Source organism: Pinus tabuliformis, chromosome 7, assembly GCF_031772625.1.
Source record: "Pinus tabuliformis cultivar Carrire ecotype Pingquan chromosome 7, CPIR1, whole genome shotgun sequence".
Classification (NCBI taxonomy): domain Eukaryota; kingdom Viridiplantae; phylum Streptophyta; class Pinopsida; order Pinales; family Pinaceae; genus Pinus; species Pinus tabuliformis.
In genome coordinates, this window is record NC_142293.1 from 891,561,691 (window position 1) to 891,705,869 (window position 144,179).

The 144,179-nt window shown below is 38.1% G+C and overlaps 1 protein-coding gene across 1 annotated transcript; it reads left to right on the plus strand.

Moving 5' to 3' along the window:
- The first annotated feature begins 46,878 nt into the window (after window positions 1-46,878).
- LOC149250468 (mitogen-activated protein kinase 3-like) lies at window positions 46,879-88,662 on the plus strand. Its single transcript, XM_089459103.1, has 2 exons — window positions 46,879-47,604; window positions 87,769-88,662. The coding sequence occupies exons 1-2, from the start codon at window positions 47,182-47,184 to the stop codon at window positions 88,450-88,452; spliced, it is 1,107 nt and encodes a 368-aa protein (XP_089315229.1). The 5' UTR covers window positions 46,879-47,181; the 3' UTR covers window positions 88,453-88,662.
- The last annotated feature ends 55,517 nt before the right edge of the window (window positions 88,663-144,179 follow it).

Sequence of the window (144,179 nt, forward strand, 5' to 3'; positions counted from 1 at the left end):
ATCAATCCTATGCTCCTCTAGAATATATTTTACCCTTATGTTCAATTTTTTGAAGTCCTCAATGTGCTCCATCATTGAACCCTTTTGTTTGATAATTATCAATTGGCTAAAAAAGGTGTTGCTTTTGTATCCTCATAATGTGCTATCATTTCTTCTGTAAAAATTGCCCAAGTGACAATTTGTTTATGAGAGAAAAGTCATCGATACCATACAAACTGATTTGGTTCCAAATATAAAGTTGCAATACATACCTTTTGTGTGTTTTTCATATTATGGAGGTCGAAAAATTGTTCCATCTATAGTATCCATGTTCCGGGATCCTTGCCATCAAACTTCCTCATATCAATCTTTGGAACATGGTGGGTCTTCAATCCAACGTTAGAGTCTATGAAATCATGATTAAATTTTATTTTGTTCTCATCATGAGTTTCCTTTACTACCTTTTCTCCGTTCATAAATATTTCTTGTAGCAACTTTGTCAAATCCGTCTTCAAATCATCCATTTTACCTTCCATGTTAGCTTCCAAACCATCCATCTTAGCTTCCAAAAAATCCATCTTAGCTTCCATGGCATTCATCTTAGCTCCCATGTCTTTCTTTAAATCCTCCATTTTATCTTCCATGCCTTTCTCTAAACCATCCATCTTAACTTCTATTACTTTTTGTGAGAGTGAATTTTGTTGCACTTGGTCTCGTAATTTTGATATATTATGTTCCATTTCTTCCTCTTTTTTCATTTTTTAAGAGCTCGATATTGAATTTGTTGTATCTCTGTAATTGTGGTTGTCCAAGATCTAAAATTGCTTCCTGCGGTAGTCTTCGGAGTCCTCTTTCCAATGCCACCGGTCTGATCAAAATTGGATTCTCCAAGAAAGCATTATTCCCAATCTCATAAGATGACTTGATTATATAATGTTTTAGTACAGCGAACTTGTACGACGTCCCACGTGTCACTGTGTTGACCTTCGGATCTAAAAATATATATACATAAAACTAAAGTTCGTCCTCTTTCTGTAACTTCTTACGAAATTTCAATATGATGCTCAGAGAGAAAGTTATGACGATTTTCCCAAGGTCACATGTTTAGAATGTAATTCGGGGGTTTTCCAAAACCCTAACTTCTTCAGATTATATCTCCACAAATATAGCGAAAAAAGATCTGAAATTCGGACTTGAGCTTCACCAATATTTTGCCTCAAATGGGTCTTAATTTTAGAGTCTGACCCTTCATATAAAAAATAATTATAGCGCAAATTCCACGATGACCTGTTTGAGATGAAATTCTGGAGCTTGCAAAAACCCTAACTTCCTCAGATCATATCTCCAAAAATATAGTGAGACAAGATTTGAAATTCGGGCACGAGGTTCAAACCGATTTCTTCTCAAATGGATTTTTTTTAGCTTCTGAAACTTTGTAGCGAAACATTTATAGCGAAAATTCCACGATGACCTATTTGGAGCAATGAAACCCTAGAATCCAAAGCTCTGGTACCAAATGTTATGAAACCAACTCACAAAAGATAGAAAAGAAAGATAAACGCCTTAGAATTCATCCTCTTCAATGGGGCAACTAAATGCCTTAGAATTCATCCTCTTCGAGGGGGAAACCTCCTTTACATTACACAAATGAACAATTCTTGGATGATACAAATGACAAAACCTCCTTTCTATAGACAGGAGTCTAAGGGGTCATAATATAATCAGAGCAACATAAGAATAATAATGTAAGGGCACAACAATAACAATAGTGGGCTTCTATGGGGCACCATAATAACAATATGGAGACTACATGGGCACAACAATATAATAAGGGGGTTGCACTAATAACAATAAGGGGTTACACTAGTACTCTAGGGACCTAACAGATCACTCAGGAAGTCTTTTCCGCATATCTACTCTTCAAGTCTTAGGTTTTCTTTATAAGCACAGGGATCTCATCCCAAGGTGGCAAATTTTCACGAGTGTTTTCATGTCTGCAGTGGTTCCAAGTCTATATTTCTCACCAATGTTAGCACTCTATGAATTCAGTGAAAGTATGCCTATATATTTACACCCTTTTGCTTGAACGTTTGTTGTCAATTCATTGGTTCTTGTGTATCGTTTTGGTTTAGTAGTATGGTCGGTTATTACAAGTGCCCATATTTTTTGTTCTCTTTTTACACAACACAATGAAGGGTCCTTCATTCTAGTTGGTCATTGTGTTTTCTTTTGTGTCCTCCCAAATCACTAACTCATTGGGTATATCTTTTAGCTGTCTAATCCTTGTATGTGGTATCTGGAACTCGCACACATTTGCAATTTGGTTCTAATAGAATTACAGACGTAGCCTTTCCAAGGTTATTTAGTATAGTCCTCACACGTTATTCCCAACTGCAAATCCAGTGTCAAAGATAATTTTCCTGTCACAGGTGTGTAGGGTTGTTCATCCTACTTTTCGTCGACGGTGTCCTTCTAACATTTTGTCTTAGCTCTCATTCTAATTCCTACATCCCTAAAATACCAACTCTCCATTATTGTATTGTATGGGTTCAACTTCTGGTCATACCAATTGCGTCTGGTTACACCATCTGTTTCACCCTAGTTTGGTCACCCCAACCAAGTCTATTTACAATAATTGTTTTCATGGCTCCTTGGATGCACCAATCTAGTCATCGGGGTCGTGTCATATGATCATCCACTTCTTGTTTTTGACGTCTATTCAGTTGGCACTCAATGGCTTTCCACTTCGACTATGTTCCCCCGAAAGTAATGAATGAGATCCTTCACTTGGAAACCAAGGATTTTGGTGATCAAAGATATTTTTCTGATACTAAAATCAGTGGTAACACCTTTAGGTGGACTCCATATCCTGGGAAATTTTGTAAAAGGAGACTTTATTTTCTCCACTCAGTGGCTCTGCATCGTCAACTAGAGGCATTGCTTCATATGGTCATTCATGATAATCAAGTCGACCAGTACCAGTTATTTGCAGGACAAGAGGAGATCAAACGGATCCTACGTGACATCAGGTATAATTTGGACGACATTGTCACCAAGTTAACATGGGTGGAACGTTATGTGGTTTCCAATTCAAACTCTAGATCAGAGTCACAGCCTCACCCACCAGCTATTATCAATGCACCAACAGAGGATTCATCCAAAGCCAATTCCAATTCTCTTTCTCCAGTCATTATATTAGACTAATGGTATTTTATGGAACTTGGCTCTTTTTTGTATATGTTATTTCTACTTCTCCTATGGTTTTTTGGCTCTTAGTATGTCTTAGTATGCTCTATGTGAACACTATTTTGTTTGATTGCTCAGCACACACTAATGCATGTAATTACCAATGGGTTAGATAGTTGGAATGTTAGTAAGTTTCTCTGATTGTCTTTTTTTTCTAAGCCTAGGATCATGGGAACATGGTTTCTTCAGTCTACATGTATATGGGATCCCATAGAGTCTTTGGGGAACAAAATATATCAATGTAACATCAATGGTTTCGTAATATAAATATATTTATAAAGTTTACCAAAAAAATAAACTATAACATCTTTTATATATATATTGTAACATAACATAGCATAATTCATAACATAATAGTGTAACATGTATTGTGCATAACTATAACATAATATGACTATAACTATAAGTTGTAAATAGTTATGCTATGTTAAATGTTATAGTTATAGTCATATTATGTTATAGTTATGCACAATACATGTTACATTATGTTATGTTATGAAATATATATATATATATATATATATATATATGTTCATGTTTCAACAATGCATCATTGATAGATACATTAAATCCATCATGAAAGGTGAATTTTGTGCAGTGAATAAAAGCATTTAGGCTCTTTTCTAATTTGTACCATATTGTTTCATTATGTAGTGTGTTGTACAAGAAACATTACCTTCATGTACTTACACCTAGTACATGTCATGTGCCAAAGTCAAACATTAATAATTTAAGACCTATTGGAGTATTTTGTTGGCATGAATTTTTATTAGTTTTGTAGATAGATTTATTTCATATATATATATATATATATATATATATATATATATATATATATATATATATATATGCGCTATGAATAAAATGCATTATTTAGAAACGGGAAAAAGTGTGAAGGTAGATTAGTTTATATGTATTATATGTAATAGTTTTGTATTATATGTAATACTTTAGTCAACATTTTTTTCTTGGATTAATTTAAATGTATTATATGCATTATATGTAATATGTTGAAGCATCCCATATATGCGCCCCAATTGCAAGCCATCGCATGTTCCCACATAGCCCACCCAGAGTGCGCATTCCACTCATAGATCTTGCCTTTGACATCAATCAAAGTGTCAAATGCAGTGTTTATGTCTATGTTGATGATCATGCTACCTCTAGTGGACCTTCACCTATTTCAGGTACACCTCTTGCATTTTTAAATCCTCTTTAAACTTTATGTGTTTATGTCTTGAAATTGTCTTTAATTTTTAAATTGTCTTCAATTGATGTGTTTGAATTTAATGTATATGTTATTATGATTCTAGTTTGTTAATTATATATGTTAAATTATGTTTATGATTTGTAGGCCCTCAGCAAGTTGAAGTTGAGGATCAGAGTGCAACATCAATCCCTTGTGGGATGATGTTATAGCTCATATCACATTGGAGGATGTTACGACCCATCATACGTGGATCACATAAGAGATACGTAACATCCCTGCCAATTCACCGACTTGTTGTAGTTTGTCTTTGATGTTGGATAACATCAATAGGTTGATCGAGACATACCAGAGGTCGAGCCCACAAAGCCACCTCCTACAGTCCATACAAAGGATTATGAGGCATGAGGTTAGAGGCCCAAATACTTGGGAGGTGGTGAAAGAGGCCACTAAGAACATTGATGTTTATGGGGAGTTGTTTGACATCCCTCCGATCACCCTACTAGACATAGAGGTCTGATTCCACTGAAATATTTTAAGAATGTTGATGCAACCGCTTTTGTGTATGATAGATTCATTGGAGCTTGGGGCCAGTTCCCCCACCATGACCAGGTCGCCATTTATTTTTCCAAGCATTTATATGCAGATTTTATGTTACATATGAGACCGGATTACACTGTGTTATGAAACCAGCTCACAAAAAGATAGAAAAGATAGATCAACGCCTTAGAAATAAGCCTCTTTGAGGGGGAAACCTCTTTTACATTACACAAATGAACAATTCTTAGATGATACAAATGACAAGGCCTCCTTTCTATATATAGGAGTCTAAGGGGTCATAATATAATCACAGCTGACATAACAATAATAATGTAAGGGTACAATAATAACAATAATGGCCTTCTATGGGGCACAATAAGAACAATATGGGGACTACATGGGCACAACAATATAGTAAGGGGGTTGTACTAATAACAATAAGGGGTTACACTAGTAGTATAGGGACCTAACATGCCCCTCTCCTTCAAAAAGTTTTGTCCTCAATGCTTGAGTAGTTCTTGATGCTTTTGTACAAATTCTTGTCCTCACATGTGGAATCTTCAGCGGGTAAGCTCTTCCACTTGATGAGATAATCTGAAATTGATCGATTTCGTAGCTATCGGGTTCTTGTTTTTGTGAATGTTCCAGGTTCCAATATGATTTTTCCTTCCTCGTAAAGTTCTGGCAATATTGTTTGAACTGGGATCTCGTAAAGCTCTAAAAATATTGTTTGAACTGGGATCTTCTGCAACTTTTGAATGAGTGGCCACACTTCTTCGTCCTTCTTCCATTCATCCCTTGCTTCATGTATCCAATCTGGTTGGATAATAGAAATAACACAAAACAATGCTTCCACATCCTCATCCTTTCTTGAGAGTGCATTTGAAACAACATTTTGCTCCCCTTTTTTGTAGATGATTTCAAAGTCATAACCCAACATATTTGTGACCCATTTTTTCTGTTCTTCAAAAGATAATCTTTGTTCTAAAAAGTATTTAAACTGTCATGATACATTTTTACCTTGAAGTGTCTTCCCATTAGGTAATGTCGCCATTTCTTAAGTGCATGTAGTATTGCCAACATTTCCTTCTCATAAATTGCTTGCTTGAGATGTAGCCATAAAAATACCCAATCACCTACATCAAAACTTATTTCACTACGATGTTGATCTGCCTGATGTTTCATTTGGTTTTTCACCAAAGTGGCGTTATCCTTTAAAAGTTGGAGAACTTGTTTTTGATGCTCGATGTGATCTTTCACTGCTTGAATCTTTTTCTTCTTGATATGTCTTTCTATCTTGAGAGTTTGAAGAGTGGTAATTTCTTCCAATGCCTTACAAGATATGGTTGGACTCATTTCTTGATGCTCGATGTGATCTTTCACTTCTTGAACATTTTTCTTCTTGATATGTCCTTCTATCTTAGTAGTTTGAGGAGTGGTAATTCTGGCCAATGCATTACAAGATATGGTCAGATTCATTTCTTCTTTCTCGATGTGACCTTTCACTTGAACCTTTTTCTTCTTGATATGTCCTTCTATCTTAAGATTTTTAGGAGTGGTAATTCCAGCCAATGCATTACAAGATATGGTCGGATTCATTTCTTCTTTCTTGATGTGATCTCTCACTTCTTGAACCTTTTTCTTCTTGATACGTCCTTCTATATTGAGAGTTTGAGGAGTGGTAATTCTTACCAATGGTTTACAAGATATGGTCGAATTCATTTCTTCTTTCTCTGGGGTTGCGTCGTGGCGTATATTCTCTTCTTTTGATGTTTCTTGATCCTTTTCTTCCTCCTCTTCATACTCTATGTAAAATAATTTCTTCTCAGCACACTTATGACCTTTAGTGCATTTTCTATCACAATTGTAACAAAGCCCTTTTTCTCTTTTTTCTTCCAATTGTTGTGGTGTAAACCTTGTAGGTTGTGGAAGGCTAGGAGAAGAAAAACTTCCATAAGCCCTTTTTCTCTTTTTTCTTCCAATTGTTGTGGTGTAAACCTTGTAGGTTGTGGAAGGCTAGGAGAATAAAAACTTCCATAATTATAGTCAGAGTGGTTGGATTCCTTGTTTCCATAATTTTGCTTTCAATTTTTCTTGCCCACCTGAATGCCTTCTCCAATGAATCAGGTTCCCAAATATGAACCTCATGTTGAATGTTATCCTTTAAAGTACCTATGAAGACATCAATCCTTTGTTTCTCTGGAATATCATTTACCCCTATATTCAATTTTTGAAAGTCCTCAATGTGCTCCGCCATTAAGCACTTTTTTTTTAGATTTATCAATTGGCTAAACAAGGTGTTTCTCTTTATATCCTCATAATGTGCTATCATTTCCTCCGTGAAAATTGACCATGTAACAAGTGGTTTACGAGAACAAAGCCCTTTATACCATAAAAATTGATCCGGTTCTAAATATGAATATGCAATACATACCTTTTGTAACAGTTGCACCTCATGTAGATCAAAATATTGCTCCATCTGTAGTATCCAATTTACCAGATCCTTGCCATCAAACTTCCTCATATCACCTTTTCTTGATTTTAGGAGCTCAATTTTGAAACGATTGTAACTCTGTAATTTCATCCCTTCCAATTTTGAAATCACGACTTGTAGTAGCCCTTTGTGTCCTCTTTCCAATGCCACCAGTATGATCAAAATTGGATTCTCCAAGAAAGAGTTATGCACAATCTCCCAAGATGACTTGATTATATACCTTTTCAGAAGAGTGAACTTGTATCAAGTTCCACGTGTCACTGTTTTGACCTTTGGATCTGAAAAAAATACACAAGAAACTACAGTTCGTCCTATTTCTGTAACTTCTTACGAAATTTCAATCTGATGCTCAGAGAGACAGTTACGACGATTTTCCCAAGGTGACTTGTTTGGAATGTAATTCGGGGGTCTGCAAAAATCCTAACTTCCTCAGACTATATCTCCTAAACTATAGCGAGACAGGATCTAAAATTTGGAGCCGAGGTTCAAACTGATTTCTTCTCAAAGGGGTTTTTGGCTTAACTTCTAGAACTTCGTAGTGAAACAGTTATAGCAAAAATCCCACGATGACCTATTTTAGTTGAAATTATGGAGCTTACAAAAACCCTAACGTCCTCAAATCATATCTCCGAAAATATAGCGAGACAAGCTTTGAATTCGGACCCGAGGTTTAGCTCAAGCTCATCTCAAATGGGGTTTTTTTCTCTTTTGAAACGTCGCAGAAAACAAGTTATAGCGAAAATTCCACGATGACCTATTTGGAGCAGGGAAACCCTAGAATCCAAAGCTCTGATACCAAATGTTATGAAACCAGCTCACAAAAAGATAGAAAAGATAGATCAACGCCTTAGAAATAAGCCTCTTCGAGGGGGCAACCTCCTTTACATTACACAAATGAACAATTCTTAGATGATACAAATGATAAGACCTTCTTTCTATATATAGGAGCCTAAGGGGTCATAATATAATCAGAGCCGACATAACAATAAGAATGTAAGAGCACAATAATAATAATAATAGTGGACTTCTATGGGGCACAATAATAACAATATGGGGACTACATGGGTACAACAATATAATAAGGGGGTTTTACTAATAACAATAAGGGGTTACACTAGTAGTATAGGGACCTAACATGCTCCTCTCCTTCAATTTAACATTTAACATGGAAATAATTACAATCATGCTTCATATTGGCTTGTAGAAAGCGTATTTTAGTGCAATCAACATGTATGCTATTACAATTCAATTTTAAAAATAAATTATTTGAATTATAAAGTCATCCATATATATATATATATGATCCAGGTGGATATTTTTGGCCACCCGCCAAGTCCACTTGTAACCCCACCATGGTTTCTTTCAGCTTTTCAATTTCCTTAATTGTAGCATAGTTTACTATTTTTAGCATTTTTTCGAGTCGTGAACTTTCGGATCCGTTTTGAGGCCCTAAACGGCGTTTTTTGGGAAAATTGGGAGCAACATGGGTCCATGGAGTAATGTTTCTCTTCCCAAAGTTGTAGTTCTCGGATAGATATTTCTAACAAGATATTGAACGCATCAAACGGAGATCGTATGCCAAAGTTACGACCCGGGGAAGTTGATGTACCAATTTACCCAAACGGGACCCACAGTTTGGCGTTTCATCTTCTAGGGTTAGGTTTTTCGATTTTTAGGGTTTTCCATTGTTTCTCAACAATAAATAGGCCTTCAAGCCTCATTGTAACACAGTTCAGAGGCATGTAGCCACCACATCTCTTCTCAGAGATAAGCTACCATCGCCTTAGTTGTTTATTTCCATTTTTTGTTTGTAAGCATATCTTGGTATTTTACATTAATGAAATGAAGTATTATTTCCACTGCATCTTTGTGTTTATGGTTATATATGTAATTTGTTGCATTCTTGTTTAAATCCAGATCAGTGATATCAGAGCGGTCTGCATTTTCTCTGTTTTTCTTTGCATGTCCCCAACGAGGTTAGGATATAAGGAGTTAGGGCTTGAACTAGTCAAACCTTTGCAAGAACAGCCTCGCAAAACCCAACGGCCTCCCATGGCGGATGAAAAGAAAGATGAGGGGGCAGGAGATCCTATCAAAATCTTGCTCGAAGAAGCCCTCGAGCAACAAAGGAACGCGATGATGGACAACTTTTCCCAGATCCTTCAGCGGCTACCCAGGGGCGACGCATCGGCTTCCCACAGCTACTCTAGAAACGCCACACCGTTTAAGGTACAAGTTAATTTTGAAATCCCCATATTCGGCAGTTAGATAGATGCAGATGCCGTCGATAAATGGTTAAATTTGCTAGAGAGTTTTTTTTTGTTCATGATTTTTCCAGTGGGGAAAAGATTATTTTCGCTCTTCTCAAAGCATCCCCCCACGTCAAGGACTGGTGGGAAAACTACTGCGGCCAGAAGGATGAAAGTACCGGCTCACTATTTTCAGTCGCACCAACCTGGAATTTGTTCCAGGATGCCATCAAGGAGCAGTACTACCCTGTTGGAAGCTATGAGGATCAATACATAAAGTGGACCATGCTGCGGCAAGGAAGGGACCAAGACGTGCCAGAGTTTACTAATATTTTCCATACCCTTCGCACAAAGTTGGGTATCAAGGATTCAAACCAGCATTTGATACTCAAATACCGCGGCTGCCTGCACAAGTACATCTAGGAAGAAATAGAATTCCTGAACATCTCCTCGCTCAGCACGTCATACCGATATGATGTCAAGGTCAAGAAAAAGTTTAAACAAAAAAAGCAAGACTTTGGATCTGCGAATCCAAAGCAAGGGAAAAGGTGCCCCCAAACCACAAAACAAAGTACAAAGCCAAGGCGGGGTGGCCCAAGACAACCTGCCAAAGCTGCAAGCAAAGAACAACGTCGCGAAGCCGAAAAAGGACATGGGAAAATGGTGTGAGTTCCATAAGAGCTACACTCACAACACAAGTGAGTGTCAGGCCAAGCAGTCACTGATGGCTGAGTTAAAGGTTTCAGAATCAGATGCATGTTCTGACTCTAAGTCAGAACCCGACAAGGGGAATGGCAAAGGGAGGCATATTATTGATGTGGAGCCCAACGCCACCGTTGCCACCACAAAGATCTAGAAGGAGGAACCCGAAGATCCAAAGGAGGAGGAGCATCTCTTCCACTCCCAGATGTGGGTAAAGGGATCCCCGCTACAGTTCATTGTTGATAGCGGGAGCCAAAAGAATCTCATTTTGGCAAAGGTTGTGAAGCGGCTGGGCTTACCGACCACAACACATCCACAACCATACACCATCGGGTGGCTTCACCAAGGACGGGATCTTCGGGTGAGCCAGCAGTGTCGCCTTCCATACAACATCAAGCCCTTCACAGATGAGGTATTGTGTGACATTGCTCCCCTTGAAGTTTTTGATGTATTATTAGGACAACCATACTTGTGGAAGCGACATGTTGTGTATGAATCAAGGCCCCGTGCTATTATTATTACTTTGGGAAATAAGTTGTACAGGATACCGGAGGTAGTACCGCCTACTGCTATCTCTTTGGTTACTGCAAAACAATGCAGTAAGCTCATTTCCAAAACCGAGAAATTTGTTTTCCTGATGATACACCCTTAAGAAAAGAAGAAGACGGTGGCCACGACCTCCAGACAGGGCCCCTCTACACGACAACTACAGATGGACAAGGTCATGGAGGAGTACGAGGACATCTTCACCTCCCCCGCAGGGGTTCCTCTGCATTGTCAGGTCAAGCACTCCATCAATCTGACCCCAGGTGCCCCACTGTCCAATGGACCAATCTATCAGTGCTTCATTTTGGAGAACGATGAAATCAAAAGGAAGATTCATGAGCTGCTACAGAAAGGTCACATCCATCCAAGTTCATCGCCTTGTGGGAGACCGATCGTGTTGGTACAGAGGAAGGATGGGACTTGGAGACTCTGTATTGACTATCAGGTGCTGAACAAGATCACTGTCCATAATAGGTACCTGATCCCACGGATTAATGACCTTATGGACCAACTGAAGAGGGAAAAATATTTCAGCAAGATCAATTTGAAGTCAGGATATCACCAGGTACCAATCGAACCCTCCGATGTGTGGAAGACTATCTTCAAAGCCAAGGAGGGCCTTTTCGAATGGTTGGTTATGCCTTTCGGATTGACAAATGCTCCTGCAACCTTCATGAGGCTAATGGATGACATCTTGCGGCCAATCACCAACTCATTTGTAGTGGCATACTTGGATGACATCCTGATCTTCAATAAGAGCTGGGAAGAGCACCTCCACCACATCCGATAAGTTCTCCAAACACTGCGACAACACAAGTTATGTGCCAATTTGGAGAAATTCACTTTTGGCATGACCCAGGTTCAGTATCTGGGATACATTATTGATGAACAGGGGGTGCATGTGGATCCAGCCAAGATCCAAGTCATTCGGGATTGGCCCTCTCCAACCACTCTAACGGAACTCCATAGCTTTCTAGGTCTTGCCAACTTGTATCGTAGGTTCGTGTTGGGATTTTCTCATATCACTTGGCCTTTGAGTCAAGTCACCAAGGGAGGAGCGAAAGCAAAATTCTTTTGGTCTAAATCTCAATAAAAGGCATTCACAGAGTTGAAATATTGCCTCTGCTCGGCACCAGTGCTCGCATTGCCAGACTTGCAACAACCATTTGAGGTCGAGACAGATGCCTCTAACTATGCTATTGGGGCAGTGCTTACTCAACACGAGCATCCAGTGGCATATCACAGTGAGACACTTTCAGACACAGTCTGGAAGTATCCCACTTATGACAAAGAGATGTATTCCATTGTGCAGGTCTGTAGACAATGGAAACATTACATTTTGGGGAAGGAAACGGTCATCCACATAGACCACCGACCCCTCCAGTTCATACAGACCCAAGGGAAATTGCAGAATGATCGCCATCAGAAGTGGTCCACATACCTGCAACAGTTCCATTTGAATATCAAGTATAAGAAGGGGAGCACCAATAATGTTGCAGATTTCCTCAGTCGACCACCCATCATGTCATTAACCACCGTGCTCAATGCTTGTGGGAACGAGACTTTTGATTGGCCACTTCTCTACAAAAGCGACCCAGAATTCGGCCACACATACCAGACACTCTTGGAGGGTCGACATGTTCCAGATTTTCACCTCCAAGATGCATTGTTATGCCACCCGGGTCACCTTTGTGTTCCTTCAAGCGAGCATGCCAAGATGATTTGGGAAGCACACTACAGTCGGGCTGCTGGGAATTTCGAGGTCGAGAAAACGGTGGCAGTACTGCAGAAGTATTTCTATTGGCCGATTCTTCGACAGGATGTTGGGAAGTACATCAGATCATGCATTGCCTGCACCATTGCCAAACCGAAAATCAAGAAGTAAGGCCTCTATACCCCGCTGCCTACCCCTAGTCGACCTTGGAAATCCATCTCCATGGATTACATGTCAGGCCTTCCTTCCACTAAGCATGGAAACGACTGTGTTTTTTTGGTCGTCAACAGGTTCTCGAAGATGGCCATTATGGTGGCCTACAAGAAGAATATCACAATAGAAGCCGCTGCTAAACTCTTCTTTGAACGAGTGTGGGTACACTTTGGGATCCCACAGTCTATCATCTCAGATCGGGACAGCAGGTTCGTTAGTACATTTTGGTCCAGTCTTTGGCCGATGCTGGACACCAAACTCACTAAGTCCACAGCCTTCCATCCTCAAACTGATGGCCAAACAGATGTTGTCAACAAGATGATTGTACACATTATGCGCATGTACAACTCAAAGCATCCACGCACATGGGACGAGAGCCTCCCCTATGTTCAGCACAGCTATAACCGGGCTCTCCACAACTCGACTGGCCACAGCCCTTTTCAGGTGGGCTTGGGATTCCAGCCACTATGTCCCATTAATGTGGCCATGCCCTTTGCAGCTACTCACGCAGATTCAACTCATGTCCAGTCCAAAACAGATAAGGCAAACAGCTTCATTGAGCACATCCAACATATTCGCCAGCAATTCCATGACATTCTGGAGAAATCAAATGCCAAGTACAAGCAGCGACATGATCAACATCAGGTGCCACACAAGTTTCAGGTGGGCGACAAAGCCTGGTTGCATTTGCAAAAGGAACGCCTTACCAGAGCCTATCGAAAACTCGGACCACTCCGATATGGTCCTTACACCATTACCAAGGTTGTGGGAGACAATGTATTTGAGCTCAGCATTCCCCTATTCCTTGGCCTGCACCCAGTATTCAATGTGGACCACCTTCAGCCATACTTTCCACCATTACTAGACACATCTGACATTGCAGAACATCTCACATCCACAGAGTAAAAATTCAGATTACATGGAACAAGCTGCAACTGATCGGATCATGGACACACAGATCAAGCACACTCGCCAGCAGAACATCCAACTGTATCGAGTTGTCAAAGTAGGCCAACTCCTTCACCGGGGCAAGTGGCTCACCAGAGACCAAGTTCAATAGAAGTTTCCTCATCTCATGGAGGAACTCAACGCAATGGGGACCATTGCTTCCTGGGGGGGGGAATGATCCAGGTGGATATTGGTGGCCAACCACCAAGTCCACTTGGACCCCCAGCATGGTTTCTTTCAGCTTTTCAGTTTCCTTAATTGTAGCACAGTTTACTATTTTTAGCAGTTTTTCAGGTCCTAAACTTCCGAAGCCGTTTTGAGGCCCTAAACGACGTTTTTTTGGGAAAACTAGGAGCAACATGGGTTCATGGACCGATGTTTCTCTTCCCAAAGTTGTATTTCTCGGATAGATCTTTCTAATGAGATATTGTATGCGTCAAACAGAGATCGTATGCCAAAGTTACGACCCGGGGAAGTTGATGTACCAATTTACCCAAATGGGGCCCATAGTTTGGTGTTTCATCTTCAAGGTTAGGTTTTTGGATGTTTAGGGTTTTCCATTGTTTCTCAACAATAAATAGGCCTTCAAGCCTCATTGTAACACAATTCAGAGGCATGTAGCCACCACATCTCTTCTCAGAGATAAGCTACCATCGCCCTAGCTATTTATTTCCATTTTTTGTTTGTAAGCATATCTCAGTGTTTTACATTAATGAAATGAAGTATTATTTCCACTACATCTTTATGTTTATGGTTATCTATGTAATTTGTTGCATTCCTGTTTAAATCTGGATCTATATATATATATATATATATATATATATATATATATATATATATATATATAGGCTTGTAGAAAGTGTATTTTAGTGCAATCAACATGTATGTTATTACAATTCAATTTTAAAAATAAATTATTTGTAGGATCTACACCTTCGCACGTATATGTGTGGAAGTAGATTTAAGTAAAGGGCTGCCGGAAAATATAAGGTTGATCTACAAACAACAGAACTGGTTGCAGGTACTAGATTATGAAAACACCGCTTTCAGATGTAGGATCTGTAGGCAGACAGGACACTTACAAAGCACATGTCCAGAAGTCAAGAATAAAAAGAAGCAGAAAGGGAAGCAGAGGAAAGGATGGCATTTTTCTCCCCCAGATTCAGAGGACGAAGAATCAGAAGCAGCAGAGGAAGAACCCCCAGCAGAGAAAACTGAGGTATCTCAAGAAATGGAGAAACAGAAAGGAATCTCATCAGACAACAAGGCAGTGGAGACAAGCATGGATCCTAGTACGGGAGGCATCAAACGGCACCACCACTCCGATACTTCAGATTCAGACAAAGAACCTGGCCCACAGAATACAGAGACACAGTTAGTCATTGCTTCGATCGAGCCCACTCAAGGAGAGTGGCGTAAGGTCGAAAAGAAAAAGGGGAGAAAAACTTGAAGCGTGAGTCCTACTCACTGCCGGATTCCAGTTTTTGCCCCTTTCATACTCTCTCCTCTCTTCTCTTTTCTTATTCTTTTTGCACGTTAGTCCTCTAACGTTGCGTGGGGTGCGAAAGCACTCAGGCCCTTGTGGTAGCATTCGGAATGCTTCAATGCATCTGCTAGTGTAACTTTTCATTATCTTTTTAATAAAAAGTCACCGTTTTTTTCCTTGGAAAAAAAAAAAAATTATTTGAATTATAAATTCATCTATATATATATATATATATATATATATATATATATATATATATATATATATATATATATATATATATATATATATATATATATATATGTATATATGTATATATATATATATATATATATATATATATATGTATATATATATATATATATATATGTATATATATATATATATATATATATATATATATATATATATATATATATATATATATGTGTGTGTGTGTGTGAAAAATTTTGTGACCCACCCATATACCATCACATGGACAACTTTTTAAGTATTTCAATCAATTCCTTATGTTTGAAAGAAGTTTTATTCAAATTTTAAAAACTCAAATATGATTGAAATAAGTTATATCCAATTTTAAAAGATGTGAAGATGTAAAAGTTACAAATACAAGTTCTATTCGATTTTATTTTGTTTGAGGTTATCTACAAAAGCTAAGTCATAATGCACGTCATCAGTAATTTTTTTGTGCTTACACTGAAATCAATGTAGAATGTTAAACTAATTACCTTGAAATTAATTTACACCATATATCTATTTACATCAAATCAGAAATTAACATCTTCACTGAAATCAATGCATCTATTGCAAGCAATCAAATAGGATGAGAAATCAACATCTACACTAAAATCAATGGATCTAATGCAAACAATCAAATAGGATTAGAAATCAACATCTACACTAAAATCAATGCATCTAATGCTGCAAGCAATCAAATAGGATTTGAAATCATCATTTACATTGAAATTAATGCATCTAATGCAAGCTCAATCAAACAAGATTAGAAATTAACACCTTTAATGAAATTAATGCATCTAATACAAGCAATGAAATATAATTAGAAATCAACATCTACATAGAAATCAATGCATCTAACACAAGAAATCAAATAGGATTAGAAATAAACATTTGTACACTGAAATCGATGCATCTAGTGCAAGCAATTTTCTTCCCTTTCTCACCCCCCTCCCTCTATATTCATATCTCCCACAATATCTCCTTATTTGTCTCTGTATCTCACCCCACGGACACACACTTTCTCTCTCTCTTCATAACTATCTATCTCTCGCTTCCTCCCTTTATCTCTCTCTTCTTCCCCCTCTCCCCCTTCCATCTATATCTATATCTCCCATTGTCTCTCATTCCTCATCTCTCTATATCACCTCATAAACATACGCATTGTTTCTCCATATCTAACTATATCTCCCTCCCTCTCCCTCTCCCTCTCCCTCTCCCTCTCTCTTCCCCTTCTCTCCCTTTCTCTCCCCTTTTATCTCTTTTCCCTCCTACTCTCCTCTCTCCCTATATCCATCTCCCTTATCACTCCCTCTCTCTTTCTCCACCTTTCTCTCTCTATATGTATTTCTTCTTACCTCCCTCTGTCTCCCCCTCCAACTCCATCTCTCTTTCTCCCTCCCTCTCAAGTCCTCTCTCTCTTCCTTTGTCTCCCACCTCCCTATGTCTCTCTCCCTCGTCACTCACTCTTTTTATATATATCTCTCTCTCAACCTTCATCTTGCAACTCTATTGACTATCTCCCTCCCTCTCTCATTCTCTCTCCCCCTTCTCTCCATCTCTCCTTATTTGTCTTTCTATATCACCCCCAAACATACACACTCTCTCTCCATCTCTCCCTTGTCACTCCATCTCTCTCTCTCCACCTTTCTCTCTCTATATGTCTTGAACTTCTTCCTTCCCTATCTTTTCCTCCAACTCCATCTCTCGAGCTCCCTCTCTTTCTCGAAGACTCTCTCCTCCTCTCCCTCTCTCCATCTTTGTGTCCCCCTCTCTCTCTCTTACCCTTCTCTCCCACTCTCTCTCCTCTATATTTCAAAAATTTTAAAATACTTTAACAATTAAAATATTATGTTTAAATTTTTATTTTATTTTTATTTTGATGTTGTACAACAATTTATATATATATATATATATATATATATATATAATGAAAGATTTCAAATGTGTGTTGTACATTCACCTAGAGGGAAAGTGACAATTTTCCATGGAAATATTATCTAAAATTTTCCAAAATATTAATGTTTCGACTACCTCCATCAAAGTTACATAGAGTGCTTCATGTCTTCCAATTGAAATTGTTTAGGTTTTATTTCTTTAGGTAGATTTATGTTATGATTACGTTAGGATTTTAAAAATATTATATAGTTTATTAGATTAAGTATATAAAAAAATAGGTTAAATAAAATTAACATATTGAGTTAGCTTGTATGACTCTTTTTGTGTTAATGATTTTTTTGTTGACACCTACAACGTATATCAACCACATTTATTAATGTGGTCGCAATAGTATCTATTATAATATAACAAATTTTATATTATATTAAAGTTAATAATATTATATTAATCCAAAATCAATAAATTTAATATTAACATTAATTATTTTATATTACTATTTGATTTCATAATTTAATAATAATAATATTTTAATATTAATATTAAATTTATCATTCCTCAAAATTTATGACAGAGCTGCATCTCTCATCACCGCCCATTCTTACTGGATACCAGGCAACGGGAAAAAAATCAATATCTGGTCGGACAGAATCATGAACAAGGAGCCAATAGAAGTCAGAGCCTCCATTAATTCGCTGCGCTGCTGGATGGACAGAGAAGGACTGCGAACATTGTGGGATATCTCATGCTGGAACGATTCGATATGGGCAGGCTGGAAACGTTTAAAGGTGTCGGATAACCTGAACTCCGAGTGGATCACGCTGCTCGACTCCCTTCATGGATTGGCGCCCACGCACTCGAGGAAAAGAGATGCGATGGGCTGGGGGCCGAAAGCCAGAGGATACGCAGTCTCCTTGGGGTATGCTAAATTGAACGAGAGACCATACGTTCCCCCTGATCCAGCTCCTTGGCAAGGTGTCTGGCGACTGTCTTCATGGCCCAAGGTTGATTTCTTTGCCTGGGTTTACTGTCACGGCAAAATCTTAACTTATGACAACTTGCAGAAGAAAGGATTCCACGGCCCATCCATCTGTTCACTGTGCAATGAAAACGCTGAGACAGCAGTTCACCTAATTCTAGAATGCAGCTTCTCCAGGCAGATCTGGTCCTTCTTTACTCATGATCTGGATCCTAACTTCACTATCCCTTGCTCCACTTCTGAACTTTTCTCTGAATGGACAAACAAATTTCCAGGTTCTCCTCCTAAAAACCTGATTATTAAAGCAACATGGTCCATTCTCCCAAAGATTATCTATTGGCAATTATGGATAGAGCGTAACAAAAGAATTTTTAGAAATACAAAACAAAGCCACAAATTCTTAGAAGCCAAGATTAAATGTCACATAAAGGAGTGCTTGAATGATATAAAAGACGACTCCAACCTCAGTCAATAGGACATTGCATGGGGATCAATGCTAGAACTTCAATTTCATCCAGCAGTCAAAAAAACCCCCACTATCAAAGAATGGAAAATAAGGAAACCTGAGAATGACTTTCAAGATTGGCTTAAATCGCAAGCAAGGCACTTCCTCTTTTTTGATGGAGCAACAAAGGGAAATCTGGGCAAAGCTGGAGCAGGAGGTGTTGTTCTAAATCAAACTAGGGAAAAATTTCTCTCCTACGCTTAGGGACTTGGATATACTACCAGCATTCAAGCTGAGGCCTTGGCCCTCTTCCAAGGACTCAAGACCCTTAAAGATCTGGACATAAATGAAGCAATTGTTATAGGCGATTCTCAGGTCATTATAAACGCAATGGTTTCCAATACTCCAGTATCGGACCTCAATCTAGCAAGGCTGATTACTAGGATCAAAGGTTTGGAAAACAATTTTCAGAACTTGAAGTACTATCATGTGTTGAGAACTCACAACAAAAAGGCGGACATCGAAGCCAATAAAGCAGCCCTACTCTCTGCCGGGGTCAAGCTGAAAGAGGAAGAAGAATCATGGGAACCCATTCCATAAATAGATTGCTGCCATGTTCTACTGTCTGTTATTAAAAAAAATTGTTTGTATCTTCAAGTGGGGGAAAATCTCTGAAATCAACTCATTGGGTGTCTATCCAAGGAAGAAATCTGCAAGCTTCAGCTGCATCCTTAGCAGAGAAATGCATCAAGACAAAGAAGCTCATAATGTAATCAGATTTTCGGCATTCAGCCCAAGATTAATATAAAAGCTCCATAACCGTTTCTGTAAAATATATATATATATATATTAATATTAAATTTAATAAGATTTATGCATGACATGATAACAAAAGATAATAAATTTTGAAATTTTAAAATGTCGTAAAAACTTAAATTTTAGATCTTTATTAATTCTAAAATCTAAATTATGGGATTCAAAAAAAGAAATTATAAAGGTTCGATTGAGCCCCTGTTAACCACGTAAATGGCTTGATCAAGGGTTTACAAAACCCTCGATCGAGCTATTTGAATTTGAAATTTAAATGCTCGATCGAGCGCTTTAAGCGCTCAATCAAGCCTCTGAAGTCCTAAAATCCACAATTTCAACACCCCTTCCGCAAAATTTCCTCCAACACCATTTTGTACCCTAGTGGACTTAGGGAAAATTGTGTCCTTAGGTGGCGGGGTTGATCATGTTGGATTCATGAAGGAATCCTCTATCCAATGGAATATGAGTTTGACATTTTCGAATTCATATGATATTTTTCTTCTAATCTCTTTTAAACATAATGCTCGAAATTTTTAAAGCAATTTTAAAGAGGTTGAATAAAAAATCAATATCATAAAATATACACAACAAAAATATTGAAAAAAATACCACTATCTTCATTTACGAGCCCTCTTCAAAGGGTACTCTTAGTTTTTCAATTTATTTAAATAGTTGAAAAAAACCTTACACGAACACACGTGTCTGCAAAATGCAATTGAAATATTACTCGGCCGACTTTGAAAAACAATAAAAAATATATATAATTGTGCATAAAAAAATATTTTTTTAATATGAAAAACTTAGCTCTCTCTGTGTGGATATATATATATATATATATATATATATATATATATATTACACATTTTAGACTAAGTTATGCTATGTGAACACACGCATACCTCTTAAGATGTGTGAAAAATTGCAAGGACAAACATTTCATTTAATGGAAAATTGACATATTATACGACACTAAATTTTTTTGCAAAAAATATCATTAGGACAACAACATAATTCTCCACAATTTGTCTTTTTACTCTAAATCAAAATTCACAATGCTTATATGAATTTTGAGGGCTTCAATTCGATAAAAGAGGAAAAACTTGAAATTTCATCGCCACATTTGGCCCAAAAGTGTAACCCATCTTCATGTATTCACCCACATGTTCTTCCTACAAATTTTCAGGAATTTTCCTCAATCGCACAATCTCCTTGGTTTCTTTTGCAACTGCCACATATTCTGCCTCCGTTGTGGAATCTAGTGGAATTAATTGTTTATGTGACCTCCAGGAGATAGCTCTTGATCCAAGTCTAATAAAATAACTTGAAGTATATACTCCAGTTTCTTTATCTCCATCAAAGTTTGAATCAGAGTATCCAAACAAGTTGAAGTCATCCACATATGTATATTTGAGTCCAAAGTCTTAAGTTCCTTTCAAGTACCTTAGAACTCTTTTTGCAGTAGACCATTGACCCTCACAAGGTTTTTGTATAAACCTGGAAAGTATTCCAACAGCAAATGAAATGTCTAGTATGGTAGTAGTGAGTTAGTTAAGACTTCTTACGAGTTGCTTGTATTTATTTGCATCCTCAAATTCATTTCCTTCTTTGGATGTGAGCTTTAAATTTTGTTCCTGGACAAAGGATTGCATTCATCCATGCCAAATTTGTTCAACAAACCTCCAATTTACTTCCTTTGAGAGAGGAATATAAATTTCTTATGTTGGGTTACTTCAGTGCCCAAATAGTAGTGAACATATCCCAAATCTATCATCTCAAATCCTTTCCTCAATTCTTACTTTATGGATGCAATATAATCTCCATTGTTCCTTATCATGAGTAGATCATCTACATACACCACAAGATAGAAAACAAATTTTCCACCTTTCTTGACAAATAAAGTTGCATCATCAAGATCAAAGTGTTTGAAATTTAGTTTTAGAAGATGCTCGGTCATTTTTCATACCAAGCTCACGATGCTTTTCTGAGGCCATACAAGGATTTGATAAGCTTACATACTTTATGCTCTTTTCCCTTCACAACGAAACCTTCTAGTTGAGACATAAAAACATTTTATTTCAAATCTTCATTCAAGAAAGAAATTTTTACATCCATTCTGAGTTGCCAAGGCAAAAGAGTATGGATTGTAGCCCATTTTTCTATGGGAAAAGTTCCTCCTCATAAACCCCTTCTTTCTGTGCAAATTGTTTTGCCACGAGCCTTGCTTTGTGCTTGTTAAGTGAGCCATATGATTTATACTTGTTCTTGAATATCCACTTGCAGCCAATTGGTTTGGTTCCAAATGGAGGGTCCACCAGCGTCTAGGCTCCATTCTTTATGACAACATCATACTCTTTCTCTATTGCTTCTTTCCATTAATAATGAGAAGCAACTTCTTTAAAGGAAGTTGGTTCAAAATTAGTAGACAAATTTAATTCATAATCATAAGAAACATCCATATCAATAGTTGAATCATAATCATCTACATCACCTCCATTTTGTCTAGTATAAATTCTCGTTCTTGTCTTTCCAACCTAATCAGGGTGAACACTTTCAAGTATCTTAGCAAACCATTTTGGAGGACCTTTCTGAGATGGTCCAAGTTGTTTTGTTCACTAAGATGGGGCTGAATCAAAATTTAGCCTTCCAATCCTCTCAATCACATCACTCAAAGTGTCTTATTGATCTGAAGAAGTGGTTGGAACTTCATGAGGGGGAGAGAGAGCTTGAGAAGGAGATTCCACAGATATATCTGAGATAGGGATCCCCCCTTCAATATGTGGAATCTCATTATCAAATTCCTAAAAATATTTTGCATGCCTGAATTTTTCCAAGCAATCAAGTTGTCGTTCAACAACATTGTCAGTCTTGGAAGATTCAATAAAAATCACATCTCTAGACAATATAAACTTCTTATTTACTTCGTCGTATAGACGATATGCTTTGGAGGTATTTGAGTACCCCAAGAAGATACACTTTCGACTCCTTGCACCAATTTTTTTTCTTTTTTCCTTAGGAATCAAGGCATTACAAGTGGAACCAAAAACCCTTGAGATGCCTTACCAAAGGAATTTGGCCATACCACATTTCATAAGGAGTCTTGTTTTTTAGAGCATGTTATGGACATTTGTTTTTAATATACACCATACGTAGAACTGCATCGACCCTGAACATCCACTTAACATTTTTGAAAAGAATCATTGAATGAACCATATTTAAGATTGTCATGTTCATTCTTTCAGTGGCACCATTATGTTGAGGATTATAAGGCACTATTGTTTGATGTTGAATCCCATGCTAGCAAACATAGTTTTCAAATTCATTTGAAGTATATTCTTTTCCATTATCAGTGTAAATAGAATCAATATCAGATTGTGTATTGTTTTCAATCCATGCATGAATTTTTTTGAAAGTTTCAAAAGCTTCAAATTTATTCTTTAAAAAATATACCCAACACATTATGTATAGTCATCATATATTTATTTCCATTTGCAGAAGGAACATGCATAGGGTCACAGAAGTCAGAATGAATCAATTAAGGCTTTCTACATGCTACAGGAACATAATCATGAAATGGTTATTTGTTATGTTTTCCTAATATACAAGCATCACATTGCTTAAATTTCCTCTAAATGATTGGCAAACCAGTAACACCATTTCTCTTCAATAAAAAAAGATTTCCATAATTCAAATGTCCAAGTCTAGCATGCCATAAGAGACTGGATGGAACTGTACCTTCATTATACTAAGAACATTATGCATAGTCTTGTGCACGAGCATACATTCCTTTTAGCTTCAAGAGACTTTCTTCTTCCATTCTCCTCATGACAAGTGAGTTGTCTAATTTTTTTCTCACTTCAACTTTACCATCAAACATGTGAATTGAGTGTCCTTGCTAGCGGATGTGAACCAAGGATAACAAGTTTCTACACAACTTTGGGGGATAGAGAACATCATGCAGAAGAAAGTTAGGGAGTCCAGGAAGTTTGAGCTTGATGTTGCCAAGTCCAGATGGCTTAATTCTTGACTTATCTACAAAGTAGACTGCTCCATCTATATTGTCATTGAAACCTTCAAAAAATCTTTTCGAAACGTCATGTGGCAGGTTGCACCTGTATCAAGCAACCATGGATCTTTCCACGAAGCAAATGAAGTATTAAAAAAGTCTTTAGTTACTCCAATATTGAAATTTTCCACAATATAATGAGAATATTCAGGTGCTTTGCCTTCCCTAAATCTAGGATTTTACCTTTCTCTTCATTTCCTTCTTGCTTGATTTTGTCCCAAGAGAACTTGCATGTGGATGCATCATATTCATTTTTGTTGTAGTGTATACAATGAAGATCAATACTTCCTCCTAGGTAATATTCCCCCCTGCCTCTTTTATTCTTCTTTCCATATCCTCTTCTACTACCTCTTCCTCTAAAAGAATCTTGTGTTTGATTCTTATCAATCTATGCAAGGCACACAACCTCTTTAGAATATTAAGTAGTTGTCTTACTCTTCCTAAAATCTTTCTCTATTTTTGCAACTTCTCCATAAGAGTGTCAAAAGTAACATCTTTAAGTTGGCCACTAGCTTGTAATGATTCAAGATAGTGAGAATATGTGAAATATAGTGCCTCGACGAAGGTTGTGAGAGGAACATCCATTTTAACTCTGGTAGCTTCTACATCATGCATAATAGATTTTATCTTAGAGGTTGTGGCAAGGGGATCATCATCTTTCAATTCAAGATTGAAGAGTCTGATCATTAGCTGGACTACCTCAAGCTCTGAGAGTGAGGTATATAAGTCTTTCAACTTCTTTAAACCATTAAAAGCATTGGTAATTAGTGCAATGTGATGACTCACCTCTTCATTTACTTATGCAACAATCAAGGCATAAGCCTTGTTGTTATTGTCCTCTCATATGGAAATTTATTTATTTGTTGTGGGCTTTACAAGTGGATTCCCATCTTCTCCTTCACAAACACCTTTCCATAATTAATTGAAAATGGGGGTATGCTTTATCTTTCTAGATCATTCAAGGTAGTTCTCTTTGATGGTGAGAACTACTCCAACTATTGAGATGAGAGAATTCACTATTAAATAAAATTCTAAGTTGGGCCCTAAATAGTCAAAATGCTTGTAGCAACGATAATCTCTAATAAAATTTTAATATATATCTCTACAAACAACAGAGACCTGTCATACAACTTTGTCTCCAGTTTTCATTAAAAATCAATCAAAATAACCCAAGAGAATGATGTTGGAGTTGTTAGTTTACATTTTGCTTCCAATATAAAAAATGTTTGTTATTATATAAGCCAACTCACATATAAACCAAGTCACATATATATAATCAATTCATATATAAATAAAGGACGCTTGAATGTATTATAGCTTACACCAAAGAGTTTCAGAGAAGCATAAAGAGACATGGTCGGTTGTCACCTTGGACACAATTGATAAATCAAATTTGAACTTAATCTCTCATAAAAAAATATCTCATTCATAAACATAATCATAAAGAAAAAGATCTCATTCATAAACATAATCATAAAAAAATTGCAAGCAATAAATTAATGTGACCAACAACTTAATTGGAACCAAGAAATTCAGACCCAGAACTTCACATACATGTTAGATCTACTATGAGGCTGACATTATTTTCAAAGTACATTATCTCATAGATGAGGGAATGCGATGGGTATTCTAAAATATAATTCAAAGTGAACAATGTTGCACTATTTTGGAAGACAAATCATCTTGGAAACAAACCAATTCTTAACTCTAATTCAACGCAGATGCAACATATACCAAACAGACATACCTTTGAACTTCCACTAACATGGTAATGGCAATTAGGGTATCGAGGGAGTCCTCAAATCTTCGTGACAAGTGAGCGTTGGAGACGCCTTATGTGATTTGCCACATCTCCAAATCCTTTTGCAGAGTCTTCAGAAGGGAGAAAGTGTCAACGTCAATAAGAAGAAAAGCTTGTGAATTTGGAACAAGATTTGTAATCCCCTCCCCACTACAAATATCTCAGTGATGAAAGGTTGGTTACAAGAAATTCAAAGTCGTGCACATAAAATTGGTTGTCAAATCCCTAGGATCGAATTTCTACGACAACTCCAAAATGTCAATTGATGTGATCCTATGACTGCATATATTAAATATCTGGTTGATGAATGGAAAAATTGACTCATGCAATGGAACATGCAGAGTCTGTAATGGGACATGCAAGGATACCAAGGGATGCAAAGATTGTGCAGCGGTTGCAAAGCACAGAGCGAAACCGTTGAGGAGTAGATAAGTGACAGAGGAGTTACAAGGTTGAGGAAGCCAAAATGGGACCCGTGGACCTGCACTCTAATATCATGTTAGACCAGATATATGGTAACTTCATAAATTGATTTTTTTGTTAAGATGAACATTAATATATACACATATGAGAGAGACCCTTAGGCTTCACATTCCAAAGTTTCTTCATTTTCTTATTTTGTATTTACATATTTACACCATATTTACCAAATCCTGAAAGATTAGGTGTCAATAATTGGTTTAATTTTTTTTTAGATATTATCACATACATATATATATATATATTTATTTTATTTAATTCAAAATATTTGTATTATTTAAAATGAAACCCACTTGTATTTTTTTTAATTTTTTCTATAACATTATGTTGCTTCCTTCATTCATTTATTGGTAAAACTTTTCCTCCCTAGTAAATTTTAGAGCCTGAATAGACCTAATGATTAAGCCACATATACTTTCTTATAATCACAATGAAATATATTATTATTATTATTAAATACATTTATTTTAAACTCTTTTTATGTAAAGATATATGCTTGTATATAAAAATTTAAATAACAAATTGAGATAAGGTTGTCATGACACGTGAATATTCATAATATTCTTCATATGCCATGTGGAATATTCCATATTTGCTATACGCCATTTAAACCTGTAATCACACGTCACTTTCCCTACAAGGGTTCAAAAGGGGTTCTTTTAAAGATCTATTTTGAGGATCATATCATTTAGGGTTTCAATTTATTTTGATATTTATTTCGAGGTTTGTTGGTTTGGAGGTATATCACGATATTTATTAAAAAAATGTATTTAAACGTGAGCTTTATTTTAAAGCACGTTTTATTTGAAGGTCAACCTCATTTAAAGGTTAAATGTAAATTTCATTTTTAACTAATTCATTTGATTTGTTTGACTTTTGTCGAATATTTTTTTGTACATCAATAATTTAAAATAATGGGGTAGGTCATATTTTTGCTCTAAATTAGATATGAATTATTTTAAATGTAATGGAATTTGTATTATATTAATAGTTACATTACACATGCAAGTTGTAATGGAGGGTATTTATATATTTTTATATTAAAAATAATGGTTTTTACAATTTAAAATTTACTTTTCCTGGTATGGGTTGGGAGAAGATATGATGTGCGTAGATCGTTATGTTGGTTGTCTCGTTCAACATTATGGGAGGGAACATGTCAAGTAGCTCCCCAAAACAGAAGTTTAATGCCATAAGGTGGCAAAGGGACATCCAAAGTAATCCATTATTGTTTTTTGATGTCTCTCTTAGATCTGCTAACGTTGTGCCATGACCATTATTTCAATATTGCTCCCACGCACCTCCATGATTTTTCATCAGTGTTTTTGAATTTTGAATGTCATGGTCTACGATGCTTTCGCTCCTCAATGGCCAGCCTTAACAATGTAACCTTTAGGCTTTGTTGTCTAAGTTGTCATTTGGTTTGATGTTTCCCTTTGCAATTCCCTAGTGAATGGGTAGGTGTCATCAAGAGTCTCAAGGCTACTCCTCTTCATTGGTGCCTCACTTCATGCACTCCTCCCCCACTATTGAGTGATCCCAAGGATCTAACCTTTGGTTTGTGGAGCCCCTCCTGCCTGGTTTGTATCCTCCACTTCCTTTGCTCAATTTTAGTTAGCCCCTCCCACTTTGACCTCACCACTCTTGTTGATAATCCAATTCTTCTGCAATTTTGTCTTTAGTTATGTGCATCCACCATGCCATGCTAGTTGGAAAAATGCCACAAAGAAGCAACTTATTTAGAAACATGTGGGTGATCTTGCGCTCGTCGGAGAGAGAGGAATCCTCGACCACCATATATCACTCTAAGACGTTGTTAGCCATACAAGTAGAGCTCATGGAGGTTGAAAGAGATAATTTGGGAGAGTGTTTCTATTTATTTGACATAAACATTGCAGTGGAAGTTGCGGCTTGGGTCCCTAGTGCTAGTGATACTTGTGTAGACATAATCAATATATGCAAACAATGGACTTTACTAGCAAATGAAGACTTTGTTGGCTAGAGTTTTACTAGATAGAAATGAAGCAAAGGAGGAAATCTCCTTATGCTTGATGAGTTGCAATTGTATATTAAGTCCTTGGATCAATGCCCACAAAGGATTGAAGACCATCTCAACCTCCCTCCTAATTTGAGAAACTTTCTTGGCAGGGGAAAATCATCAATCAAAGTGATTCCCTCTCACTCATCTCCATCAACATGAGCTAGTGTTGTCTTTTAGGTTCTATATGTGGGTTTTTTGCTTATCAACATATATTAGTCACTGGGCTAGATAGGAAAGGTTTATGGACTAGACACTATGCACTTTTTTATCTCGTTTTGAACTATCGTGTATGGTTATTGAATAACTTAGGGTTTTGCCATTGACCTAGTTTCCTTAGTGGCAAAACAAGGGAACGTAATACTATAATTTTTGTTTTTTTCCGACCAATCAATAGAAATTTTAATTTACAAAATAACAATCCAAAATTTAATTTAAGAAAAGATTGTATTGTTGGATTCTAATGATGGCAAATAAAAAGGTTAAAATCTTATAATGTTTATCATTCTTCTATATTAGGGCATCCTTTGTGGGGTCTTCAAAGAGAATGATATGTGCATAACCATGTGATTCTAATGTTCCTTTTGAATGAGAGATTGATCTTCATTCTGTTGGGGAACTTTTTGACATCAAGCTTTTGTTCTTGACTTTATTTCAAAGACTTGTTTTGGAATTTTTTAGGATCCTTTTTTACTCCTCACATATGATGAAGGTGAAATTCTCATTTAGTAGAGGTCATTTTTTCTTAGATGCATATTTAGGTAATGCCTTGTTTCCCAAATCTATGTTTCTCAGTTTTCCTTTAGCAAGGGAAGGGGGATTTATGTTTCTAATTTAGCAGAGACTTATTCCGGTGAAGGATCCAACATTGAAACATTGTTTTCACTTAAGTTAGCTTTTGCATTTTCATTGGTTGGAAAGTGAGTTGAAGATGCCTTCTCCTTTAGTTCAAAGTTTTTGAAATGAAACCCATGAAAACCCATTTGAATTAGAGTTTCTCACAATCAAGTGATTACACACGATTCTAACTATCAATTTGTAGTTCTAGTGCATTATGGAGGCCTTGTTCGAGTGCATGAGTACATGCTTGATCTTAGTTAAACTTTTTCTTAAAAATATCCACAACTTTAAATTATTGATCACTTCAAGAGCCTTATCGTCTCAGAGTTTTATAGGGATGTGGAGGAGTCTAATTTAGACCAAAATGACTAAAATACATCTTTTCCTTTGAATTAAAATTAAGAAACCATGTCTTCAAATACAATCCATTGACTCAAAAAACTAATAACCAGTATGAAAAACAAATTTACAGTGTTCATTAAATAAAGCAAAAAACTCAAAACAATTAAATAAAAACCCCACCTTTCATACAACAAGCAACTAATTTTTTATTAATACTTACGAGTATTTGTGATGATTTTCTCAATTAATATTTGTTTTGCATGCATCATGGCTTTTCTCTTAGGGCATGTGAAGGGAATGCCAAATTTTTGGCATTTCATTAAGGTTTTTAATGAAAGTTGAACACTTTGAGGTCTTGGATTTGGGTCCATTTCCAATTTCCACTAATAGGTCTATTTCCAGGTCCATTCCACTGAAAGTTCTACTCAATGTCTGTTACATTTAGAGGTACCATTACAGGTTTAAGTATATTTAGGTGTGTATTTTCAAGTTTATTCAAGGTCTATTCCTTTCGAAGGACCCATTCTATATGGATGAGTTTCATATGACATGGTTTGTGTATGTGTTTCGATCTTTTCACTTTTGATTAAGGTCACATAGAATTCATGTGAGAGTGAATACCTTTTGACATTTGTCAAGGTGAAAATATGCTTTCTATAGTTTGAAGTTTAAGGTCTGAAAAATAATATACGAGGAATTGACAACGTTGTTTCCAAAAGTTATATCATTATCTTGCCAGCGATAAGAAAGACTTTGTACCTATTGTCTCATATTTCAATATCACGGGAGAATTGACTTTTTGTTAGGATTTTGAGTGTTTAATTTTGACGTGAATAGTTTTAAATATAAAATAATTGTTAAAGTGTTGTAAATATAAATGTCATTGTTCTTTTTCTTATTTAATATTTTTTATTTTTTTATATTATAATCGGTGGGTAGCCTCACATTTATGATTCGTTTTTATTTATTAAATTCAAGATTCATAATTAACTAATATTTTAATTATTTTTTAATCTATGTTCACATGAATTTACGTGTCGAATTGAAATCTAAAGTTGTTTAGGATAATTTTTTAATTAAAAATGTTAAGTTGAAAATTATTTTTCGTGCTATTAAGGAGGATTATGGCCAATTGTTTGGTTTGTAATTTACTAATTATTATTTTAAATTTGAATTTATTAGATATCTAAAGGATCAAATATATTGACTAACATATAATAGAATATATATATTCATTAGGGTTATCTCGGGTGGTTGGGAGGAAGTGTAGAAATAACTCGAAATTTGTAGCTACTAATGAAATCAAACTGAGATCAATAAACATAAATTTCTTCTACTCAATCCGCGAAAAGGAAAACATACAATAGAAACACATGTAATCATTCAATCACAATGAACACAATGTTTTTATTGAGGAACCCAACTAGGAAAATCCCCTCCCCTGTTTGTATTATATCATATGAGACAATGATCAATTATAATGATTGCTTCAATCCTTGAAGCTCAATCTGCACTGCAATATTGATCTCCTATTATTGAGTATGTTTTGCCCAATACTTAGGCAAAATAGGCCTCTAACTTCCTCCTATTTCCTTGTACAATTCCTACTCCTAAAGAATAGGAAGAACTCATATTTGCTTATGCAATCCCAGGAGAGTTCATCACTTGCTACATGCAAACTTTGTACACTCAACATTATACAATAATAGACACAATTATGCCTTTTCCCTCCACTTGACTAGACAATTCAAATTGCATGCATGACTAGGGTTATTTTTAGTAAATTGACTAGTTAACTGAGAGATCAATGAGTTAACAATAGTTACAACTACTCAATTGAACTCATACTAACTCTATTTATGACTAGATCTTAGATAATTGAGTTTCACTAACTATAACTCCACTAGATTGCTAAATCTTAGCAATCAACCCATGCACAACTCTACTTCTTGCCCACAAACTCGAATTGACTGACTTAACTAAGTGACTTGGCCATGTCACTCCTACTAACTACAACTCAAGTCATCTTGCTGATGTGGAAATTTGAATTTCTCCATTTGACTAAGGCATAAGTCAAATGAAGCCTTTTTTTGCTACAATTTAACACTCCCTCTTAGCAAGAAAACGGTTATGCACAACCCCAATCCTACTCCTTTGTAGGAATGTATTATAATACAACTAACACTCCCTCTCATTATTTCTATTGCTACTGCAACTGAGAGCATCCAAAATACTGAATCAACTGTGTCTCTAAGCTGCATATGTCTCCTGAGTCTCTAACTGTTACTAGCCTCTGCAACTGTCACTCAAGATCTAACTGTATCAACGTACATTGATCCTTTCTACTGAATACTGTAGGCCCCTATAGCAAGCGTAATGATCCATGGGAATAATATACTACAACTGCTACTGCTCTCCTATGGACCTTGCCCAAATCTTTGCAACTCTAGGACTGAGACCTTTCATCGCCCCACCTCACTCTTAGAGGTATAATTGCATGCCAGTGAAATCTACCTCTAGCTTGTAGATATTTTTAACTCAAACACCAATTTGTTTTACTTGTCCAGTAGAAACATGCTTCAAATAAGCTTTCACCTTATTAAACACCACATCATATCCACGGTCTTCGAGTACAACTACATGAACTAGATTTTTCTTCAAACCAGGCACATACATTACATTCTTTAGGTGAAGATGAGAACCTGACTCCCTCTTAAAGGTGACAGTGCCAATCCCTTTGGTACTATATCTCCCATCATCTTCAAGCTCTATGGGTAATTGTACGTCCTTCTCCTATAGGTTGTTAAAGAACTCCTTATTTCCTGTCATATGATATGAAGCACCAGAGTTTCGCACCATTATGGTCAAAGGTCCATTCGGTTTCTTGATTTCATTCATGAACTAGTTTAACCACTGAAAGGTTCTCGGGTCAATCCATGGAGGAAGAACTTCCATGCAAGAAATGAGGGTGAAATCCAACTCAAATTTTGATGTGAGAGCATCTCTTCCTGTTGCTGCTACAGGTTCCCTACTAGATTTATTGTGTGGCACTTGGTTGCATAGTTTCCATACTCATGGCAGTGAAAGCATTTAATTTTGCTGAGATCTTTCTTCTTGGCATGGTTTTGGCTGGATTTTGCCTCGCCTTGGGCCTTCTTGCATTTGGAATTCTTTTCTTTACCAACTAGAGCACAATCGTATTCCTCATCATATATGGATGAGACTCCATCTCTAGTATTTCTTCTAATCTCCTCTTGCACCAAGTCAAACCAAAGTCTCTCCCAAATTGGAAGCTTGTCTCTTCCATTAACTGAATCTTGATAATTGTTCCAGGAATTTGGAAGACCAAGGAGTGTTAAGCTCATAAGCTCAGATGGTGGCACAGTCTCTCCTACTCCTCCAAGTTCATATTTGACTTGAGTGAATCTGGATAGGTACTGAAAAATGATTTCATTTTTCTGCATTCGAATGTTCCTGAGCTTATCTTTCAATGCCAATTTCCTGGCATCACTACTGCTTTGGAATAGCTCTGTGAGGGTTTTCCACATTGCATAAGCAGTTTGCTTGCCATGCAAACTAGAAGCAACATGGTCTTTGACTCCCTCCACGATAATCCTCCTAGATTTTGCAGTATCTTACTTCCATCAAGCGAGCTGTTGTGCATCTGATGTTGTTGGTTTTGGAATATCAATTTGTGTGTACTCCAATAATCCATTGGATTTGGCACAACTTCCATTATATCTTTCCAAGCAATGAAATTCGAAGTTCCCTCCAATGCATAGTCAAGCCTCAATCCATAGAAGGACATTGTTCTTACACTGAAGAAAATACCTACACCACAAATATATTATTCAAAATTTATTTGAGAGATGATCATGAACCTGGTTTCTATGTAGTTTTTAATAGCTCTGATAACATGTAGAAATAACTCAAAATTTGCAGTTGCCAATGAAATCAGACTGAGATCAATAAACACAAATTTCTTCTACTCAATCTACAGAAAGGAAAACATATAATAGAAACACATGCAATCATTCAATCACAATGAATAAAATATTTTTACAAGGGAACCCAACTGGAAAAAACCCCACCTATGTTTGTATTATATCAAATGAGACAATGATTAATTACAATGATTGATTCAATCCTTAAAGCTTAATCTGCATGGCAATACTGACCTCCTACTCTTGAGTCTGCTCTACCCAATGCTTAGGCAAAAATAGGCCTCCAACTTCCTCCTAGGCAAAAATAGGCCTCCAACTTCCTCCTATTTCCTTGCGCAATTCTTGCTCCTAAAGAATAGGAAGAGCTCCTATTTTCTTGTGCAATCCCAAGAGAATTCCTCACCTGCTACATGCAAACTCTGTACACTCAACAATATACAATAATAAATACAATTATGCCTTTTCCCTCCACTCAACTAGGCAATTCGAATTGCATGCATGACTAGGGCTATTTTTAGTAAATTGACTAGTTAACTAAGAGATCAGTGAGTTAACAACAATTACAACTACTCAATTGAACTCATACTGACTGTATTCATGACTAGAGCTTAGATAACTGAGTTTCACTAACTATAACTCCACTAGATTGCTAGATATTAGCAATCAACTCATGCACAACCCTTTTTCTTTCCCACAAACTCGAATTGACTAACTTAACTAAGTGACTTGGCCATGTCACTCCTACTAACTGCAGCTCAAGTCATCCGGCTGATGTAGAAATTCAAATTTTTATGTTTGACTAAGGCACGAGTCAAATGAAGCCTTTTCTTGATACAATTTAATAGGAAGATATAGAATCCTCCCCACCCATGTTCAATTTTCACAAGTGACATGACAAATGTTGACAATATTGATAGTATATGTATATTCCTCATATGGAATATACAGTGTTGTACCTATGAAAAAGGTATTTTTTTCAAAGAAACATGTATTGATTTTCATATTATAAAAAAAAATTGGAAACTAGGTAAGAACCTATACATATTTCTTCATGTTCTAAATAATTACTACTTTCAAAAGTCCAGAACATGGAAATTCTATTTTTATGGCAACTTTTACCTACTATTCTAAACATATCTTGGCTATATATTTGGCAAAAATCTCCTAAGAACATTCTAAATCTACATTGCATAATAATAATAATAATAATAAAAAGATAATATGATTGTCTATCAGCACAGTTTCCTAGTCTGCCAACCTCGCCATGCAATTATATCCCCATCCTTATTTCATGGTTCAATTCTCCTTGGTGAGCCCGAGCTTCTTCTTCTCAAGTTCTCCACTGTTACCAACCACTCCCACACTAAACAGGTCCCCACCATTGACATTATCCTCAATCTCAACTATACATATGCCTAGAGATATCAGTTCGGTGTGAATTTCCGAAATGAACTATTCTAGTCTCCCCTACATTCATTCGTGCCTCATGTTCATGAGAATTTGATCATTTTTTCACTCCTACTCTTCTGCAATGTTCTTGTATTGGAGGGTATGCAACAATCCTTCGACTGATCCAAACAATCACGCCAACAATTTGTTTATTTTAACGCGTTCATCCTCCTGAGAGTTATCTCCCAAATTCGTCATTTCTAAACTGTGATGCTCCATGAATCAAGGTTGTATGAGTGATTACCACCTCTATTCATTGATTGGAATGCTCATCAAGAATGCAATGCAGAGTTGGAATTCCAAACAACACAATATATATTGATGCCTTCTCCTAAGATGCCTCTCGAAGTTATTGCTGAGAAAAATTACCATATCCATGCTTGAATCTTGAGATGCACCGTGAAATGTCATTCACATGATACAAAGGAATAAGAGAATTAACACTAGTATGTAGAACAATGAAGGCATAAGAAATGCCGAGGCATCCCACTCTTGTATAAATAGTTTCGTTTTCCTAGTTCACTAAGGATGCCAAGTGGTTGAGTGATTTAGATAAAGGTTTATTCCTATCAAACTATGCGGCCAGAGCATTAGTATGAGCCTCCCATCCTTATTGATCCAGGTGGATATTTGTGGCCACTCGCCTATTCCACCTAGACCTCCAATTGATTTCATCATTTTCCTTGATTATAGCACAATTTAGTATTTTTAGTTCAGGTCCTCAATTTTTCGGAGTTGTTTTGACCCCCTAAACGACGTTTTTTTGACGTCCGCAGTAGGCCCGTAGCCATATGAAAGGCCCTGTCACAAATATTGTAGTACTCAAAGATATCTTTCTAACAAGGTATCATATGCGCCAAACGAAGATCATATGACCAAGTTACAACCCCGGGAAGTTGGCTATCCAACTAACCCCAATGGGGCTCACAAAACTCTTGGTGTTCCATCTCCTAGTGTTATTGTTTTGGTTGTTTTGGGTTTCCCTTTGTTATTCAATAATAAAAAGGCCCTTGAGCCTCATTGTAGCACAGTTAAGAGACATGTAGCCACCACATCTCTTCTCAAAGATAAGCTACCATTGCCTGAGCTAGTTTATTTCCATTCTGTATGTAAGCATCTTTTAGTTCTTTCATATTAATGAAATGAATATTTATTTTTGCTGCATCTCTATGTTTATGTTTATATATGTATTCTATTGCGTTTTTATGTAAGTTCACATCAGTGGTATCAGAGTGGTATGTTCTTTTTTTTCTTCTTCTTTATGTGCATGTCCCCAATGAGTTTGGGGTATAAGGAGTTAGGGCTCGAACTGGTTGAAACTTTGCAAGAACGACCTCACCGACCTTGACGACCTCCCATGGAGGAAGAAAATAAAGACGAGGGAGCAGGAGATCCTTCCAAAATATTGCTCGAAGAAGCCCTCGAGCGACAAAGGAATACGATGATGGGAAACTTTTCCTAGATCCTTCAGTGGATGCTCACAGGCGATGCATCTTTATCCGACAACCACTCTGGAGGCATCACTCCCTTAAAGGTTTAAGTCAAATTTGACATTACCATATTTGAAGGCCAAATAGATGCAAATGTTGTAGATAAATAGTTAAATTTGTTGGAAGGATATTTTTTGGTTCATGATTTTTCCAATAGGGAAAATATTACATTTGCACTCCTCAAAGCCACCCCCCACGTCAAGGACTCATGGGAAACCTACTATGAGTAGAGGGACAAGAGGGAACCCTCATTGTTTTTAGCCACACCCACTAGGAATTCTTTCCAAGATGCCATCAAGGAACAATATTACCCTGTCCTAAGCTATGATGACAAGTAAATACAATGGACTACGTTGTGGCAACAAAGGGATGAAGATGTGCATGAGATGACGAATCTCTTCCATACCCCGCACACAAAGTTGGGTATCAAAGATTTCGAGAAACATTTGGTGCTCAAGTACTGCGATTGTTTGAACAAATACATTTAGGAGGAAATGGTGTTCCTGGACATCTCCTCGCTTGGTGCAGCATAGTGATATTCTACCAAGATTCAGCAGAAGTTCAAGCAGAAGAAGCGAGAATTTGGATCCGTGAACTCAAAGTAGAGCAAAGGTGCCCCTAAGAAACATATCAAAGGGAAAATCTAGGTCACGACCCCCCAGGAAAACTCCTCGAAGCCGCAAGCCAAGAATAATGAGAAGGCAAAGAAGGACACCAGAATGTGGTGTGAGTTCCATAAAACTCCCACTCATAATACAAACGAATGCCATGCAAAGCAGGGGCTAGTAGTCAAGATAAAAGACTCAGAGACAGATGCATGCTCTGATTTTGAGCTGGAACTCGACAAGGGAACTAACAAGAGAAAGCACATCATTAACGCAGAACCCACTATGATGGTAGCCACCACCAAGATCCAAAAGGCCGAACCTGAGGATCTAGAAGAGAAGGAGCTCCTTTTTCACTCACAAATGTGGTAAAGGGTTCGTTGGTGTAGTTCATCGTTGACAGTCGAATCCAAAAGAACCTAATCTTAGGCGAGGTCATTAAGATATTGAAGCTACCAACAACGCCGCAACCATATTCGTGCACCATTGGGTGCTCCACCAAGGGCGAGATCTTTGTGTCAGCCAATAATGTCGCCTTCCTTATAGCATCAAGCCCTTTGCAGATGAGGTATTGTGCAATGTTTCCCCTCTAGAAGTCTATGATGTTTTATTAGGTCAACCATACCTATGGAAGCATCATATTATATATGAATCCAGACCTCGTTCTATTATTTTTACTTTGGGTCAAAAATTGTATAGGATACCAAAGGTAGCACTACCTACTGCGTTTTCTTTGATCTCTGCTAAGCAATGTAGTAATATCATTTCCTAGACCGGGAAATTTGTCTTCCTTATGATTCACCCTCAGAGAAAGAGGAAGATTGTGGCCACATCCACAGCCTCTAGACAGGGCTCCTCTGCATGACAACAACAAATGGACAAGATTGTGGAGGAGTACATGGACATCTTCACTTCACCCACAAGGGTAACCCTATACTGTTAGGTCAAGCACTCCATCGATCTGATCCCAGGCACACCACTACTTCATGGACTGATCTATCGATGCTTTGTTTTGGAGAACGTTGGAATCAAGAGGCAAATTCAGGAGCTATTGTAGAAAGGGTACATCAAGGCAAGTTCATCACCTTGTGGGAGCTTGATATTGTTGGTATAGAAGAAGGACAAAACCTGGATTCTATGTATTAACTATCGAGCGTTGAATAAGATCACTGTCTGGAATAAGTATCCAATCCTATGGATTGATGACCTTTTGGACCAACTCAAGGGGGACCAAATATTTTCAACAATATTGACTTGAAGTCTAGTTATAACCAGGTACCAATCAAACCCTCCAATGTGTGGAAGATTGCCTTCAAATCCAAGGAGGACCTTTTCAAACAACTGGTCATGCCTTTCAGGTTGACAAATTCCCCCGCAACCTTCATGAGGCTGATGGATGACATCTTGCATCCCTTCATAAACTCATTTGTGGTAGTGTATTTAGACGACATCCCGATCTTCAGTCAGAGTTGGGAAGAACACCTACACCATATTTGACAGATCCTCCAAACCCTGTGACAACACAAACTGTGTGCCAATTTGGAGAAATGAACTTTTGGTATGACCCAGGTTCAATATTTGGGGTACATTATTGATGAGCAGGGTGTGCATGTGGACCCAACCAGGATACAAGTTATTCGGGATTAGCCAACCCCAACCACTCTAACGGCGCTTCACAACTTTCTGGGCCTTGCCAATTTCTATTGCAGGTTCGTGTTGGGATTCTCTCATATCACTTGGCCTTTGAGTCAAGTCACCAAGGGTGTAGCGAAAGCAAATTTATTTTGGTCCAAATCCCAACAGAAGGTGTTTTTCGAGTTGAAGCACCGCCTTTGCTCTGCACTAGTGCTCACATAACTAGACCTACAACAACCATTTGAAATTGAGACAGATGCCTTTGACTATGCTATTGGTGTAGTTCTTACCCAACAGGGGCATCCAATGGCATATCACAGTGAGACACTTTCAAATGCAGTCTGAAAGTGTCCCACTTATGACAAATAGATATATTCCATTATGCATGCTTGCCGACAATGGAAGCATTATATTTTGGGGAAGGAAACGATAATTCATGCATACCACCAACCCCTATAGTTCATACAGACACAAGGAAAGTTAGAGAATGATTGCCATCATAAATGGTCCACATATCTATAATAGTTCCTTTTGAACATTAAGTACATGAAGGGTAGCACCAATAATGTTGCAGACTGCCTCAACCAACCTCCGGTTATGGCACTGACCGCTATGCTCGACTCTTGTGGACATGAGACTTTGGGATGGCCAAAATTCAGCACCACATATAAGAGTGATCCAAAATTCAACACCACATACCACATGCTCCTGGAAGGTAAGCAAGTTCCAAACTTTCACCTCCAGGGCACATTGTTATGCCACCGGGATGCCTCTGTGTTCCTTCAAGCGAGTGTTCCAAGATGATTGGGAGGTGCACTATAGTCGGGTCGCTAGACATTTTGGGGTAGAAAAAATAGTTGTAGTGCTGCAAAATTATTTTTATTGGCCAAACCTTCGACATGGTGTTGGGAAGTACATCGGATCTTGCACTTCCTGCTCCATTTCTAAACCTACAATCAAGAAGAAAGGCCTGCATACTCCTCTGCCTACTCCTATCTGACCTTGGGAATCCATCTCCATAGATTACATGTTGCGCCTTTCTTCTACCAAACATGGCAACAACTGTATTTTTGTAGTCGTCGACAGATTCTCTAAGATGGCCATTCTGGTGGCCTGCAAGAAGAGTATCATAACAGAAGCCACTGCCAAACTCTTCTTTGAACGAGTGTGGGTACACCTTGGGATCCCACAGTCCATTATCTCAAATCGGGACAACAGGTTCCTAAGTACATTATGTCCAAGCCTCTAGTTGTTGTTGGATACTAAGATCACTAAGTCCATGAACTTCCACCCCCAAACTGATGGCCAAACATAGGTCGTCAACTGGATGATCATGCACATCTAGCGCATGTACAACTCAAAGAATCCATACAATTGGGATGAAAGCCTCCCCTATGTCCAACACAACTACAACAGAGCTCTCCATAGCTTAATTGGCCACAACCCCTTTCATGCGGCGTTGGGATTCTAGCCAGTATGTCCCATTGATGTTTTCATATCACTTGCAACTACTCAGACAAATTCGGTTCATATCCAGTCCAAAGTTGACAGAGCTACCAGCTTCATTGAATTCATTCATCACATCTGCCAGCAGGTCCATGACATATTGGACAAAGCAAATGCTAAGTACAAACAATTTCATGATCAACATCGGGTGCCGCACAAGTTCTAAGTGGGCAACAAAGTTTGGTTACATTTGCAGAAGGAGCGCCTCGCTGGGGACCACCGCAAGCTTCGCCCGCTACAGTATGGGCCTTACACCATCACTAGGGCTATAGGAGACAATGCCTTCGAGCTTAACATTCCATCGTTCCTTGACCTGCACCTAGTATTCAATGTGGACTGACTATGGCCATACACTTTCCCCCATTGATGGACACATCAGACATTGCTGAGTAGTTGACACCAACAGAGCTCAACCTAAGCTGTATCGAACAGGTCACGACTGATAGGATCATGGACACACAAATCAATAACACTCACCAGCAGAGGATCCAACTATATCGAGTTGTCAAAGCAAACCAACTCCTTCACCAAGGCAAGTGGCTCACCAGGGACTAGTTTCAACATAAATTTCCTCACCTCATGGAGACTTTGTATATAATGGGGACCATTGCTTCCTAAGGGGGGAGGACTGATCCAAGTGGATATTGGTGGCCACTCGCCTATTCCACCTGGACCTATAGATGGTTTCATCAATTTCCTTGATTATAACACAATTTACTATTTTTAGCATTTTTTTGGGTCCTGAACTTCTGGAGCTGTTTTGACCCTGTAAACGACATTTTTTTTGAGGTCTAAAGTAAGCCCATTGCCTTAGATATGGCATGTCGCATGTATTGTAGTACTATGAGAGATATATCTAACAAGGTATTGTATGCGCCAAACAAAGATCATATGACCAAGTTACGACCCGAGGAAGTTGGTTGTCTAACTAACCCCAATGAGGCCCACAAACTCTTGTTGTTACATCTCCGAAGGTTAGGGTTTTGTTTGTTTAGGGTTTCCCTTTATTGTTCAATAATGAAAAGGCCCTTGAGCCTCATTGTAGCACAATTCAAAGGCATGTAGTAGCCACATCTCTTCTCAAAGATAAGCTACCACCACTCGAGCTAGTTTATTTCCATTATGTATGTAAGCATCTTTCAGTCCTTTGATATTAATGAATGAATATTTATTTATGCTGCATCTCTATGTTTATGTTTATATCTGTATTATGTTGCATTCTTGCATAAGTTCATATCACTTATTAATCCGCGCCGACTCTCGATCTATGACCCATATGCCAGAAGATGGATGTGTGCAGACAAGATCTGCCTTATCACTTTGTTCATTTATTTAGCTTTGAAGGCCATTTCCTTTTTTTTTTTATATATAAACCATAGTCAATAGTGTCAATGGTCATGGAATGGGTGAGATGTATAACGTCCCATGATCCGCTTCTAATTTCGCTTGTTCCAATGTTACTCCTTTATTAGCCAGAGAATCCGCCATTATGTTCATTTATCTAAACACACGATAAAACTTGATTTTCTCAAAATTTCCTATTTGCAAAAGGATCCTCAACAGGATAGGGGATAAACTGTACTTTGAAATTCTTTGGATTTCCACATCTAACATATGACAATCATTGAATCTCCATAAACTATTATTTTTGTGTTTTTATTTGCCAAAACTATTTCTAATCCTTGCCAAAGCGCTAGATATTCAACTTAATTGTTGGATGCTATTCCAAATCCCCAAGCAAATTTTGTCTTGATTTGTCCATCAGGGCATAGGATAACCCATCCTATGAAAAAAATTATATATATATATATATATATATATACTCTATTAGTAATAGTGAGTTATACAAGTCAATTGTTATTGTCTATCATTAGCATGCCACATGGGAAAATAGACCATTGATAAAACGTAAGTTTATCAATGCTCAAAAGTAAACTATCCATAAGTATAACAAGGCCATACAAAATAATTTGGAGAAGGCTACGGGCTTTGCAAGAACCATTAGATTGTAACTACCTATGAAAGCTATCTAAATTAATCCCACTAGCCTTATTAGTCTGTCTTTTGAAAACCAAAATTAATAGCAAGTAACTAACCATAAGAAGACTAGGTGGAAGTAGAGGCATCAACCTCAATTGGCTTTGAAGCATCAAGTCTGGGGCAACTTAGTTCAATGCTTGGTATGCAACCTTCTCGATCTGCATCAATCATACATTAATTTCCTTTAATTGTAGCACCACATCATCCAGGACTAGGAGAATTTCATCTTTGACATCGTTCCTATCCAACAGGACCCTACAAAGGAGAGCCTTCATACACCATTATAGATCAATGGTATGCATATAGTTTGCCTACCATATGTGTGGCTGACATCCAGTACCTACACGACCACAACATGCACTACTGCTTGAGCAGAGCCCAAGGTTTACCTTTCAGGACCTTACCTTCACAGAGCGAAAAATAAGTGGACGGGGATATTGGCTATCGATAGAAGCAGTAGACGGGGATATCGACTAGATTCCATGGATAACGATTTGCCTGCCTCTGCCGGTTTCGGGGTAGCTCACTGGACCACCTAACTTCTTTTCTTTTTGACTCGTTCCCTAATTCAAATAATGGATAGGAGGTCTTGCTAGGGTTTTAGAGCCAAACAAAAAGTTTCACTCCCCCATTAAATTATATTCTACCTTTCCCACTAGCTCTTTTATTTATTAAGGATTTTTCTCAGGATACATGAGGGTCGAGGTTTCCGCATGTGTATGCACCTAAAAACCCCCTTGCAAGCCCCGCCCCCCCATCCCCTCGACAATTATGAGTTATCTACTGGACCATTGATACCACTTCATCGAAATGCAACAAGAACAAAGAACCCAAGAAGATGACAAAGGGGAAAACATAGTGCACTAATAAAAGGAGAAAGAATGTAAACTAGAGCAAAAGCTAGCCATGAAAAATCCAAGGAAGAGAATGGAAACTTGACAACAAAGCTCGATGATTACTGAGAAGCATCACACATACAAAGGAAAGAAACTGCATATAAGGAAAGTCTACATCTGGGTAGCTGCCTTAGAAGCTTAACTATTAGCTAGAATAATGGGATTGATTGCCACTATACTATAGAGTTTGAATGCCATGACAACCTAGAGCTAGATTGCAGAGAGGAACATTGTGTTGCATGTGCCAATCATCACAACTATACAACCCATGGCTTCAACCATGAAAATCCACTTGAAACCATTAATCTGCATGCTTTGTAATAAAACCACATCAATGCTTGTGGAGTAAGAGGGTGACACATCAACCTCACTCCATGTGGGAGGTGACAACATCCTTGTCTTCCTCATTCCTACTTACATCTGTAATCACTCGATGTAGAGGGGGTTAATATTATTTGTTATAATATTTATATCTTTTTTGGAATTGGTATGTAAGTGTTACCTATGTATGTGACAATATCTCCATTATACTAGATTGTAAAGCACCTCCGAACTCCCGCCAAAAAAATAGTTGCTTTTTACAAATTGCTTTGAGTTTGACACAACATTAGCCATGTTAATGGTGAGGTGGACCCAAAAAATATGATATGATAATAATATATAATAATGGACAAAATATTGGATGGAAATCTAAAAAACATGGGAGAGACAATTACACCTTGAGGTCGCTGAAGGTTGATATTAAGATAGATGTATTGATCCAACTACTTCAATTTTTTTTCTTTGTTTCAAGTGCACATTTATGCTCTCCAATATTCTAACTTCTCATTCCCCGTATATAGTGTTTTGCAAAGAAATCAAAATTTGACAATGATTATAAAAATTGAAGCATTGAACTTTGAAGGGGAGGTTAAATATAAAGTATAATATTAACATGCATTATATCATTTTAGCCTATTGGGAATGCATTATACCCTTTTGATGACACACAACACAAAAAAATGACGAGGAGATTATTGCTCAACTCATAAAATCTACGGGTTAGACAATTTGCTTTGAAAGTGGGATAGACCAATGATTTTTACCTTTTCTAATGAGGCATAACTAAAATTAGATAAGTCAAATCTAGCCTAAAACATGTTTGACAAATAGAGTACTTCCACGCAAGTCAACAACCTTCAACAACTCCTCACACACATAGATCAAAGATTAATACACTCGTGTATTATGTGGTTAAACCCCCCAAAGATAGAAACAATCCATAACCTCAACAATATATTGCTACTTGAGATAATTTGTTAATCCATGGCCTCAACAATATATTGCCACTTGAGATAATATGTTAATGCGAAAGGAAAAAAAATTGTACATGAGTTTTTCACAATCAATCAACAACAAATAAGCCTCCATGTTCTTTAAATAGATAACATGGACTAATTGGGTGTGAAGGCATGAACCTTAACAAAAAAATGAAGAAATCTACTAAAATTTAAATATTGAATGGCATAAGTAAATTCACAAATCTAAAAAACTTAAAATACTTGCAATATACAATCTCAATAAAATTAATAACATAACATCAAAATTTGCTAAATTCTAATGAAATTAATGTTTTTTTTTCTATGTAAGACTAATTCTATTAAAAGATACAAAAATAAAATTACAATGAGGCCCCAGCCTCAGCCGTTATGAGCATTGTTCATCAAGAGTATCTAAACTGCCCCATATTTGGGGAAACCAGTTTGTCGTAACAAAAGAACCAAACATGAGACCTTGACACAACACAGAAGAACACAAAAGAAGTTTTGACACAACATAGAATAACACAGGTGAAGTTTTGACAGAACAACCTGTTGTTCAGACCAAAAACTAACACAACAAGTGAATTGACCAAACCAGTCAGCATCTGAGACCTTAGCTGGCGCGTGGGTGGCAGCGGATGCCACGTGGCTTCATTTGGGCTCATCCGGGTCAGGAGTCTCCTCAACTATGCGACATGCATACCGATACCAGTCTTCATCCTCTTCCGCCATGCCACCTTGAGGCCCCCGCGCAGGAAGAGTGCCACTCGTACTGCCAGCCATAGCCATCGAACTAGACGCTCCAACTGAGCTGCCACCTGGTGGCTGAATGTCTTCAGTATGTCCACCTTCGGCATGCAGACCGCCACTCCGCGTTCCCCTGCCCTCTTCCTCCTGGAGCATCCCTGAGTCTCGGCTAATTCCATGACTGCGCTCCTCCTGATGCTGCGCTTCAGAGCGTCTCAATGGAACGCCTTGCTGCTCACTTTCTTCAGAGAATACAATAGTTATGTTGGCAGTGATGATAGGTCTGTTTAGGTTGCTCCGAAACCTGAACTGAGTCGAGTGAGGAGCCGGTATGGGGGGCAAAGGAAATGTAGTAGTATGAAGCCTGAAATCGCTATGTTCAGCAAATGAAGCTTGCGCACGGCCCCATCCACTGCGAGTGTGGGGATAATGCCTGTGAGTCGAGCTATGAGGGGGAGGATTTTCATGGGGACGAGGAGGTGAGGCAGGTTCAGGGCTCTGCTCTGCCTGTGGGCGAGCGCAACCGCCGCGAGTGCCACCTCTGCGGCTCCTCATGCGGTGGCGGACCATGTCAATATGGTGGGAGGAGAATTCAGTGGGAGGGACGACCGGGAAAGAAAGCAGAGGATGAGCAGAGGGTGTCTGAGCCGGATTCAGAGGGCAAAACCTGGAATGGGAGTGGTGATGGCCATTTCCAAGGTCAACACAACACAGTAGCCAGCAGCGGCTCCTGGTTACAGTTCGACTACAGGGATTTTCAGCTTGGGGCGGGCAAATACTGAGAGAAGGAGGGAAAACTGAATGGTTGGGAGGCTCCATTTCAGGGTATAAGATGTCCAGGTCTCGGTTTAAGCGGCCATTAAGTGCTGTTTGCAGGCGAGCCTGAATTCGTATCAGATGGGCATAGTATGGTGCGCTGGCCACCATCTGGCTCGTCCAAACACCGCCTAACAGTCGTTTCCTCATTAATTGCCTCGGTGGTCACCCGCATCTGGGTTAATGAAATTAATGTTAAAAAAAAATATAAAAGAAATTAAATTTTTTCATTATTAATCACTATTAATTTTTTGTTTTATTTACTTAATGTCAAGATGCTATTCTTTCCAAATCATTTATAATAAACATTTAAAAACATCCTAATTAAGTTAAATTTTTTTATTAAATGAAAAAACTTCCATAATCTAAATACACCTTGAATTACCAATGAAAAAAAATCAATATGGTATGATTCCCTTACTCCCCAAGCTAATATTATATGTCTTAGTTTAAGCACTTTGCTTAACTTACCATTGTTATCTGTGTGATGTATAAAAATGATATACCATAATGACAATCTTATCCGTGTGATGTATAAAAGTTATATACCATAACGAGGAAAATCTTACACCATAAGTGGAAACTTGCACCATCATAATAATTCAATGCATGCTTCTGGACATTGAATGATTATTGTATTCGGAGGGTGAAAATGTAAGATCATCATGATAAAAAACATGGACCTGTAACAAAGTCAACAATTATATGTTGTCACGTTACTGGTGTGCCCACTGCCAACCCACTTCTTAACCTAGGGATGTGTAACATATTCCTCCGCGTGCTTTTGACCAGGAGCCAAAATAGTTTCGAAAGAAAAATATAGAAACTTCTCAAGACTAACACCCTTGTTGGCAAATAACTACTCATCCTAATCAATCACGAAAACATCTTGGTTAGGCTATGTTGGGACTTTACTGCAACAAGCTCAAATTCCATTTACTGCAACCAATTTTGATATTTGATTCAGTAAAGTTGGTCTCTGAGTCAAGTGGGTCTCTGATATTAAAATCAGTTTGGAAAAGGTCCTGAAAAATGTATGGCCATTATTTGTTGTTACCTGTTTAATAAAATATATCTCTGTGCACAATCCCGGATCAAATCCTATATGGCAAAAAATAAAAATAACAATTAAAGCCAGCAAAACAAATGGAAAGGAGATCGTAGGTCCGTAACTATCATAGGTACACAACGCAGCATATCCATCCACCTGTCTCCCCCATCTTTCCCATCCAAACAAAATCCCGCATATTCGCCTAAATCATGCCTGCCAAATTCATGGCTACCCCTATCCATATACATACAAAATATATCTCTGTGTCTTGTTGCTGACCACTTCTTTTCCCTGCTGCTGCATCAACGTCTTCTACTTAGCCCTGTGGCTTCTGCCTACAGGATCAAGTATCCATCTTTGTTCTCTTCTGCTTTGGGTATATTTGTTGAGTATCCATCTTGTCAGTTTGTAATTTGGTTTTTAATATTTTTTGACTGGAGGGATTAGGGATGGCCATCAAGGTGGATCCTCCGAATGGGGTTGCTGCAGAGGGGAAGCATTACTATTCCATGTGGCGCAGCACGTTTGAGATAGACACCAAGTATATTCCCATCAAGCCCATTGGGAAGGGTGCTTACGGGATTGTTTGCTCGGCTAAAAACACAGAGACCAACGAGAAAGTGGCTATTAAGAAGATCGGCAACGTATTCGAGAACCGGATCGATGCCATGAGGACACTTAGGGAAATCAAGCTTCTCAGGCAGCTCGCTCATGATAACATAATTACCTTGAAGGACATCATGACCCCTGTTGGCAGGTCTAATTTCAGGGATGTTTATCTGGTTTATGATCTCATGGATACTGACCTTCACCAGATCATCAAGTCTTCTCAGGCCCTCACTGATGATCACTACCAGTACTTCATCTACCAGGTAGGGAAAAAAGGGTAAATTGATGTTTTTGTGTGTTTGGATGGATGGGTTTTCTGTCATTGTTGCTTGTGTGGGTTTTTTTTTTCTTTTTTTTTTTCTTCCCTGATATTTTCCAATTGGATTTTTTGCATCTATCTTAGATATAGGGTGTATATACATAACAGACATAGGACAACAGAGACCCATAAAATCAAGCGTAGAGCTTGAGCTCTCTGACTTGACTATAGTCTGGGACGCATTGGGTATGGCTGCCTATGCACTTGATGACTACACGGAAATTGACTTCCTGATTGTTGGGAGGAAGCAGGAACCCCTGAGATTTCCATCGATGGCGTACTGACGGGGAATCTTATCTTATATGAGCAGGGTCCAGGGGATTTTGACTGCCCCAGGTGATTGGATCTGGTCAAGTGAAGAGCACTGCATGTAATTAACTTGTTGCTGCTTGGCTGTTCCCTAATAACCTGTCTCCTGTTGTGGTTGGGCGCTGTGATTACATTGGGTAACTTATATAGATTCAGGGAGTGATTACTTTCGTTGATTCTTTCGTCTTGTCTCTTTGCATGGGTCTCTCTCTTCGGTATGAGGGAGTGGATTATTGGGGTGTTTTCAGGTAGAAGAAAACATATATTTTATAAACACTGGGTTTTATGCCCTTAGCTTTCATCGAAAAGAGCATAAACATTCACAGTAATTACATGAATCTTCATTGTCTTTGGGCTGTCGAGATAGCATCCATTACCGGCATTGAGAAGATTGTGTTGCCTCGAATCTGCAGGTTGCAACAACTTTTGAGTTATTTAAAATATAGAATAACTTTTATATAGTTAATTATGTGTGTGACTAAAAAGATTTTGGAGTCACCAGAGCTTGAAGTAACCCATTTCTTTGAAGACACAGGTTATATCTGATTCACAACTACTGTCAGATGGATATGCATCCATCATCAACAAGGGTATAGCAGTTTGCAGGTGTGAGCGGACTGGGTATAGAGGTCTGGTACCTTAGTCCTTTAAGAAAATTCTATACTTCCATCACTCAAGACTACGTGGACTGAGTTTACATCTGGTTTGAAAAAAATGTACACCTCCATTCCCTAAAACTATACATGGTTGTTAAACTGGGCTTAAAAGTGATTTGGAAGTTTGGAACTGATATACTTCTGCCAACAAAAGACTTCACATGGCAACAAAACTATGGTTGTAGCCTGCTGGCTATTTTGGAACTTGAGAATAATACGACATCAACTTTCTTCGATGTTTTTAACCCACAACCGTAAAACTTAGACACATCCATATGTATTATTGATACAATGGATGCACACAAGTTAAAGAGAATGCGTTTTACATTTATTGATGGAGAAGAGGCAGTGAGTGCACAAATCTAGAATGTGTAAGAACACAGTGTTTCCCCATACAAGTTATATCAAAAGAGAACATCCTAAACAGATAACATGAGCAGAATGGAAGTTTAAAAAATGTACTTACAAGTTGTACATTCCATTCATTGCTGACAAAGGTCACTATTTATCTGGCCCATTGCTGCTGTGTTTCATTCTTATCATGGCATAGGCAGAGTCGGGGTTGGCTACTCTAGTCTTGCCAAAGTTTTCCATGCATGTAATTTATCATGGGATTGACCCTTTGCTTTGAGTAGTGTGGCTGTTGCTCAACCTTTGATGGTGGGTTCTTGGCTTCGCTAACATTTATGCTCCTAGTTCTGTGGATGAGAGATCGGCCTTTTGGGACTAGCTGGCTGAGTGACTCCCAAAAACAGATTGGCTTATTTGTGGATACTTTAATAATATTGATTCTCAGGAAGGCACAGCGGGAGTGAATCATCTTTGTATTCCTCCATGGAAAGAACGATCTGGAATGAACTCAAAGCCTAACTTGTCCTTTATGACTGTAATAAGTTTAGACAAAATGATTTTTCTGAGCACTGGTTTAGTTGGTCTAATCTAAGAGTTGGTTTGGAAAGAATTATGAAAAAGGATGGGCAGAACAATGTTGTCAGAACAAAATCTCTTATCTTCTTTGACGATGGTGGGGGTACAACTTGCAATGCTTAAGACCACCAATGGCCAAGTAAGTTGGTAACTAAACATGAGTATATTGAACAGGGACGTGTTATCCACTATTCAAATGTTTTTTGTCACAAGGGTTGATGGTGGAACGTAAGCTGGCCATGCAGATTGCATTGACATTGCACCTAGGTGTTTGATCTCCTAAACAAGAAAGATTGTGTGACTAGGAGTTGACCTTTGCCCGAGTTGAAAAAAACCTTGATGGTGATGGTTGATAACAAGTCCCTTGGGCTTGATGGATACCCATTTGAGTTTTACAAAACCACGTTGGAATTTGTTGGGCCGAAGCTCCTAAGAGTGTACAAGAAAGTTGTTTGGAAGAGATCCTTGGGTGCACTTGGCAACAAAGATTTGGTTAAGTTTATTCCCAAAGAAAGCGATCTTGCCGTATCACTAGCTAGTGGTCGTCACATTCAAGATTTTGGTTAAAGCTTTTTGCTTTGCAACTTAGATACATTCTTCCGAATATGATTAGAGGAAATTGGTTTTATCAAAGGTTGTTTTTTTAACCTGCACAATTTTATTGTCAATTGGGAAGGCATGGAATGGGCCAAATGCTTGGGCCTGATGGCCCTTTTCATCAAATTGATTTTGAGAAGGTATATGATCAACTTGAATGCCTGTTCATCTAGATGATTCTCAAAGCTTTGAGATTTGGTCATTTCTACCTCTATGCCATGAAAAATTTCTTTGTAGACATCACTGCCTGCCTCTCTATAAACTGGGTCAAGTCAGAGGTGTTGGACATCTTTAGGTCTATTAATTAGGGGGCCTATTTGCACCAACGTTGTATGTTATGGCTATAGAGGCTTTGGGCGATCTACTTCATCATAAAAATTGGTAGGGTTTCATCAAGGGTATTGCCCTCTCAGTGTAGGAGAATGCACAATAGGACGCTTCTCCTATGCTACTTAGGAGTTGAGGCAATGTGCTTTACAAACTTGTGTTGCTTTGCTGTTGAAATACTTAGTTAAACTCGTAGGAGAGATTGAAACAGAAATACATTAGATAAGAAGGATTTAAGATATCGGTCTACTCATTCTCATTATGTTTTATGAACGTCTACAAAAATACATCCTCACATCTTAGCAATTACCAAATTCAAAGACAAATACCGATATCGTTTGGTATGGAAGAAACATGTATTTGAAAAAAACCAATCCGGTTCTAATGCATAATTAGGCATCTCATTGACATTGTATTATTATTAATATTACTAATACTACTTTTAAATTACTAATTAATAATATTATCAATTATTAAAATTGTTAATATTTTTGTTAACAATAACAGGGTATATTATATTAGGAAATTTGTGCAGAAGCACAATGAAAGTACATCCATAGCTTTCTGTAGCAAAATGTAGCAAAGCTTTTCAAAACTAGATTGCTTTGGCTATGTTGATTATGTCTCTGTCCTGCTGCTATGCTCCAACAGTATCTAGATGGATACAATTTGAAAAAAAGGCCTAAAATATAACAACTTTAGCTGGCATTAAACAAAATTTGAAACTGAGTTATGCTCCTCGTCATCTAATATGATTAAATTTTCTGCTGAGGCTAACCAATTGAGATCAGGCATTCCATTTGTAGTGTGCTGAGTTGGCTGAAATAAAGATATAATTAGAAATAAAGATATATAAGCTCAATTAATGCTCTTTAAATATTTCCTCATTTCAGTCATAGATTTAGTGGTTGATATAAGTATGAATAATATGAGAATATGTGGAAAGGGTTAATGCCAACATCTTAGGAAAATTATATCGTAATGTGAGTAGAGAAAATAACAAGGACATTTTGTGATATAGGCTCATTAACTAGGTGGAATTGGGTAAGGGATTCTAAGGATCGCAGGTGTAGAGTAAGAGGATAATCGAAATTGGCGAGAGTTGGATTTTTTTTGAAGGGGGCCAAATTTGGTTACAATACCACTCTTTCTTTTAGATTCTTGAGATCCCAGTCCATCTCTTTAATATGTTATTTCTGATTTATTGTCCTCCAGAGCACCATCTCTATACTGCCCATGAGGTTGGCTGCAAAGTTACTGGCAACTGAACTTGAGGTTGTCTATTTGTGTGTGGAAATTTTATAGGTTTTCAGTGACCCTAGATCCACTTAAGGTTCTCCCAGGACATATTCTGCTGCCAAAATGGCTATGGTACTGTTTTTATCATTTTTTCAATCTTTTGGTGTAGTGCCCCTTCTGGGTCCTGGGAGAGCATCAGCGGTGCAATTTTATTTCATGCACTGATAACCTGTCCTTGAACAATAAAAATAAAACATTTGCTAGTGAAGTCTTTAATTTTTTTGGTATTAGGTGAGGAAAGCATCATAACTTTGAGAATGTCTCTGCATTCAATATTTTGTGACCAACTGATCTCACAGCTATTAATAATCTAGACAAAATGGATAATGACTTAATTGCAACTAATAAAACAATTAAGTCTTGAGTTTCTGCTATTAGAGTTTTCTGTATTTCTGTGCTTCCTTGCTGGGAGTATTTTCCTTTTGCTTCCAAATGACATGATTGTCTATCATTGTCTTTTATTTATCCTTATTTCGTATCTCCTTCCTGTTGTCTCGAGTTGTGCAAGTTGCCTCTGGCCTTGTGCAAGCTGTCCATTCTTAGTGCCTGTGTATGTGCTATGTTGCCAGTAGATTTCTCATATCTCTGCTCCTCTGGGTTCACGTACTACTTATTAGACAACCAACAAGACTTGTATTGCTGGACGCAAGAAGACTCTTCATTCATCTGCAGGGAAGGATGAATTCTACAAGAAATTATTATCCATCAGGACCTTAGAAAATACTGCATGAGAATTTTTAAGTCCACGTTTCAAACCATAAGCTAGGTTCATCTTCTTTATTTGCTGAAGATGAACTTAGCTTAAGGTTTGAAACACGACTCGTAAAAATTCTGATGCAGCATTTTCTGAAGCCTTAATGGATGACATTGGTGACCATGGTCCACTACCCACCCAAGTGGGTAACCCCTGTTGAATTTCCATGATCTTGGGTCTAGGATAGAATCTTAAAATCTCTGACGCTACGAAACCAAGAATCTCAACGATACTACTTTGCATAGCGGAATATAAACAACAATAAATCACACATGCACAAGATATAGACAACTTTTTACAGTTTTTCAACCCAACTTCGTTATATTAAACAACATATAATACAACAGTCTAGGGCTCCCGTACCAGGGATAATGGCCCTCATACATCCACTAGTACAAGATACAAAACTGGGGCTTGGTGTCAGTCCATCGACAACCAATCTACCCTCAACAAGATACTCTGACCATTTGGCTGATGTAGTTGACTCTCTTAGCTCCCCTCGGTTGTACCCTATACCTGCCCGGCCCTTCGGCTCCCAATCTGTAGCTCCTACCTCTATCAATGCTCCAAGTCCATCTGACCATTGAACCTCGATTGTCAATCTGCTCACTAGTTAATCGTTCATCCATCAACACATCGAGACTCTCTTCGAGTTGTTCATGGATCCACTTGTGAACAACTCTCAATCTTCCCACTGTTGCTCCCCAGCTACTCAGGGACTTCAACCTACTATGGTCTTTTTGCGTTGCTCAAATGAAGACCAACATAGGGCATGGAGGGCTGCCACCTATCACTGCAAGAAGTCCATCTTCCACAATGAACACGGACTAGGAACACTGCTCCTCTAGTTGATAAGACCCTTTAGTTCAACAACTGCCTCTCTTGCAACTACCTTTGTCCATCAAGGTGTTGCTCACCGAGCTCCAACTTGGACACTATCACGCTGTCCTCCAGAAGACCATAAGTGCCCAATCACATCCACGCTAGGTCCACTCTCACATTGCCCTCCAACAGTCCATGGGTGACCAAGTCCACACTATAGCATCTGCTCCTAGTTAGGGCATCCCCACACTTGGGAGACCCTTACACATGGCTACCCACAGACTTCTCCAATCCGCTCTTTGCTTCTGCAATAGAGGAGACATTGCACAAATCTAGGCACATCAATATGTCCTCGCCCAGGACACCATCAATCCATCATACATGGGTCCATCTGCAACACACCTTGCTGCTGTCCTCTTGCCTTCTGATCTGATGTGCTTGCTGTCACCTTGGTTGTTAGGTCCCTATAATACTAGTGATGCCCCCATTACTATTGTAGTTGTATCCCTTATTAATATTGTTGTGCCCCTATTGTCCCCATATCGTTATTACTGTGCCCCATAGAATCCATCTATTGTTATTTTTGTGCCTTTATATTATTATTGTTAGGTCGGCTTGGTTATATTGTGACCTCTTAGACTCCTATATATAGAAAGGAGGTTTTGTCATTTGTATCATCCAAGAATTGTTCATTTGTGTAATGTAAAGGAGGTTGCCCCCTCGAAGAGGCTGAATTCTAAGGCGTTCAACTATCTTTTCTATCTTTTTGTGAGCTGGTTTCATAACATTTGGTATCAGAGTTTTGGATTCTAGGGTTTCGCTGCTCCAAATAGGTCATTGCGGCATTTTCGCTATAACTTTTTTTCTGCGACGTTTCAGAAACAAAACAAAAATCCCATTTGAGACAAAATCGCGCTGAACCTTGGGTCCGAATTTCAGAGCTTTTCGCACTATATTTGCGGAGATATTATCTGAGGAAGTTGGCCTTTTTGCAGACTCCTGAATTACATTCCAAACAGGTGACCTTGGGAAAATCGTCATAACTTTTGTTTCGAGCATCAGATTGAAATTTCATAAGAAGTTATAGAAAGAGGATGGACTGTAGTTTCCTGTGTATATTTTTTAGATACTAAGGTCAAAACAGTGACACGTGGCACTTCATACAAGTTCGCTCTTCTGGAAAGGTCTATAATTAGGTCATCTTGGGAGATTGTGCATAACTCTGTCTTGGAGAATCTAAATTCGATCAGACTGGTGGCATTGGAAAGAGGACACAGAGGGCTACTGCAGGTCGCAATTTCAGAACTGGATGATTCAAAATTACAGAGATACATCAGATTCAATATCGAGCTCCATCAAAGTCAAAAAATGTGTGTAGTTTTTATTAAATTTTTGCATAAGCTTGGTTTGAAAAATTAGTTTCAAGGAATTCAAAGGGCATAGTAAAGCATTATTATCGGTAATTGATGCCCCGAGGAAAGAAAATGCAAACACCTAGTAAGCAACCTGAAAGTTCTAGCATGACTCATGAAGAAGAGGAAGAAATGCAACATGATATATCAAAATTACGAAACCAAGTGCAACAAATGTCACTTGCACAAAAAGTAATAAAATCTAAGATGGATGGTTTAAAGAAAGATGTAGAAGCTAAGATGGATGGTTTAAAGAAAGGCGTAGAAGCTAAGATGGATTGTTTAAAGAAAGGCATAGAAGCTAAGATGGATGGCATGGACGCTAAGATGAATGGCATGGACGCTAAAATGGATGGCATGGATGATAAGATGGAAGAATTGAAGATAAATTTGAATAAGTTGCTACAAGAAATGGTCACTAATGGTGAAAGGGTAGTAAAGGAAACTCATGATGAGAACAAAAGAAATGTTAAATCATGAGTTCATAGACTCTAATGTTGGATTGAAGACCCACCATATTCCAAAAATCGATATGAGGAAGTTTGATGGCAAGGATCCTGCAACATGGATATTACAGATGGAGCAATTTTTCGATCTCAATAATGTGCAAAACACACAAAAGGTACGTATTGCAACTTTATATTTGGAACCAAATCAGTTTGTATGGTATCAATGGCTTTGCTCTCGTAAACAAATTATCACTTGGGCAATTTTTACGGAAGAAATGACAGCACTTTTGAGGATACAAAAGCAACACTTTTTTTAGCCAATCGATAAGTCTCAAACAAAAGGGTTCAATGATGGAGCACATTGAGGAGTTCCAAAAATTGAACATAAGGGTAAAAAATATTCCAAAGGAGCATAGCATTGATGTGTTCATAGGGACTTTAAAGGATAATATCCAACATGATGTTCGCCTTTGGGAACCTGATTAATTAGAGAAGGCATTTAGGTTAGCAAGAAAAATGGAAAGCAAAATTATGGCAACCAGGAAGCCTACCACTCACAACTATAAAGATGGAAGTGTTGTTGCCCCTAGCCTTCCACAACCTATAAGGTTGACACCACAACAATTGGAAGAAAAAAGAGCAAAAGGGCTTTGTTACAATTGTGATAGCAAATACACTAAAGGTCATAAGTGTGCTGAGAAGAAATTATTCTACATAGACTGTGAAGAGGAAGAAGAAAATGAACAAGAAAGGTCAAAAGAAGAGGATATACTCCAGGAACAAAGCCTAGATAAAGAAGAAATGAATCCGACCATATCTTGTAATGCATTGGCTGGAATTACCACTCCTCAAACCATCAAGATAGAAGGACATATCAAGAAGAAAAAAGTAATAGTGTTGATTGATTCAAGAAGTACCCACAATTTTATTCATTGTAAGATAGCAAAAGAATTGAATTGCTTCCTATATCCAACACCAGAGTGTCAAGTGATGGTTGCAAATGGAGGAACGATAAATTGGTCTGGAAAGTGCCATAATATCAAGCTATCCATGGGAGAATATGTATTGAATAGCCCAATGCTTTCCATTCCAATGGGAAGTGCTGATGTTGTACTAGGAGTCCAATGGCTACAATCCTTGGGTACAATAGCTTTTAACTTTCAAGAACTTTTCATGAAATTTTATGCCGAAGGAAAGGAAGTTGAATTAAGGGGTATTGCAGGGAAACCAGGAAAGATAATAAGCTCTAACGGTATGACAAAGCTTCTAAAAAAGGAACAACAAGGTGTAATTGCACAATTATGTTCGCTAGATGTTTCCACATCGAAATCATCTATTTCTCTAGATCTCCAAAAAGTATTGGACCATCATTCCAAGGTATTTGAGACTCCCAAAGGTCTCCCACCTATTCGTGATCATGATCATGCTATTCATTTGATTCCAAGAAGTGTTCCTCCAAACATCAGGCCGTATAGATATCCCTATGCCCAAAAGAGTGAAATTGAACGTATGGTTGCAGAAATTCTTGAGGCTGGTATAATTCAACCTAGCCAAAGTTCTTTCTCTGCTCTAGTAGTATTGGTGCACAAGAAGGATGGATCATGGCGCATGTGTTCGGATTATAGGGAGCTCAACAAGCTCACTATTAAAGATAAGTTTCCCATTCCTATCATTGATGAATTACATGGATCAATTTACTTCACCAAGTTAGATCTTCGTTCAGGATATCATCAAATCAGAATGAAGACTCAAGACATTCCAAAAACAACATTTAGAACTCATGAGGGTCACTATGAGTTTTTGGTCATGCCTTTTGGCCTTACCAATGCACCTTCTACATTTCAAGGTTTGATGAATTCCATTTTCAAACCCTTCCTTAGAAAATTTGTGTTAGTATTTTTTGATGATATACTAATCTACAGCAAGTCTTGGAAGGATCATGTTGAACACATTGATAGGGTGCTACAACTATTGGAGGAGAAACAATTATATGCAAAAAGATCCAAATGTTTCTTTGGAGTACAAGAGGTGGAATATCTGGGTCATATTGTATCTCATGAAGGAGTTAAGGTAGACCCTAGCAAAATTAAAGCCATTAAGGAATGGGAAATCCCCACATCCATAAAGCATTTGCGAGGATTTCTCGGGTTGACAGGGTATTATCGCAAGTTTGTTAAGAATTATCGGAAAATAGCAGCACCTCTAACAACATTGTTGAAAAAAGATGCATTTTCATGGACTCCAGAAGCAACAAAGGCCTTCGAACATCTTAAAGAGGCAATGTGCCAAGCACCGGTCTTAGCTACACTAGACTTCACAAAAACCTTTATTGTGGAATGTGATGCTTCTGGAAATGGAATTGGTGCTGTTTTAATGCAAGATGAAAGACCCATTGCTTTTGAAAGTCGTCCAATCAAGGGAAAGTGTTTACACAAAGCTATTTATGAGAAGGAAATGTTGGCAATACTACATGCACTTAAGAAATGGTGACCCTACCTAAGGGGAAGACACTTCAAGGTAAAAACGGATCTTGATAGCCTTAAATACTTTTTAGAACAAAGATTATCCTCTGAAGAACAACAAAAATGGGTCACAAAGATGTTGGGTTATGACTTTGAAATCATATACAAAAAAGGGAAGCAAAATGTTGTGGCAGACATCTGATACATTTAGCTAGAAAAATGATTCGTTATGGTACAAAGATCGCTTATACCTCTGTAAGAATTCCCAACTCAAACAACAGATTCTTCTGGAATTGCATGCTTCTCCCTTAGGAGGGCACTCAAGATTTTTAAAAACTTATCACAGGGTTAAGAAGGAATTTTTTTGGGATGGCCTTAAATCGAATATTCAAAAGTTTGTGGCGGAATGTTTGGTATGCCAACAAAATAAAGCTGAAACAATTAAGGCACCAGGTCTATTACAACCTTTATCCATTCCAAGCCAACGTTGGGAGGAGGTTTCAATGGATTTTATCACAGGTTTACCCAAGTCTGAGGGAAATACTGTCATCATGGTGGTAGTTGATAGAATTACCAAGTATGCACACTTTTGTGCATTATGACATCCATTTAAAGCCAGTGCAGTTTCTACGGCATTTATGGAAACAATTCAAAAGCTACATGGAAACCCAAAGATTATTGTAAGTGACAGAGATCCCATTTTTACTGGAAATTTTTGGACAGAATTATTTTCTTGTCTTGGTACTTAGTTAGCTCATAGCTCATTTTATCATCCTCAATCTGATGGGCAAACTGAGATAGTAAACAAATGTTTGGAAGGATATCTTCGTTGCTTTGTATCTGATAAACAGACACAATGGGTCAAATGGTTGCCTCTGGTTGAATGGTGGTATAACACTTCCTTTCATATTGCAACAAAAATGACCTCATTTATGGCACTTTATGGATATCAACCACCATCCATCACATCATATTTAAGAGAAAATTCTAAGGTTCAAGCAATGGAACATCACATCGAGCATCAACAACAAGTTCTCCAACTCTTAAAGGATAACCTTGCGTTGGCGCAGAATAGAATGAAACAACAAGCATATCAACATCGCAGCGAAAGAAGCTTTGGTGTAGGTGATTGGGTATTCCTACGGCTACAACCATATAAACAAATGTCCCTCAAGCAAGCTAAGAAGCATAATAAATTGTCACCAAAGTATTATGGTCCGTACAAGGTGTTGCAAAATATTGGTACTATTGCATACAAATTGGAGCTTCCTGCAGCTTCTTGAGTGCACCCAGTTTTCCATGTTTCATGTTTAAAGAAGGTTATAGGCGACAAGCTCCCAGTTCAAACAATATTGCCAGAACTTGACGAGGAAGGAAAAATTATATTGGAACTGGAAGCAGTCATAGAAACAAGAACTCGACAGCTATGTAATCGATCCATTTCAGAGTATCTCATCAAGTGGAAGAACTTATCTGCTGAAGATTCCACATGGGAGGATGAGAGTTTTAAACAGAAGCATTCAGAACTACTCAAGCGTTGAGGACAACACTTTTTTGAAGGAGAGGGGCATGTTAGGTCCCTATAATACTAGTGATGCCCCCATTACTATTGTAGTTGTATCCTTTATTAATATTGTTGTGCCCCTATTGTCCCCATATTGTTATTACTGTGCCCCATAGAATCCCTCTATTGTTATTTTTGTGCTTTTATATTATTATTGTTAGGTCGGCTTGGTTATACTGTGACCCCTTAGACTCCTATATATAGAAAGGAGGTTGTGTCATTTGTATCATCCAAGAATTGTTCATTTGTGTAATGTAAAGGAGGTTGCCCCCTCGAAGAGGCTGAATTCTAAGGCGTTCAACTATCTTTTCTATCTTTTTGTGAGCTTGTTTCATAACATTGGTTGCTTGGTAGGCCTCCCAACTATCCACGTGGGCTCCTCCAAACAACTCCTAAGGCCTCCTACAAGCAGCCCACAAACTGACCCAAACAATGGTCAACACTTTGACCCAATGCACAACAATTTTCTACTGCAAGTTTGCTGCTCAATCACTGTGGAATCTGTCACTAGAGTAGGGCATCTAATGACCAGATCTACCCGTCCTCCTTGACTTCCACAGGCTGCCCTTAAGATATGCGTTGCACAAAAGGATGAGAGAAATGACTCTCCATCACCCTCTATTTATACTAAAGAGAGGGGCTCCTTCCAATGTCACTCTAGGGCTGTCCAACTTGTTAAGAGGCTTATTTAACCCAAGCCGACCTTGACACATATGGTGTAAACCCACTCATGACCTTCAAAAATTCATAACTCCTTAACGACAACTCGAAATCGGATGATTCTCATTGCATTAGAATTGTCTCGCCGAGAGCTATCATCCTCATCCATCACATGTTGAAAACTCGTCACAGTTTTGGCCCAAACATCTATGGGTGCAAAACCCCAGGCTTGGGTTCTAAGCCCACAAGCCTACTTGTGGCGCTTTGACCTCCAACCCTCGAACACTAGGGCTTGGAGTACCTCCCAATCTACACAAATCAACACTCCCTCTTAGTGAGGGAGGTACTTCCAAGACTAGGAAGTAACCATCATCCAACGACAACACTAGCCCATCTGGCATCCATCACTGCAACGTATCCTATAGAATGAACACGACAATCTCGGTAGTGCCTCTGCCTCGTCACATCTGAACCTGAAGATCCCAAACCTCCACAGGGATGCTTCCTCTGAGGCTAGACTCCCTTTGATCCTACACAATCTCCACTGGCTCAGTCCTGCAAGCATTCATCCTCCTGGATCAAATACCACTCGTGCAAATCCTACCAATCTTGGATATGCAACATCACGATCCAATGAAGACTCTAGCCTGCTAATCTGCAGTCCATCACATAAGTCATCTTGATCAACCCGATCTCATCAATGCCAAAGCAATCCTCGAGCTGTCCCAACTATCCATGACAAATCAACTGAAGTCCATGATCAACAATTTTCCCTACAACAAACTGTTGTTCACTAGGCTTACCACCAATCCACTAGAACTCCCAGCCCATTACTATTGGATCGGGACTGACGGGACTCTCGCCATGTAACCTGTTAAGACCACATCTCCATGTCCTCAGCTGAACCTTATGCTCCGTGATCTAAACACCGACAACTCCTTTTGAGTTGCTTCGCTATGCACACTCTGATTCACTCTCCCTCGAAGTAGCTCAAATACGCTTCGATACCGTGTTGAATTTCCACAATCTTGGGTCTACGATAGAATCTTAAAATATTTGATGCTACAAAACCAAGAATCTCAATGATACTACTTTGCACAACGGAATATAAACAACAGTAAATCACACATGCATAGAATATAGACAACTTTTTACAATTTTTCAACCCAACTTCGTTATATTAAACAACATATAATACAATAGTCTAGGGCTCCTGTACCAGGGATAATGGCCCTCATACATCCACTAGTACAAGATACAAAACTAGGGCTTGGTGTCAGTCCATTGGCAACCAATCTACCCTCAACAAGATACTTTGACCATTTGGCTAATGTAGTCGACTCTTTCAGCTCCCCTCGGTCGTACCCTATACCTGCCTGGTCCTTCAACTCTCGATCTGTAGCTCCTGCCTCTACAATGCTCCAAGTCCATCTGACCATTGAACCTCGATTGTCAATCTGTTCACTAGTTAATCGTTCGTCCATCAACGCATCAACACATCGAGACCCTTATCCAGTTGTTCACGGATCCACTTGTGAACAACTCTCAATCTGCCCACTGCTGTTCCCCAGCTACTGAGGGACTTCAACCCACTATGTTCTTTCTGCATTGCTCCAATGAAGAACAACACAAGGCACGGAGGGTTGCTACATATCACTGCAAGAAGTCCATCTCCCACAATGAACACGGGCTAGGAGGACTGCCCATCATCTGTCGTAGAAGTCCTCCACACACAAGTCTCGGGCTCCACAAACTGCTCCTCTGGTTGATAAGACCCTTGAGCTCAACAAATGCCTCTCTCGCAACTACCTTTGTCCATCAAGGTGTTGCTCACCGAGCTCCAACTTGGACACTATCATGCTGTCCTCCAGCAGACCATAAGTGCCCAATCACGTCCACACTAGGTCCACTTTCACGCTGCCCTCCAACAGTCCATGAGTGACCAAGTCCATGTTGTAGCATCTGCTCCTAGTTAAGACATCCCCACACTTGGGAGACCTTTACACATGGATGCCCACAGACTTCTCCAATCCCCGCCCTTTGCTTCTGCAATAGAGGAGCTATTGCACAAATCTGGGCACATCAATATGTCCTCGCCTAGGAGACCATCAATCCATCATACACGGGTCCATTTGCAACACACCTTGCTGCTGTCCTCTTGCCTTCTGATTTGATGTGCCTATTGTCACCTTGGTTGCTTGGTAGGCCTCCCAACTATCCATGTGGGCTCCTCCAAACAACTCCTAAGGCCTCCCACAAACTGACCCAAGCAAAGGTCAACACTTTGACCCAATGCACAACAATCTTCTGCTGCAAGTTTGGTGCTCAATCACTGTGGAATTTGCCACCAGTGTAGCGCATCTAATGACCAGATCTGCCCCTCCTCCTTGACTTCCACAGGCTTCCCTTATGGTATGCGTTGCACAAAAGGATGAGAGAAATGACTCTACATTACCCTCTATTTATACTAAAGAGAGGGGCTCCTTCCAACGGCACTCTAAGGCTGTCCAACTTGTCAAGAGGCTTATTTAACCCAAGCCGACCTTGACACATATGGTGTAAACCCACCATGACCTTCAAAAATTCATAACTCCTTAATGACAACTTGGAATTGGATGATTCTCGTTGCGTTAGAATTGTCTCGCCAAGAGCTATCATCCTCATCCATCACATGTCGAAAAATCGTCACAGTTTTGGCCCAAACATATATTGGTTTAAAACCCCATGCTTGGGTTCTAAGCCCACAAGCCTACTTGTGGCGCTTTGACCTCCAACCCTCGAACACTAGGGCTTGGAGTACCTCCCAAGCTACACAAATCAACAACCTTGAGGAGAAAATATCTCTCCTATTGTTTCAACTTGCTAGCCAGCAACCCTACGATGATTCACAAGATAGCTAGCCTAAGATTCTTCTCATCCATGCTTTGGCTAGTGCTTTATTACATCTAGCCTACTCATTTGAAGAAGGTGGGTCATCAAATATGAGGTACATTAACCATTTTTTTAATCAAGTGCTTTCGTTTAATGTTTAAGGTTATTCTAGTATGACCGCTTTTGGTTGGATTCTTGTCCCCATGCTTCACCTTGGTGGTTATCACTTGCCCCTAGTCCAATATGACCGTCCTTGAGGCCTTTCTTCCCCTATCTAGGAGGGGCACAAATAGGAGGCTCTAATTGATGTTGTGTGTCCATGTTATTTGGATTGGATCATTATATTGTTTGTCATCCATCTCGATTCTTTCAGAGTGGAAAAAGTGGAAGAATGAGCTCAGGGGACCATTTTTACCGGCGGGACCCAGTTTGGCAAAATAGGGTCTGAAACCTTCTAGGAGAATTGTGAAGAATCGAACGTTGTCATTTGGGGGTAAAATTTTGCCACTTAAGTGCAACACATTTCATGCTGTTCTACACACAAAGACATTTCCAATGACGCAAGAATCACGTCAATCAGAGTTCGTATGCGAAAGTTATGCCACTCAGAAGTTGACCTTCCTATTTTCACCGCCATAATTCGAAAGGATGCCACATCAGACCCATTATTCATGAAAAAGGGGCTAGCCACGTGATTATGATAAAGAAAACTCTAGAATAGTCTATATTGTAACTATAGTTAAGAGTTGAGGTAGTCAAACCTAACCACTAGTAGGCTATCGCATTGTGTTATTACTAGACCATTCGGAGGAAAAGGGATTCCATTCTTTCAAGTGCATTTGTTCCATAGTTGAGCAAAAAATAACCAAGAAAGATAAGAGGTAGAGTACACAGAGAGGATTTGTGCATTGTGGCAACCCACGGGCCACAGGCCATACTTCTTTGTACTTGTAGGCATATTTCCATCCAGAGAAAGAGAGTGGAGTGACCTCACCTTCCAGCTGGGTTTTTCTCCCGAAAGGGTTTCCTAAAGCATATCTTGTGTTAAATGTGTGTGTGAGCTTTTATTTTGCCGTTTTCTATTTTTTGCATAATTTTGAATTCGCATGCATGCACTATTAACAATAAATCTACAGATCCATAAATCTAATAAAACCGTAATAGTGTAGAATTTCAGATTTTAAAGATAATTTTATCGGATCTGTTGTGATGAATTGCCCAATGGAATATCCATGGAAGTGTATGGATCACCATGGTAACCCATACTTAGCATTTTCCATCTCTCCTTTGTGTCCACATCCCATGTTTGGGTTGATTGCTATTTGTTACTAGTATTGTTTCCCTATTTTCCTCATCTTTGAGTAAGGGCCCAAAACCTTTTCCCTAATAGGTTGATGTAGCGGAAAAAAAGGAAAAAGCATGTGCCATAAGGATAAAATGCAAAATATTGACAGGGATAAATGAGAGTGTGTGGACAAAATCTTACCTTGAGTTCTATCCCCCTCATTAGCTCTCACCTAGTTCCTAGCTAATGCTTGAGCTATCTAAATAAAAGGAAATTTGATTGTCCCAAGCTCAATGAGCAATGAAACATTTCATCTTTAAGGAGTTAATGATGAATGAGTTAAAGCTTGTAGCTCAAACTAACTCGTAGAAGGAAAAGGAAATTAATGAAGAAAAAGGCGCACAAGAGGGGTGGTAAAAATAGGCTGAGGAAAGGGGTAACTCAGGTCTCATGATTGCTCCCTCTTCACATCATAATGATCAAGGATGACAAAATTTCATAACTGGTACGAAGATTTGGGCATCCTCCATGAAGTAAACCCCTACCATGTCATTGACCACTTGCAACCATTGATTGAGGGGTTTGGCCTAGGCACTATTCTTCCTCTTATGGTTGGAAGCACCCAATAGGGCCTTGTGAAAACCCTCTTATATCTAACCATGGTAACTTGCTTATAAATCATAAGATAGAAGGACATTTGAAGATGATGCATGTAAAATACTTTGATGCCTTTCACATTAAATATGGTCACTCCGATACTTCTTATGGTTCTTGTACTTGTAATGTTGATCTTACTTGATTCCATGAGTAAGTTTCAGACGCTTGCTCCCAGGTACACTTTCCATCCCTTGAGGGATTGTATGATGCTTCTCCAACACTTTAGAAAGGACATTCAATCCCATTTGATGATTATTTTGGCCATGGGAACTAGGGTGTTGACCACCTTTTGAGGAGCATTGACCTTAGGATGATTCTATTACTATTGATGACACTTTCCTCTCTTCTAGGATCTGAAATGGTGTTCATCTGAGATAGGGAATTGCACAGAGAGTTGATGTGCCCCAAAGATGACAGGACACCCATAGGTTGGCATTACACCTTCTTGATGGACTTGCCCTGTCTATGTGATATTTTGATGATGATGACGACTTGAGACGCCTCTGGAGGGGATGGTACACTTCTCTAGATGATGACATCATGCCCTAACATCATGACATCCCCGCCATGTGCTTTGCATTTATGACGTGGGCCTTATTTCATGATGATATCTTGTTGATGAGACCTTTGCTTGATGATGGAACACCCTTTGATGAGACGTGGCTTTTGAGTGAGGAGCATTTTATTGAGTTGTCCATGGCATATTTTGATGAGAGATGCACCTTTTGGAGGATGGTGTCACCTTTGGAGGCCTCTTAGCTCTCACATGTGGGTTAAAAAAGGCTTGTTTTTATGTTTGTTCATTGAGATAGCTATCTTTTGAGGTCAGCGCGTGACCTACTTAACTTGTAATCACCTAAGTCACTGGATTTGCTCCCCCCCATGTCACAAATCCATTGTGTCAGACATGATTTTCAAGGGACACATGTCTAATTCGAACCTGAAGCGTGTCACAAAATCAAGGTTCGTGCCCTACATGAGTATGATTTGTGTCAATGAAAAATCGCGATTTTCGAACACATGTCTGCCAAAAAGTGACCTATGGGCTTGATAAAACCCAAAATTAGGCCGCTCTTGCTCACTTGCAATCGTGGTTTGGGAGTTGTGGGACTGTGGGAGAAACCAACAAAGGAGATAGACGTGTTTTGAGGTGATTCAAGCTATAGGTATGTGGATTTCCCTTCCATTTTTTTCTAGTTTTGCTACAACAGTCTGCCTGTCCATTTTGTTTACATTTTTATTTATTTTTACAACAGTCATGGCTCAATCAAGGGCAGTAAGGAAGGGGCAAAAAAAAGGGGAGGAATATCCCCATTGGTAATGCCCCCCCTCTTTCAATTTCATCAAGGTTTGCCAGTGTTCCATTTGTTGGAAGTGGGGCTGCAACAACAACTTCAAATGTTGAGAGAAACATCAATTTAGCAAGACAACAGGCTCAAGAATGTAAATACCCCTCGTGGAAGTATGTTACAAGAGATCAAGGGCTAGGCAACAAGTTAAAGGGAGTAGGCAATGTTCTTTAGAAATGCAACTTTTAAAACACTCAATTTAAGAGCACCTATTTCTGTGTGAAAGTACATTTGTTGGGCATACCATCTTGTGGAATTGGAGCATGTTTAGGAGTGACTGCATCTAAGAGGAAAGAATTAGAAAGAGAGGCCAATGTTGGTGTGGCAATGGTGGCTACATCATCTAAAAAAACAAGGATGAGGATCCCCTTCCATTCTTGAGGAAAAGCAGTGCTAGTTATCCATTTGGGAGTTCCGGTTGGGGTGCAGGTCAAGCAGGAAAAGGGAGGGCACTTGGTCCGATGGATAAGATATTTTAGCAAGAGAGGCGAGAAGAGATTGATATCACCATTGCCTTCATTTTCTATCTCAACTTCATATCATTTAATGTTGCACACTCACCTTTATTTATTGAGATGTGTCAAGCTCTAAATCAAGGGGCTCCATCGTGGTATGTCCCTCCTGGGTCAGAGAGGCTTAGAACTACATTGTTGAGTAAGACAAAGGAGGTGGATAAAATACTTGAGCCTATTAAATCAACATGGCCAACATCTGGGGCTAGTATTGTTTCTGATGGATGGACAGTTGCAACACGCCATCCACTCATCAACTTCATGGTCTCTTCCTTGAATGGACCAATTTTCTTGAAAGCAGTGGATGCTCTTGGAAAATACAAGGATGCACAATATATGGGTGAGTTGTTCATTAAAGTTATTGAATATGTAGGTGTTGATTTTTGTGTGCAAGTCATTACAAACAATGCACCTGTTTGCAAGGTTGTTGGCATGATTGTGGGAACTAAATATCCACAAGTATTTTGGACATCTTGCCTTGTCCATTCCTTGAATTTAGCACTTAAATATATTGCTTTTGATGTGCCTTGGATTGGAACTCTTATTGAGGATGCATGACATATCTGCAACTTTGTACAAAATCGTACCAATGCCCTCACTATCTACAAAGAGTACATGAATCTATCATTGTTGACGCTTGTAGATACACAATTTGCCTCTGCATTCATCATGTTGAAGAGGTTGAGGGAGGTCAAGACCGCTCTTGGGGCTATGGTTATTTCAAAGTTTTGGTCTTTTTGGAGAAAGACAGATCAAGCAGCCTCAAAAAGAGTCAAGGACACAGTATTAGATGATGCTTGGTGGGAGAGGGTAGATCTTACTATTAAGATCATGGACCCTATCATTGCTTTGTTGTGATTTGCGGATATAGACCAACCCATCCTAGGAGAGGTTTATGAGGGATGGGATTCCATGATTGAGTCCGTGAGGACCATTATTTTTCAGAGTGAGTGCCCTGAGTATGAGACATCAACAGAGGCCTTCTTCACCACCATACAAGATATTCTTGTCAGCAAGTGGGACAAGAATTGCACACCTTTGCATTGCTTGGCTCACTCATTGAATCCAAAATACTACAGCCATGAGTGGCTGAATGGTGGACCTTCATGCAGATTCCCTCCTCACATGGATGGTGAGATTTCACAGGGGAGGAAGGATGCATTGAGACAAATATTTCAGGATAGAGCATCCCTTGATGAGGTGGAGGATGCCTTTGCAGAGTTTTCCACTAACTGGGCGATTTGTAGGCTATGACGTTATTAGAAACAGGGGGGTTAAGAAGCCCTATTCTTGGTGGGAAAATCATGGGGTGACATGCCCTCCTCTACAACAGTGAGCCATGAGGCTCCTCCCTTAGGTTACTTCATCCTCTTGTTGTAAGAGGAATTGGAGCACATACATGAATCTGTATAATTTGAAGAAGAGCAAGCTTGAGTTTTCCAGGGTAGAGACAATGGTGTATGTGCACACCAACCTTCATCTTATTTACAGGCAGAGGGAGGAGTGGTTGAAGGGAAAGAGAAATATGTGGGATGTGTTTCTTGATGATATGTGTTTGAACAACAGTGTTGAGTTGGCATTGGCCAACGTGGATCTTAATGACCCAGTGATAGAGCCTGTCACCTTTGATGATGGTGATACTCTTGAGGGGTCATCCTCCACACCAACAGATGCAAAGATTACATTGGATACAGAGGAGGAGGATGCAAAAGAGAGCAGTGGTGGTACTGATGCTAATTTTGATGTTGATGAGCTATAGGCATAGCCTATAGCCTGTTGGCAGCAGCCTATGAGATTCTTCCTTCCTATTCTACAGTTCCATGTTCTATTGTCTTCCTTGTTTTGTATTTGCTATTTTCTATTGGCATTCTGAGTCAAGAGTCCTTAGGCTAATTTCTTGTGTTTATGGTTAATTTCTAGTTGTAAACTTGTAACATTGATGATTCATGATTGTATGCATAATGTTACAAACTTACAATGTACATGTATGATTCTATGATTGAATTGGTACTTTTATCACTACGAGAATTGTGTAATATCATAAGATGATGTATCTATTAATTTTTTACTCTATATATATATATATAATGTGTCCTATTCCAAGGGGTCCCTGTGTCCCGTGTTAGACTCTCGTATTTTCGTGTCCTACATGTCCCGTGTCCTCGTGTCAGGGGACTTAGGTAATCACATATTTTAGTATTTTTTGCGCTTTTAGTCATTTTTAAGGCTAAATTGGTTTGGTTGCCCTCATATAAATAGACGGAAGTTGCTCTAGCCTTGGATCATTGTCACACACACTCATACACTCGTGAGAAAGTGTGCACTAGTTGTCTCTTTTCTCTTGGTCGTTATGGAGCATTAACTGAGCAATTTGTCTTGGGGAGGATATGGTGATTCGATGTAATTTTCTTGTGGATGATGAATGGTGAATCTATGGTGATTTGTGTAAATTTATTATATCTTCTTCCATCTTGTATTTGTTGTAGAATTATGGTTTCAGAGAATTTTTCATCAAGTGTATTGAATCTTTTATGGTTCTAACATCTTCTTTTACAAGATTATCACCAAATTTCCATTAAGGAACCTTAGTATAGCTTGCTTGCATTTTCTCCAATTTGATTGAAAATCACTAGGGTTGTGGAGTAGAGAAACCTCATTGTAGCTTTTTCTCTCTCATAAATCATTCCATTGGTCCTTTTCCATAGACCTTGCCTTAGACTCCATTAGCACCTTGATTGAGAAAGGCACTAGTCCACTATTTGTGTCAATCATCTTAACATAACAAATTTAAAACCCTAATTTTTTTTTTAATGTTTTCTAGGGTAATATAGGGTTCGATTATGACACTATCTGCATTTTATAGCATAGATTGCCTTGGACCTTATAGTCCTAGGGTTACACTTTGCATGTACTAAATTGAAAAGGCATAAATATAGTTTTTCATGCATTTTTCAGCCATTAATTAGGGCTTATGTTAATTTTTTTTATTGCTGTTCTATGTGTTTTCGGCCATTGAAATTTGTTGTAATCTATTTCCTTGTTTATTCTTTCAATAGCCTTTTGCTTCAACTTGTCTATTCTCAATTGTAGGCTGCTTTTCTTATTGCCGTTGTAGATTTTGCACACTGTAATTGTGGTGTTAGAAAATTTAGTTTTTAACAACAATTGGTAATTTAAAGATAACATATGTTTGGGAACCTAATTGAACCTCTCTAGGACTTACTAAGTTCTCTAGATCTAGCCATAGGGTCCTTTTAACTCGTTATCTTGAATTACATATCTTATTCGAAACTTCATTTATTAAACATTATCCTTGGGTGATGTTATTAGCAAATACCATAAGGGGTATTTATTTTGAGAACAATTGGGTTATCTATTCCCTAAGATATACCGTTTTGAGAAATCTATAGGGCTGCAATTAGGATGATTTCTCTTATACTTGATAATTGCTTGTGATGTATTTTTACTTTTTCTTGATTATTAGCTTATTCACTTATTATTATGTTCTTATCATAAAAAAACTACTAAAGCCATGAATATCAGTAGTACACAAGAACTTAGGATGTAGGCTGTAATCCAGGGCCAAAGCCTCTCCACTTGAGAGGAAAACCCACAAATCTCTTCTCTTCTTATAGATTCTTCAAATGACGAATTCCAAGACCTCTAGACCAAGACCAATACCCTTCCAAGACTAAGCCAAACCTTCTAGATGATGTGCTTCTTCTATCCAAGTCAAACCTAGTCAAATCTCTTCTAGCTGCACAATTTCGACCCCTAACTATAGAATTTTAGCCTCCACTGCAGGGATGAAATTTTCGGCCCTTGCAACAGTTGTTGCTTCCACACGTGTAAGTGAATTTAGGGCTTCCAAGGCTTCCTTGCTTCTTCGCTTGGGTTGCTTCTCCTTCTAGGGCTAGAAGGTGACCTAAAAGTCCCTTCCTTGACCTTCTTTCTTGTTAATTTTAGATAACAATAGTATGTTCTATGCTTAGCACAATTACTTCAATGTAGATATATGTCTTTCTTATTAAGCACATTATCAGGATTTGGCCGACGTTTCGAACCAACTAATGTGGTCCATCCTCAGGGCAAGGTGAAGAATCAATTGATCTCAAGGAATAAATAGCATGGATGCATCATTGCCCAGAGTCAGCTCTTGAAAACTAGCCGTTGGTAGATTAGTTAATTAGGTAGGTAAAATATTTTTGATAATAAGAGTTGTTTATTAAAATAATAATATATATTGGTTAGAAAACTAGCTGTTAGGAGTCCAAATAAATAAAATGTATTGAAATATTATCTATTTAAAAACTAGTAGTTAGGAATAAATTAATATTATATATCTTTTAATAATAATTGACTTGTTGAATTAAGTCTTCTGTGATCCATATCAAGTTTATGAGAAATTTTTTTTCGGCGTAAATCACATGATAATACATTTGTCGATGTGTTTCGAACCAACGAGTGTGGTTCATCGTCAGGACAAGTTGAAGAATCAAATCATGGCTACATATTAAATAGGGAGAGCAGATCTTCCAACGGCTAGGTTTGACTGAAAAACGACTATATTAGATCAGACTGGACAAACGGCTATAATTGACCAAGAAACGACTATAATTGACTTGTTTAAATATTAAAAATTAATTTAAAAATTTCCAATGTACTTTAGCAACCCAATAACAATTTCCAATTTAGTTTTCCAATAGCAATCACATTAACCATAAATCACATTGACAGTAACGGTAGATGAACAATAAAAACGCAAAAGACAAGCCAAGACAAGAGGACACTAGATTTGGCAGATGCCAAGGGAAAACCCCAAGATGGGGAAAACCCTTTGATCAATTCTTCTTATTATTATATCAAATGTTTAGTAGAGAGAGAGTACAATAGAGTCAAAAATTGACTTTCCAAATCAAAGTTAAAACAATGCTATCAAATCTGCAGTCAACTTCAACCCTAACCAAAAAGTCAAAGATGGTCAACGCAACAACAAAACATGGTATTAGAACCTAGGTGAAAGCAAAGCCCAAGAAAGAGAGAGAAAAACAATCACTAAGAGATCTTTGTAGGACAAGACTATTGGACAAGTCTCCATGGCATCTACATCTTACTTCAAGACTAAGGATAAGCACAATGACAAATCTGACTATCATGCATAGAAAATGACTTTGGACTTGACTTTGGAAGAGCATGATGCAATGGACTATTGGACAAGTCTCCATGGCATCTACATCTTACTTCAAGACTGAGGACAAGCTCAATGATAAATTTGATTATCATGCATGGAAAATGACTTTGGACTTGACTTTGGAAGAGCATGATGCAATGGACTATGTGCAGGAAAAAGTGGTGGAGCCTCTTTCAAATGCACCGGTTATTGCTAAGACAAAGTATAAGAAAGGTGCGGTCAAAGCTAAGAGAATTATCACAGACTCCATTCAAAAGCATCTGGTTGCTTATAATTCTGATTTGGGAACATCTAAGGAGATGCATGATAAGCTGGTTGGGATGTTCAAAGTGAACAATGCAAATCAAACCCTCTTTCTCAAGAACAAGTTGAAAGACATCAAGATGAATAAATGGGAGTCTATCCAATCCTACTTCATGAGAATAACACAAATCAAGAATGACCTACTATCTATTGGAGAAGTTATTACTGACAGGGAGTTCACTCTCATTGCACTTGGAGGTCTTTCAAGAGCATGGGATGTGTTTAACACTACCATTCTCAACAATGACAAGATACTTGGTTTCGATAAATTATTGGCTAGATGCACTCAAGAGGAAATGAGGATGATGGAGAGAGACAAGCCCTCAAATGGAAATGAACCCACTGCTTTCTTCGCTCATGTAAAGAGGAAGAATAATGCTGGTCCAAAGAGACAGGGTCAAGGATTCAAGTAGTGTAAAGTTTTGTAGATGTTCTATGCTAAGAGCAATTTCACTTTTCTCACAGCAATCATACAAGTAGTTAAGCAAAATGCAGATAGAACATATAAGCAGATCTTACAGAAGACAAATCAGAAACAAGAAAAATGTGTGTGTTCGTTTCGGCGGTCAACAGGATGCTTCAACTAGCAAAGTCTCCTTTGGTCAGCCAGCCCAGATGTGTCACAAGATCCCTCCAACTAGTAGATGAGTCAACCCAAGTCAATTCTACAAAAAGTCAACGCTGTCCTGAAAAGTCAACGCAGGGACATCAAGCTAAAAGTCAACGCAGCAGCAAAACGGTCAACCCTTTGACCTCGATTTTTGTGCCAGATAGTACGGCCTTCAAAAATCGAACTTCCCACCAATTTTCAGCTTGATTGGACCAAGCGTTGACCAAAGTCAACGCTGGTCAAACTTTCTGCGAACCCTAGCAGCAGAAAATCCGTACGGTCTGTCCTCTTCGTCCTTCCCACGTGTGGCTGAAATTCGTCCTCCAGGTAGCGTACTCTCTAAGATGAGAGAGGAAGATGTGAGTTGAGTTGTGATAAAATTCTCTCCAACTTTTCCTGTATATATATCCATCAATGAGGGTGTGTGACACATCTGTTGGGCATGTGAGCCTACATTACAAAACTGGCTGACCTTGCACATATAATTTATTAAGAATAATAAATTCACAATGTAAGTTCTGCTCATCGGATTAAGACTATTTTTATATGGATTTTACACCTCTCAAAAAGAGGAATCCAACAAAAATATTAGCCTCTTAATCTGAGCATCAGAACATGGAGTTTGGACCTAGTTGTCCAAATTTAACACTCCCTCTCAACTAGGGAGAACTCCATTTATTAGTGCAATCAACATCGTGAGTCATCCCGCCGAAACTTGCTTTGCTGGCTTCTTTATTTCAGAACAGAAGTGGGTCAGTCACAAAGACATCATTCCCCGACTGACATAATCAGTCCAGAGGTCCCAGACCTCACAAATCTTGATCCCAGATCAAGAGGTTGGACCATGCCATCCTAGATAGAGAGTACGGCAATCTCTGATGCGTCCATCAGTCTTTGCTAATAGTCTCTAGCTTTTCCACACCTCATTGGCCAAATGAGAGGTACTTCCCATGAGCCCTGAACTCAATGGGTAGGATGCATACGGGGCACAGATTAAATGAGTGGCGAACCAGCTCAATAATCACAAGGGTGGGGCAGAAGCATTATGAGTGCTTATAGCTTCGAGAAGCTATCCCCAAAGCCCCCCAGAGCTCCCAGAGCTCATCGTCCAACAGGACCCACATCATAGGGTCTTTCCACGACACCAAGACTCTCACGGAAGGTTAGGAACTTGACCTTCCCCAGGGGCTTAGTGAGAATATCCGCGACCTGCTCATCAGTTCCTATATGATCGAGCCTTACGGCGCCTCGCTGTACCATATCCCGGATAAAGTGGTACCTGATATCAATATGCTTGGATCGGTCGTGGAACACAGGATTCTCAGTCATACGAATCCCACTCTGATTATCACAGAGTATTACAGTGGTATCTAGCACATGTTGGAACAGCTCACTAAAGAGCTTCCTCAACCAAACTGCTTCACAACAGGCCATACTAGCAGCAATGTATTCGGCCTGCGCGGTGCTCAAAGCCACCGACTTCTGCTTCCTGCTCATCCATGAGATCGAAGCAGAACCAAGATTGAAACAGCATCCAGATGTGCTCTTACGATCCACCACACTGCCAGCCCAATCGGCATCAGTATATCCCGGAGTATCACACTCCCGGCAGTGTATCTCAGCCCATGGTTTATCGTGCCCTGAAGATATCTCAAAAGATTCTTGGCACCAACCCAGTGAAAATGATGAGGCTCAACCATCTGTTGGCTCAAAGTATTCACTGCAAAACATATGTCCGGATGGGTGTTCACTAAGAACATCAAAGCTCCTATGAGTTGACGATACTCAGTAGGATTGGCCAAGATAGGCCCTGCAGCGCTGCCACTCAACTTCTTAAAGTTGAGTTCCATTGGTGTCGACACGGACTTACAGTCCACCATCCCAAATCTTTCCAGAAGCTTCACAATATACTTTCCTTGAGAAAGGAAAATCTCTCCAGGTCTCTGCCAGACCTCTAGGCCTAGGAAATAGTGCATCAGTCCTAGGTCTTTCATCTCGAACTCAGCAGCAAGCTCCCTCTTACATTGATGAATGAGAGGGTCACCACCTGTCAGGAAGAGGTCGTCCACATACAGTACTAGAATGAGAGGCTTTCCTTCCACAACCTTAAAGTAAAGGTTTGGATCAGCATTGCTTCGAGTGAAGCCCAGCTTCATCAAGTAACTATCCATCCTCTCATATCAAGCTCTGGGTGCTTGCTTTAACCCATAGAGGGCTTTCTTCAACCTGCAGACATAAGTGTCTCGATCTTGAACTTCAAATCCCAGAGGTTGTTCTACATACACCTCTTCCTTTATTGCACCATGCAGAAAAGCGGTCTTGACATCCATCTGATGAAGACTCCATCCTTGCGTAGCAGCAAGGGTTATGATGGATCGGATGGTGGTATATCGAGCCACAGGTGCAAATATATCGTCATAGTCAATTCTCAATCATCATGGATCTGCACCTCAATGACTGTAATGTTGCTCTCATTATACAACATCACATTGCTACCCCAAATCAACAAGAATGACAGATCTGGTCTTTTCATTGTAATATACTCCTAGTGGAGATTCATATCTTCTTTGCTGTCTGTGCATCATCACGCTGCATGCTACCCATGCTGCCTTTGCATCATCACGTTGCAACACTACAACACAGTCAGATCTGCACTAATTGAGGCTTACGATCACCCAATCAAGCCTCCAAATTTGCTCCCACAGGTTGCCCAACCATCTGATCCAAAACTGATCAAATTCCTTGACCCAACACAAGGCATAAATTGTTGTTCCAATCTGTTTTCGCTGCTGCTCCTAATTGTGACTGGTTAGGGCATCCATATGCTGCAACAGCCCTTAACCAAGTCACCAAACAGCCTTCAAAAACTACGTGCTACCCTTGTATAAGTCCTCAGCATCCACGCTGTTGATTAGGGCTCAATCTAGCCCCAAAACAGTCCCACGCAATGCCTTTTCAGTGGGGTAAGGGCCTGCGGCCTACCATAGGTGGCTTCTTGTACCCACGGCCTGCTGAAACAGAGTTTCCAGCCCGCACATAATATTCAAATCAACCCAGAATTTTGTCTCCTTTATTGAGGCCTTTCTGCTGGTTAATTTTCACTCCAAAACAGTCATAGGAGTGACCTAAACGTCCCCTCTTCCTTCACTGGAAATGCCCTTACCTGCACCCAATAAAACAGAGATTTAGGGCCCAATATGCCGCAGATTTAGGGCTCCTATTCTTAGCGTGTAAGGGCCTCTTGGGACAGCGTATGAGGGCTCTTTAGAACTGCGGATTCTCCTCTAGATCTCTCTGTCCACAAAACCCAAACACGTGGAGAGAGTGCAGTGGTAGTCTCCCTCTTAATGCCAGCTTCTCTGCAGAAGTCTTTGAACTCATTTGACTCATATTCAGTGCCATTGTCAGTCCTCAAAATCTTGATCTTCTTTCCGGTCATATTTTCCACCAAGGCTTTGAAGGTACGGAACCACATGAAAGCCTCATCCTTCTTTTTCAAGAAGTATATCCAGGTTTTGCGAGAGAAGTCATCAGTAAATGTCATATAGTAAGAACATCCCCCCAGGGATGTTACAGGCAACATACCAGAAAGATCAGAATGGACCAGTTGCAATATCTCAGATGTCTTTGTGACACTTGAGGGGAAAGGTCCCCTTGTATGTTTTCCTTCAGCCCTTACATACACCTTTATGATTATTTCCAAAATCAGGCAGCCCTTCATGTTCATGATCTTATAATGCTGCCTGTGCATCATCATCATGCTGTCCTATATATCATTGTCACATCACAACCATATAAATCACTGTCATACAAGAATCACTTCCATACATCAAGAAACATTGTCCAAATATCACTAAAGTCGCTGCCCAAACATTATTGTCATAGGAACAAATATCTCTTCCATATATCATCTCCATTTGTCAAGAGAACAATATCACTGCTATGCATAACTGTTATAAGAGTAAGTGACACTACAATGAGTGCAGAAGATCACTGTCAAAAACTCTGTCATATTGTCATATTTTACTGTCATACGTACAGAAGATGGGGTCTGATAATAAGCCCACTTGACTACCCTTAAGCTCTTCCATATATCCAATTTTAAGACTCCAAATCATCTACCTTCTAACAGCCCTTGTTGTCCTTCTCAAGGGACTATACTTGGAGCTTTACCAAGCATCTTCTTACAGCCCATTATACCAGAATTGCAAACTGTCTAATCTGGACCATAGTATCTGGCAAATTCATCATTATAAAAGACAAGCACATACCTGTGATAGACGTCATATTTCTGTCCACAACTACATTTTGACCAATGCACAGGACCCTGAAATTTCGGCCCTGGTTAGGGCTTTCTGTGGCTTCTACGACAGCCCACTATACAGCCTTCAAACCTCTTTAATTCCTACGTTGATGATCAAGGGTACTGCGGCCTTCTTCCTGCTCCTTGCTGGGCCTCTCGGCCCTCTCAAAACAGACTTTTATCCCATTGTAAAGCTCAAAATCACTCAACGGCCTGTGCATAGAGAATAACCCTTGCATTTATGCTCAGAACTCCTCTTTACAAGCTCAGCTAGCCTCCTTCCTTACTTGGCCAATCAGATCATAAACAAAAGACACAGAAATACTCCTCTTCGCACTTTGGCCAGAGCCTTAAGCCTGCAGATACCTCTTCATCACTACGACTTGACTCTTCATGACTGCAGCCTCATGTCCTTATGACTGCGGCTTCCTTTATTGCCTAAACATATCCTCTACAGCTGCGCTGTATATCTTTTCGTTACAACGTATATCATTGATAGCGTATATAATCCTCTATGTACAGCGACACAAAGGCATCCATTGACTTCGATTAGAGCATGATTATTTCGATGATGATTGCTATAGATAGAGTTTGTCTTCACCTCAGCTTTGATACCATGTAAAGTTTTGTAGATGTTCTATGCTAAGAGCAATTTCACTTTTCTCACAACAATCATACAAGTAGTTAAGCAAAATGCAGATAGAACATATAAGCAGATCTTACAGAAGACAAATCAGAAACAAGAAAAATGTGTGTGTTCGTTTCGGCGGTCAACAGGATGCTTCAACCAGCAAAGTCTCCTTTGGTCAGCCAGCCCAGATGTGTCACAAGATCCCTCCAACTAGTAGATGAGTCAACCCAAGTCAATTCTACAAAAAGTCAACGCTGTCCTGAAAAGTCAACGCAGGGACAGCAAGCTAAAAGTCAACGCAGCAGCAAAACGGTCAACTCTTTGACCTCAATTTTTGTGCCAGATAGTACGGCCTTCAAAAATCGAACTTCCCACCAATTTTTAGCTTGATTGGACCAAGCGTTGACCAAAGTCAACGCTGGTCAAACTTTCTGCGAAACCCTAGCAGCAGAAAATCCGTACGGTCTGTCCTCTTCGTCCTTCCCACGTGTGGCTGAAATTCGTCCTCCAGGTAGCGTACTCTCTAAGATGAGAGAGGAAGATGTGAGTTGAGTTGTGATAAAATTCTCTCCAACTTTTCCTGTATATATATCCATCAATGAGGGTGTGTGACACATCTGTTGGGCATGTGAGCCTACATTACAAAACTGGCTGACCTTGCACATATAATTTATTAAGAATAATAAATTCACAATATAAGTTCTGCTCATCGGATTAAGACTATTTTTATATGGATTTTACACCTCTCAAAAGGAGGAATCCAACAAAAATATTAGCCTCTTAATCTGAGCATCAGAACATGGAATTTGGACCTAGTTGTCCAAATTTAACAAGTAGGGATTCAGAAAAGGAGAGAGAAGGATGTGTGAGGGAGTGAGGTGCAAAATGAGGTTGGAGGTCAAAGAGATGTGGAAGAAAGTTGTACTATCACCTTTGATGAAGATATTGCCCTTGGGAAAGCCAGAGATCTTCCCATTCCAAGGAAGGACAAAGATGATGCTGCGGAAAAATAGGATAAACCTCCGACAAATGAGCCTATGCCCGATGTTGATGGTCCGATGGATCCTATTGATCCACCTCTTGGTGACCCCTCTACCTCAAGGAAACGACCACTATGGCTCAAAGATACTCTCGAAGATGTTGAAAGACGTACTACTCCAAGAGGGACATTTCGTGAAAGTAAGAAGCCAAACAGGTATCAAGGGTACTTGGCTGCTATGAGTACAAGCGTTCAAGTTGAACCATGCACATTCGAAGAAGCTGTAAAGCACCAAGTATGGAAGGTTGTGATGAATGAGGAATTTGAATCAATCATGAAGAATGATGTCTGGGACATGGTGCCTAGACCCAAGGACAAGTCCATAGTCACCTCAAAATGGCTTTACAAAATCAAACATGGAGTTGATGGGAGTATTGAAAAATACAAGGCCAGGTTCGTAGCTCGTGGCTTCTCTCAAAAGGAAGGAGTGGACTATGACAAAATATTTGCACCGGTTGCCCGATATACTACTATCTGATCTATTATTTCTCTTGTTGCCACTTAAGGATGGAGCCTACATCAAATGGACGTTAACACTGCCTTCTTGCATGGAACTTTTAAGGAGGAAGTCTACTTGGAACAACGTCAGGGGTTCGAAGTACAAGATCAAAGGAAAAATGTATGCAGGTTGAAGAAAGACCTCTATGGGTTAAAGCAAGCCCCTATGGCTTGGTATGAGAGGATTGATAACTATATTATGAAGCTTGGATTTACAAGGAGCTATGTTGATCCAAACCTATACTTCAATGTTGAAAAGGACATGCCTCTCATTCTGGTCCTTTATGTAGATGATCTTTTTGTGACTGGTGTAGACCCTCTCATTTATCAATGCAAGAGGGAGTTGACTTCCAAGTTCAAGATGAAGGACCTAGGTCTGATGCACTATTTCCTAGGCTTGGAGGTTTGGCAAAAGCTAGGCAAGATTTTTCTTTCTCAAGGAAAATACATTGTGAAGCTCTTAGAGAGATGTGGGATGGTGGATTGCAAGTCTGTGTCTACTTCGATGGAACTGAACTTCAAGAAGCTATGTGGAAGTGTTGTTGGGCCCGAATTTGCCAACCCTTTCGAGTATCGACAACTTGTGGGGGCCCTAATGTTCTTGGTAAACTCCTGTTCAGACATATGCTTCACCGTGAATACGTTGAGTCAATTTATGGTCGAACTTCATCACATACATTGGATTGTTGCTAAGAATCTCTTAAGATATTTCTGTGGCACAATTAACTATGGCTGAGATACACTGCTGAGAATTTGAGGCTACATGGATATACTGATGTCGACTGGGTTGACAATGTGGTGGATCGAAAGAGCACGTCAGGATGTTGCTTCTCATTGGGGTCTGCTTCAATTTCTTGGATGAGTAGGAAGCAGAAATCGGTTGCTCTAAGCACCACTGAGGTCGAATACATTGCAGCTAGTATGCCTCGTTGTGAAGCTATTTGGTTGAGGAAGCTCTTCAGTGAGCTATTTGATCATGTGATGGATATCACTGTGATGTACTGTGACAACCATAATGCGATTCGCCTTTTAGAGAATCCTGTGTTCCATGACCGCTCCAAGCACATTGATATCAGGTATCACTTTATTCGAGATATGGTACAACGGGGAGCAATAAGGCTCCAACACATCAGGGCCAATGAACAGGTTGCTGACATCCTCACGAAGCCCTTCGGGAAGGTCAATTTCTTAGTCTTTCGAGAGGGACTTGGAGTCGTGGAAGGACCCTCCCATGAGGGCCTTGCTTGAGTTGGACATTGAGCTCTGGGAGCTCCTAGGGGCTTGGGGTACTTCTTGGAGCTATGAGCGACCATAGGGTGAGTGGTTCACCTTCCCCTATAGGTGCGCTGTGTACAAAGTGAGTGGTTCACCTTCCCCTGTGATACCGCATGATGTTTGACATGTGTGTAGGGTGAGTGGTTGACCTTTCCCTACGATTGATGATATATGCATAGGATGAGTGGGTTACCTTCTCCTATGGCATATGAGCAGGATGAGTGGTTCACCTTCTCTTACGGATGCCCTAGCATACATCCTACCCATGTAGTCCGGGACTCATGGGTAGTACCTCTCATCTGGCCAATGAGTTGGGAAAAGAGGATAGGGACCATAAAACTACATATGGACACATCGTGTACTGCCATACTTCCTATGTCTAACATGCATGGTGTTCAACAACTTGATCTAGGATCAAGTCTGATTGGGGTTCTACCCATGGATTGACTTTTGTCAGTGGAGAGTGGCAAGGTCTTGTGACTCACTCTCGATCAATTCTTTTTCATTATTACATCATTGTTCAATATAGTAGAGACGAGATACAGAGATGGTACATGACGACTGGATGGCATGATGATCGATGATGATGATGGATGGATTGGCAGGTGAAATTCTACCTAGTTGAGAGGGAGTGTTAAAATTGGAAACTAGGGTCAGATTCCACTTTGGACAACTCAGTTGATGGAGATGATGATTGCATTGAATTCTTCTTTTTGAGACGACCAAAATCGACCTAAAGATCATCAAATTTGGACAAGCAGAAATGTGTTTTTGAATTTGTGCCCACACATCTGCAAATTGTCAAGGTTGGCCACATCATCATGTAGGCTCATGAAGCCTAAGAGACATGTCACTTCACCCTCAACGACTTGTATAATATAAGCGACCTCCAACCTCATTTTGCGTCCCACTCACTCACACATCCTTCTCTCTCCTCTCATTGGTTCATACAACCATTGGGCATATCTTTTCTCTCAAATGTGTGGCAAGGACGAATTTTCTAGGTAGATTACATGCCAAAATTTCAGAGCTATTGCAGGGTTTGACCAATGTTGACTAGGCACTTTGACTCATCCTTTGATTGCGATCTTTGTGGGAAATTTTCGTTTTTGGCAAGCCATACTGTTTGGCACAGAAGAATTTCTCGGCACTTTGACCTGTGTTTATCGTAGCCCTGTTTGACCGCAAAAGTTGACTTCAGTTGACTGATTTGATTTCTATTTGGATGACTGTTTTGATTGTTGTTTGAATTGTTAAGGAGGTTGAGTTTGACTGCCTTTGACCGAGCTCCAAAGAGGATGTTTTTCTATTGTGTTGACCATCTTTGACTTTCTGGTTAGGGCTGAAGTTGACTACAGTTGACTGCAGATTTGACAAGATTGTTTTAACTTTGATTTGGCAAGTCAATTTTTGACTCTATTGTACTCTCTCTCTGCTGAACATTTGATATAATAATAAGAAGAATTGATCAAAGGGTTTTCCCCATCTTGGGGTTTTTCCTTGGCATCCGCCAAATCTAATGTCCTCTTGTCTTGGATGGCTTGTCTTTTGCATTTTTATTGTTCATCTATAGTTATTGTCAATGTGATTGCTATTGGAAAACTAAATTAGAAATTGTTATTGGGCTGCTAAAGTACATTGAAGTAATTCTGCTAAGCATAGAACATACCATTGTTATCTAAAATTAACATTTCTGCAACTTGACAACTTCATCCTTGTAGCTGCAAAAACTCTAGCCTTATCTTCACACGTGTGAGAGAGAGAGAGAGATAATTAACCCAAAAACTTTTTCCTTCCTCCTTCTATCCTTCTGCGCTTGCCTTTCTTTTGCCTCTTCTTCTATTGGATGATGAGGAATGAGTGAGTGTCCATAGGAGGTCAAGTTCTCTTCTATATATAGGCTTCCAAGGAGGATGGCATTCCCCAATGAGGCCGACTTCTTAGTTGCCAGCCCGACTTGGTCTTGGAGGGGTATTTTGATACTTTAAATACAAAAATAATTCTTTGACATGTTACAATATGCCCAATGGGGTCTTCTTCATATGAAAATGACTCTATTGACTTCTTGACACTAAGAAAAACCCTAGAAGTACTCAATGGGTGCTTGATCTCTAAATAAATTGACTTTGAGCATGAAAGCCATGCTACAAAAATAACAATAATAAATTCCTTTCTTTTTACAATATACAAGAATCAGGTTATATTTTATATTTATGAAGATCGAACCTAGTTATATTTTTCAACACTCCCTCTTAACTAGGGAGGTATTCATAATGTTACATGGACATTCTCAAACTGAAGAGATCTCATAAGAAGATTCAGATTGGTAAGCCATCTTATAAGCTATTATTTCAGCTTATCTCATTGCATCTCATCATATCAAGCAACATTGTCACATAGCAAGGCCTTGACTAACAACTCTATCTCTCCACAAGATTAGGGCACAATGCTAGCAAAACAATGACTGATAGACACCATCATCATTGTCTCACAAGGTATGTCATTTTAAAACCATTCCTGTCTTGGAATAAGGTATCCTCAAGGAATTTCCTCTTTGACAACTCTTACCTATTGGATGCCCTACCACATCCTCAAAGAGTAACAGAAACTAGATGCTTACCCAACCCTCCATTCTTTTTTCATAGCATGAAGACAAGAATGATGTCTCCTTCTCTTTCTAATGGCCTTCACCAAGACTTATGACTGTGAGTCCTGGTCTAGTGCATGACACATGAAGTAGAGAACCATATCTGTCACTCCCTCTTAACCAGGGAGGATCTAATCATTCCTATACAAGGAATATACCCAAGCTCCCTCTTAACCAGGGACTTTCCCAAGCTCTCTCTCAACTAGGGACTTGTTTCCAACAACAACTATCTGCTTTTTGGTGGAGATCATGGTACTATTAGCTGATTGTAGGGCTTCTCTTTCCGATGTCATGAACTTCAACTTCTTCATCATGGAGCCTTCATCTTCCAGATCTTCTTCATAGGGCATCGGCCATCTTCTTCATCACTTTCCTTCAACGAACCATAGTGTTGAACCAATAGTCATGTCATCCTTCTCTTCATCAGAAAGTGATCTTCTAGTCCACATTTGGCTTTTCTTCATACAACTACCTCTTCCAAGTCATGTTTCTTTCAGGATCTTCCATCCAATCAGTTGTAGGTGACATCTACAACTCTCTTTTGGTAGCCCTGTTTCAACCCAACCAGATGATTTCAAAAATCAAAATGAACATCAAATCAAAATTACCTTTTTATGATGGCCTTTCGTCATGACATTAGCTTCATGCAACATCAACATCCTGCACATGAATGACTCCATCTCCAAGACATTCAATATCAAGGGTCTCCTTCTTTTTTAGACTTTATTAGGGTCTTTATACCTTCTCCATGGAGATTTCATAACTAATCCTTCTAGTCAATATCACATGTTGATTCCTTATCTTATCTTATAGATACATCTTTCCACAAACTCTTCTTTCATCTTCTTCACATATTGCCTTCCTCAGGATCTTACATGTATGGTTCCTTCATCATAGGAATCATAGTTGCCAACCACCTCAAATTCTTCATGAGGTCATATTATGTTGATTCCATCTTATATGTCGCAGAGTTCAAGGTACATTGTCTACATGCCTTCATGCATCATTCTAATGGAGGAGATTCTTCTTCTTTTATCATGCTCATATAATAGAGCATTTTAACCCATATTATCTATAATCATATGATGACATGAATTCATCTATTTATTACCAAATATATGTACATACCTCTTCCTCCATGTGGTCATCTAGACTTTCTTTTAGAAACTTCCTTTCCATGCTTGAAGATAAAAGCACTTCAACCAACTTGACCTTCTGCACATTTTTGTCATCATACCTTACCAATGGATCCCACACAAGGTGGAATGTGGACTTTTTGCGAGGCACTTGCTTCTTCATAGTAGGGGTGAACCTTCTCATAAATATTCTAGTGGAGGATCTTAATGATCCTCATTCTGCAAATGCTCCTTTCTAATAATGACGATATATAATGATCTCTTTATCTTCTATTTTGCTAGATAACTTTGTCCAACCATATATACTACTACTATGGTTATCTTTCTATGCTTTCAATGAAGAGACCATGCTTACTTCCTTTCTATTATGATGACTGCTACAACCATGTAGACTTTAACTTCAGCTATCCTTCCAAGCTTCTATGACAATGTTATCTCTATTTCAACTCTAATGCATCTTGATGCTAGTGATGTTTCTACCATGATTGCTATATTCTACAAAACCGAAAAGAACTCGAGTATATTTTAGTCATAGTAGAGGTCTTTCACCTCCTCCTTTGTCTTATTCTTTTTAGGTTCTTCCACTTCTTCAGTGACATGGGCTTCATTTCTTTCTTTTCTCTTCTTGTTGTCCTTTAATTTAGGACAATTCTTTTTAAAATGCCCATATTCATTACATTCATAGCATTGTATCTTTGACATATCGATCTTCTTCTTTTTCTGAGGATCAAACTTTCTCAACTTTCCTTTTCTCTTGGCCACGATAACATATGCCTGAACTTGTTCATTTGACCCAACGTCGCTCTTTGCTTTCAACCTAGTTTCTTCAATCTTACATATTGACCGAAGTTCACGGAATGGAGTGTCTTCTTTCTTTCCATAGATACTTGATACAAAGTTGCCACATTCATCAAGTAGTGCATTGAGCACAACGGTGGTTATTTCTTTATTAGACATTATATCTCCCAATTCTTGTAGTTGATCTCTTATTTGTGATACCCTCATAAGGTATGAGGCTACCCCTTCTTCCTTTGATACCTTCATTTTGTATAGTTCGGTTCTCAATGATATAACTTCTCCTGCAGTGCTTACAGAAAATAGTTCTACCAACTTATCATAGATTTCTTTTGATTTCTCCATCTTTGCTACATAAGGGATGAGGGAATCCTTGATTAATTCTATGAGTATTCTTTGAGCCCTTACTTCCCTTTTCATGTACTTCGATAGTGCTTGAGCTTTCTCTTGTGATGGTTTGGAGATTGAACCCTTAACATGTCCAATAACTTCATTCTCTATGAGGATCAAATCTATCCTATTCTTCCATGCAAGGAAATTTGATGACCCAACCAGTTTGTTGCTTTCCTTGCAGAATGAAGTCATATTGATAGTAGATTCAGACATAATATAAAGATACTTACTTGTCAAGTGAAGATGCTCCTTTAATGTTGATATCTTCAACTTGATGCTTTCTTGATGATGTTGTTTCCTTGATGATCTTCTTCAAGGATGTTTGAGATGTGATCTTTGCTTCAATGTGAGGGAGATCACCTTGATGATGATGGAAATGCTTCTTCTTTCTTCCTTTGGATGTAGAAATGTAGAATATGGAGACTTCAAGATGCTTCAAATATAGTCCTTCTTTCTTTGTGTGGAGGTAGGGTCCTTGAGGTCTTCTTCTCCTTGTGATGACATAATCCTTGAGATGAGTACCCCTCCTTGGTATTTCTTTTTCCTCCTTAATGATTTCCTTGTGCTCGACCCCCTCGACCCCCTTATGTATCCTTCTTTAATAATGATCTTCAAGCTGCCTCTTCTTCTTGTTGTAGTCACCTTAGCTCTGATACCATGTTGAGAAATCTATAGGGCTGCAATTAGGATGATTTCTCTTATACTTGATAATTGCTTGTGATGTATTTTTACTTTTTCTTGATTATTAGCTTCTTCACTTATTATTATGTTGTTTTTATCATCAAACAACTACCAAAAACATGAAGATCAATAGTACACAAGAACATAGGATGTACGCTGTAAGCTAGGGCCAAAACCTCTCCACTTGAGAGGAAAACCCACAAATCTCTTCTCTTCTTATAGATTCTTCAAATGACGAATTCCAAGACCTCTAGACCAAGACCAATACCCTTCCAAGACCAAGCCAGACCTTCCAGATGATGTGCTTCTTCTATCCAAGTCAAACCCAGTCAAATCTCTTCTAGCTGCACAATTTCGACCCCCAGCTACAGAATTTCGGCCTCCACTACAGGTCTGAAATTTTTGGCCCCTGCAACAGTTGTTGCTTCCACACGTGTGAGGGAATTTAGGGCTTCCAAGGCTTCCTTGCTCCTTCGCTTGGGTTGCTTCTCCTTCTAGGGCTAGAAGGTGACCTAAAAGTCCTTTCCTTGACCTTTCTGCAACTTGACAACGTCGTCCTTGCAGCTGCAAAAACCTTAGCCTTATCTTTGCACGTGTGAGAGAGAGAGAGAATTAACCCAAAAACTTTTTCCTTGGTCCTTCTATCCTTCTTCGCTTGCCTTTCTTCTGCCTCTTCTTCGCTTGGATGATGAGAATGAGTGAGTGTCCATATGTGGTTGAGTTCTCTCCTATATATATTCTTCCAAGGAGGATGACACGCCCCAATGAGGTCGACTTCTTAGCTGCCAGGCTGACTTGGTCTTGGAGGGGTATTTTGATACTTCAAATACAAAAAGAATTCTTTTGACATTTTACAATCTGCACAATGGGGTCTTCTTCATATGACAATGACTCTATTGACTTCTTGACACTAGGACAAACCCTAGAAGCACTCAATGAATGCTTGACCTCTAAACAAAATGGCCTTGAGCATGAAACCCATGCTACAAAAATAACAATAATAATTTTCCTTTCTTTTTACAATATACAAGAATCAAGAGTACATTTCATATTTATGAAGACCGAACCTAGTTACATATTTCAACATATACCAAGGAAGCCTCCCTTGTGGAAATAATATCCGACCATGGAATAGCAACGGAACAGTTGCTAAGGTGACAGTGGTGACTGATCCCATTGTTGCTCTTAATCTGGAGTTCTTAGTGAGGCTTTGCATTAAGGTGCTGGATTTTGCAGTAATAGTGACAACAAAGCTTAAAAAATGTTAATTATATCCATTATTAGCTTTATCACATGTATGATTACAAGTTAAAACATGCTGAAGTAGATTGAAAAGATTGTCGAGCCCAGATTATCGTCTTTGCTTTTGCAGGGCTCTGTGCATGTTATGGGGTCTAGTTGAATGTGACTGGGTTGCAGCAATACATTTAGGAGTTCACTTTATTATGTCCATGTTGAATTACTCACTCTGTTGTTATAGATTTAACTGTATCATATTGCTTCCTCTTGTAAAATAAAATTTCTTAGTATCTGATTATGTTAGTAGAATAAATAGTAATTTCATGATTTGGTTTGCATTTTCAATCCCCTTTGTTTTTTCTAAATTTTTGAATTATTCTTGGAAATGCCTTGTTTTAGGTATCTGGTGAGTCCTGGACATGAACTAAGAACTGTTTGTATTTCTCTCTTTGCAGTTGCTGCGAGGCCTAAAATATTTGCATTCTGCCAACGTGTTGCATAGAGATTTGAAGCCAAGTAATCTATTATTGACTGCCAATTGTGACCTTAAGATATGTGATTTTGGTTTAGCTCGAACAAACTGTGAGACAGGGCAGTTCATGACTGAATATGTTGTCACTCGATGGTATAGGGCTCCTGAATTGCTTCTGTCCTGTGATGAGTATGGTCCATCTATTGATGTGTGGTCTGTAGGCTGTATTTTGGCAGAGTTGTTGGGCCGACAGCCAATATTCCCTGGTAAGGATTATATCAATCAACTTAAACTGATCATCAATGTTATTGGCAGCCCAGCAGAAGATGATCTTTACTTTGTCCAGAGCCAGAAGGCCTGCAGCTACATAAAATCACTTCCTCATGTTCCCTCTGCTTCTCTGCAACGTTTATATCCTCAGGCAAATCCTACTGCCATCAACCTACTAGATAAGATGCTAGTTTTTGATCCTTACAAGAGGATCACTGTTACAGAGGCTCTTGAGCATCCATACTTCTCTGCGTTACATGATCCAAGGCTCGAGCCTTCTGCAACAGCACCTTTTGAATTGGACATGCCTGATGAGGAATTGAGAGTACAGGAATTGAGGGAGATGGTCTGGAAAGAAATGCTATATTATCATCCAGAAGCTGCAAATATATTATAGATATGCAAAATTATCCATTTGTTTTTTGTTGGATAACTTCATGGATGAGAAATGAGATGTAGAGATAGATAAAGTTTGAATATATCTCAAAGCACGGCCTTGAGTTTTGTTCAATGTCTGTACATATGTAGACTTTCAATTTGTACTTTCTCCTATCAATTCCATAACATCATATTTCATTGTAAAAAACATACATGGTTATTTGTAATATATTCAGAACCCTCCCATTGTGAATAAAATAGATTGTTAGTTTTGTAATTCTGATAATATACACTATGATGTACAAAATATGATTTTCATTTTGAAACTGTTACTAATTATTAAAATTAGAATCCTACTCGAAAACAATTGGTACTCTTTATCTATTGATGCAATAAAGAGAGGAAGATGTCATAAAAACATTTTGTTCAATCTTTAATGTTATGGAGAACTAAAATTGTTGCACTTAAAAACTTGGTCATTAGGCAATGGTAGGACACTTGTATATGTGTCGTGTCATTATCATCCACAGGATGTCTAAATAAGTTTATCACACAGGACTAAAGCGAATTAGATTAGTTGCATAAGGCTTGCATTTGGGCTCATTGGACCCAAGATCTTTGCAAGATACTATTGACATGCCATCGAACCCTTATTCAATTGCTTCATATCTTCAATTTATACCAGGCATTTTGTGGCAAAGCTTGTGAATGTGTGGCCAATTACAAATATGGCATGATAGACTGCTCCGTAAGTGTCCATTAGAGGGAACGAAGAGAAATTGACTGCAAGCAGATTTAGTAATCCATCTTTAAACCATGATGCCACCTTCTTGTGAGCTAATCATGGTCTAAAAATCTCTCCGAATAATATGCAGAGGTATGGTAATTCTTATTATGGTTAACATAGAATTCAAAATTTTACTGTGATCAGAATCTAGTTCAAAACATTTTTTTGGGTTACATTTCCAATTCCTTTGTATGTACGATAGGCTGCTTTAGTTTTTTGTGTTTCTATACAAGCTTCTGTTGACAAGTAATAGTGGATAAAACAAGTGGGAGATCTTGAGATTGACCGGAGTCAGGATATACCTCTACCCACTGTTATCTCCCAAATACCAGATGCTTTGAAGTTATATTTGTGCTTTCTCACTAATCCATAATCATGATTTAACAATTATGGTTAGTATGTGCTCAAGGGAGGATAGATGGTAAACTCAAAAACCTATCCACTGCATCCCATCAAGCGCAAAACGAGCACTGGGATCAAACTTTAATCTTCTTTTGTGCCAGCGGCCCATGCACACAACAGTAAGTAATAACGGTTAAGAGTGATAATGTCTTCTCCCAACAATCACTCTAGCAACGAATCTACATATTTTTTGGTTTATAGATAAATCTATGCTTTGTAAATATGTTGATATTATCAAGTATAGGCATGAAGTATACTTGTACCAATATTCAGTATATGGATTAATGTATCTGTTAGGGATCCTCAAACAACGTTAAAACTTGATACACGTACACCTATATACTATATTTTGTTTTTGAGAAGGAAATATAAGTTTTGGTTTTTTATTCATCAAAATGCTCGTTGTGGATCATTAACCCCTTGAAAATGTATGTTTCATTTTGCATTTTCATGGGCTTTTCTTTTCATTGAGTAGAGAAGACCGTTTAGCAATATTTATGGTTTGAAGGATGCTTTTTTGGAACGGCATGATGGATGATAGAGAGGAAAAAAGGCCCTAAATAAGGACACCCTACCTTATATGGGCTCTAGAGCATGATTTATGGCACAATAGGGATCAAATACAACCAAAAGTAGGAAATGCCCCATGCATGAAGGTCCAAAACATGAAAGATGACAGGGAAGATGAATGCCTTACCTTGAATGAGACCATGTGGTAGTGGAAGTATTTGTTTGGAGGTCTCTCAATGAGGAGAGTTACACTTCAAGAGAGCATTTTGGTTTCCTAGTCGTGATTTTATCCCTTGTAAGAGGGATGTTGTGGGAAAGAAAACATTTAATGCATAATAAAGTGAATTTATGGGGCATTGCACATTGCCCTAGGTTCCTTCTACATATTTGGAGGTATGTTTCACCATTGAGACAATATTCCAAACTGACATGTTTTGAGGTCTGATTTTAGGAACATTCAAGAGACCCGAATTCCTCAAAGCATATCTCTAAAAGTATATTGAACCAAGATCTGAAACTTCTAACAAAATTTCCTTAGGATTTTCCCCAATTATGGTCCAGTTTTAGCTTCTAAAATCACCCAAAAGAAAAAGTTATAGCTAAAATTCCAAATTGACCTTATTTCAAGAGAATTTAGGGAGTTCAATTTTCTTAGAGAATAACTCTGAAAATATAGCGAATCAAGTTCTGAAAATTGAACTAGATTATTAGCATGATTTCTCTTCACCATGGTCCAAGTTTTAACCTCTTGAACCACCCAGAAGAAAAGTTATAACAAAAATTCCAAGATGGCATGTTTGAAGAAGCATTCAAGAAGCCCGACTTTCCCAGATCGTGTATCTAAAAATACAGCAAACCAATATCTGGAAATTGAACCAGATGATCAACAAGATTTCCCCTCATTATGGTCAAATTTTCAGACTCAGGAACTTTCCCAAAAACAAATTATAGCAAAATTCCAAGATGAATTGGTTACCCCATAAATCACATTTTGAGCTTCTACCATTAAACTTTATGAAATCACATATATCTTGTAGAGGAAATTAAAGAAAATGCAACATGAAGCTAACAAGGAAAACATGCAATTGGTAGTGAAGACATGCAATTAACAAGGAAAACATGCAATTACCCAAAATTATCATGCATTGCCCATGCATCCCAATTCATTTAAATACCACATCCAAGTGAATTCAAACCCACTACTCCATACTTTATAACCAACACAATGATCATAAATAAAACAATATAACAACAACAATTCATGCATATCACTAAATCATTCATGCAAGAAAGATAAATAATACAAAATAATATCTATATATATATATTGTAACCATAAAACACTGTGATTGACGTAGGGTGAGCCCCGTTCCACCCCACCTTAGGCTCAATTGTGTTGCAATCTTTTCTCATAGTTGATCACCCCCTTGCCAAATCTTGATGCCTTGAGGGAAAACTAAACTTAGGGATTTATCACACAGTTTTCAGATCATATTCAATAGAAAAATTGAAGGCCGTTGTCCTTCATACACAAGAAAAACTCAATCTTTGTCACATAGTTTACCACTCACAGCTCTTAACCAATCACAATGTCTAAATCTCTTTGGGTTCTACCACCGTTTCTCTTGCCAAATCAAATTTTTCACTGAGAGAGTATGATAGAAAAGCTAAGGAGAAAATAAGAACCAAGAACCCCTTGGTGGTTTCTCCTTCATATTTTTATAATCACGCATTGAACCTTCATCTTCCCAATCTTTTACTAGAAGATTCATGGGAATACCAACGATCTCATCGAGGGAAAATAATATTTATTCAAGCAAGGCTAGGATATCTAACCCCCAACCCCCTTGCATCTTTTCCTCCCTAGTCAAGTCTTCCCCCTCCCCAAGGCATCATGAGTCTGTTCTCTGCTTCCTTCCTTCAAGTCTAGAATTTTTATTAATAAAATAGAACAATACATCACATAATAAAATTTAGTACATAATCAAAGACTTCAACACATTTATTCACACATTAGGATTCATGTAGTACCTTGGGTTCCATTTTCATCATTGGTGGAACTTCTAGGCTCTATCAACATCTTTCATTATTGGTTGTTGCTTAGAGGGTATCCTACATGTGAAATTCCACCAGGTGCATGCAAGAGACATACTTGTTGGTGTTCCTTACAACTCTTCATCCAAGTGCTTCCAAATCCTTAGCCTTTTAGTTACACTTGTGTTAGTTGACGGGGGGTGCCTTAATGCCCTCTTTCCATTGGATCTTGTCCCCTTGACATCAACTCATTTGCTTTGGGAATAAGATATAGAGTCTCATTTAGTACCTTGGGCTTTGCAGTTATTGGTGGGAGATTCCTTCACTATTGATAGTGGGAATTATATCAATGTCCCCTAAAATATAGATTCTACAAATTTTTGACTTCAATTTAATCATTCACATTTGTTAGAATGTAATAGGTACCTAGATTCCCATTATCATCAATGGTGGGTTATCTCGTGTTTGTTAAAGGTATACATCAATGGTTGGTAATCAAACAATTTCTTCCATGTTTGATTTCAATTCATTATTCATGATGTATATTTGTACCTTCAGTGGTTGGTTTGAAGACCTTTGGTTTGTGAGACATCTTTGTTTGACTAGCAGCACCATTATTTTATGCTATTGGCATATTGTTTATTATATTGCTCTCCATCTTAGTAACATCTTTCATGTTGTTTCCCAATCTACTAGACGTTACCACTCTTACTCACATGGTTTTGGCACTTCAAGGAGGTTAAGTTTGTTCACTTAATTTCTCTAGATATCCTCCCACTTTCTATATTAAGACATAGCTCCATTGTGTATTGTTCGTGGCTATGATTTTTAGACATGTATCATGAGTGAACAAGGATGGGAGGAGAGAGTACTCTTATGCTATAAATTTTATTTCTTTCCCATTTCTGCAATCCCATTACTTTTTAAGCAATCCTTTAGTTTTTAGAAACCCCTATTTTATTGTCTTTCCATTATTCTTATCGGAAAGAGACTCCTCTTTCACGGTTTTTGTCGCGAAGAGGAAAACATTACGAATGAGACCTTTAGTGGCCTAGGGTAGAGGGACTTGAAGGATGGTTCTGAGTAGTCTATGCAACAAAGGATTACAAGTATCAAAGCCTTGTATTGTTGTTAATTCAATTAATAAGAATCATTTCATTATATCTCAATTTAGTATCTCTCTAAAAAACATTGTCTCATCATTGCATGTTTTGGATTTTTGGTCGAAATCCAACAATTTTTGTTTTGGTCAAATTTGGATTTTTTTTTGTTTAAAATGGGTGTTTGAGTGCATATATGGATTTAATACCCTAAAAATCCCTCGGGGAACTCAAATTTTGGAGAGTTAACAACTCGAACTTGTGATTCCAACAAATCCCTGCTGGGTTATGGGCAAATTAGATTGAAAGATATGCTAGAAAACCTTCCAAAATGTATAACAAATAGACCGTGGATTTTAAAATAGATTATGATAACAAATTATTTTCTTGAATTTCATCACAATGAGTACTTATGTTTTCTTTGAATATGTTTTTTTTGTAGAAATTAATGTGCAGATTCAAAATTGCTCAGGAAATTTACTAAATCACAAGACTTGAAGCTACTTTACTCATCTGCGAAAGTTAATTCAACATCTAAAACAAGAATAATTGACATGCAAAAGGAAACATCACACATACACAGATATTTATCTAGAGGAAAGCAATTGCTTAAAACCCCTTACTATCTGTATTGCATTAATCAAAGAATAGAGAAGAAATACAATGCTTGCTCGAGCCTGAGCACACCCTGCACTAGTATAGTCTATCTCTCTGCATGACTAACTGAATCTGGCCCGACACTTAGCCAATTTCAAGCCTTCCCAAACTCCTATTTCCTTGCGCTGTTCCTAAATGAATTATCCCCCTAATATTTAGGAAATTCCTCAATTTGGATTGTGCAATTCCTATAGGTCCTTCTCTGATTGCATGCATTAACTGTACAACTTGGAATAGTTTACAATTGATAGTAAATTGCCCTTGAACTCCAATCTCAAATGGGTAACTCAAATTATCTACATGCAACAATTATTTTGGGTTTATTGATCAATTAACTGGATGATCACTTAGTGTGAAAAAAGTTACACACCCTTGACTGAACCTCCACTAGTTCTACTAATAGTGAGAACTAGTTACACTGACAATAACTCAAATTAACTGAAATAGATTTCTACAAATTAGCAATCAATCATGTAGAACTGAACTCAAGTGTCTCCAACTCGAATTTACTGAGTTAACTGAGTGACAAGAGCCATGTCACCTCAGTTAACTACCTCCAAGTATTCTGCTGAAATTGAAATTCGAATTTCTCCTAATTTAATCAAGGGAAAATTAAATTAGGAATTTCTTGTTGCATTTTCAACACTCCCTCTCAGCAAGAAATGGATTATCAGATACCCCAATCTTGCTTCTATGGAACTCAAATTTTCCTCTTGACAAAGCCTTTGTCAAAATATATGCATCTTGTTCCTTTGTCGGAATGTACTGCAACAACATAACCCACCTCTCCACACAATAGTGGAGATGGGGATACTGAATGTCGATATGATAGGATCGATCATGAAATACTAGATTCTCAAAGAGTTTGATACAATTTTGATTGCCACAGTAAATAACTGTAGGATCCATCTTCTGACCAAATAACCCAACAAGAATCTTTCTCATCCAGATAGCCTCACATGCTGCTTGACTTGCAACCATGTACTCTGCTTTTGCTTCTGCTGAGTGCCACACATCTTTGCTTCATGTTGTACCAAGAAAATGCTGCTGACCCAACACTGAAAATTCCTCCTGAAGTGCTCTTCCTTTCTGATGGAATCCCCCCCAATTTGTATCTGTGAAGCCTTGCAACTTCACTCCCTCTGTCCATCTGTATCAAAGACCAACCTGAGTAGTGCCTCTGAGGTATCTATACACATGCTTTGTTGTCTTCCAATATAGTTTGGTTGGATTAACCATGGCTTGATTAAGCTGGTTAACCGCATAACGCATGTCTGGTCGTGTGTTCACCAAATACATGAGTGAACCCACCAGTGCTGAAAAGTGTAACTAGGTTCAGTCTTCATAATGACATGTGTAATTGTGATTTTATGTAATTGATGAAGAGAAGAAAAATAAAATTATTATTGTAATGCTTGTCTCATGGGTTTCATGAGCAAGGAATTTTATTTTAGTTATGGCTCCCATTGTGAGCCTTTCGGATTAAGTCATCTAGTCATAAAATTCAAATTGAGTCTATGTCATGTAAGAAGGACCCTTCTTGGGCATGTTACATTTTATATGAGTCATTTAATAGGTATGAAAATCCCTCCAAGACAAGCACAAGACCTCCCCATGATGTCGGCTACAAGATAGAATTAATTATTTCCTCCAACATACATGTCGGCTCACCCTCTTCATGTTGGCTAATTTTAGGGGTGAAACCATTATATATAGGCAGCTCGGCCTTAGTTGAGATCACCAAAAATTTTAGAGAAGTACGAGTCCGCAGTTTGAGTGCGAAAGGTTAAAAGGAAGAGCCTCCCAACCAACGAAGTAACAAAAAAAAAGAGCGAAGTTCTTAAGGGTGTTTTTGGGACTGTTTTAAGGACATAAAAACTTCTATATGTGAAGTCTGTTGCAGAAGTAAAGGAGAATTATGTTGCAATAGTGAAGGAGAAGCTTGTTGCAACAGTGAAGGCCGAAGGTAAGTTTGTTGCAGTGGAAGCCGAGGAAAAGTGCAGTCCTCCTAAGAAGCCGAAGTGGAAGAAGGGCTAGTCAAGAAGGCCGAAGGTCTAAAGTAGAAGGAAGCCAAGGTTGAAGAAGAAGCCAAGCAGGAATAAGGAGCTAAAGGTTGACTATCATTGACTAAGGATCTTATATCTTAGTTTTGGAGTGGAAAATAGGTCAAGGGTCTTGGTCTTGGTATTCGTAAATTGGAATCTCTATCAAAAAAATAATTTATTCGGGTTTTCCTCTCAAAGAGTGAGAGCTTTTGGCCCTAACTAATAGCTTATATTTTGTCTCTCTTGTCTCTTTATGGTTTATTCATTGGTATATGTTTGATGAAGAAGAACATTAATAACCTAAGTAAAAGAGGATCCTAATATAAAGAAGTAAAAAGAACTCATAAGCAGTTACTAATAGAAGAGAAATCACTTAATTTCTATGCCCTAGATTTCTCAACATGGTATTAGAGCTAAGGTGACTAGGTCAAGGAAGGGCATCTTATTAAGAGACACTCAAAGATCAAATCTCAAGGAAGGCATCAAAGCGAAGTTCATCTTGAAGTCAAAGGAAGCATCATAACCCTAGATCAAAGAATTCTACAAAGAAATATTGTGATCATCAAGGGGGACAAGGCAAAAAACCTACATCTATTCAAGTTAAAGTGTTTTAAATACTATTCATCCAAAGGAATCTAGATCAAAAGGCAATGCCATCTCACTCTTTGTGGGATCAAGGATCATTCTTGAAGAAAACTACCTTCATCAAGGAGAAGTTTTATATCTTTTATATCATCATCAAGGAAGCATAAATAATAAGAAGCATCTTATCAAGTAAGCATATTTATGTCCACATCTGAATTTGTCAAAATATCTTTTTGCAAGGAAAGCAACAAATTGGTTGGGGCTTCAAACTATCTTGCATGGAACAAAATGATAGATCTGAATCTTATTGAAATTGAGGTTATGGAACATGTCAAAGGTTCTATCACTAAAACAAGAAAGGAATATGCTCAATATCTTGCCAAGTATATGAAAGGGGAAGTTAGGAATCAAAGGATCCTCATAGAATCCATCAAAGATCCCCTCATCCCATATGTATTTAAGCTCGAAACTTCAAAATAAATCTATGAAAAACTGGTAGAGTTGTATTTTGTAAGCACTATCGAAGAAGTCATCTCATTAAGGAAATAACTCTATAATCTGAAGATGTCAAAGGAAGATGGAATAACCTCATACTTTATGAGGATATTTGAGATTCAAGATCAACTACAAGATGTGGGAGAAGTCATGTTTGATGGAGAAATGACTACAGTTGTATTAAATGTACTACCAAAGGAGCGGGGTAAATTTACTTCAAGTATTTATGGGAAAGAAAGAAGCTACTCCATTCTAGGATCTATGTTCACTGTGCAAGATTGAAGAATCTAGACTAAAGGCCAAATCTGATGTGGGAACATGTGAGCAAAATCAAGCTTATGCGGCAATAACAAAAAGAAAGGGACAATTTGGAAAGTTTGGTCCTCAGAAAAATAAGAATAACATGGATAAAATACAATGTTATGGGTGTCAAGAATATGGACACTACAAAATATATTTCCCTAAGATAAAGAAGGAAAATAAAAAAATAGGAAGAGAAGAAGCTCATATCACCGAAGAAGTGGAGGAAGTTGAAAACAAGAAGTCCAAGATAGAGGAAGTAAGAGATCTCTACTATGAATGAGATAGTCCTCCTCGCCTAAGTTCTTTTCAAGTTCCTAAGTCTTATGTTGTAAGATATGGCTATCATGATTCACTAAATGGGATGCATCAAGGCATCATAGAAGCATTGGAAGCAAGAGCTCGAGACATCATCATAGAGAAGCATGAAAAATGGTTAGAATCTATGGAAGTAAAGGATATATATATTGGGAATCTCATTGGAAACCTAAGTGGCAAGGTCATCTAATTCAAGGGTCATCATACATATGTCAAAAGGAAACATCTGTTGATGGGGATACTTTAGATCCTCAATATTCTCTGATGGAATCTTCAATGAATGGTTCACCGATCATGAGGGGAAGCAAGTGTTTCATCAAGAATTCCAAACTTGTGGAATTCATGGGATGATGGTGTTATAGCACCATTTACCACTCTTGGTAGATATGATGCTCTGATTATGGCCTAGGGCAACCCTTCCTTCTAAACTTGGTCCAAAATCTAAAAAACAATGTTTTATTCCCTATACGATACTTTGCCTTGTGATAAAAGCGTGTACACGCGGGTCAACATATATCCAACCCGCGTACATATGTTAAAACACTTAAAAAAATTAAATTTCCTTAATTTCGGGTGGAGTTCACGAGTTTTACCTGTTACTCACCTCCTATTGCCCGTGGCCCAACTATTTCCCAACTAAAAAAACTAATTTGGAGAAGTATAAATAAACCTCCATGGGAAGGCCTTAAGGGAGAAAGGATGAGATATTGATACTATTGTGAGATTATCCCTGATCGAGTCTGAAGAATCCCTGTGCCTCCTACACTCCCCAAAGCTTCAGGAAACCCTTGTTTCCTTGATTATAAATATCCCCCATGTTACTTGAGATATCCTTATATTGGTGATGGAGGAAGATTGTTGAAGGCCGGGAAAGGACAGATCCGGAGTACGGTTCTGCTTGAAGCTGGAGAAGGACTCAAGTCGTATTTCTCCACCTTATTTGTAGCTTACTCCAATAAAAGGAATGCTATTATATTTTTGATATGAAATGTGTTTATGCATCAAATTATGCTGTAATTCATTTATGAATCTTATACTGATGTATAATTAGTCATTCATTTATATGATTTAAATTTAACATCATGAATATGTTTTATGTTTCTATTGTCGTGGATGTTCCATTTGAATAATTTTCAGGTTTCAAGAACATCGGGAGAAGCTGAGGGTTTTCACCCTATTGGATCTACCCAAACGAAGGACATATGGGTAAGGACACTCCTACATGATTTAGTAGAATAAACATTTTTTGATTGCTTGAGAATTTCTTGTTGTGGTTTGCCCTCTGATTTGTTGGGGTTCTCAACCCAAAGCCCTAGGGTGGTTTCACCCGTAACAGATGGTATGATGACATAAAAGTGAAGAAAATCAAGGGATTGAAGCTCTTTCAATCAAGGAAGTTGTTGCAGGAAGTCTAGATGACCCAAAGGAAAAATGAGGTATGTGTGCTTACATTTGATATTGTGGAAGTCATGTCATATGGTTGTAGGTAACATGGATTAATGCTCTATCTTGAGAGCATAATCAAAAGAAAGGATATCTCCCTTAAAGGAATGCAGGAATGCATGGATCACACATTCACTAGATGAAATGAACATAGTATGTTCTCATGTGAAGTATGAGGTGGTTGACAACAATTGAGGAACTCTATTTGGAAGCTCCTGGGAATGAAATGTGTAAATAAAGGAAGGAAGATATCATGGAATATGCAACCATGGTAAAGGAAATCAACATTCGAAAGACCAATAATATTTGACTAGGATATCTCTATGAAAGATATGAAGACTCTGTTGGAGTCTGAAAAAGAAAGAGACCCTTGACAATATATATCTTTGAGATATGTGTCAATATGTATGAAGGATGATGATGCAAACTATAAGATGTCATGATGAAAGACCATCACAAAGGTAATGTTTATTTTAATGTTCATTCCTTTATTTTTGAACAAATATCTAGATGGGTTTATGCATGGATGCCGAGGGAAGATCTATGGATGTCTTCCACCACTGATGCACTTGCAGTAGGATGAAAGATACTTAAGTAAACATGGAATGAAGAAAACACCATGTCATGAAGGAAGGCTAGATATGGACTGATGTATCACTTTCTGATGATGACATGGCTAACTCATGGATGAAAGTGATGGATGGTAAATGCCCTATGTAGAATTCCTAAACATGAAGACTCTTAGATAATGAAAAGAAGTTCATGACATCACAAGGAGGCATTCTTCAAGTAGCTGGTTGTCCCATCATCTTTGCTTGAGGAACTGCTGTAGGTCCCTAATTAAGAGGGAGTCTAGAAACAAGTTTCTTACTTGTAAGAAACTTGGAAATTCCTAAGCCAAGAGGAAGCTTAGGTACATCCCTTCCGTAGGAATGAGTACATTCCTTTATTAGATATTTCCTCCCTAATTAAGAGGGAGGGTTAGACACATCATTCTTGTATTCACTTGGGAAGAGAAAATGGAAGATTGGGTAAATATCTGGCATCCGATGCTCTTTGAGGATGTATTAGGGCATCCAAGATAAGAGTAGTCATTGAGGACCGATATTCTTTGAGGACTGGGAATCCAAGATAATAATAGTTTTGGTGGAAAACACCTTGAGAACCCGGGTGGGGTATGTTCCAAGAGAGACAATGATGAGGGTGTCTATATATCATTGGTCTTGCCAGCATCTTGCTCAGATCTTATGGAGAGATAGAGATGTTAGTCAAGGCCTTTCTATGTGACAATGTTGGTTGATATGATTGATCTGATTTAGAATATTAGTTTGCAGTGCTAAGATATTCCTTAGATTATAAACAAAATGCTTTCATTGTGCTTAAGATTCATCAATTTTTGCAAGTGAAATGAAGAGTTTTTATGTTAATTTCATGAGAAATTTGACATAAACCAGAAATTGAACAATAGCATAAACATGTACAGAACATCATCAAAAACAAATTACAACAAGCACATGATAAAAGAGTTCACCCCTCCTGGGCTACGTCTCCTTGGTCCAACTTCCAATGGCTTGGGCCTCTTTATTATGCTCAAAAGTGTAAAAATATGTGTTTACAATGCTCAAATGCTTATGAAACATGCTCCAATCAATCCAGAACCATAAAAAATGGATATTTAGCCTCTTTTTGCAACCAATTTGGTGGAAAAGTGAAAAAATTATGACTTCCCCTTGTTTTCCCACTATTTGTTCCACAAATTGCTCCACATTCGACAGGTACCCACAATTTCGCTCCAAAAATCAGCTAATGGAGCGAGAATTTTGCCACGCGACGGGCCATAATCCGTTGGCATTGAATTTCCATCGCAAAATCGCAATCAGCAAGGACCGACAGGCTTAAGGTCTGTGTACGCTGTGAGCGATTGTGCGATTGCGATGTGTTGGACCTGATGGCACTATAAACTGGCACTGATAAACATTTCGCATCCAAGAACTTATCACAAATCACAGTTCAGTGGTGAATCGGAGGTTAATCATAATGCAGGACTTTGCACCATTGCGATTTGTGATTGCGATATCGCATCACAACCCAAACTTGCCGGGGCTGATTTTCTGTAATTCCTTCCCTTTGCCAATGTGAGATTGTGATCTATCGCATCGCACCTCTGGCCAATTCTTGAAAGCCTTCCCGCCTGCCTTATCACATCGCAACCCTTCCCTGTTCGGGGGATGATTTTTAACGCGAACTTCCTTTTTGTGATTTGTGACATGTGGGGGTCAATGGCGGCTTGCCACTTGGCGCCTCCTCATTCGCTGAAGGACCTTGCCACATCATCCAATCTTGCCATGTGAGCAAGTCAAACCTTAACTTTGACTTGCTCTAACCTCTGCATACGAGCTTGGATTTGAGTGCCATTCACACCATTAAAATTAGAATAACGATCTATTCGATCTAAAGCTAAGCTTAACAAGATTATGACACTTTTATTTTTGAGCCTAATTTTGAGCACTTGACCACTCCTCCCCACTGGAAGCCTTTTGGACCCCAAAAGGATCACTTTCAATTGTCCAACAAGTGAGGGTACAGTTCCCTCACCTTTCCAACCTCTATCCATTTGGCTTTTGAAGGAATTGTACCTTTGAGTCCCACTCGAAGATAATCAATACTTCCCCTTTTTGATGTCCTTGTTCTTCTGTTAAGTATAGTGTCTTGCTGAAGCACATCAAGGAATTCTGGATAAAAGTCTTCAATAGATGGAATTTTAACATTCTCTCCTTGGTCTTCAATCAAAGGAGGCTCATACAACCTTAAATTCTCAACATTAACAACAACAACGTAAATTTGCATATATGAAGGCAAGTCCAACTTGAAGGCATTGTTACCAATCTTTTCCAAAATTCTAAATGGACCATATATAATTGGTTTTAGATTTTTACCTTCTCCTTGGAGCCTCTCTTTGTTAATGTGAAGCCAAACTTCATCACCAACTTGGAACTTGTGATCTTGACGATGCTTGTCACGCCTTGCTTTGTACTTTCCTTGGCTTTTCTCAAGCTATTCTTGAACCTTTTGGTGTACTAATTGTATTTGTTCAATGAACTTTCTTGCTTTGTCTATGTCACTATTACCTTCAATAGAAACATCTTTGCCAAAAATAAAATCCAAAGGAGATTTAGGTAGGTATCAGATGCATGCCTCAAATGGCGAATTTTGAGTGGAAGAGTGCTTGGCTCGGTTGTAAGCATGCTAAATATAGTGCAACTGTTCATCCCACAACTTAGGATGCTTGATGCAATATCCACGAAGAAGATGTATCACTATTCTGTTCACCACTTTTATCTGACCATCTGTTTGGGATGAAAACTTGTACTCTTTTTTAGTTTGGTGTCTATGAATACCCACAAATTTGACCAGAAATTCCCCACAAAGCGAGAATCTTGATCACTAACAATGGATGTAGGCAATCCAAAATGCACCCAAACATTCTAAAAGAATAACTGAGTAGTTTGTTGAGCTATAACTTTCTTTTTACATGGCATCAAAATACATATTTTGCTGAAGCTATCCACAACTACATACAAATAATCATGACCACTTTTTGACAATGGAAGACCTCCTACAAAATCCATAGAAACACTCTCCCACGGTCATGAAGGAACCGGAAATTGTGTGTACAATCCTAACTTCCTATTTCTAGGCTTACTGATTGCACATAATGAACATCCTTTAATAAAACGAGACACACTTTCAAGCACACAAGGCCAATAAAAATACCTCTGTAGATGTGCAACCTCTTACTTACACTAAAATGACCAGCAATAAGAGAAGTATGTGCTTCTCTTATGATCTTAACTCTTTCTCCCTACGGAATACAAATCTTTCCAATATGGTACAACAAGTTATCATGCATATGATAATCCAATTCCTCTACTTGGTTACCTTGACTCAAGCTTGCATAAACATCTTGAAAGTCATTATCTAATGCATATTTCTCAATATAACTTTCATGTAAAACATAACTATGCTCGAGTAAAGTAGCTTCACTAACAATCAACCTAGAAAGCATATCAACAACTTTATTGTAGATACCTTTCTTATACCCTATTACCAAGTGGAATTGTTGAAGGAAACCCATCCATTGGAAGTGCCTTGATTGCTGCAACTTTGAAATTGCAAGTATTGCAATGGTTGATGATCAGTGTGAATGTTGTTTCCTTACCCATAAGGTAGTGTTTCCATTTTTTCACACTTTGCACCAATGCATACAATTCCTTGTCATATGTAGGATAGTTAATCATTGCACCATTAAAATTTTCCGAATGAAAACAGATAGGCTTACCATGCTGCATGAGGACTGCACCCATAGCGTAGTCACTAGCATCTATCTGAATCTCAAATGACTGTCTCAATTCTGGAAGTGCGAGTGCGGGAGTTGTACTGATATTTTCCTTCAACGCATCAAAGGCCTTTTGATGTTTTCCTCCCCACTAAAAAACCTTTTTCACGCTTGTCAACGCATGGAAAGGAGCGACTATAAGAGAAAAATTAGCATGAATTTCTTCCAATATTGGGATGCTCCCAGAAAACTTCTTACCTCTATAACTGTCTTGGGCCTTGGCCAATTCACAATGACATCAACCTTGGAGGGATCTATTTTCAACTCACCTCCTCCAATAATATGACCCAAATAAACTAAAGTAGTCTTTCCAAACTTGCACTTTGACATCTTAAGATACAACTGTTTTTTTTCAAGACATCAAGTACTTTTGTTACATGCATGACATGTTCATCACGGGATTTATTGAAAATTAAGATGTCATCTAAGTATACTATGAAAAATTCATCAATAAATGGCCTCAACACGTCATTCATCACACGCATGAATGTAGCAGGAGCATTACATAAACCAAACGACATAACTATCCATTCAAACAAACCCTGTTTTGTTTTGAGTGCTGTCTTCTAAATGTCTCCTTCAACTATTCTAATTTGATGGTAGCCACTTCTTAAGTCCAACTTAGTAAAATACTTTGCATCTTTCAATTGATCTAGTAAATCATCTATTTGAGGCAGTGGGTACCTATTCTTTACCGTAATTTTTTTTAATGCATAAAAGTCCACGCACATGCGCCATGTTCCATCCTTCTTTGACACCAAGACAATAGGTGAACCACAAGGCGAGGACAATGGTCTGATGATCCATTTATTCATAAACTCTTGCATTTGCGTCTTAATTTCTGTGCTTTCCATCACTGACATCGTGTACATGCCAATGTTAGGAAGAGGACAATCTTGCTGCAACTGTATCTTGTGTTGGATTCCTCTCTTGGGAGGTAATCCCTTTGGTTCCTGAAACATTTCGTCATATTGGTTAACTACGTCAACCAATTCAGATTTCAAATTCGAATCACAACCTTTAAAAGCTTCATTATCAACATCATTTTTGGGTTTGATCATGAGAAGCACAAAATTCTTGCTCGAATTCACCAATATTTTCATCTGCCCTACATTAACAAGCGAAAGATTTATTTTCTTGTTGTGAGCTCTCACAATATATTCTACTCCATTTTTTAGTAAATGATATTTGTTTTCATGTCGGTGGAAGATAGATTTTCTGTCATAAAGGTATGGGCTGGCCAAAACGATTCCACAGATATCTAACGACACAACGTCAAGCTCCACTTCATCTATGAATTTTTTAGTGATAGCGAATTTCAGTTTACACTTTCTCATAACCTGCAATTGCGCATTGTCACATACCCATCCAAGTGGATATGGTTTATGATGTGGAGCAGTTTCCAGATTTAAACTCTTGACAATGTTTTTAGAGATAATATTGGCTTGAGAGCTGCTATCAAACAACGTATCAACCTTGTTATGTTTTGAGATCACCCTTATGTGAAACAATTCTATTCTCCTCTTTTCATTTGGAGTTTCATTTTGCGTGTCTGAAGAACTAATGCTGACAACGAATTCATTTTCTTTTAACCCCATGGCTGTGAATTTATTTTCATCACCCAAATCAGATCCCAAATCCTGTTGTGTGGTTGCAATTGTCTTTTGTTTTCCCTTGTTGTTGTTTCTTTTTGGTCTCATTTCGGGATGAAGCTTCCAACAGTGAGCTTCATCATGAGCCTCTCTGGAACAGTGTTTGCACGTAATTTTCTCTCCTTTTTTAATAGACGCATTTTTCTTTGCCTTCCCTTTGAAAGCCTTTTCTTTTCCCTTACTCTTAAATGGATTTTTGCTACCTTCTTCTAGGGTGTGTTTCCCTCTTGCCTCAAGATGAGTGGCTTGCACACACACATCATCTAGATTATTTGGATTAAACATTAAGATAGTATGCCTAAGGTAACTGTGTAAAACCCCTATGTACTTCAACTAAGTGTCCTGTGACTGCAAATATACACCTAACATCAGAGACATTTTTCTAAATTCTTAGGTGTAATCTTGCACATTTTGACCTTTAAGCTATCTAAAGTTCTGCCAATTCATGATGACTTTCTGCATATAAGTTAGAGGGTAGAATTGTCTTTTAATTGCAAAAATGAAATCATTCCAAGAAATTGAGATCTTACCATGTTTTTTAATCCTCTTGGGTCTTTGATTCCCACCATACTAGTGTTGCACCTTCCATTCTCAAGGAAGCTAACTGAATCTTTATATCACCCTCTTGAAGGTTTTGAATCCCACAATAGACCTCCAACTGACGAATCCAATTATCAAGCTTCTCCACATTCACTTCACCATTATACATGGGCAACTCAAATTTAACATCAAGTTTAAAAAAAGGTTATTTACCAGTTCCTTTTGAAGAATGATGATGAGTATGAGTAAGGGTTGTGTTAGTGGAAGAGGGTGAAGATTCTTGTGAAGAAGAAGATGAAGAAGATGGTGGAGAGGGTGGAGGTTTGTCTCCATTTCCATTACCTCCTTCTCCATTACCTCGTTTTGAAAAGCCTTCTCCGTTGGGAGGTTTGGAACTTTCTCCTTGCAACTTGGTATTCCTCTCTTCATAGAGGACCTTCACCATCTTTGTCATATCAAAGAAATCCTTTTTGAAGGTCTTCTCATCTTCTGTTGTGTTTGTAGGTTCTCCTTCATGAGACATGATTTATGGAGTCTCAACTGCAACTTGAGGCTGAACTGGTGTTGGAGATTGTGGAAACCTTTCTCTCCTTCCCCTTTACCCAACTTCAGGGCTTCCAACAAGCTTTCGTTCACCACTTTTTAGTTTTAACCTTGTAAGCATTACATAAAATTGCAAAGAATTAAATCATTTTTTCACAAAGAAAACTTAGTGTTCTGATACCAAATTGATTTGATTTAGAATATTAGTTTGCAGTGCTAAGATCTTCTTCAGATTATAAACAAAATTCTTTCATTGTGCTCAAGGATTCATCAATTTTTGCAAGTAAAATGAAGAGTTTTTATGTTAATTTTATGTGCAATTTAACATAAAGCAGAAAATGAATAACAACATAAACATGTACAGAACATCATCAAAAACACATTAAAACAAGCACATGATAAAGGAGTTTACCCCTCATGGGATACGTCTCCTTGGTACAACTTCAATGGCTTGGGCCTCTCTATTATGCTCAAAAGTGTAAAAATATGTGTTTACAATGCTCAAATGCTTCTGAAACCTACTCCAATCAGTCCAGGATGATAAAAAATGGCTATCTATCCTCTTTTTGCAACCAATTTGGTGGAAAACTAAAGAATTTATGACTTCCCCTTGTTTTCCCACTATTTGTTCCATAAATTGCTCCACATCCGATAGGAACCCACAATTTCACTCCAAAAATCTGCTAACAGAGCAAAAATTTTGCCGCGCAACGAGCCATAATACATCGGCACCGACTGTCCATCGTAAATCACAATTGACAAGGGTAGGCGGGCTTAAGGTTTTTGTATGTGGCGGACAATTGTGCAATTGAGATGTGGTGGACTCGATGGCACTATAAACTGGAACTGATAAACATCTTGCATCCGGGAACTTATCGCAAATCGAAGTTCAGTGGTGAATTGGTGGGTAATCATAATGCGGGACTTTGCACCATTTGTGATATCGCATCACAACCCAAACCTTTCGGGGCCGATTTTCCATAATGCATTCCCTTCGCCGATATGCAATTGCGATCTATCGCATCACGCCTCCGGTCGTTTCTTGAAAGCCTTCCCGCTTGCCTTATCGCATCGCAACCGTCCCTGCTCAGGGACCAATTTTTAACGCCGACCTACCTTATTGCGATTTGTGACATGCGGGGGCCAATGGCGGCTTGCCACTTGGCGCCTCCTCATTCGCTGAAGGACCTTACCACGTCATCCAATCTTGCCATGTGAGCAAATCAAACCTGAACTTTGACTGGCTCTAACTTCTGCATACGAGCTTAGATTTGAGTTTTGTTCACACCGTTGGAATCAGAATGACAAGCTCTTCGATTTGAAGCTAAGTTTAACATGATTTTGACACTTTGATTTTTGAGCCTAATTTTGAGCACTTGATCAAAGATGCTAAACAAATGGGTTACTAATCCGACTCTTCTTATGAGAAATTCTTCAGATTGAGAATGACCAAGTACCATTATGAATACCTCCCAAGTTAAGAGGGAGTGTTGGAAAGTGTAACTAGGTTCGGTCTTCATAATGACATGTGTAATTGTGATTTTATGTAATTAACAATGTAAACTTTGAAACGGGAACTATAAACTCAAAACGGGAACTCTGGCAAAAAAACCCCCAAAAAACATCAAAAACAGTGCTAAAAACAAAAAGTGTTGATGTTGGAATAACACCTTTTTTTTTTTTTTTTTTTTTTTTTTTTTTTTTTTCCAGGGTAAATTTTCAACATGTTTTAAAAATGGTGGTGAAAACCAATTTTTTGTGCAAAAATTGTCCAAAAAACACCCTCAAAACGAAGTGTTGATGTTCGAATAACATTTTATTTAATTAATTAATTAATTAATTATTATTATTATTATTATTTTTTCAATGGTAAATTTTGTGCAAAAGACACACTCAAAACGAAAAGTGTTGATGCTGGGATAACAAATTTTTTTTCAAGGGTGAAATTTCAACATTTCGAAATAATAGCATAAAATATTTTATCATGACCCCGAAAAACATTAAAATTAAAAAAAAAGAAATAATAATAAAAATTAAAATTAAAACAATGAAAAAACACAAAAAATAAAATAAAATAAAAAATAACAAAACATAAATAAAAATATATACTAAAAAAAAAACCCTCTAAAAAATAAGAATTAAAAAACTAGAAAAAAATTACAAATTATAAACAAATAAATAGTAAAAAAAACATATTTAAAAAAAATGGAAAAAAAAAACAAATATGTAAACCATAAAAAAAATTGGGAAAAGTAAAAAAAAGCACATTAAAAAAAACTATAAAATTAAGTAGGTAGAAAAAATTAAAAAAAATTAACAAAAAACTAAAAAAAAAGAAAATTAAAAACAAACTAGATAAAAAAAAAATGGAAAATTAACAAAAAAAAAAAAAAAAAAAAGGTAGTGAAATTAAGATTAAAATGATGATTACTTAAAAAAATAAATGTAAAAATACATATATCTGAGACAAAAAATAAATAAAAAATGTTTAAAAAAAAATTGTTTCAGAAACCATAAAAGAATTTGAAAAAAAATAAAAAAATTTATATATATATATATAAAATTAACTAAAAATAGAAAGATTAAAAAAATCATTAACAAAAACTAGCAAAAAAAAAAAAAATTAAAAACAAATTAGATTAAACAAAAATAGAAAAATTAACAAAAAAATTAAAATTAAAAACTAGTAAAATTAATATTAAAAACATTTAGAAAAACTAAAAAGACATAAATAAGCTCAAATTATTAAAAAAAAAACTAAAAAAATATAGAAATTTTAAAAAATATAGGTCTTTTCCAATTAAAAAATAAAAAACATTTTCAACTTACAATTTTTTTTTTTTTAATAAATACATAAATAAATAAATAAATAATTTTTTTTATTAAATTTTCATTATTTATTTAAAAACAAAAAAATTTAATATAATTTTTTTTTAAACGTAAATTTTTTTTGATTTGAAAAAAAAAATCGTTACATTGTTTTAATAAAAATTATTAAATTTTAAATATTAAATTTAAAAATTAAATATTTTTATTAAATTTTAATATAATATTAAAATTTTATTATTAAACACCCGGATGCGGGTGACAGGACGGGTGGCAGTGAGGAGCCACATGCCAGCCATGTGCTGCCTCGAGTATAATCTAAGAATTCAATGCGTCTCTCGCCGCCGAGGAATAAGAGCTTAGGTGAGAGCGAAGGTCATTCAATGCAGCGTCCGGTTAATTGGTGCGACTGCAAGCTGCAGTTATGGAGAACAGGTCTCGAGGGAATGCTGAGGATATTAAGAAGGGTGATGGAATGGAGCAGGTTCATGCTCAGCGCTGGGGTAACGAAGCTCAGGTTCCTGCTTGCTGTTTTGTCTTCCAGGCTACAGCTCTTGCTGTTAAGGCCTGCCTCCAAGGCATTGAGGGCTGTCTCAAGCCCGGAAATTCTGTTGGTTGCTGTCTCTGTTCTGTTGAGTGTTGTCCCAGGTCTGCTGGGAGCGGATCCAATTCAGTTGGGGGCCGTCTCAAGCTGGGAAGGTCTTCTATTGCCACACTGCTTCAAGCCACCGGTACTCCTGCAAATATGGTTAGACCCCGGCAAAGACTGCTCAGTCGACGAGGTTCTGCTCGGGGAGGGTCTTCTCGTCCTCCAGTCACAGAGCCCCATCTCCACTGTTGTTGCTGTCATTGCCACAGAAGGGCAGAGGCCAATCCACTCCAGGCGAGCGAATTCATGGACACGAGCAGTCCAAGCTCTGAACCGGACCCTCTTCCTGCGTTTGGCTCCGCCATCTTCACTTTCGGCAGCTCGATGGATAAACCCGGCATTAATGCACACATTTCGGTTTTATTCATCGAGGAAACTCAGGATGGTGAAGGTGGCTTGCGCAGTAAGGAGAAGCTCCTAGGTGAAAGCTTGGAAGGCGACGAGGAGAGACCAGCGGGATCTCCCGAGCAAGCTCCTAATCGCCCTCAGGCTCAGGAGGCGTCGACTTCCAAGGAGAACACTGTTGAAGACTGGGACTCCTTCCCCACTGCAGAAGAACGAGAGAAGTATGGGTGGTGCAGAATTGTCGAGGAGAAAACGGAGGAATAACCTCCGCTGGTTCAATCTATCGCCCTCCATAATTGTTCAGGTCCTGTTTCGGTTTTATGTCTATTTCTATGTCTCTCTGGTTTACGCTTATGTCTATGTATGCTCTGGCTATGTTTATATGGCCCGTAAGGGATGTGGCTATAACTCTTTTTGATGCCCCTGCGAGGGATGCTTTTTGCTCCGGTACCCCTGCGTGGGATGATTTTGTATGGTATGGATACACTGTCGTGTTACGATGTCCTGTGAAGGTAGTTCTGTCTGGTCGTGCTGCCCCTGCGAGGGCTGGTCTTGTGCTGAGAAATCATGGTCCAAAGAGCCACAGTTGGCCTTGGGCAATCTGACTATATGTATGTAATGTTTTCCTGTATATAATAGAATAGAATAGATTTACCGAGAATTTTTTTTTTTTTTTATTATTAAACAATTTTAAAAATTAAATTATTAAAAAAATTTATTAAAATATTTTAATAAAAATTACATTTTAATTTTAATTTTAATTTTTAATTTTTATTTTTAAATTTTGTTTTTATTAAAAAAAATAAAAATAAAAAAAAGGGCCCCCGGCCGCGCCACCACCGGGCGGCGGGAGGGCCGCGGGGCGATTTCTGGCAGACCTTGGGCCCCCGGCCGCGCCACCATCGGGCGGCGGGAAGGCTGTGCCATGCCACCACCGGGTGGCAGGAGGGCTGTGCCGCGCCACCACCGGGCGGCGGGAGGGCCGTGGGGCGATTCCGGGGATCGCCCCACGGCCCTCCCGTCGCCCGGTGGTGGTGCGGCCGGGGGCCATTTTTTTATTTATTTTTATTTTTTAATAAAAACAAAATTAAAAAAAATTAAAATTTGATTTTTATTAGAATGTTTTAATAATTTATTTTTTATTAAAATAATTTAATTTTTTTTTTATTAAAATTATTTAATAAATGAAAATTTAATAATTTATTATTATTATTATTATTATTATTTTTTTTCCAAATAAAAAATACGTTTAATAAATAAAAAAAATAAAAATTGTTTAATAATTTTTTATTTTATTTTATTTATTTATTTATTTTAAATTATTAATAGATTATTTAATAAAAACATTTTTCATAAACATATTTATAATTAAAAATTAAAATTGTTTACTTTGGGTAGAGGCCACCACATTTTTTTTTTCGGTTTTGTTTTTTTTAATATTAATTTTACTAGTTTTTAAATTTTTTTATTAATATTTTTATTTATTTATTTTTTACTTTCCCAGTTTTTGCTAATGTTTTTTTTAATTTCTCTATTTTTACTTATATATATATATTTTGTTTCTTTTTTCCAAATTCTTTTATGGTTTGTGAGTTATTTTTTTTTTTTTTTACATTTTTTGTTTTTTTTAATATTAATTTTATTAGTTTTTAAAAATTTTTCGTTTTTTTTTTTTTTTTTTTTTTTGACTAGTTTGTTTTTAATTTTTTTTCCTAGTTTTTGCTAATATTTTTTTTTTTAATTTCTCAATATTTACTTACTTAATATATATATATATATATATATATTTTAATTTTGTTTTTCCAAATTCTTTTATGGTTTATGAGATAATTTTTTTTTAACATTTTTTATTTTTGTCTTTTTTATATATATTTTTATATTTGTTTTTTAGAGACAATTATTTCATGTGGATTGAAAATTTAATTAACGATGTATAAATATGTAGAATATCGAAAATGCAAAATATCGACCTTCTTCTTTAAATATGCAAATCAATAAAAACCCCACTACAAAAAAAAAATAAAAAAAAATAAAAACTAGAAAATATGAAGAAGAAGACCACTTCCAAAATTATTAAATTTACGAAATAATTATTTACATTTCATACATTAGAAAATTTAAAGTCAAAAAATAGGTCTTTTAAAAAAAGGGTTACGAAATAATTATTTACATTTCATACATTAGAAAATTTAAAGCCAAAAAACAGGGCTTTTAAAAAAAGGGGGTGATGCAGAATACTCACTTTTTAAAATCAGCATGAAAATCACTACCATTCTAAAACGATTCTAAAACGTAATGTACATAAAAAAAATTAAAATGCCAAAAACTATGCTCTAAAAAAACATGTTCGTTTTGCATCACCCCTTTTCAAAATCAGGTCACTTTTTTGCTATCTCTACGAAACAGGTAACAATATCAGTTCCCGTGGAACACATGTCATTATGAAGACCGAACCTAGTTACACTTTCATACCCCACCCGGGTTCTCAAGGTGTGTTCCACCAGGACTATTCTTATCTTTGTCACATAGTCTACCACTCACAGCCCTTAACCAATGACAATGTCTAAATCTCTTTGGGTTCTACCACCATTTCTCTTGCCAAATCAAATTTTTGAGTGAGAGAGAATGATAGAAAAGCTAAGGAGAAAATAAGAACCAAGAACCCCTTGATGGTTTCTCCTTCATATTTTTATAATCACGCATTGAACCTTCATCTTCCTAATCTTTTACTAGAAGATTCATGGGAATACCAACGATCTCATCGAGGGAAAATAATATTTATTCAAGCAAGGCTAGGATTTCTAACCCCCAACCCCCTTGCATATTTTCCTCCCTAGTCAAGTCTTCCCCCTCCCCAAGGCATCATGAGTCTGTTCTCTGCTTCCTTCCTTCAAGTCTAGAATGGTTATTAATAAAATAGAACAATACATCACATAATAAAATTTAGTACATAATCAAAGACTTCAACACATTTATTCACACATTAGGATTCATGTAGTACCTTAGGTTCCATTTTCATCATTGGTGGAATTTCTAGGCTCTATCAACATCTTTCATTATTGGTTGTTGCTTAGAGGGTATCCTACATGTGAAATTCCACCAGGTGCATGCAAGAGACATACTCGTTGGTGTTCCTTACAACTCTTCATCCAAGTGCTTCCAAATCCTTAGCCTTTTAGTTACACTTGTGTTAGTTGACGGGGGGTGCCTTAATGCCCTCTTTCCATTGGATCTTGTCCTCTTGACATCAACTCATTTGCTTTGGGAATAAGATATAGAGTCTCATTTAATACCTTGGGCTTTGCAGTCATTGGTGGTAGATTCCTTCACTATTGATAGTGGGAATTATATCAATGTCCCCTAAAATATAGATTCTACAAATTTTTGACTTCAATTTAATCATTCACATTTGTTAGAATGTAATAGGTACCTAGGTTCCCATTATCATCAATGGTGGGTTATCTCGTGTTTGTTAAAGGTATACATCAATGGTTGGTAATCAAACAATTTCTTCCATGTTTGATTTCAATTCATTATTCACGATGTATATTTGTACCTTCAGTGGTTGGTTTGAAGACCTTTGGTTTGTGAGACATCTTTGTTCGACTAGCAGCACCATTATTTTATGCTATTGGCATATTGTTTATTATATTGCTCTCCATCTTAGTAACATCTTTCATGTTGTTTCCCGATCTGCTAGACATTACCACTCTTACTCACATGGTTTTGGTACTTCAAGGAGGTTAAGTTTGTTCACTTAATTTCTCTAGATATCCTCCCACTTTCTATATTAAGACATAGCTCCATTGTGTATTGTTCGTGGCTATGATCTTTAGACATGTATCATGAGTGAACAAGGATGGGAGGAGAGAGTACTCTTATGCTATAAATTTTATTTCTTTCCCATTTCTGCAATCCCATTACTTTTTAAGCAATCCTTTAGTTTTTAGAAACCCCTATTTTATTGTCTTTCCATTATTCTTATCGGAAAGAGACTCCTTCTCTTTCACGGTTTTTGTCGCGAAGAGGAAAACATTACGAATGAGACCTTTAGTGGCCTAGGGTGGAGGGACTTGAAGGATGGTTCTGAGTAGTCTCCGCAACAAAGGATTACAAGTATCAAAGCCTTGTATTGTTGTTAATTCAATTAATAAGAATCATTTCATTATATCTCAATTTAGTATCTCTCTAAAAAACATTGTCTAATCATTGCATGTTTTGGATTTTTGGTTGAAATCCAACAATTTTTGTTTTGGTCAAATTTGGATTTTTGTTGTTTAAAATGGGTGTTTGAGTGCATATATGGATTTAATACCCTAAAAATCCCTCGGGGAACTCAAATTTTGGAGAGTTAACAACTCGAACTTGTTCTTCCAACAAATCCCTGCTGGGTTATGGGAAAATTAGATTGAAAGATATGCTAGAAAACCTTCCAAAATGTATAACAAATAGACCGTGGATTTTAAAATAGATTATGATAACAAATTATTTTCTTGAATTTCATCACAATGAGTACTTATGTTTTCTTTGAATATGTTTTTTTTGTAGAAATTAATGTGCAGATTCAAAATTGCTCAGGAAATTTACTAAATCACAAGACTTGAAGCTACTTTACTCATCTGCAAAAGTTAATTCAACATCTAAAACAAGAATAATTGACATGCAAAAGGAAACATCACACATACACAGATATTTATCTAGAGGAAAGCAATTGCTTAAAACCCCTTACTATCTGTATTGCATTAATCAAAGAATAGAGAAGAAATACAATGCTTGCTCGAGCCTGAGCACACCCTGCACTAGTATAGTCTATCTCTCTGCCTGACTAACTGAATCTGGCTCGACAGTTAGCCAATTTCAAGCCTTCCCAAACTCCTATTTCCTTGCGATGTTCCTAAAGGAATTATCCCCCTAATATTTAGGAAATTCCTCAATTTGGATTGTGCAATTCCTATAGGTCCTTCTCTGATTGCATGCATTAACTGTACAACTTGGAATAGTTTACAATTGATAGTAAATTGCCCTTGAACTCCAATCTCAAATGGGTAACTCAAATTATCTACATGCAACAATTATTTTGGGTTTATTGATCAATTAACTAGATGATCACTCAGTGGGAAAAAAGTTACACACCCTTGACTGAACCTCCACTAGTTCTACTAATAGTGAGAACTAGTTACACTGGCAATAACTCAAATTAACTGAAACAAATTTCTACAAATTAGCAATAAATCATGTAGAACTGAACTCAAGTGTCTCCAACTCGAATTTATTGAGTTAACTGAGTGACAAGAGCCATGTCACCTCAGTTAACTACCTCCAAGTATTCTGCTGAAATTGAAATTCGAATTTCTCCTAATTTAATCAAGGGAAAATTAAATTAGGAATTTCTTATGGCATTTTCAACACTCCCTCTCAACAAGAAATGGATTATCAGATACCCCATTCCTGCTTCTATGGAACTCAAATTTTCCTCTTGACAAAGCCTTCGTCAAAATATATGCATCTTGTTCCTCTGTTGGAATGTACTGCAACAACATAACCCACCTCTCCACACAATATTGGAGATGGGGATACCGAATGTCGATATGATAGGATCGATCATGAAATACTAGATTCTCAAAGAGTTTGATACAATTTTGATTGTCACAATAAATCACTGTAGGATCCATCTTCTGACCAAATAACCCAACAAGAATCTTTCTCATCCAGATAGCCTTGACTTGTAACCATGTACTCTGCTTTTGCTTTTGCTGAGTGCCACAAATCTTTGCTTCTTGTTGTACCAAGAAAATGCTGCTGACCCAACACTGAAAATTCCTACTGAAGTGCTCTTCCTTTCTGATGGAATCCCCGCCCAATTTGTATCTGTGAAGCCTTGCAACTTCACTCCCTCTGTCCATCTGTACCGAAGACCAATCTGAGTAGTGCCTCTGAGGTATCTATACACATGCTTTGTTGTCTTCCAATATAGTTTGGTTGGATTAACCATGGCTTGATTAAGCTGGTTAACCACATAACACATGTCTGGTCGTGTGTTCAGCAAATACATGAGTGAACCCACCAGTGCTGAAAAGTGTAACTAGGTTCAGTCTTCATAATGGCATGTGTAATTGTGATTTTATGTAATTGATGAAGAGAAGAAAAATAAAATTATTATTGTAATGCTTGTCTCATGAGTTTCATGAGCAAGGAATTTTATTTTAGTTATGGCTCCCATCGTGAGCCTTTAGGATTAAGTCATCTAGTCATAATAATCAAATTGAGTTTATGTCATGTAATAAGGACCCTTCTTGGGCATTTTACATTTTATATGAGTCATTTAATAGGTACAAAAATCCCTCCAAGACAAGCACAAGACCTCTCCTTGATGTCGGCTACAAGATAGAATTAATTATCTCCTCCAATAGAAATGTCACCTCACCCTCTTCATGTTGGCTAATTTCAGGGGGAATCCACTATATATAAGAAACTCGGCCTCAGTTCAGATCACCGAAAATTTTAAAAAAGTACAAGTCTGTAGTTTGAAGTGTGAAAGGGTAAAAGGAATAGCCTCCTAACCAGGAAAGTAACAAAAAATAAGAGAGGAGTTCTTATGGGTGATTTTGGGACTATTTTAAGGACATAAAAACTTCTATACGTGAAGTTTGTTGCAATAGTAAAGGAGAAGCATGTTGTAGCAGTGAAGGGGAAGTATGTTGCAACAGTGAAGGGCGAAGGTAAGTCGTTTGCAGTGGAGGCCGAGGAGAAGTGTAGTCCTCCTAAGAAGCCGAAGTGGAAGAAGGGATAGTCAAGAAGGTTGAAGGTCTAAAGCAGAAGGAAGCCAAGGTTGAAGAAGAATCCAAGAAGGAAGAAGGAGCTAAAGGTTGAATATCATTGACTAAGGATCTTGTTTCTTGGTCTTAGAGTGGAAAATAGGTTAAGGGCCTTGGTCTTGGTATTCGTCAATTGAAATCTCTATAAGAAGAAGAATTTGTTCGGTTTTCCTCTCAAAGAGTGAGAGGTTTTGGCCCAGTATGATAGCATATATTATGTCTCTCTTGTCCCTTTATGGTTTATGAATTGGTATTTTTTTGATGAAGAAGAACACTAATAGCCTAAGTAAAAGAAGATCCTAATCTAAATAAGTAAAAAGCACTCACAAGTAGTTACTAATAGAAGAGAAATCACTTAATTGCTATGCCCTAGATTTCTCAACATGGTATCAGAGCTAAGGTGGCTAAGTCAAGGAAGGGCATCTTATCAAGGGACACTCAAAGATCAAATCTCAAGGAAGGCATCAGAGTGAAGATCATCTTGAAGTCAAAGGAAGCATCATAACCCTAGATCAAATAATTCTACAAAGAAATATTGGGATCATGAAGAGGGAGGTGGCCAAAACCCTACATTTATTCAAGTTAAAGTGTTTTAAATACTATTCATCCAAAGGAAGATATATCAAAAGGTGGTTTCATCTCACTCTCTTTGGGATCAAGGATCATTCTTGAAGAAAACTACCTTCATCAAGGATAAGTTTTCTATCTTCTATATCATCATCCAGGAAGCAACAAGAAGAAGGAGCATCCTATCAAGTAAGTATATTTGTGTCCACATTTGAATATATCAAAATATCTTTTTGCAAGGAAAGAAACAAATTGATTGGGGCTTCAAACTATATTACAGGGAAGAAAAGGATAGATCTGAATCTCATTGAAAATGAGGTTATAGAACATGTCAAAGGTTCTATCACTAAACCAAGAAAGTAATATGCTCAAGCCCTTGCCAAGTGTATGAAAGGGGAAATTAGGGCTCAAAGGATTCTCATAGAGTCCATCAAGGATCCCCTCATCCCATATGTATCTAAACTTGATAATTTAAAAGAAATCTATGACAAAATAGTAGATTTGTATTCTGTAGACATTGCAGGAGAATTCATTTCATTAAGGAAAGAACTATATAAGATGAATATGTTAAGGGAAGATGGAATAGCCTCATAATTTATGAGGATATATGAGATCCAAGATTAACTACAAGATTGGGGAGAAGTCATGTCTGATGGAGAAATGACTACAGTTGTATTAAATGTACTACCGAAGGAGTGGGGTAACCTTACTTCAAGTATTTATGGGAAAAAAGAAGCTACTCCATTCCAGGATCTATGATCACTGTGCAAGATTGAAGAATCTAGACTTAAGGCCAAATCTAATGTGGGAGAAGGTGAGAAAAATCAAGATTATGCTACAATAACAAAAATCTAGGGACAATTTGGAAAGTTTGGTCCTCATAAAAAGAAGAAGAACATGGATAAAATACAATGCTATGGGTGTCAAGAATATGGACTCTACAAAAGATATTTCCCTAATATCAAAAAGGACAATAAAAAAAGAGGAAGAGAAGAAGCTCATATCATAGAAGAAGTGGAGGAAGATGAAAAGAAGAAGTCAAAGATAGAGTGGTCCAGGTGGCTCCAGACACAGGCAGAAGTCCCAGAGGACTCAAAAGGGGTCAAAATTCAAAGTGGGAAGATTTCTCCCAAAACAACACTAGATCGAAGTGCTTCCCGCCCTGATTCCAATGGTGTGAACGGAACTCAAATCTGAGATTGTATGAGGGAGAAAGAGCTAGTCAAATTTTTGGTCAAAGTTGGGCTGTGGGCCAGGTTTAAGTGTTCTACAAATTCACTGTCAACCGGCGTGGGAACCTAATTCCCGAAGATGGGTGAAATTGTGGCCTCTTTAAATTGCTCAATATCACTTATTTTTGAAATGTTTGAAAATGACTATATATATATATATATATATATATATGGTGGCCAACCATAACCCCCACCACCTCTATCGGAATTTGCTTGATATAAAACGAAATTTATTTAAAAATGGCCAATGGGCCATGACCCCCACCGGCCCCCAACCAACCGTATAACACAACATGAAACAGGGTGGGTGGGCCACCTTCGGTGGACTCGACCCAAACCTCAACGACATGTGCATATATCTATATATTTGGGCAGGCGGGAATCGAACTCGCCCAGCCACATGGGCAGCCCACTCCATGGGCGGCGCAACCAAACCTCAAACAAAACACGCCATAAATGTAAACGATTCCATATACCCAAAACCTTCAACGGTTACCAAAACTGTCAACACACATTTAGGTATAACATTACAATGGTTACAAAAAAAACTCACTGTGTGCCTATTTTATAATAAAAAATAAAAACAATAGTAAAGTTTGGCATGGGCGGGAATTGATCCCCCGACCCCATGCTTCTAATAGCCTATTTTTACCATTGGGCCAATGGTCAAGTCCTTGTAAATTCCACCCAAGGTAAACTACTTAAGCTCAGTGCATTTCCATAGCGAGGAAGGGGAGAATGGAAGCGCCAAACGGAGGAACGAAACCACGTTACACAGAGTAGAACAGAGGCCAAAGACTTAGCACATTTTTCAAGACATATAATTTTCAATTAATTTTTGCAGGTGGAACCACGATCGTGGAAAAGAGGCAGGTGGAACCATGATTGATCCAAATTTCTAGGAGGGCAAAATTTTGCCACTATCCAAATTGGACAAAATTTATGTCTATCCTATACCTCTTAGTGACACGAACCTGATGGCGTAGACAAAAATTTTGATATGAGCAACAAATATTCAGATGACCAGGAGGAGGGAATCTTTGAGGAATCTAGGGGGAATATAAAAGATTCCTGTAGCCCCAGATTTTCACTTTGTCAGACTTCAGAAATTTGACAGTCGGTTTTACACTATTCGACACTACAAATTTGACGGTGCAATCAGATTTCCCATTTGATCATTCTATTTTTCGGCCACTTTTCAAAGTGGAGTGCAAGTGTCAGAATTCATGTGTGAGTAGTCATTTCCATGAGATTCGACGCCGCAAGATTGATGGTATAGCCAGATCCAACAGTTTATTATCCTCTTCTTTAGATAACTCCTTGATGTGAGGTATATGAAGTGTGATCATGTACTTCTTTGTCTCTTTGCTTGAGATGCGTTATGTTGTATAGATCCCTATTTGATGTTTGATGTGGGATCTTGTTTTCTTCTTGATGTGAGATGTACTTATGTCATGTTTTTATTGAGATCCCCTTGTTTCCATGTTGACGGGATACTCATGTGTCGACATGTATGTTTGAATTAAGATCCATTGATGCCATATTGGTGGGATGCTCATTATTATCATATGTGAAATTATGTCATGCTGATAGGAGTCCTTATGTGAATGAGAGTTCCTGTAGGGGAACATCTCGTGGAGCCACTCCTACGTGAGGGCATATTCCTTGCATGATAGAGAAATCACCTTCATATACATCATCACTCTTTCCAGCACTTAATGCAGCGGCCTACACCATCTTAACACCAGGGCCCGAAGACGTAGTCCCTCCTGGACGAACTTTGTTATCAACGTCTCTTGTTTTATGTTGCTTATTCTTGTCATGTTTCTTCTTCTTTACAACATGCATGTATGTCCCTTTATGATCTTTTAAATGCAATTCTAATCACATCACAAAAGCAAAAGATCTTGGTTAAATCCGGGAGTTGAGTCAACTCGGATCAATTTTGGGATCAGAGCGATCTTTGCATGGATGTGAATTACGAGCGTGAACAATGGAACGTGCAGTGATGGAGGATGACAAAGCGATGTATGAAACCATGCTCAGAATTTACCAAAAGGTGGAAATAATGTATGAAGCTCTACAAAAAGAGACAGAGGAAAAGGAGCGATTGCAGCTTCAATTGCGAGCCACGAAAGAGGCCCTAGAAGAGCTGAAGTACAGTAGCTAGAGTCTTGAAGTAGAGAACACTGAATTGAAGATGCTTCTACATGAAGAGAAAGAGAAAAAATAGAGCTTTCTACGACAACTGCAAGCTAAGGAAGAGGCCTTGGAAAAGCTTCAGCGTGACCCATATGAGGTAAAAAGTAATTCTTCGTCTTCATGTATGTTTCTTGATGATGATTTCGCTATTTTTTGAAAATCATACCGCAGGAATTGCTCCAAACTGTTGAAGAAAATGGGGTATGAAGGAAAAGGTTTGAGCAATAATGGCCAAGGCATTGTCAACCCCATCAAAGTAGAAGAATTACCCCGTTAGGCAGGACTTGGGTATGTCAGGAAAGAAGTTGGGGCATCTGCCAAGACAGACATCGAACAACCAACAATAGATGATGAGCAGCCCTCATTAGTTCTTTCCAACTCAACAGTGGAGGTAAAAGATGTTGATTTCCTTTCAGTTTCGTCTTCACATAGTATGAGTTCTCTTGGAGATTTGGAGATCCCAATTACAGGGACAAACACATCCCTTGGAGGTTTTGTAGAGACCTCAATTTGCAGGCTTGAGATACATCGAGGGAGAATGCTTGAAGGTGTCAGATTTTTCCGAGACATTGTTGAAATCGTCGAGGAAAGAGAATGATGGGAACACATCCCCATCATCCCATGGAAGTACCCATTGCACGGAAGGAGCTGAGGCAAGCTCTCATCGCCATAATGACATCAGAGGTAGCAAGGAAAGGTATAACCAGTCTAGATATTCGAATGTTCATTTCAATTATAATCATGTTGTTAATGATGGATATAAATCAAGGCATCAAAAAACATTTACTTTTTGTCGATTACATAACCACACATTTTCTAAGTGTTGGAAAAGGATAGCAACACACAAAAGGATGAGGCATGACAGACCCTCTCAACAAAAGGCAAAGAAAAAGCATATTTGGAGGAAGAATACCTATTGCAGAAATTGCGACAGAGGTGGCCATCAAAGGGCCACATGTTGGAGGCTCCATCCAAAGAAGCGCCTTAAAGACAAAGCGTCGGTGCATGAACCAGGTGAAACAATTGTTCAACAAGAAAAAACACCACAGGGAGATGACCCTTTCACATCGATAAGTGAAAAATGGTTTCTAGATATGTTAGTTTGTCATGGTTGTGCTTTTGTAAATCATTTGTTGCATTTTAAAATGTAAAAGTGATGATGAGTTTCCCATCACTTGTTAAGCAACAATGATGTCTGATCTTATTTTGTGTTGCATTTTAAACTATGAAAGTGATGTTGTGTTTCCATCACTTGTCAGAGCAACAATAGTGTCTGGCCTTATTTTTGTAAATCACGTGTTGTAGTGATGATGTGTTTTCCATCACTTATTGACCTTGTTTTCATAGCTGGGGTATTGTTTCCATTTTGATGTAAACTTGACGATCGAGTATATGTTATAAACTCGTGGCAAGTATGGGATGCTTGGGTCATTAGTTGGTCATGTAAGTCAAGCATGTAATTTGCAGAATTGTACTACAAGTTTGCAGAGTTTGCAGGTGTCGGCTCATCACTTATGGATCCGAAGGACAAAGGTGAAGGAGAAGAAAGGGTGACATATCAGATACTTGTAAATGCAAACATGGTACAAAGAAGTTGTATATTATTTTTTCATGCTTTTGGAGGACCAAAAGCTCCTTAGTGGAGAGGATTGATCCAGGTGGCTTAATACACAAGCAGAAGTCCCAGAGGACTCAAAAGTGGACAAAATTAAAAGTGGGCATATTACTCCCAAATCAACACCATATCAAAGTGCTCATCGCCCTGACTCCAACGGTGCGAATGACACTCAAACCCGAGCTCATATGAGGGAGAAAGTTCCAGTCAAAGTTTTGGTCAAAGTCGTGTTGTGGTCCAGGTTTAAGTGTCTTACAAATTCATCATCAAATGGCATGGGAACCTAGCTCCTGAAGATGGGCGAAATTGTGGCCTCTTTAAATTGCCCAATATCCCTTATTTTTGAAATATTTGAAAATGACTATTATAATTAAAAAAGTAAAAAAAATATATAAAAAAATGGTGGCGGGCCATGACCCATGCCACCTCTATCAGAATTTGCTTAATATAAAACAAAATATATTTAAAAATGGACGATGGGCCATGACCCCTGTCGGCTCCCAACTAATTGTATAACACAACATGAAACCGGGTGGGCGGGCCACCTCTGGTGGACCCGGCCCACACCCCAACGACATGTGCATATATATATTTGGGCCGGCAGGAATCGAACTCCCCTGGCCACGTGGCCGGCCCGCTCCACGGGTGGCCCAACCAAACCTCAAACAAAACATGCCATAAATGTAAACAGTTCCACATACCCAAATCCATCAACAATTACCAAAACTGTCAGCACACATTTATGTATAACGTTACAACGGTTACAAAAAAAAAAAACCGCGCGCTTATTTTATAATAAAAATAAAAAGAAGAGAAAATTTTGGCATGGAAGGGATTTGATCCCTCGACCCCATGCTTCTAATAGCCTATTTTTACCATTGGGACAATGGCCAAGTCCTTGTAAATTCCGCCCAACGTAAATTGCTTAAGCTCAGTTCATTTCCACAGCGAGGAAGGGGAGAACGGGAGCGCAAAATGGAGGAATGAAACCACGTTATGCAGAGTGGAACAAAGGCCAAAGACTGAGTGCATTTTTTGAGACATATGATTTTTAATTAATTTTTGCAGGTGGAACCATGATCGTGGAAAAGAGGCAGGTGGAACCATGATTGAGCCAAATTTCCAAGAGGGAAAAATTTTGCCAGTGTCAAAATTGAACAAACTTTATGTCTATCCTACACCTCCCAACGACATGAACCTGATGGCAAAATTTTGATATGAGCAGTAGATCTTCAGATGACCCAGAGGAGGGAATCTTTGAGGAATCTAGGGGGAATCTAAAATATTCTTGTAGCCCCAGATTTTCACTTTGTCAGAATTCAAAAATTTGACAGTTGATTTTACACTATTCGATGCCACAAATCTGATGGTGCAATCAAATTTCCCATTTGATCATTCTAATTTTTGGCCACTTTTCAAAGTGGAGTGCAAGTATCAACATTCATGTGTGAGCAATCATTTTCCATGAGATTTGATGCTGCAAGATTGATGGTATAGCTAGATCCAACAGTTTATTATCCCCTTCTTCAGATAACTCCTTGATGTGAGGTATATGCAATGTTATCATGTACTTCTTTGTCTCTTTTCTTGAAATGCATTATGATGTATAGATCCCTATTTGATGTTTGATGTGGGATCTTGTTTTCTTCTTGATGTGAGATGTACTTATTATCATGTTTTGATTGAGATCCCCTTGTCGCCATGTTGACGGGATACTCATGTATCGACATGTATGTTTGAATTGAGATCCCTTGATGCCATGTTAGCGGGATGCTCATTATTATCATACGTGAAATTATGTCATGATGATAGGAGTCCTTTTTGGAATGAGAGTTCCTGCATTGGAACATCTTGTGGAGCCACTCCTTCGTTAGGGCATATTCCTTGCATGATAGAGAAATCACCTTCATGTACACTTAATGCAGCGGCCTACACCATCTTGGCACCAGGGCCCAAAGACATAGTCCCTCTTGGATGAACTCCGTTATCAATGTCTCTTGTTTTATGTTGCTGATTCTTGTCATGTTTCTTCTTATTTACAACATTCATAAATATCCCTTTATGCTCTTTTAAATGAAATTCTAATCACATCATGAAATCAAAAGGTCTTGGTTAAATCCGGGAGTTGAGTCAACTTGGATCAAGTTTGGTATTAGAGTAGTCTTTTCGTGGATGTGAATTGCGAGCATGAACAATGGAATGTGCAACGATGGAGGGTTACAAAGCAATGTATGAGACCATGATCATAATTTCCCAAAAGTTTGAAATAATGTATGAAGCTCTACAAAAAGAGACAAAGGAAAAGGAGCGATTGCAGCTTCAGTTGCAAGCCACAGAAGAGGCCCTAGAAGAGCTGAAGTACAACAGCCAGAGTCTTCAAGTAGAGAAAGCTGAATTGAAGATGATTCTACATGAAGAGAAAGAGGAAAAGTAGAGTTTGCTACGACAACTGCAAGCTAATGACGAGGCCTTGGAAAAGCTTCAACATGACCCATGTGAGGTAAAAAGTAATTCTTCGTCTTCATGTATGTTTCCTTATGATGATTTCGCTATTTTTGAAAATCATACCACAAGAATTGGCTCCAAACTGTTGAATAAAATGGGGTATGAAGGAAAAGGCTTGGGCATTAGTGGCAAAGGCATTGTCAACCCCATCAAAGTAGAAGAATTACCTCGTTAGGCAGGACTTGGGTATGTCAGGAAAGAAGTTGGGGAATCCGAAAAGACAGATAGAAAACCACCAACAACAGATGATGAGCAGCCCTCATCAGTTCTTTCCAAATCAAGAATGGAGGTAAAACATGTTGATTTACTTTCAGTTTCGTCTTCACATAGTATGATTTCTGTTGGAGATTTGGACATCCCAATTACAGGGACAAACATGAGGCTCCTTACCAGGATGAGGTACAAGGAGGAAAAAGAACTTGTTGTTAATAACCAAGGCATAACTCAACCATTGGAGGTTGTGCAGAGACCTCAATTTGCAGGCTTGAGATACACTAAGGGAGAATGCTCGAAGGTGTCAAATTCTTCCAAGACATCGTTGAAATCGTCAAGGAAAGAGAATGATGGGAACACATCCTCATCATCCCTTGGTAGTACCCATTGCAAGGAAGGAGCCGAGGCAAGCTCTCATCGCCATAATGACATCAGAGATAGCAAGGAAACGTATAACCAGTCTAGATAATTGAATGTTCATTTCAATTATAATCACATTTTTAATGATGTACATAAATCAAGGCATCAAAAAACATGTACTTTTTGTGGATTACATAACCACACATTTTCTAAGTGTTGGAAAAGGATAGCTGCACACAAAAGGATGAGGCGTGAAAGGCCCTCTCAACAACAGACAAAGAAGAAGCAGATCTGGAGGAAGAAGACCTATTGCAGTCATTGTAACAGAGGTGGCCATCAAAGGGCCACATGTTGGTGGCTCCATCCAGAGTAGCGCCTTAAAGTCAAAGCGTTGGTGCATGAACCAGGTGAAACAGTTTTTTGACAAGAAAAACCACCACAAGGAGATGACCCATTCACATCGATAAGTGAAAAATGGTTTCTAGATATGTTAGCTTGTCATGGTCATGCTTTTGTAAATCATTTGTTGCATTTTAAAATGTAAAAGTGATGATGGGTTTTCCATCACTTGTTAAGCAACAATGATGTCTAGTCTTATTTTGTGTTGCATTTTAAACTGTGAAAGTGATGTTGTGTTTCCATCACTTGTTAGAGCAACAATAGTGTCTGGCCTTATTTTTGTACATGTGTTGCAGTGATGATGTGTTTTCCATCACTTCTTGACCTTGTTTTCATAGCTGGGGTATTGTTTCCATTTTGAGGTAAACTTGAACATCGAGTATGTCTTATAAACTCATGGCAAGTATGGGATGCTTGGGTCATTAGTTGGTCATGTAAGTCAAGCATGTAATTTGCAGAATTGTACTACAGGTTTGCATAGGTTGTAGGTGTCAGCTCATCCCTTATGGCTCCGAAGGAGAAAGGTGAAGGAGAAGGAAGGGTGACATATCATATAATTTTAAGTGCAGATAAGGTACAAAGAAGTTTTAGATTATTTTTTTAGAGGACCAAAAGCTCCTCAGTGGGGATGATTGATCCAAGTGGCTCCAGACACAAGCAGAAGTCCCAAAGGACTCAAAAGGGGTCAAAATTCAAAGTGGGAAGATTGCTACCAATCTAGCACCAGATTGAAGTGCTCGTCGCCCTAATTCTAACGATGTGAATGACACTCAAATCCAAGCTCGTATGAGGGAGAAAGAGCCCGTCAAATTTTTGGTCAAAGTTGGGCTGTGGGCCAGGATTAAGTGTCCTACAAATTCACCATCAAACGGTGTGGGAACCTAGCTCTCGAAGACGGGTGAAATTGTGGCCTCTTTAAATTGCTGAATATCCCCTATTTTCGAAATATTTGAAAATGACTATTATAATTAAAAAATAAAAATATATATAAAAAAATGGTGGCAGGCCATGACCCCCACCACCTCTATTGAAATTTGCTTAATATAAACCAAAATTTATTTAAAAATGCCGACGGGCCATGGCCCCCGCCGCCCCCCAACCAACCATATAACACAATATGACACGGCCCACATCCCACCAACATGTGCATATATATATTTGGGCTGGTGGGAATCGAACCCGTGCAACCATGTGGCCGGCCCACTCCACGTGGGACCCAAACAAACGTCAAACAAAACAAACCATAAATGTAAACGGTTCCGCATACTTGAAACCATCAAAGGTTACCAAAACCGTCAACACACATTTATGTATAATGTTACAACGATTACAAAAAAAAAACTAACTGCGCGCCTATTTTATAATAAAAAATAAAAACAAGAGCCAATTTTGGCATGGGCGAGATTTGATACCCCTACCCCATGCTTCTAATAGCCTATTTTTACCATTGGGCCAACAACCAAGTCCTTGTAAATTCTGCCCAATGTAAACTACTTAAGCTCAGTTCATTTCCACAGCGAGAAAGGGGAGAAAGGAAGCACCAAATGGAGGAATGAAACCACGTTGTGCAGAGTGGAACGAAGGCCAAAGATTGAGCACGCTTTTTGAGACATATGATTTTTAATTAATTTTTGCAGGTGGAACCATGATCGTGGAAAAGAGGCATGTGGAACCACGATTGAGCCAAATTTCCAAGAGGGAAATTTTTTTCCAGTGTCCAAATTGGACAAACTTTATGTCTATCCTACACCTCCCAGTGACACGAACCTGATGGCACAGACAAAATATTGATATGAGCAGTAGATCTTCAGATGACCCGGAGGAGGGAATCTTTGAGGAGTCTAGGGGGAATCTAAAAGATTCTTGTAGCCCCAGATTTTCACTTTGTCAGAATTCAGAAATTTGACAGTCGATTTTACACTATTCGACGCAACAAATCTGATGGTGCAATCATATTTCCCATTTGATCATTCTATTTTTTGGCCACTTTTCAAAGTGGAGTGCAGGTGTCAACATTCATGTGTTAGCAGTCATTTCCATGATATTCGAAGCTGTGAGATTGATGGTACAACCACATCCAACAGTTTATTATCCTCTTCTTAAGATAACTCCTTGATGTGAGGTATATGCAGTTTGATCATGTACTTCTTTGTGTCTTTGCTTGAGATGCATTATGCTGTATAGATCTATGTTTGATGTTTGATGTGGGATCTTGTTTTCTTCTTGATGTGATATGTACTTATTGTCATGTTTTGATTGAGATCCCCTTGTTGCCATGTTGATGGGATACTCCTGTGTCAACATGTATGTTTGAATTGAGATACCTTGATACCATGTTGGAGGGATTCTCATTATTATCATACATGAAATTATGTCATGCTGATAGGAGTCCTTTTGTGAATGAGAGTTCCTACAACGAAACATCTTGTGGAGCCACTCCTGCGTGAGGGCGTATTCCTTGCATGATAGAGAAATCACCTTCATGTACATCATCACTCTTTCTAGCACTTAATGCAGCGACCTACACCATCTTGACACCAGGGCTCGGAGACGTAGTCCTTCCTGGATGAAATCCGTTATCAACATCTCTTGTCTTATGTTGCTGATTCTTGTCATGTTTCTTCTTCTTTACAACATGCATGTATGTCCCTTTATGCTCTTTTAAATGCAATTCTAATCACATCACGAAAGTAAAAGATCTTGGTTAAATTTGGGAGTTTAGTCAACTTGGATCATAGAGGAAGTAAGAGATATCTACTATGACTGAGATAGTCTTCCTCACCTAAATTCTTTTCAAGTTCCTAAGTCTTATGTTGTAATGTATGGATATCATGATTCACTAAATGGGATGCATCAAGACATCATAGAATAATTGGAAGTAAGAGCTCGAGACATCATCATAGAGAAGCATGAAAAAATGTTAGAATCTATGGAATTCAAGGATATAGCTCTTCGGAATATCATTGGAAACATAAGTGGCAAGGTCATCTAGTTCAAGGGTCATGATACGTCTGTCAAAAGGAAACATATGATGATGGGGATACTTTAGATCCTCAATATTCTCTGATGGAATCTTCCTTTAAAGGTTTACTGATCATGAGGGGAAGAAAGTGTTTCATCAAGAATTCAAAACTTATGGAATTCATGGAATGATAGTACAATGACATAAAAGTGAAGCAGATCAAGGGATTGAAGCTCTTTCAATCAAGGCATTTGCTGCACGAAGCTTGGATGACCCAAGGAAAAATGATGTATATGTGCTTACATTTGATATTGTGGAAGTCATGTCATATGGTTGTAGGTAACATGGATCAATGCTCTATCTTGAGAGCATAATCAAAAGAAAGGATCTCCTCCCTTGAAGGAATGAAAGAATGCATGGGTCACACATTCATTAGATGAAATTAACATAATATGTCCTCATATGAAGTATGAGGTGGTTGAAAAAATTTGTGGAACTCTGATTGGAAGCTCCTGGAAATGAAATGTGTGAAGAAAGGAAGGAAGAGATCATGGAATATGCAACCATGGTAAAGGCAATCAACATCCTAAAGACCAAGAATATTTTACTAGGATATCTCCATGAAAGATATGAAGACTCTGATGGAGTCTGAAAAAGAAAGAGACCCTTGACAATGTATATCTTTGGGAGATGTGTCAATATGTATGAAGGATGCTAATGCAAACTAGAAGATGTCATGATGAAAGACCATCACAAAGGTAATGTTGATTTTAATGTTCATTCCTTTATTTTTGAACAAATATCTGGATAAGTTTATGCAGCGCTGCCGAGGGAAGATCTATGGATGTCTTCCACCACTGATGCACATGTAGTAGGATGAAATATCCTTAAGTAAACATGGCATGAAGGAAGGCCAAATATAGAATGATAGATCACTTTCCGATGATGACATGGCTGACTCATGGATGAAAGTGATGGATGGTTAGTGCCCTATGTAGAAGTCCCAAATATGAAGACTCCTAGATAATGAAAATAAGTTCATGACATCATGAGGAGGACTTCTTCAAGAAACTGGTTGTCCCATCATCTCCACCTCAAGAACTGCTATAGGTCCCGAATTAAGATGGAGCCTGGAAACAAGTTTCTTACTCGGAAGAAACTTGGAAATTCCTAAGCCAAGAGGGAGCTTAGGTACATTCCTTCTGTAGGAATGAGTACATTCTTTTATTGGAATAGATATGTCCAACCTAATTAAGAGGGAGAGATAGACGCATCATTATTGTCTTCACTTGGGAAGACCAAATGAAGGATTGGGTAAACATCTAGCATCCGATGCTCTTTGAGGATGTACTAGGGAATCCAAAATAAGAGTAGTCGTTGAGGACCGATATTCTTTGAGGATTAGGAATCCAAGATAAGAATAGTCCTGGTGGAACACACCTTGAGAACCCGGGTGGGGTATGTTTCGAGAGAGACAATGATGAGGGTGTATATACATCATTGGTATCACCAACATTGTGCTCAGATCTTGTGGAAAGATAGAGTTGTTAGTAAAGGCCTTACTATGTGAAAATTCTGGTTGATATGATGCTAAAAATATTTGTTACCAATCCGACTCTTCTTATGAGAAATTATTCAAATTGAGAATGACCAAATACCATCACGAATACCTCCCCAATTAAGAGGGAGTGTTGAAAAGTGTAACTAGGTTCGGTCTTCATAATGACATGTGTAATTGTAATTTTATGTAATTGATGAAAAGAAGAAAAATAAAATTATTATTGTAATGCTTGTCTCATGGTTTTCATGAGCAAGGTATTTTATTTTATTGATGGCTCCCATTGTGAGCCTTTAGGATTAAGTCATATAGTCATAAGATTTAAATTAAGTCTATGTCATGTAAGAAGGACCCTTCTTGGGCAATATACATTTTATATGAGTCATTTAATAGGTATGAAAATCCCTCCAAGACAAACACAAGACCTCTCCTTGATGTTGGATATAAGATATATTGGAAATAATACTGAGAGGGGGGGGGGGTGAATCAGTATTAACAAATCAATAAAACATTTTCATTTCATACTCTGATTCATATATGCTACTTTAGTTAAGGAAACCTGCGTGTATATGCAACTGTGTTTAATGCAACCAGCATATATCCAGTAAACTTATGATTCAGTTAATCCATTATATTTGATCTTTAATCAGTGCATCAGAACTTCATTAACCATATAAATAGTGAACATGAGCAGTAAAACAAAACAGACAATCACACACACGTGAACACAATATATAAGGTGGAAACCCAATGTGGGTGAAAACCACCTACTGCAATCGTCTCTATCTTCTTTTAATAAGAAACTTCTTTTTAAAATTTTTGTACTGGTGCAGACTTATACCAGTACACAAGCTTCTACCTGTAGAAGGCTACAACCTTCTCTCGTTCTCCAGCTTCTCCTGGAAGGGAGATACAACCCCCTAGCTCTTGTACTAGCTGTTGTGTTTACTAGTACATAGGTGCAGGCCTACAGAAGGCTACAACCTTCTCTTTTCTTCCAGGGACCACGTTTCATTAATTTTCAGACTGGATCCATCAATAACATCAATCAACCATCAAATATATCTACATCAATAAATCTCCTTTGCACCAACTGAATCAAACAATCACTTCTCAGAATGCTGTAACTAGAATATAGAAACAGTAACCAGAACCCATGCTATAACCCAGAACACTGCAACAACAAACAGAAGAAGCTAATGCATATTCTATTAGGTATACACTACTGCAACGTGTCGAACCTACGTACATATGCAGTTTACTCAAGGCGAACCTGCGTATATGCTCTTTTGATATGTATACCCAGCGTGTATACATGCCTTTGCTAAAGTGAACCTACGTACAGATCTGTAAATGATGATTTTAAACTTTACAACAACTTCAGACATCAGTTATACCCAGATCATCATATTTACAGTTTACAACACGCGCCATTTATTCAGATAAGAAATCAAAACCACATAAAGATACTTCTTTTCAAGCCTTAAGGTCTTGACCCCTCAATAGAACTTATCCTTCCTCAAGCGCTCAGGTTCATCCTTGATTCAAATCCAGCTGTGCACCATAACCCAATAACCTGTATTCTAGATCTTGCTTTTCATTATATATGCAATTCATGAGTACCTTTGCCTAATGATCTTCTCATCCTTTTATAGTCCTAGGCCTTACTCAATACCATGGACCAAAACCACTTAGAACCAATACCTTGGACTGAATACCTGGGGTCAACACTTCAGACCAAATACCATGGATCAATACCGAAATACCATGGATCAAAAACCATAGACCAAATCTTAGTTTTCCAACATGTACGTGCCTTTCCTTGCGTGAAAGTGCATGTGTATGCGTACGCGCCTTTTGGTTTGTGCACCGTGTGTACACGCGGCCTGGTCAATGGGGAACCTGCGTATACTTCTTTTTCTTCATTTTGAGAGTCTGAACTGTGATTTGTCATCTGAGAGAGTTGCCATCAAGTACAACACCTATATCACCTGTATCATAATGCCAACAATCGCCCCCTTTGGACTTGATGGCAACAACAACACCAATCACTCTCCCCCTTTGTCATCAAGGGCAAAGGGTCATGCTCCCCCTGAGTACCTGCTGAAATCTTTGATATGCTGAAGTGCTGATTGAGCTTCTATGATCGAGTACATGCTCCCCCTGAACATAAGCAAGGTCTGAAAAAAGATAACATGACTCTATACGTACATCACCAAAGAACTTCATATCACCAAAGACTCATACATACATCCATCTCCCAACCAAGTGGGGATACACGAAGTTTGGCTCATCCACCCAACCAAGTGGGGATACACCAAGTTTGACTCATCCACCCAACCAAGTGGGGATATACCAATTGATTATACATGTCAAAACAAGAAAATTACATCATCCATCCCATGCATAGTGGGGTAACAAAATATGACCTTTACATTGAAAGATATATATGACATATAAAATAGAGACCAAACATTTGAAACAAGACTATGATAGTTATCATCAACTATCTTCAGCAGCATCTGTCAATCACCATCCATACCAGCAACCATGAACTCCCCCTGAACCTGTTCCACCTGAATCAAAACAACTGTGAATTTGTACCAAGACCTTATAAGATAATGCCAACAATGCATTACTATAAGTATATGCTCCCCTTGAATCTGTGCCAGATGATCACTGTTAGACCCATATCAGACTCCTTTCATCCAGTGTTTTTCTTCAAACCAACATATACATGACTGTATCCACAGAAATCGACGTATGTACGTGGATACACTCCATGAAACTTGCATACAACCACTTTTCTCTGAAATAGATAAGCTTTAACAACAAGATGATGCATCAACTACTCCGAGCTTCTACCTGAGATATTCAAATGTTTCTTTGGGTAGTGGTTTGGTGAATATATCAACAACCTATTCTTTGGAGGGAACATACTCTAATTTTACCTTTTGTTCAAGCACTTGTTCACGTAGAAAATGATATTTGATGTGTATGTGCTTCGTCTTGGAATGCATGACTGGATTCTTTGAAATACTGATTGCACTTGTATTATCACATAGAATGGAGATGGGTGGAGTACATGTGATCTGAATGTCTTGCAATGTTTGCATCATCCAAAGGAGTTGTGTGCATCAAGATGCAGCAGCCACATATTCTTCTTCAGCTGTAGATAATGCAAGTGAACTTTGTTTCTTGCTGAACCAAGGCACTAATCTGGAACCCATATAGAATGCACCACCACTAGTGCTTTTTCTGTCATCCACGCTTCCTACCCAATCTGCATCTGTATATGCATGAAGTGTAAGATCTGTATCCCTAGGATACCATAAACCAAAATTCTGAGTTCCTTGAAGATATTTGACGATCCTTTTGACTACATGAAGGTGTGATTCCTTTGGATTTGCTTGGAATCTTCCAACTATTCCTACTGCATGCATGATGTCCAGTCGGATACCTGTTAGATAAAGCAAGCTGCCAATCATGGATCTGTAGGTTGGTTGATGTACTACTGTTGGTTCATCATTTGAGTTGAGACTGCATCCTGTTACCATGGGGGTACATACTGGTTTAGAATCTTCCATGCCGTATTTTTTCAAGATCTGCTTGAGATACTTGGTTTGTGATAAAAATATACCATCTTTATTTTGTTGAACTTGTAGACCAAGAAAATATGTGAGCTCACCAAATAGGGACATTTCAAATTCTTGCTACATTACCAAAGCAAAGTTTTGACTCATGGATTCTTCATTGCTACCAAAAATGATATCATCAACATACACAACAAGTATTGGCAATTTATTATTGTCAATCTTTATATATAGATTGCTATTAGCTGATCCTTTTGAGAAACCTTGTTGATGAAGATATTTTTCAAGACGGTAATACCATGCCCTTGGAGCTTGTTTTAGACCATAGAGAGCCTTTCTGAGTCTGCATACAAATTTTGGATCATTTCGAAGAATGAATCCATCTGGTTGCTCAATATATACTTCTTCTTCTAAGTCCCCATTAAGAAAAGCAGATTTTACATCCATTTGGTATACTTTGAATCTCTGAAAACTAGAAAGAGAAAGGAACTTTCTTATGGCTTCAAGTCTCGCAACAGGTGCAAAAGTTTCTTCAAAATCTATACCTTCCTGTTGAGCATACCCTTTACAAACAAGTCTGGCCTTGTTTCTAATAAGTTCTCCATTTTCATTCAGCTTATTTTTGAATATCCATTTGGTTCCTATGATATTCTTATCATGAGGTATAGGAACTAATTCCCAAGTATTATTCTTTTCAATCTGCTCAAGCTCTTCATTCATGGCCTTGACCCAACATTCATCTTTGCATGCTTCATTTACATTTTGAGGTTCGATGGAGGAAAGAAATGCAAGATAACTTGAGGATTCTGTAATAGTTCTTCTTGTCTGCACACCTGCCTCTTTCTGTCCCAAAATTTGAGTCTCTGGATGATTTTTCTGAACATACCTAGATGGAGTCTTTTCTTCTGCTGTTATCTGTTCTTCTGGTGTTTCATTGGATTCTTCTTCAGAATTAGTCTGATTTGATGTGGAAGGGTAGTCCTCATCTTCTTCATTCTCTTTGGTTTTTATTTGCCTTGGATTTTTGCATGTTTCATCAACCAAAACATCAATACTCTCAATAATTTTCCCTAGTCTTTTATTATAACATTTATATCCTTTACTTCGAGAAGAGTAACCAAGGAGAATACTTCACCTGCTCTGGGTTCAAACTTACCAAGTTTTTCATCAGTCCTTTTGATGTAACATTTTCTTCCAAAAACTTTGAAGTATTTTACAGTAGGAGTCTTACCATACCAAAGTTCATGAGTAGTTTGAGCGCTGTTTACCCGAATGTTTGTTTTGTTGAGAATAGTGACGATAGATAATGCAACTTCACCCCAGAAGGTTGCAGGAGTTCCAGACTCATCTAGCATAGCCCGAGCCATTTGTTGAACAGTTCTGTTCATCCTTTCTACCACTCCATTTTGCTGAGGTGTCCTTGCGGTGGAGAATTCCCTTTTTATTCCATGTTCTTCACAAAAGTCGAAGAATTCATCCAAGGTAAATTCCCCTCCTCGATCAGATCTGAGGCATTTGATTTTGCGATCTGATTCATTTTCAACTAAAGCTTTGAAGGCTTTGAACTTTTCAAATGCTTCATCTTTATGCTTTAGAAGTCCTATCCAACACATTCTTGAAAAATTGTCAATGAACAATATAAAATATTCTTCTCCACGAGGTGACTTTTTCCTTGATGGTCCACATAAATCAGTATGAACAAGTTCAAGAGGCTTACTAGCTGATCCTTCCTTTTCAGGGAAATGTGCTCTAGTTTTCTTACCAAATTGACATGATTTTCATATTGTATTTTCTGGAATGCTGATATCTGGAAGATCACGAATAACCTAGTATCTGCATGCTTTTCTTATTTGAGGGAAGCTTAGATGCCCCAGTCTTCTGTGCCATAGCCAATGTTCATCATTTTTGCTTAGATAGCACTGTTGTTGTCCTCCCTTGAGTATGTATAATTTGTTTGGAGTTCTTACACCTTTGATTACTGTTTCTCCTGTATCAAGCTCATGAACAACACATCCATTTGATCGAAATACTACTTCATTTCCTTGATCACACATTTGACTGACACTTAACAAGTTATACTTAAGACCATCAACATACATAACATTCCCAACTTTAACCTTTTCTTTTAAGAGAACAGAGCCTTTACCTTTTATGACAACAGGAGTGTCATTTCCAAATGAGACCTTCTTTTCCTTTTCTAAGGCATTATGTGACTGAAGTTTTTTTTTGTCACCTGTCATGTGTTTTGAGCATCCACTGTCGATATACCACTGATTTTCTTGTCCTTCTGCTTACAAGGCTATACCACATCTTTCTATTTGCGGCTATTTCTTTTTCCATATTTTGGGACTTAATGAAGTTTTCTCGTGAGATGTTTGCCGAAATTTACTTCTGCATTCAGATTCTTCATGACCAAAGTTGTTTCAGATATAGCATTCTATTTAATTTTCAAGGAGAGAAAAGTTATTGTAAGTCTGTTTCATGATCCTTGTCACATTCCTTTGATTTCATGCTTCTCTAGTCATGATTGTCTTGTAAGCAACACATTGAGCAACTTTGTGTCCAAAGTTATGACATGAGAAACATTGGCCATTAAATAAGTTCCTGCAATTATCGAATCTACTGACCTGGTGATTGTAGTTTCTATTGATATTCATTCTTGAAGTAGATTGAGTATGATTTACTTGAGGTTTGTAGCTTCTGTTCATCCTTGAAGTAAATTGATCCTGATTTACCTGGTGGTCTTCTTTATGCCTTTGTTGACGACTGTCAAACTGTTTACTGCTCTTTGCTGCATCAAGATAGCTTTTAGTGGAGGTTGACAACTTCTGTGATTGAGATGTTTCTTTAGTATATCCAAGACTTGTCTTAATCAGAGGAGAACACTGCACTTTGATAATTTCATTTAATGTATCTGATCCTTTAGCAAATCTAAGATTGAGAGCTTTTGTTTTCTCAATATCCTTTCTTAGACCCATAATTTCACATTCCAGTTTTTCATTGTGTTTTTCTCTTTCAACAATGGAATCTCAGAGTATCTATAATAATATTCTTTTCTTCTAAATAGACTTTGAGTTTAGAGATTTATTCATAAAGGTCATCCTCATCTAAAGAATCCAAGAAATCATCATCTTCAAATGCCATTAGAAGTCTATAGTCATTACTATTTTCATCTTCATCACTATTTGATAAACCATCACTATCTTCATGAGTATAGTAGCTCTTCTTACTTACACTTTGTTTTCTGTTCCATTTTGCTGATTCCTTACCTTTATCAAGCTTATCTTTATGAGGACATTTGGCAGCATAATGACTGACTCTTCCACAAGCAAAGCATTTGAAAGGTCGTTTACCTCTGAATCTCTCGGAACCCCATTGAAGGTTCTTGACGAAGTTTGCCTCTTCTTCTCCTTCTGAAATATGTACCGATTCATGGAATTATTCTCTTCCTGCAACTTTGAATGCGGCTTCTCTCTAATTTGATGGACCTCCTTTTCTCATTTCGAAAGCAGTTAAGATTCTGTGTAGTTGTGTCATAGTGATAGTCTGAAGATCCTGCTTTTCTTCTATGGCAGATACTTTTGATTCAAACTTAGTAGACAAGGATCTTAAAACCTTTTCAACTAAAGTAACTTCTTTTATCTCTTCACCCAAGTTATTCATGCAATTAACAATCTCATCTATACGTAAGAAGTAATTAGCTATACTTTCATCATCGTGCATTTTGAGAGTTTCATATTGAATTCAGAGAGATTATAGTTTTGCACGTTTTCCCTGATTGTCTCCTTCATAGCTTAGAACGATCTTGTCCCATATTTCTTTGGCGGTTTTGAGCTGCATAAATTTGACAAATTCTGATTGTGACAGACTCCATAATAATGTATTGACAGCCTTGGCATTGGTTTCATATTGCTTTTTACCCAATGTATCTGTAGGAATTGCTGATGGAAATGTATATCCTCCTTCCATGATTTCCCAGACATCTGTTCCAAGAGATTGAAGATAGGCTGTAGTTCTTACCTTCCAATAAACGAAGCTGCTCCCATCAAAGATTAGTGGTCTAATGGATCCCTCTCTTTCATAATTACTCATGATGATAGATCTTCCTTCAAGCGATCAAGCTTCTTCTGAAGGACTTGCTCTGATACCAATTGTTGGAAATAATACTGAGGGGGGGGGGGGGGGTGAATCAGTATTACCAAATCAATATTTTTTTTTCATTTCATACTCTTATTCATATACGCTACTTCAGGAAACTCGAGTGTATATGCAACTGTGTTTAATGCAACCATCGTATATCCAGTAAACTTAGGATTCAGTTAATCCATTATATTTGATCTTTAATCAGTGCATCAGAACTTCATTAACCATATAAAAAATGAACAGGGGTAGTAAAACAAAACAGACAATCACACACACATGAACACAAGATATAAGGTGGAAACCCAATGTGGGTGAAAACCACCTGTTGCAATCGTCTCTATGTTCTTTTAATAAGAAACTCCTTTTTACAATTTTTGTATTGGTGCAGACTTATACCAGTACGCAGGCTTCTACCTGTAGAAGGCTACAACCTTCTCTCATTCTCCAGCTTCTCCTGGAAGGGAGCTACAACCCCCTATCTCTTTTACTAGCTATTGTGTTTACTAGTACGTAGGTGCAGGCCTACATAAGGCTACAACCTTCTCTTTTCTTCCAAGGACCACGTTTCATTAATTTTCAGACTGGATCCATCAATAACATCAATCAACCATCAAATATATCTGCATCAATCAATCTCCTTTGCACAAACTGAATCAAACAATCACTTCTCAGAATGCTGTAACCAGAATACAGAAACAGTAACCCGAACCCATGCTATAACCCAGAACACTGCAACAACAAACAGAAGAAGCTAAATCATATTCTATTAGGTATACGCTACTGCAATGTGTTGAACCTGCGTACAAACGCAATTTACTCAAGGCGAAGCTGCGTATATGCTCTTTTGATATGTATACCTAGCGTGTATACATGCCTTTGATAAAATGAACCTGCGTACAGATCTGTAAATGATGATTTTAAACTTTACAACAACTTAAGACATCAGTTATACCCAGATCATCATATTTACATATTACAACATGCACCATTTATTAAGATAAGAAATCAAAACCACATAAAGATACCTCTTTTCAAGCCTTAAGGTCTTGACCCCTCAATAGAACTTATCCTTCCTCAAGCGCTCAGGTTCATCCTTGATTCAGATCCAGCTGTGCACCATAACCCAATAACCTATATTCTAGATCTTGCTCTTCATTAGATATGCAATTCATGAGTACCTTTGCCTAATGATCTTCTTCTCCTTTTATAGTCCTAGGCCTTACTCAATACCATGGACCAAAACCACTTAGAACCGATACCTTGGACCGAATACCTGGGGTCAATACTTTGGACCAAATACCACGGATCAATACCGAAATACCATGGATCAAAAACCACATACCAAATCTTAGTTTTCCAACATGTATGTGCCTTTCCTTGCGTGAAAGTGCATGTGTACACTTATGCGCCTTTTGGTTTGCGCACCCGCATGTACATGCACCCTGGTCAATGGGGAACTTGTGTATACCTCTTTTTCTTCATTTTGAGAGTCTGAACTGTGATTTGTCATCTAAGAGAGTTGCCATCAAGTACAACACCTGTATCACCTGTATCATAATGCCAACAAGATATAATTAATCATCTCCTCCAATAGACATGTCAACTCACCGTATTCATGTCAGCTAATTTCATGGGTAAACCACTATTTATAGGAAACTCGACCTCAGTTTAGATCACCGAAAATTTCAGAGAAGTACAAGTCTGCAGTTTGAATTTCAAACAGGTAAAAGGAAGAGCCTCCCAACTAGTGAAGTAACAAAAAATAAGAGTGAAGTTCTTATGGGTGTTTTTGGGACTGTTTTAAGGACAAAAAAACTTCTATACATGAAGTTTGTTGCAATAGTAAAGGAGAAGTTTGTTGCAGTAGTGAAGGAGAATCTTGTTGCAACAGTGAAGGCTGATGGTAAGTCTACTGTAGTGGAAGCTGAGGAGAAGTGCAATCCTCCTAAGAAGCCAAAGTGGAAGAAGGATTAGTCAAGAAGGCTGAAGGTCTAAAGCAGAAGGAAGCTAGGGTTGAAGAAGAAGCCAAGCAGGAAGAAGGAGCTGAAGGTTGAATATCATTGAATAAAGATCTTGTGTCTTAGTCTTGGAGTGGAAAATAGGTCAAGGGTCTTGGTATTGGTATTTTTCAATTGGAATCTCTATAAGAAGATGAATTTGTTCGGGTTTTCCTCTCAAAGTTTGAGAGGTTTGGGCCCTGGATGATAGCCTATATTATATCTCTCTTATCTTTTTATGGTTTATGCATTGATATATGTTTGATGAAGAATAACACTAATAACCTAAGTAAAAGAAGATCCTAATATAAAGAAGTAAAATAACTCACAAGCAGTTACTAATAGAAGAGAAATCACTTAATTGCTATGCCCTAGATTTCTCAACAACAAGCTTCCTGTAAAGGGTAGCCTCCACTTCCTCACCTGAAGTGGCATCCTCTTTCATGTAGTTACCTAGTAGAGGAGTGTCCATAGGTTTTCTACTCTCCATGTAGAACTTGTTTAGTATCAAATTGGCATACTTTCCCTGAGAGACAAACAATTCCCCATCTCCTTGGCACACTTCCAAACCAAGGAAATAATGCATTGGTCCCATGTCCTTCATCTCAAACTCTCTTTACAAGGTTATCCTTGCAAGATACGATCAAATTCCCATCACTAGTAAGGATCAAGTGATCGAAATACAACATACTAATCAATAATTTACCTTCTACCACAATGTGATAAAGGTTTGCATCTACTTCACTTTTGGTGAAGCCCAAACTGGTGAGATAGCTATCATTCCTTGTATACCAAGCACGGGGTGCTTTCTTGAGCCCATACAACACTCACTTGAGTCTGCACACATGAACCTCTCTTTATAAATTCTCAAACCCATCTGGCTTATTAATATACACCTCCTCCTCAATAACTCCATTGAGGAATGCTATATTCACATTCATTAGGTGGATCTTCTAGCCCATCTGCACTGACAATGCTAGAATTGACCTGATGGATGAGTAAATTTCTACTGGAGTAAAGGTATCCTCATAACAAATTCCCTCCATCTGAGAGAACCCATTGGACATAGATCTAGCCTTGTGTTTCTCTAAGCTCCCATCTGCTACATGCTATACCTCGTAAAGCCATCTCGAACCAACCACTGTTTTGTCTACTAGTATTCGGACCGCTTTCCAAACACTTTTTTTGACAATGGAATCATATTCCTCTACCGTAGCATCAACCCATACAGGTTTATCTTCACTTCCTCGAATGAGGATGGCTCTATCTCTATCATATCACTCATTAGATCTATGTAGCCAATGTACCCATATGGTGACCTCCTCTGCCTGCGTTGTGATGTGGGTGATCCCACATTCTCTCTAACATCCTGTAGTAATATATCAGCTTCCATGGTCTGCTTCCTTCCTTCTCTGGATGCCTCTACTTGATTGGATGTCTCCACTCTCTCCTTTGCTTGTGGTTGCTCCACAACTTCCTGAGGCTCTCCCTTTGGAGCCAAAAGCTCCTGATCAAGCTGCAACTGAAACTCCCTATCAAGGGAACACCTCATTGTATTCTCCTCATCAAACTTCACATCCTGTCTGATCACTGTCTTCTCGAGGGATGGAAAGTACACCTGATAATTGTTAGGTGTATTAGTGTACCCCAAAAATATGACCAACTCTGTTGTCAGCTCTAGATTTTTCCTTACTTCCTTGGAAACATGATAGTAAACTGATGATCCAAATATCCTGAAATGTGACACATTTGGTTTCTTCCCTGAAAAAGATTCCTCTAGTGTACGCATGCCAAGAATCCTATGAGGACTCCTGTTCTACAAATAGACCGCTGTGTTGCATGCTTAAGCCCACAAGTGTAGAGGTAGGCTTTGGTCGTGATTTCATCCTAATGTGGTTTAATTGCAGGAAAAAGAAGAATTTTTGAGGCAATTACTATGTAGGGGATTGATGGAGACAACCAAGAAAGAATCTAGGGGGTTTGTCCACCTCCTTAACTTCCTAACTCGGCTTGGGATCACAACATCCTCTCTCACCAATTCGAATTCATTGGCAGTCAGGTGACTCCTAGTAAAAGTGAAGCTCAAGAGGAACAAGATCCACCATTTCCAAGATCAACGAGGGAATCAATCCTACTTTCAAGGGATCTACTGTTAAATTCCCTTTTGTATAAATAAACAAGAAGAAAAGCTCACAAGGATTCAAAGGTTTTGTTAGCTAGGTGTAGTTATTGAGCTTGAAGCTTGACATTGTCACTTTGAACTTTTATGTGATGTATGATACCTTTACTTTTTGATAATGAGAAGTTGGATTTTAGCTGCATCTGAGTTAGTTTCAGAGGGATGAGACCCTTGGGTTTGGGTCTAACCTAGAGGATTTGGTCCCTCTTTTTGTACTTATGTTTTGTTCTTTATTCCAAGAAGTTCATAGTTTCTTTCATTTCAGTAGAGATTAAGCTATAAAAACTTGTGGTTGTAAGCCTCTAGATCACCTCTCTTGTGGGAGAATGAGTGGAAGGATTCACAACCTTAGTCCAAAAATATTGTGTTTATGATTTCTTGGAAATAGATGAATGCTAGTTGTTCTGCTTTACATTTTCTTTCTGTAGATTAGAAGTCAATTTAGTGATTAGATTAGTGTTATGACATAAAATAGATGTTATTTAAATTCAACTCATCTTTTCCTTCAAAGGTTATGTCATCTTGTTAATGATTAATGGATGTATGCATGTGATTGATTGTAGGATTATGTTGATCTGTATGGAAGGGCACCTTTACCACTTCCATCTTGGACTCCTTCATCTTCTCTTTCCACCTTCAATTTTGTCCCAAAACTCTGTTTCCATAAGTCATTTTGCCTAGTGAACTTAGGACACCGTGAGCATTCATCCTAGTGAAAGAAAAACCTATGAGAGGTCCTGATCTTGGCTAGGGGGCTCAACCCAAACTCCCTTCATCTTCTTCAACTTCCATACACCTCTCCATACCCTCAAGACATCATTTTCACCCTCAAAATCCACTCGGAACCCATCCTTTAGCATTACATGACCTCTTGTAGTAGCCACTTGTAGCAAGCATGTAGCACCATGTTTATTCACCAGTTTTCATCCCCACTTCAATTTTAGCTAATTCAAGATGAATAATGACCCCTAACTATGATTCAATGATCAAGGAAAGCTCATAGGCCACTCCAACCAGTCCTTTTATTCACTGCAAAACATATTAGAATCAACTTTTTTAATCACAAGTATGATGCAAGTAGGCTACTGATTTTCAAGCAAGTGTGAAATAGGTAGATGAAATGTGCAATTATGATTGGTAGTTTTATGAATTATTCAAGATAAAATTGCTTCCTTTCTACAAGTAGATTTGGTATTTTTATGAATTTTGCAAGGTAAAACAAATTTCTTTCTGCAAGTAGATTAGCCCTTGTCCTTTCATGAATTGATTAATTAGCATTTACAAGTTGAGTAAATGGAATTTCCACTTTCATAGCTAGAATTAGTTTTCAATTGTACCTTCATCAACAACATTTCATTTTAATTCAGTAGGAGGAATGGTCTCTGAGCACTTTCATCAAATGTCATGATTGAGGGTGGCATGAGTAGAATCTAATCTATTGTGAATATAGCACTCTCAACTCGAAGTTTGTACGAACCCCAGGTTGATAATTTGAGTTGAGGATCCCTTGGGAGTTGTAACATTCTTGGTACAATACCAGGGCTCACCATTTTTTGGCGCCTTTGCTGGGGAGACGTCTAAGTAGATGTTGTTTATGCTTATGCATTGTTTTCTATTTAGCATACTGTTTTTGAAAAAGTGAAATAAATAAATAAATAAATAAATAAATAAATAAATAAATAAATAAATAAATAAATAAATATATATATATATATATATATATATATCTATATATATATATATCTACATATATCTATATATATATATATATATCTCTTT

Bases quoted from the DNA above. Each gene is read 5' to 3' on its own strand.
- LOC149250468 (XM_089459103.1), top strand. From the start codon at position 47,182: ATGGCCATCAAGGTGGATCCTCCGAATGGGGTTGCTGCAGAGGGGAAG. The intron at 47,605-87,768 runs GTAGGGAAAAAA...CTCTCTTTGCAG, and splicing joins ACCAGTACTTCATCTACCAG to TTGCTGCGAGGCCTAAAATA.